This window comes from Vidua macroura, chromosome 1 (genome assembly GCF_024509145.1).
Source record: "Vidua macroura isolate BioBank_ID:100142 chromosome 1, ASM2450914v1, whole genome shotgun sequence".
NCBI classification, from domain to species: Eukaryota; Metazoa; Chordata; class Aves; order Passeriformes; family Viduidae; genus Vidua; species Vidua macroura.
In genome coordinates this window covers 107,613,353-107,727,274 of record NC_071571.1, presented here as the reverse complement: position 1 = coordinate 107,727,274, position 113,922 = coordinate 107,613,353, and the positions used below count along the sequence as shown (strand labels likewise).

Sequence of the window (113,922 nt, the reverse complement as noted above, 5' to 3'; positions counted from 1 at the left end):
AATAGTATCGTATTGGAATTAATACTTACCATCGATATATCTTACAGTTACTCAAGTCTTTATACATTTTTCATTTCTTTTTGTCAGCATTAAAACTACTTCTGATCAAATCAAATGGAAGGGAATTGAAATCCAGGACTGGCTCCAGGTTGTGATACAAAAATCTTTGCCATGGTTTTTGTCTTTGTTTTACTGAGGGCAGTAAGAGAAGAATGAAAAGGCTTTTTTTTGTGGTTTGAGAAAATCTGCCTCACAGTGCTCTCTGATGAGCATGAGATAAGGGAAGGTTACTAGAGAATTGCATCGTAAAATTTAATTGTTCTTCCTTTCTCCTTCTGGAAACTATTAGTGTCAATTCAGGCCAGTAAATGAATTGAGTATTTTCACAGTTTTTGTCAACTGTATTTGAGCAGTATTTGAGCTTTTATAAATAGAAAGGATTCAGTTGTTGCTATCACAGGAAATTATTTCTGAACCCATCACCTCCACCATGATGGCTGTTGCTGTCCCATGTGGCAGATTGCTGTACAGGAGATTGTGTATCATATAAGGAGACTGCTCTGCTGTTACATGTCAATCCTTTGCTCCCTTCTGAGCCCTGAACCCCGGCATGCATCCCATTCCCACCAAAACTGGCTTTACACTTCAGAAACCTCTGCATGGACACAGATTTGCCAGTGAAAGAAGTGCCATAAAAAAGAAGGCAACACAAGATTTGGTGTGAACAGCTTTCTGACACTTTTGCCACTCTGCAAAGCTGCAAAGGGAATAATGATCAAAGCCATAAGGGCTATTGATCTGGCATCTGCTTCTGTTAGTCCAGCTTGCACCTAATTTCAAACACACTGAGGACACACACTGTACATTGAGAAGAAGGCAGTGGAAAGTAGGAGCATTAGGAGTGAAGGAGAATTTATCTGCATGCCTCTCTACATCGAGGACCAGCCTTAGAAATTTTTTTCTTTTTTTTTTATTTTTTCATTTTGCAAATGAGAGTTGGCATCAGGCATTGGGGATAAAAAAAAAAAATAAAAATGCTGATTCTGAATGGCAGTGGAAAAAGAAGCCATGTCAAGTCTATACAGTCCAGCCCTCTTCTCAGAAGAATAAAGCAAAGTGGGTTCCCTGCCCTCCACTGTGGGTCACAATCAGGTACAAAACAAAGATTTGAATGTTGAAGAAAACAGTTTTGCTGGGTTAGTCCTGAAATTTGTGCTACATAATTGTAGTAGATGCAGCTACTATTCTTGATAAAACTTTTCTTCATTTCATTAGGAAAAAATATTGCCTATGGAAGAGACTCTCTGTCTCTAAAGATTGCAAAAAAAATGAACCTCTTTTTGAGATTTTTAGATAATCAAATTGTGATGAGCAGAGATGCAGAGATGATGGCTACCTGCTTATTCAGGCAAATCTTCATCTTAAACCTACAGAAATGTTTGCACAAAGCAAGCAGGATTTAGCAGCTTCTAAAATGTACATTAAAAACCCACCTGGTTTAAACAACCAAACAAGAAAATGAAAGGTTTTAGGAACATACTGCATTTATTTGGTCCCACAATTCCTAACTTTGTAACAAACCCCCAGAGTTTCACTCCTTAAAGTGCTTCAAACTCCATTTATATTATTATTATTACTTTTAACATCAATGTACATTTTTGTATAAGCAACAATCCAAAGAGATTTCTATTTTTATAAAATTCTTTATATTAATGGATCAAATTTGCTCTCAAGATGGCCAACATTAAGGAAAATTTTCAAAATTAAGACATTGGAGTTGCTTAAGTCTCTGCTGTTGTGGATGAGAGCAGAATTTGGCCCAGTAGGGTATATGCAATTACATTTTCTGCATATATCTCAAAAGGCACAACGGATTACCTTGGAAATCAATAACATTTAAAAGGGAGTTTGTCAAAGCAAATACATTTCGTTTGCTTTGGCACAGTCCACATCCAGAGGATGCATTTGCTCACCGGCTGTTCAGAAGAAGCAGCCTGATGCTGGTCAGCAAAGAGGAATCCACACAGCTCTTCAGCAGACACAGCCCGATGTGTGCACAACAACCGTAACAGCAGAGTTACTTCTCTGGGCACCCGTGCAAATTCACTGCACCATGAACCTCTGAAATTCTCCTGGTGGAGACATGTTTGTCATTGATGGTAATATTCCGAAGACAGCCAAAAAATGGGTCTTCAACTGGAAGCCACGGGGTGTCCAAATTTGCTACAAAAAACAAAGTGGAAAGACCAAGTTAATAACAATTATTTTAAAGAACATTAATTATGGCAAGGCTTTCAAAAGAGGGGAAATTATATAGGAGAGCATGAATGGATGGGACCTTTGTTTGGGAAAGGAAGAAACATGAAAAAATAAGAAGCAATAATATTACCTGGAATTTTGCCGAAGTAGAGTGGCTGATACACACGTCTAGGAGGAGAGGGTTGAAGTACAGTGGTATAGTTACTCTGTGTGCCCACGTCTAGCTGCACTGTGTTCTCCTTCTGAGAAACTGCAAAGAAGCAGGTAAATGAGAACTCTTTCTCAACCCTATTAAAGAATCAGGTAGATATGGCACTATTTTTAAATAGCATCTTTCTTGAAATTTAAGGCACAGAAAAAACAGATTTTCTTTTAATTCAGAGTCTGACTGACAAACCCAGGTCATCTGGGGCTTAACAGAGCCTAACAAAAAAAAAAAAAACTTATATAAAGCCTTTAATTAACACAAGATACATTGTTTTAAAGAGTATTCTCAGACTAAACAGAAGTGAAATGATTAATAAAAATTTGGAGCTGCAGTGCTCTGTGCCCACCATCCCTTCAAAGCTTCAAAAGAAATGGCATGTACAATGTACCTGCAATGGTATGCCACTGTCCATCAGACAGAGGTTTCTTAGGTGTGACTGATGCCTGGAATTCTCCAGCATCACTATTTCCAGCAGCAATCACCTGTAAAGAAGTTACTTGTTAAGCTACTGTGACAAAGAAGAGGAGCAACAGGGGAAGGTCAGAATTCCCCCTGCTGAATGAGGGCAATACAGCTGGCTGGAATGGACACAGTCTGTACCCACCTTCCCTCCCTTCATGTAAACAGTCAAGTAGCTGTCTTGCTTGCTTCCAGCATGGAGGAGTACACCAGTTGAACTCCTTGGTCGAACGGTAAATACAATCTTGAAATCCAAACCCATCAGCAAATTACCTGTGGAGAATTAAACAGTGGGGAGAGGGATGATAATAGGTGGAAATAATTAGAAAACCACATAAAAACAACTAACCCATATACCTACAAGCTTCAGACAATTCCATGTACCATAATCTCTACACAGCTTACCAATGGTGATATATCCTCCTTCATTAAAGAAGTAAATCCCTGTGTCCATGGGAACATCTAGACATGGAAGTATACCATTTTTTTGTTGAGGTGCATTCATGGTTTTTCCATTCATCTTAAAATTCCTCAGACAACCCTTGAAACTCTTCATTGCCATATTCTGAAAGCATATTTCAAAACATGAATACTGAAGCGTTATGGCTTTTTTTTTTTAGCAATAATACTAAACATTGGTTCTTTTGGACTCTTGGACTATAGAAAGCCAACAGGCACTAAAGGCACCTAGCACCCATATTTGATGCAGTGAAAAGGTATTCCAAAATTCTAAAGAAGTGCTTGAAACCCAGTAAGAGTTGATTTTGAATTAACATGACTCCTACTTGTAAAAGAGATACTTCCCAATGATGTGTCAAAAAGACAATGCAAGAGGAATAGTGAAATCCCTGAAGCAACCCTTCCCTTCCTAAGTCTGTTTATTTAAATCTGATTTTGTAAAATACCCTGGATCATTAACTGTCCCCTTTTTAAAATAGAAACTGCACATATTTCAGATTCAAATCCAGTTCTACATCCATAACTCCTTAATGAGAATGATTCTTTTGCTTTTCTACTGATTATTGCTTAGTCCACTGAGGTAAATATTCTGCAGAAAGATGGTATTTAAAATGTGAATTAAAAATGTGACTTTGGTCTTCTCTATTTTTAAGGAATAAAAATGAAAAGAGTACATGGTTGTCATCAGTGTCTCAGCAACGTATTGAAAATACGGGTACAGGTGCAGGCTGTGTGAACAGGTGAGGAAAAAGATCTGTAATGAACCACTGCAAACACCAGTCACGCGGCCCTTGGAAATCCTCCCCAAAGCTTTTCAGCATGGAAATCCTGCGTATTAAAGACTTTCCCATGTAATTAGTGCAGCATGGGGAGTGTGTGTGGGTGGATTTGTCAATTATTTACCTGTCTCTTCAGTGGTGGCAGCCCTCCTACATACACTGGTGGCCTAATGTTGATAGCAGAATTTGTTGCCAATTTTCTTTGCTGGGCCCTTAGACCATCAACAACAAGGCGGGCGTTCTTCCCATCTGTGCTGAAGACCACCTTTCCAGGAGGCAAACGTAACAGAATAAAAACCCCAAAGGCCAACAAAAGCCGTTGCAGATTTTCTTTGTCTTTAAATTAAACATCACGTTGTTAAAACATTTAAACTGAAAATAACATCCTGGAGCAATCAGTCTCAATAAGATCTCTCAGAGACCTGTCAACCACATGAACTTTCAGGCATAGGAATTAATTTCTGATGACCAAAACTGAGTTTCTATTCTCTTAAAAAGGCAACAAGCTGTGCCTGCTGAATGCTAGTTATCACTGTGGTTCCATACTACTTACAGTGTGCCATTGCCCATCATTGTATTTAATATTGGTTTTGACTTTGATTTGTTTTTCTCCAGAGCCAAGTGAAAAGACAAAACGTCCTTTTGAAATGTGGAGAGCCATGTAAGAGTCCTCAGAGCTTTCCTCCATGAAAACTATTAATCCTCTTGATGATCGAGTCCGTACATCTACAGAGAAATGTAACCTGTAGTGGAAAGTAAGCATATTGCAGTATAGGTGTTAGTTGCTGTATCTTTTCTCTTCTCTAGTGAAACTCCATTTGTGAAATGCAGAATAGCATTTGGGTGGAATCACGGCATTATACACTGTGTTTCTGAATGTGAATGAAACTTAACACATTCAGGCTTAGGAACTGGCATGACCATGCACTGTAATTGTCCACCACGTCCCATTCAATCTACTCAGTTTAGGTAAATGTTTGCACAGGAAAAAAAAGCCTGAACTTTTAGAACTACTTTTTGTTATAGCCCAAGACATAAACAAGAAGAAAATCCTTACACTCAGCACCCTAAGAGTCAAGCAGCTTTGACAATTCAAGTACTAGGAGAAGAACAGAGAACATTTTTATTACCTGTCTGTAGATAACAATGGAGAAAACATGTAGGATATGAAACTGCTGGGGTTGCTTCCGAGGAGATATGCTTCACTGCTGTCATGTAACGGAGCTGGTATAGTGTGGTTTTGCATGTTAGCAGCTTTCAAATAATCAAGGTATTTTTCATTCTGTGCACATAAGACAGAATTGAAACATTTATTATATGTGCACATAAATAGAAACATTTCAATGAATACATTTAAGACCTCCCAACCAAGGCAGTAAACAGCCTTCCCTAAAAGACAGAAAAGCTGTTGTCATTCAGCAGGTGTGGGTTTAGCATGAAACTCCAACACAGTGAGAACTTGCTTCAGATGCGAGATGGAAGGAGGGAAAGAACATCTGAATCTCAGTTCCAGAAATGATGGAAAGCCTGGGCATCAAAATGGAGCAAAGATAACAGTAACAATAAGCATACCTTGAGCATCTTAAGTCTGAGAGGATTTTTAAATTCCTGCAGCAGCATTGGTTCAAGGTTTTCATATTCCTGGCAAGCTCTGAGGGACACACCAGTCTTGCCAGTATTAGCAACAAGATTTTGAACCTCGGGGAGCTGACCTGCCCTGTTGCGATTTAAAGCAGTAAGTGCTGTGACTCAGCATTCCTTTTCTTTAGTGTAATCAACAACAAACACATTGCAAAAACGTGTTCTACACAAAATATATTTCCCAGTGAAGTACTAATTTTTTACCCAATAGTAAAGTACCAATTTTTATTTTTCAACAAAAAATGTACATTCAATGCTGTAAATCATATTTTCCCTGGTTCTGCTCATTTCTTTTTGGCTATAGGAAAACTCTGATTTTTGTTCTCATATTTTCTAAACAAAGTAACTTTTGCTAAAAGCTATTTAAAAAACACAAACAAATATGGCCCTTGAAAAAAGAGAAAAAAATGACAGCAGCCTTGATTAAGATTTCTGAATCAGACTGCAAAACTTTGATTGGTAATTATACATAACCAATTTCAAATCAAGAAAATGTAACATCATCAGGCTCTGCTTCACTCTCTCCTTAAATAAGATGTTCTAATGAGTTTTGTCAAGGGACAAAGCCCGTCACAACTTCACATGCGCCTCTAGTGTTATAACCAAATTATCAGAAAGACTGTCAAAGCAAATTTACCCTGTGTATAAAGAATAATATTAAGCAATACTACAATTTTCTATGTTGTACAAAGCATCTCTAATCAGTAAATTACAAAAAACTTTACAACTACAAAAAAGCTACAAAGCTCCTTGCTTGTGGTTTTCTATGAGAAGAGTGGTAGATTTGTGAGTAGAACCTGAACTTATTTAATGCTGGTCATTCTCCATTCACTCCATCAGACCAGCTACAGTATTTCTTCTTCATCTATTCTGGCACAAAAACTTTCCAAATTTGTTTTCTGATGGGAAGTTTAATATATAGGTTACTTTTGAGGCCTTTTCCTGGTCTTAAAAAAATTGAGAGCCAGACAAGGTTAAGGGACAAGGGGGTTTTAACTAGGTATTTTAATAAGGTTGCTTATGGTGCACCACTTCGCCAAGGTGGGACACACCGCAATGCACACACATGATAAAATCACATTTACAATTCATAGAGCTTACAAATTGGGATATCTAACAAGGATACCCCAATGGGAGGCTTGGATGAATGGCATGATATTCCCCCATCCAAGGAATTCCCTGCATGGGCAGAATCTTAGTTTGGAGAATATGTTCTAGAGGGGACCTTGGTTTCTCAAGACAGCATGGGGCTTTCCAGCCTCCTACTACAAGGCCTTTAAGATGTTTGGTCTCCTGGCTTAACAGACTACTAGGGCTATGCTGAGTTATCAGACTTAAGGAATTACAAGTATGCATGCTAGGAGTACTGAGGATACATAAAAGGTATATAAAAGAAAAGGGAAAAATCATCTTGGTGTCACTTGATTGCCTTGTAGTGCTTTAAATGAAGACATAGTTCGAGCAGCCTGGTCTAGTGGAAGGTGTCCCTGCCCATTGAAGGGAGCTAAAACTAGAGGATCTTTAAAGGTGCCTTCCAGTCCAACCCATTCTGTGGTGCTATGGCAATCAAATCAAAATACACTATTCTTTGAAAACTCTACACATGTATAAATACTCATCAAAACTTAGCTAACACAAAGTCCCACTGGGACATGATTTACAACTCATGGAATGCTTGTCTTGTGGAAACACATTTATGCATATTTTTTCTCCTAAATTTTGCCTGTAAGGTGTCTCTAATAATCAGACAAACACGTGAAAAAAAGAGACAGCCTAAATAAGGCAGATGATTTCTACACATATGGTCTCACTTGTTTGTGTAACTGTTTTGATTCTCTCAGTAGCTTTGCTCCTTTCACCACCTGGTTCCCTGGGGAGCTATAACAAGACAATTTAGCAAATCTTTTTGGATGCCTTGTTGGGACATATCCAATTCACTCTGCGGAGTTCATTCTTTGGCTAACAGACTGCTAAACAGGTATGATTTAGATTAAAATTCCTTTACATCTGAACAGCAGATTTAATTATAACTGAATCCCATGTATAATATACCTGAATGAAAGAGTATTTGAGGGCAGCAAAGTTATGCATTCATGAAGGCTTCACACAAGTAGAAGAAAAGCATTTTAGCAAAATGTAATTTTAATATGATTTAAGAAGGAGAACAGGCCAAAATGCACAAAACATAATTCTTTCTAGGCCAAATACCTTTCAATAAAGATGTTTGAGATGCAACCTTCAAAATTATCTCCACCAAATTTTATAGGTCTGTTTGATTCCTGTGAGTTGGATGACCTGGGAGAGTCAATTGCTTCTGACTCATCATCAACCATCATATGTACTCTGAAAAAAGTGAATGAAAATAAGCATGATATATAAAGAAATAATTAGGAAACTAAATTAAATATATATATATATAAAAGGACCATTTGATAGATGTGTTTCTTTGTAACACTGTGGTTATGCTAAAGCTTCATTAGCTTACTTCTGGGACTTTTTCAGTATGTGCTTATTAACTGCTGTGAAATTGCTCTGCTTTTCCATGTTAGATAATGAGCAAGAGTTGAAGTTCATACTTCAGTCCTACACTGAAATCCTAGAGCAACTGAAACTCATAAAAAAGCTCTCATTGTCAACTATGGGACAGGATTTAATTCTTTGTGTCAAAATGAAACGAGCAGTATTAAGTTATGATCGCCCAAAGTTATAGCCAACAATTCAAAACTTTCCCCTTCAGCTAGCACTTATGTAATTTCATGCATTACACAGCAATCAGTATGATTTAGGAGCTTTTCAGTAAATTGTCTCTTCTAACATCTAGTATCTGCATAACAGATCATTATTGAAAAAAACAGACACAGCATTTGCCTCTTCCCTGGTCCTTTACAGGGGACACACATGAAGGTTATGGGAAGGGGAAGAGCTCCAAAGACTCCAAAGCTCCAGCTAGACAAGCAGTGAAAACTCACACAACCTATAAAAGAAAAGCATAGTAGGGAACAGCTGAAACATCCCAGGTATGAGCATGCACATTCATAGAACAAAAATCTCCTTTCCCTTCATTATTTAGATATCTTCTGCTAGAGGAGACAATTTTAAGCTGTTTATCCAAAGAATTAACCCCATAAAATTTGAATTTCCTTTCTCCAACCACAACATATAAGAACTAGATGAAGAACTGGACTCACCTGTTGCCTGTTTTTATTACTGTCACATAATGCATTGACCCATCTTCATATTTTTTTTCCAGTTTAATTTCCTTATCTCGTATCTTTGCAGTTACAGAGCCAGGACTCAGAAAGATGGAAAGAACATCAGGCTACAAAAAAATCCCACAAAATGATCAGCTAAATAAATGCAAAAGCCTTTAGCTCTTGCAACTGACATTAATAGAGCTCTCAGTGCGTGCCAGTAGGCAACAAATTTTCTTACACTAGAACTGCGTTTCCCAGTCATCTAGCACCAGATGTGTACCAAGTTCTGCATGATGAGCACAGCTTCCATTTCAAAATACCTCTGCACTCTGAATAGGAAACATTCATTTAAAATACTTGCTTATTTTTACAAAAAGCAGAGGAGCCAGGTCTTCACTTCTCAAATACCTGGTGTGCACTCACTTCTTAGCTCCTCCAGCCAGCCAGACGGGGGTTCTACTTAAACTTCCCTGCTTTCTGAGGGATCATAGCCAGAACCAGTTCCTTTCCTCTGCCTATTTGGACATGGTAACATTTCTGTGTGGGCAGAGTGCCATTTTGACTTGAGAAAATTTCCAGCCAATTAAACAACAGTTTTCTTAGTGGGATGGTGGTGTCAGGTGTGTGAGCTGCTCTTCGGAAGGCTCTAGTTCAAAGCTCAGGTACTCATCAAACTACTTGTTGGCCATGTGAAGAAACTACCAGAATGCATTTCTCTGACCTATGACATGAATGATGCCACACTCAAAAAAGGCATTTCTTACCTTAAAATACAGGAATCTACATGAGACTTGTGATACAAACTGACTGATTCACAGATAAAACCCATAACATATGCTAAGTTCTAAGTGTTTCATACCCGTAGGTTGTAATTTAAGAGTGTTCCAGTGGAAGCTGTTGTCTGAAAGCCAAAGCCCACTTGGAAATCCTTTGGAAATGGGAAATCTGCTGCACTAAGGCTCAGAGTTCCGTCCTTGGAGAAAGCTGCAGATCTCACAAGCTGAAAGAGAAAAAAATAATGATTTCAGTGATTTTCCTCTTAATCAGAAGAAATGCCAATATGAGACAACAGCTGCCCCACTCAACATAATTATGATCAGCTCCAGTCAAAACCAAGCACAAGGCAAACCTCAAAAACCATTATTTCAGTACAGAACAGACTGTAAGAGTTGGCTTCACCAGCATTAACTATGGTCTGAGAAACTCTAAAAAGAGAGAGGAAGCTTGCTGAGAATAATGAGCTGCTCATCTCTAGCTACTGTGGTTTTGAAAGTTTTCATATTTGAGGACACAAAACTGAGTAGCTGGAAGAATATGAAGCTGTGCAGATGAGCTACATAATTGAAACTGTGTGAGTCATGGGACACTTTTTAATACATGAGAAGATACAGAGAATGAAGATGAGATCCTCTGGAAAGGTAGTCTGTGAAGAAATCGCTCTGTGAAAGGTTTAGATGCCACAAGTAAAAGAAAATAAGCACAAACTTTCAGTGCAATACTGTTGTAAAAAAGGCAAATGAGATAGATCATGCACCATGTAAGCAGCAGGTAGTAGAAGCAGAAGAATAGTTTTCATCTCTCCATGCAGCACTAGTTAAGCCAGCACTGAAATGTCATTTTGTCCAGTTTTAAAAAGAACATGGCAAAACTCAAGGATGCACATAAAATAATTACAAAACAACCAGATGAATGGAGCCTTAGAATGAGAGACTTTGATGGAAGTAGTCTGTTAAGATCTTTTAAGAAAAAAGGTTGAGAGGTCATTTAATGAGGAAGCGTAAACACTTTGGCAGGAGGAAAGATACAGAGCAGTATTAAGTATTCCAGCCTAATTAATAAGAGCAACTGGAAGCCAACAAGCTTACATGGTAAATACGAATAACTTATTGTAAACAGTATTAAATAAGAGGGTGGACTATGTTCTGTAACAAGCTATAACAATAGGGCTGGTGTCTCTTTTGTTTCTCCATCTTCACGCCCAATCCAGGTTCTTTTACTGCCATACAAGTTAACCAAATATAATTTTTGACCTGAGCAAAACATAATGGTCCAGGATTTATAGACAAACCAGTCTGTGAACTCCAGCAGAAGTTTTTGAGGTAATGTATTAGTTACCTTCCAGTCATCTGAACATTTCTTGCTGACACCAAAAGTCTTATCAAAGACAACAGATGCAGTGCTTGGGTTTTTCACATTCTTCATGCAGCCGCGGAATGGAGGTGTGGATATATTAAACCTGGTTTCAGGGAGGGGAATGAAAAAGAGTTCAGTAGCCTGGCATTTCAAAGCACACACCACTACAGTAACCTATAAATGCTGACAATATAAGAAATAGAAAAAGAGAACAAGAGTAATATTTCTTGTGTACACATATTCATGCTAATCAAACCCAATCTTTAGGATAAGCTACAACAAAGATCTCACCATTAGCCAAAAATCACGGATTATGATCACATATTATACACTTGTTTTTTTATGTCACATTAGGTAGTCAATAGAGAGTGTGAAAGAAATTGTGTAAGGAAAGAGTTTAGATGGAGTTTCCTGACAAAGCCAGTATATTACAGTCTTTTTACAGTTACTCACTGTTCCCGTAGAAAAGATGGAACTCCACCTAGGTAGTACTCAGTGAAATTGAAGACTTGTATGTTGGCTCTAATACCAGGACTGACATACACAATTTTGTTTTTTCGGTCAAGCACCAAATTAATCTGAAATACATGAATAATGAGAACCACTTCACTTGGCAGGAACAAAAATCATTTACCTGATTAAAAGTACCCCTACAGAGCAGGACACAGTGATGGTTTTTTCCCCCTCCTCTTGTTTACTAGTGACTTAAATCAAGGACAACTGCAGTAGTTCAAAGGTACTTTGCAAACTTTGGGCATTTAGTCAAAGCAAGGAAAATGTTCAATTATCCAAAAACAAGGTGAGGTTTTATTTTCGTCTGAAAGATTGCCCTAAAAACACATATCACCTAAGATTCAGATACTGTCTTGTCTTTGCAGCTGAAGATTTAGAAGCTGCTGCCTGATACAAAAACTAAGTCAGTCAGCTGGCTAAAGGTAACTTAACCCAATAGAGCATAAAGATTCCTAGCAGCAGACCCTGCAGTTTACATGATATAGTTGGAAATATATTAAGGGGAAAAGGGAGAACTAACCAACAAGGAAATCAAAGGTTTTTAACAATGTCTTTATGATTTCACTCTAGTAGTGCTACAAAAGAGCTGGACTGAAGCTAAGGAGACAAGCAACAACAAAGACTGCAAAAGAGTAATCTCTACAAAGATCAGCCCATCCTGAAGAAATAAACCCTTTGGTGGTGAAAACACTAATCTAAGTATGGAACTAATGCAAACAATTGCAACCTACACAGCTATCTTTATGTAAAGCATTGCTCTGACAAAATTTTTCCTTTGGTGGTTTCACTGTTAAAACTTAATCATTCACATTAAAGCAGGACGAGAGAAAGATTAATTTTCACATCTCCAAACTAGTCCCCAGTGACTTGATTTCCTCACACAGGAAAACTCCACAACTAAACTTTACAACAGGACAGTTTAGTTAATGTGTATTTTTACAAATAATGATCCCTTGATTCTTTAAAATTACATACTTGTTGATATGTTCCATCATTTACAGTTTTTTTGGCTTCTACTTCTTCTGGAGTTTCAGAGTCAAGTTTGTATCTAAAAACTGTATGACCATTTCTAATGAGCACACTGATGAACTGATCCTGCAATAAAAAAAAAAAAAAAAACAAAACACCAACACAATTAAACTGCCACAACTTCAGATATATATTTCACTGTCAGAAGAGTAATTTTAATGAAGCTATCTAGCTGCTTCTAGAAAGCTTTTCAGGGAAAGGATAACACAAAGTCTAAAACTTATACTAATTAATCATAATTACTTTAAACTATTATAAACAGATCTGGTATCAGCTCCAAATCTCTAAAGGACTTTGTGTCATTTCAAATGTCTACTGACTTTTTACAGCATTGAAAAATTATCCAGAATTGCAAAAATTATCCAGTGATTGCAAATACGCCTACAAGATTATTAGATAAGTAGCAGCACTGTGGTTTTGAGCATCTTTACAGGTATAAGTCAGCATGTCACTTCCTATATTCCTTCTTATTCTGTTTCCACACAGATCTAGATTTGGAAAGAGTGCACTTCCAGTTTTGGAGAATTTCAATATTCCAACGTTGGTTTGATCCCAATTACATTCCTCCTTTCCTGCCCCCAATTCTGAATTTTCTGCATGGCCTAAGGGAGGAGCTTCTTGGAATGATTTTTTACTCAACCTTGACAAAGTGAGCATTCGGCAACTATGGTAGAATCATTGAATATCTCAAGCTGGAAGGGACCCATATGTCCAACTCCCTGTTTCTTGCACAACTACCTAAGACTAAACCATATGACATTAAACACACAGCAATATCTACTAATTTTCCACACAGATGAAAATAGTATTTTTAAGACACCTTTATTAAGACTTAACATTTTATTTCCTTACAGTTATTACTATATCTAACATGTTCTTTAATAAGTAAGATTTTTAAGATGTTCTTGCACTACAGAACAGACAGAAGCATTCCACACATTACCCCATTTGCTGCAAAGAACACAATGCCTTCATCTGCAGTCGTCTCAATTGTCTGCTCGTACCGTACTCGTTCGCCACTTCTTTCTCCCACTGTGACACTGGCATAACCAGTGCCCTCAAAATAGCTTTGGTCAGTCTCCTCTTTATACCTGTAATGATTCAATGTCACAGGTGTGAATATATGTCAGCAAAAACTTCTACCACGTGGACTTACTGCCATTATAATTTTAAAAAAGCTTAAGTTAAAGCGTTTGGTATAGGGCCAAATTCTGATCTACACCAAGACAGAAAACCTTCCACTGGCTTCTGTCAAAATCACAAATGGTCTTTAGAGAGGAAACATTAATGACTGTATTTTTTTAACTTAATGTAATATTTATATTATAAAGTAGATGAACACATTAGTCTACAAATTGTGTCTGGATTTTATAACACTTAAATTTAAACAGATTGAGATTGCCACAGACATGAATCGTGTTATTACTGAGGATTTTCTCTAAGAAATGCAATAATGACCAAAAGTTAGAAAAAATCACCAATTTAGCTACAGTAGTAATTCTTCTGGATGTGAAAGACAAGAATTCATAGCGATAAAATCACAGAACTGTGAAACACTTCTGTGTTCATATCATACCTTCTGCAGGGTTGCACTTCAGTGGTGTTGAGATTAAAAGTCCTCTTGAAGTTGTAAAGGCTGACAATATGCTCATTTAGGCTGTTTAATTCAATGCAGCCTTCATAACGAGGATAGTTGAGATTATCTGGAGGCTGCAAAATAGTGCTATTAAAACCAATTCATCAACATCAGCTAACAAAATTTGACATTGCTATCTAACTGCTAAGACTTCCTGCAACTATTATTAAGACAGAGAATATGACATTCTAAATATGTAAAAAAAGATACTACATGCTTGTATATAATATCCAAATTATCTGATATGACCCTAGGTGTAGTGCAGCACAATTTGAAGTAGAGTCACATGGATTTGGAACAGTATTTAGCAGGGCTGGACAGGTTTCATGCTTTCCTTGGCAACGAAATATCATCATGTTCTCTTCTTTGAGCTCTAGCATGGTACAAGCCAGGCAGATTCTGTAGGAAGTAGCATCTCCTTGCATCTCATCTATTCCTACTGACATAGATAAACTTTTTCACATGCTTTTGAAAGACTGCTAAGTCCAATCTTTACTTGTAAGAACAATGGGATGATTAACACAAAATCTTTTTAAAACACTAAGAAACTCTGTACCCTAAAATCAGGTGGGTATCCTCCAACATAAAAGACAACACTGCTGGGATCAAGATTGAGGAGCATGTCACTGTCTCCACTGCTTGCACTCCTAGGGCTTTCATAACCTGGAGAAATTGATGTTGCTGCTTTGATGTACTTCAGCTTTGCATACTGGTAAATCCTAAAACCAAAACACACAGGCAGAATATCACATCATGCTAATAAAAAATGCTGCTAGCAGGTTTTAAAGAAGATTGTTGTACACTGTGGGTCTTATACCTTTCAAATGTAACTTGATCCATAACAGCTTCCTCAGGGTTGCTTTGAGTCACCAATGACTGCACTCTCACTTCCCCATCACCACCTCCCAGATTATAGACACAAGTAAGGTAACCATCTTTCACAGCCATACCAATGTAGTCCTTGGAAGCCTAAAAATAGCAAGTAAATAATAATTAATAAATGATTAATTATAATTAGGGCAAAATACAGCAGCACTTCCTCAGAGACATCATCATGCTGTGCATGAGTCATAAGAAATCCGCCCACCTAATGATGAGAATTAAGTTTATCAGTTCTGGGAAGAAAAAGTTGTAATCCTATACGTTGCACTGATTCAATGAATATAGTTATTAAAAAGTCGTGTGTGACTTTTTGTTTTTGTAACAAAATATCTAAAATATTTTTCTTACTTGTAACATCTCCCAGCTAAAGCTAGGAAAACATGACACCTTTACTAAGAATTAGACTCAACATCTGTGACATAAAAAGGATGTTCAGAACAATATGCAGTGAAGAACAATGTTTCCTACTGAGGTGACTGGGAGCAGTCATTTTCACCAAAAAATCACATTTTATTTCTTCAAGATACTGCATTTCAGAAGTAACCATTAAAATCCTTTCAATGGATGGCCTGGCTAGTTATTCGGAGGATAAAAAAGATGAAATCCAGTGTAGAACAAATACCTCTAAACAGCTTTCTGTGTAGGTACAAGGCTTACTACAGTTACAGCGGCTGTCAAAGAACGAGACTAGAAATCACATGCAGGAATTTTTTTAAATGTTTGATGGTGATTGAGCAAACCTGAATGCACAAGCAGGTCTGCATTATTCTGCATATTCAGAAGACAAAAATATTAAGAGCTGAGGGGCTGAATTTTAAAACTGGAATCATCACTTTTTTTTTTTTTAAACCAACAGAGAAACTCAGAGTGACTTATATTGTGAAAAGAGTCACAGCTCTGAAGCAGGAGTTGGGCTGAGTTTGTGTTGACTGCTGCAGAAACTGACAGGTCTGATAAGAATGTATGATGGCATCCAAGATGGAGAAGTAACTTCCAAAGGAGCAAAAGAGCAAAGCATCAAAGGACTCAGCCACTTGTTATTTACTTTGTCAGGGAAGGAATGAACACAACATTTCTACCACTATTTAAATGCAACTTTAAAGAAATAGGCCAATAGTAGCTACAAACTTCAGTCAGAATAGATCCCTTCCCATCCTTTTCTCAAAACATGATGTCTGGTCTTAAAATCAGATTAAATACCAAAATATACCTACATTTTTATTACCCAGGTACAGGACAAACCTATTTGCCCTCTGCTGGGTGTCTGATCTTCGCTGAGGACTTTGGATAAATAAGGAAAGTGAAGTATAGCCCTTTAGATCTTCAAGGCTGCTTGGAGGTCGAACTTCTACACCAGAGCTGCCATTGAACCTCATAGGAATAGCAACCTGTTAAGAAAACCAAAGTTGAGTATGTTACAATTAACTATTGCTACTACTCCTGTTTCACTAGTGTGCTTAATTGCAAAGTAACCCATTACACATCCTAGTCATGTTCCAGCCGTTAATTACCACAGATTTGGACTCTGATCCTACCAAACAAAATAATTAGGAAACAGAGTGGATAATGAAGTAGTCTGTATTATCAATACTTAGCACAGCACTTTTTTGTTCCAGACATCAATTAATCAACCCTTACTGTGTCTCTGTCAAGTAACTGTTACCTTCAATACACAGACAGGGAAGGATGTGCCCTGCAGCTCTGAAGAGCAAGTCTGTGAATTATTTAGATGTCTACATACACATCCTGGTGCTTCACTTAGCTGGACTTGACTGTTGGGAATTACAATGCACCTCTGATATTATAAAGACACATTCTATTACAGCTAAATACACCATGATCACAGATTCCTCTTATTCACTGTAAATCTCAGCTATTTGTGATGGTTTCAGGGACGGTTCTTAGTACCTGAGACCACACTACCACTTCAGCAACTACAGCAGTTCCTTAAATGAGAAAGGGCAGTCTAATAAGGTGCCAGTAGCCAGCTTCTAACATTCTGGAGCAGCTGGAGTAACAGGGCTGCACAACTTCTTATGCAGCATCAGCTTTCAATTGACCACGCATGGGTGGAGAGCCCTGTCTCTAAGCAGCAAAGCCAACTCTGTCCCTGCTGCCAAAGCCACCACAATGTACCTTGGAAGGCAAGAGGCTGCTGTACAAATAAGTATTACAGAGATGCCCTGGGGGAAAAAACTAATGGGAGAAAGATGTAGCAGGATGCTACTGCATCCTGTCATTTTTATGCATGAATTATTATGCTCCCCATCACCACAGTTACTTCAGTTGCTGGGTAGTGCTGTTGAATTAAATTTATATCTGGTCTTTCACACACATTGAAACAAAATTATTTAGAAAGAGGAACAAAAGTACTGTCGTGCATCCAAACCACTGAGGTCAAGCATGATTGCAATGCTCAGGACAGACCTTATTTGCAGCATCTCTTGCCTGCTGAATCAGCTCTCTTATGCGATCTATGTTCTCAGAGATGTTGCTTATTGGCATCAGCTGTTGGTTGATACTCTTGATCTTGCTGAACAGATCTGGAAGTTGGTTAGTCAAATTTTTTACTGCAATGAAAGAAAGCAAACCATTGATATCAAAAAGGAGGAGGAAAACAAGATGCAAAAATATGGTATCATTACACAAGTATCAGAAAAGCAGTGGACAGGGTAATGACAAAACAGTTTTGACTGGTCCTACAATATTAGGAAGCTCCCACTAAAAATAGCAGTTTATACAGAGGTTATTGTACTCCTGAAATTTTTGGCCAAAGGTATTTGCAGAAGCAGTCAGAACCAGCACTTTCAAAAATGTCTTAGGTAAAGGTCCAGAAAAAAAGTATTAAACAGAACAGTGATGTGGTCTCTGACATTATTACCCAGTGGCTGTGGATGCTAGGGGAGAATGAGGATAAAGGAGAGCAGATAGGACTCAGGCTCATAGCATCTCCTATAGCCACTGTCAGAGAGTGAATAATGGGGTAGGCACACTGCTGGCCTGAGTAGGGCATGAATTATATTCTTGTGTCAAGGTTGCTAATCAGCACAGTTTAGTAGTGAGTCTTAAGAGTATCTGGCCAGGTTTATTTCAGAGAAAAGAAAATATGATGAGAATTTCAACTTTTGTTATAACAGGAAACAATTTCTCATCTCCTGTGGCTGCAAAAAGCCAAAACCAAAACAAAAAAACCCACCCTGAAAGTATTTACAGACTTCAACCCAATGATGCAGAAGGCAAATAAAATGAAATCCAGACCTTTTGTTTTTCTAAATTTGACTTATAAACCAGTTTTGTAACTGCAGGGATGACTTACAACCCTGCAATACCATGCAGGACTAGCTCTTGTATTTATATTATTTAAAATGTTTTCTTCTTACTTGACTTTATCAGATAAAGCTGCTGAAAAGATGTAAAATGAAGTTGTTTGGGAATGTGATTGTCCCTTATTTTGTATTCAGCACTGGCTCTGTGCAATTCTTTTCACTTAATTTCAGTTAACAGACATGTAGCCTAAGGTAATTGTCTAGGGCACTTCTCTAGCCATTGCAGTAGAAAATCACGTAATCACAGAGCAACTGAGGTTGGAAGTAACCTCTGGAGGTCCTAGTCTCCAACCCCTGTGTTCAAGCAGGGCCAGCTAGGTGCAGTAGCCCAGAACTGTGTCTAGGCAGGCTTCTGAATATTCCTGAGGATGAGACTACACAACCTCTCTGGGCAACCTGTGCTAGTACTCAATCACCCTCACAGTAAAAGAACTGTTTTGTCATGTTCAGACGGAATCTCCTGTGTTTCAACCTTTTACTCCAGGGGCACAATGCAGGCTCATCTTCAACTTCGTGCCCACCAAGACCACCAGGTCCTTTTCTACAAAGTTTTTTTCCAGCTTGGCCACCTGCTCAGCCTATACTGGCACATGGGTTTATTTCTCCTCAGGTGCAGGACTTCTCTTTGTTGCACTTCATGAGGTTCCTGGCAGTTTATTTCCACAGCCTGTTGAGGTTTGTCTGGATGGCAGCATGACCCTCTGGTGTATCAGCCACTGTTCCAGTTCAGTGTCAGGAGCAGACGTGCTGAGGCACACTCTGCCTCATCATCCAGATCATTAATAAAGATATTGAACAGGATCAGATGCAGTATTGACCCCTGAGGTCCCCCATGAGTCACTGACCTCCAAATCTTTAGAGACCAGTCATGGCACTAGCTTTTAACACATACCACAGAGTGGCCTGAGTCACTTTCTGCTGTTCCTGTCCCTTTCTACTGGCCATAAAAGAAGTTCAGAATACTAGTTTAGGGTACGTGCCTAACTTTTGAGTGATTAAAGTTTCTGCTGCAAACTGGCCATGTTCACCATTACAGTGATATGGCAGGTCCCACACAGCAGCTGCAATACCTGAATTGTTTGCCTCCATCAGTGCTTTATTGAAGCTGGCACTCTGTGTGCTTCCATAGTTACTCTTAATTCTTTCCACTTCTGCTTCAATTGGGACCAGTTCACCCAACACACTATTGGTGACAGAGTTGGCATTTTCTGCCATGTTCCTTGCACTGGTGATGATGCTGTCAATGTCACCTGAAACACACAGAAATGAACATGCAAATTCTTACAGTAACAGATGAAAGGGGCAGGCCAGAAGTGATCCCTAAGTAACAAACCTCTGTTTATCCCGTTGAGATTGTTTTGAGCAGTGATAAGATCAATTTTCAGTGTATTTGCCTTTCCATCAGCGACATCAAGTCTTTGCTTTAGGTCTTCGAGGTTAGGACCAATAGCTGCAAAACAGTGAAAGCCCCATGAGAATTTCAAAGAAAAATATCAATTTTCTGTTGGACAGATGGTGTTGCAGCACTTGTCTACACTCTTACACAGCCCATGCTGCCACTGAGCATTGAGTCCACTGCAAAACAAGTACAAGGCAAAAAATTTGCTGGACAAGAGGACTGCAAAGCTGTATAGCATAGCAGATGCCAGAAATCTACTTTCTTGCCATGGGAAATAACCATGACAAAAAGTCCCACTGTAATGGAAGTCACACTTTTTCGTAGAATGAGTGCTGAAGGGCTTTGCTGAGATGTGAAAATTTATGGTTCAAGGAAAGTTTCTCATGCTGTGTCAATATTTCTAGTACCACTTTCTTTCTTAGTACCTTGCAATGTCCTTTTGGTCTCCTGTGCTTGGTCCATGAGTGCACTGCTCTCAGTTTTTAACCTTGCAGCTTTTCCTGATAGGTCTTCTCTTTTCACAGTCTGACAATACAAGCATGGTACTGTAAGATCACTTGATAATTACATTAAAACTTAAAAAGAGAGAGTCCAATCCAAATTAAAGAACCCCCAACTCTACTGAGATCTCATCTGAAGAATATAACCTTTAGCAACAATTACCCAGGTTAATTCAAGCATACTACAACCTTGGTCTTTAGCAATATTCACATGGATTTTAGGGCATTAGGAGGAAATTACTAGCATATAGCTGTTAGGAAGAAATTGTTAGAAAGCTGTTAGAAAGAAGCTGTTAGGAGGAAATTACTAGCATATAGCTGTTGGATGTTATATCTCTGCTGAAAAGCTTGTGGGTATTAGTAGTGCAGAGTAAAAGAGAATACCTGAAATCACCTGCAGTGATTACAAGGCTTGCCTTGTAAGATCTCTGTATTTTGCACTGAAAGTAATGGTCAGTACTCATACGGGCAGTCCCACCAGAAGGCAGTAATTAGCCTGGTTAGTGCTGAGCCAAGACTAATTAATCAACATGCAGAACAGCAACTCATATAAAAGGTCACAGAAAAAGAAAGCATTCCAAGACACATGGGCGATTGATTCTGGGGCCTCTGAGATAGTTAAAGAAAATAAAACTCCAGTTGTAACAAGTTTACCATGATTTGGCCACTTACGGATACTTACCGATAAAGCTGAGTCAGCTGCTTTCCCAGCTTGGTTGGCTGCCTGCTCTGCTGCCTTGATGGCACCAATAATATTGTCATAGGCAGTAGAAGCTTCCACAGCACAGCCTACCAACTCGTCCTTCCTGGCACTGCTCTTTATTCTGTGGGAAACAGGGTGAAAAATGCAGCCTTCTTCCAAGGCTGTGAGATGGATTCCAAACAGATCCGAACTCGGTATTTTCTAAGTTAACTCCAATACAGAAAATGTTTTTCAATTAGATCTGTAACTTCATTCTACAAAAATATCAAATTTGGAGATAGACCAACATGGAAAGACTCTTCAGAAGACAGGATGAGTTCAGGCATATGGAAAAGCACAGCTGTGAGACTCCAAATGATTAAGACAGAGAAAATTCACCAAAGCATATGGTCAATAGCAAGGCACCTCAATCACAGTCCTCCAAATACAATTCAGTTAAGAGGAATTCAGAGAACTGTAGATGTCAGATTGTCAAGCAACTACAAGACCTTTTGTGTTTTCCCCAAGAACCAGCAGAGCAACTCTGGAATCAGAAACAACAGACAAAATCTCTTCTACCCACTCCTTGTGAACTATACAGCTGTCCAGTACTAGCTGCCTTGTATTTCTGAGAACAGTGGCTTCTTAATTGAAAAAAATCACACTGGAAACTAACAAAAAAAAGTAATGAAAATGTGGGTTTTTTACCCAAGAATTTTCCAGCCATGTTAGGTATTTTGGAATTTAATTTCCTGAGACTTTCTAGTTGGTGCAACGACAAAATGCAAACAATTTGCACAGGGAAAAATAAATCAGGATTTCACTTTTTTTTTTTTTCCATTTTGTTCTGATATATCACAGAAGGCCTCCAAACCCCCTCTCATAATTCCAATGCAAAGTACAAATAATGGAGAGAGAAGCACTTGATTCCTATCAAGCTTATCGTACTTTTGCTTTTCTAGAAGATTTCTTGAAGGAGGAGAAAACTAATGGAGGTCTTTTCCTCCATAGTGCTGAGCAGGCATGTCTGAAGACTGCTGAGACTGCCAAGCCATTTATTCCAATGATTCGCCTCAATTCTTTGATACCATATAAGCATCCCTGAGTACGAGTACCTGAAATAACTCTATAAAAAATATGCTAAACATCTTCCCACTCTGTATATGAGGATTTTCTCTTGCTAGTAAGATGTTAATGAAGTGTTAGTACAGTAGTATAAAACGGTATTATGTGGGTTCACACTTCTAGGGGGAAAAATCATGAAAGATACAGGAAGATCTGCTTTTTGGTGAAAAACAAAACTTCTGTATATCATGAAGAAGCAGAAAGAGACCAACTTCATTTCTCTCTAGCTTTGCAAATGGTTATGAAAGCAAGTGAAATTACAGACCGTTACAACCACTTTTTTTGTTATGCACAAAAATTACACATCTACAGGAATGGCAACATACTCTTCCAGTTGTTTTGCCAAATCTTGCAAAGATTTGGCATGTTCCTCGGCCCTCACCACCAGTGGTTCTTTGCTTGCTGATGAGAGATTTGCCACTTTTTCATTCATATCCTTCCTTGCTCCATCCAGCTGAGCAGCCAGGCTTTCGTATTCCTGTGGTTTTAAAAAGATATAATTTTATTTGTATTTGTACATGTTTCATTTTGTCTATGTATACTTGTGTTACACATACCTTGCACCTGAGGAGACCAAAGGGAAAAACATTCCCTTCCAACTTACTCTGCAGGTAACTGGAAACAACTGGCAGTCATTACATCATGCTCCCAGACCCATTACATAAAAGCTGAGTCAGAGCAAAGACCCTTCTAGCCTGGTATCTTGCCCCTCTGACAGTGGCTAAAAGCAATTAACCAGAAAGAAATACAAGAGTAGCACAATTGCTTCTGGTACTTCTCACAGATGTTCTCCCAATTGCTTATGTGGTACTTCTCACAGATGTTCTCCCAATTGCTTATGTGGTACTTCTCACAGATGTTCTCCCATATTCTGATATCTGCAGCTCAGTGTCTTCCTCAGACACATCACAGCCCTCAACAAGCTTCTCTTACAGAAACCTGTGCAGGCAGGCAGACTCCTTTTGCATACAGGATGGGCTGTGAGATCCTTTCTTTCTTGACTGGCTCAGATCCTTTCTTTCTTGACTGGCTCAGATAAGCCTCATCTCCAAGAAGATATTGGGCTTTTTAACCTTTTCTTAAACTTTACCTCTTTGCTCTCTTGCAATAATCCAAGTACACTCTTAGCTTGTGTCAGGGAAGACCGGGCTGAGCTCAGAATATTCAAGACACCATTCTGTTGCACGTTTGTCTCCTCAATCCGTTTCTGAGGAAAAATGGGAAGTTGAACAACATGTGATTTAGTTAAGAAAAGGGGCAGGAAAAGCTGTATCTTGAAACCAAAATTTAAAAAAATCGAAACAAAACAACAAACCCAAACCTAACCTCTTTTTTTTTTCTTAAATGAGTGTGCTAAACCAGTGATACATTTCAACAAGACCACAATTAAGAGAATGTGTCCTGCAGCATACAATTATTCCTTTTACTATTTTACCAGCTCTAAAATTCAAATACTGCTCAGTAATAACAGCTGTTCCTTGTCCTGATGAGACCTCAGGAGCTTTTCTGTAGAACACTAACCCCAAATAATTTAACAGTATTGCACCCATTTTTGCTCCCATCTTTCATGGCTGTTAAAGCTAAATACTTTGAAGAACTTACTATGAAAAGTATATCAGCGTCAGGAATTTGGTCTAGAAAAGGAAACAAAAGCACTAGTGGCAGCTGGAAAGAAGTGCTGGGAAGAGACTCTATTTCCCTGCTCCCATCAGAGCTACGTCTTGGTCACACTGTTCTGGTCACACAAAGAGACTGTAAGCAGCAGTACACCACATTTACACCTGTCCACACATCCATCAGAAGATGGAAAGAGACCCTGAAGAAAGTCTAAAGAATTAGTGCTGCTTGGCTTTGTGAGGTCAAAAGCAGCAACCAAAACCATTTCTTATCTTCTGAGGTTTAATATTTTTCTCCTGATCCCCAATATTACCTTAATGTCTTCTAACAGAACTGTATTGTCTTTGTTCAAGCCTTCAGCCTGCTTGATTTGAGCTGTCGCATCGTTCAGAGCTTCACGAAGGTCAGTGATTTTGGATTCATATTCATTTAGTGCATCCCTCACAACTTTAATAAGCCCACGATTTTCTTGGTGGTACTTCTGTAGTTCATTCTTAACACGTGCCAGTACTGCAGTATCAGGACCAGAAAGAAAAGTTTTGTTCAGAGAAGAAGGGAGCCAGAACAAACTTCGCTAAAAAGGCCTTGGCATTTAGGATTATAAAGTTGTACTTGTGTGAACTGAGCATCTTCTGCAATGCTAATTTCAGTGCTACTATAGCAAAGATACTATTCAGCATCTCACTGGATCAAATCTGCTCACTAGTTTGCTGCTGCAGACACAGAAGACAGATAAATGTTCTCTTAATTAAGTATGGATGATGCTGATCTGAAAATACAAATTTTCTTTTTTATATGGAAATAGCATAATTTCATCAACAATTTCATCTACAATGTAGACATCTACAACTGTGCTAGTTATCAAAGCCTCTTTTGTAATCAATGGAGAGATACGAGCACATTTAATTTCAAAGAATATAGGAACACAAAAGATGTCAAATTAATCACACCCTTAAGCATGCCCATTTCACTGCTGACAAAATAGGATACAGAAGAATCACTCAGAGGTAGGCATCAATGTTCAAGGTTGATGGAAATTAACTGTCACTCATATGGGCTTTCACATTCCTCTGCTATGACCCTGGTTAGGGGACAAGCCTGCAACTTTTCTTGATGTCTCCACTGTCTGGAATCAAGTTTCTGAATGTCCCAGTCAAACACTTGCAGAGAACACGACAGGGAATACAACTAGTGTAATTAGAACTCCTGAATCTCCTCGTCCTTGTATTACCTGGCTCTTGGACTACTCTAGCAGCTTCTGAAAATCTGTTTTTAAATTAAACATGCAATTCTTCTAAAATAACTCTATGTACCACTGCCTATCTCTAACAATACACAGAAGTATTTAATAGATGTGTTAGGATTGGCTACATCTTTATTTTACTGAGATTGATCTAGTTACAAAAGAAGGATCTACTGGGTTTCTTCCCCAGCTCAACCCATTTTCTTCCATAACACGCTAAAAATGCCTTTAAATCCCCTCCAGAACCACCACTTTCCTGCTGACTAACAACAGCTACAAATCTCAGGGATACACTGCAAAAGGCCGCTCCCTCTACTCCAACCCAATCAATACTTTTTCAGATTTACGACTGATGTTTCTAGAAGGTCAGAAGCTTAGAGAACAAGCACTTACACCGCTGAGCTTCCATCCGCTCCTTCTCTGCCTCAGCTTGAAGCTGGCCAAAGTTGCGGCTCCGCATCTCCGCCATCATGCGCTGAGCTTCGGCCAGTTCTTCAGAGGCATCTCCCAGAGGCAGGTTGTTACCTTCTGCGTTTGTGCCAGCTACCTGTTCCAAGAGCACTGAAAAAAATGCACTGTCAAAGTTAAAAACAGCGTGTGCTTAAGCCTATTCAAAATGCTCAAATGACGGAGCCAACATCTTCTCTCAGATGAATCTGCTTCATTAATGAATTCAGGAATAGGCATGTCTTATTTTTTCCCTAATGAAACAGATCCATTTTCCATTAATTCTATTAAGATGAAAAGTATCCCATGATACACAATCAGAGAGAGCAAGATGGCATTGGCCTTGAAATTTGTCCCAGATGACCAAGTTCATTGCAAAAATTTTAAGCTTCTAACTTTAAAGAGCCCAAGATAACCACCCAGAACAAAGTTAGACTTGAGTCAGGATAGTAAAATTTTTTCCTTGAAACGTCTCTATAGTGAAGCTTCTCTGTCCCTTTTCACTTCATAGGAAAGGTAGGGTCCTAAACTAACATTATATATTAGATTTCTAATAGGAAGAGTGAATACTACAGCTGTGACTAAATTCTGATTTACAAAGTTGTTTTCTAAGAAAACCTCTTATGTGTACTTAAGAATATTGTAAATAAGCTGTAAAGATGATATAAAACAAAACATGAGTTAGGAATTACTTTTTACCTCGTATATTGTTGACCACTATTTGTATTTGTGAAACCAAATCCTTTCCTTTCTGATGAGTTTGGCCAAAATTGTTAAATAATCTCTCAGCTTCTTTGTAGTTAATTTCAGCCTAGAAAGGAAAAAAAACCTATTAGATTAAAAGTATCTGGACACAGCATGCTAATACATAGTCAGGAGATATGTACTTTTAAATTGATTTGGTAAGTCACCTTTTCCTGGAGAGCATTAACATCACGATTTAGTTTAATGAATTCTGTCTCCAACTCATCTACCTTTGAACCTTGATTATGGACAACAGAGCGGTAATTGTTCAATAAGACCTGAAAAGAAAGGAAAAAATGAATCCAATAAATCACCCATTGCACAGCAGACAACAAGCAAAATTTTCACTGGATTAAATCTTTACCCAAGCTAAATAAAAGCATAATTACTGATATGAAAACTGAACAATTCCTTCCCAAAACCTGGGGTTTTTATCTGTGAGTACAGCAGCTGCTATTCCAACCAAATAACATTTTTTTAGAATGAATTTTGATAATAGCAAGTGGAATGTTAGAGGTTTTCAGTAAGGCAGAGACATGAAATGCTTGAAAAGGACATAGCTAGAGGGACACCTCAGAGGTATAACTTCCAAGGTGAGCAAGCCTCAAAAAAAGCAGAGATAGTGATTCTGTTTCACAGCATGACATGGAAACCACAGCTACCTGGTGAAACCCAGTACCACCAGCATCTGGTATTTGGAATCTAGGGTTGATGCATGTCTTCTTGCAAGTGACAAAATTATGGCAAAGGTTCCTGGGTTCATTGCCTATCCACTTAATCTGAAATCCACTTTTCTGATCCTGTGTGCCTACCTTTAAGTCCTTGATGCGTGTTTCGAGGTCTCTCATCTGCTTCAGAGTGTGGGAACTTGCATGGACATTTTGCAGCTGAGACTTGATGAGCTGAAGCTCGTCACCTATTGTGCTCAAATCCTTCAGCAGTGTAATCACACAGCTGTCACAGGCTGGAGGGAGCAGTGGAAATCAATACATATCGTTGATATTTAACACAGAGAACATTTCACTGAACACATTTGGTGGAAAAGCTTTCAAACTTGTCACCTGGTGCTGCCAGAAGAACAAAGGCAACAACAAAGCCCGCAGCATCAAGGAAAGCGACTTAAGCCAGAAGTAAGGAGGAGGTTCCATTTACACCTGACTAGACAAGCACCTCTTTAATAATTTTTCCAAGTATCTGGTTGAATGTTTGCTTTTAAAACATTCATTACAGGATATCTCAGTCCTTTTTAAACTATGTCACCCTTAAAAGAGTTAGCAGTTTGTATTCAGAGCCAGCTGAAAGTAATCCAAGTGCAGTTCTATTTTATCACTTACAGTCACAATCTTCATTGGGATCCACATCTTTTGGTTCATTATTGAAACATTCTGAAATCACAAGAATGGCATTAGTAACCAAAGTCTCCTTATGGAAATACTACTGCATTTTTTTCCCTCACTTTTCATGTTTGGCAGCCATTAAAACATGATGCTGCCCTTTTATAAATCCATACCCACTGTGAATGAGCTGAAATGCTTAGATGGCTTGAGCATGCTCAGAACATTCAACTCCCACTAATGCCTTGATGAAAGCAACACCTTTTCCATCCCTCAAAGGAAACCTACTGTAATCCTACAACATATGCTACTTGGATAGGAGCAGGAGACCCTCTCACACCAAGTGTGCCAAATGTATTGCTAGAATTTGCCTAGAATAACACCACCAGGATTGGAGACAAGATTATATTGTTAAAGCACTTTACCCAGGACATAGGTTCAAACCCCTTTATCTACTTCAGTATCCAGGTTCAAACCACAGGTTCTGATTCCCCAAGGAATGTCTTACCCAAAAGGAACTGAGAAATATTTATGGCCTTCCTTCATGCCTGTCACAGCTTGCAAGATTAAGGTATTAATCAAGCTTGAGAGAAATCCACAGTGTGTGTGCATGGATGGAGGCAGTGTATATAAGACAAGGCAAGCACCTTGGACCAGAGATGCAGGTCATATGTGACAAACATTGCCCTCAGACTTTCCAACAAGCCTACACAGCTGACTTCCTGTCCAATGCACTCTTCTGTTAGGTTTTTACAAACCCTGTTATAAGAAGCTTAACAGTCTCCAGGTGCATGTGGAGTAACATCCTAGGATACTAACTTCTAGGATGCAGGAGAGGAACTGGCTCCTAAAAATGCCATCATATAGGACAGGAATCTCCCCATCTTGATGCCCAAGTTCCTTTTACAGGCTTGGTCCCACCGCCAAGCTCTCATCTCCTCTTGAAAATGAAAAGGGCCATGCATATTGGTCAAAGATTGAACCTGCTGACCTTGAAAGTATTTTCCAACCTTAATGATACTATGCCTTTTACTCTCTGGGAACAGGATGCACTCAGTATAGGCTGCCACTGTCAAGAGTACTCAACAGCTTGCAACTTGTGAGAGGATACAGTGATAAAATTGGACCTGAACTTTACCAGCAGCATGAAACAGCCTGGAACAAACTGCCTAGCTGTGCCATTTCCTTTGGCACTTGCACATTAAGTCATCGGGAAGTTAAATGGGATTGGTAGTGATCAGTGCTGCCAAAGGGAGACAAATCATAAATAATATGTTTTTAAGAGAATGAAAGAAATTCCTCCAAAATGCAAACATCTGCGCAGTTCCGTTGTTGTATAGTTCAGCTAACAGCAGGCACATTTCAGCTGTCACTGTGAAGTACCAATTAAATAAAACTATTATTACAGCTTGTGCACCAACAACATCAGCCAAGAAATGGTGACGTGCTGGCCAAGCGCCGAACATCACGCAAAAGGAACCTGCTAGAACATGATCACAAGAGGGACTTATTCCTAATGCAGAGAAAGAGACAGATGATCAGGAGGTGTAGTTGGAGGAAAACAAACTGGCTTGTTGAATTTTGCCCTATGGATTAGTTTGTCCTAGCAAACTGCTGCTTCAAAACAGAAAGGAATGATAAAACATCAAATACTGCTTGGATGTGTTCCATACAAGGTATAATAGAGATGTATTACTTCAATGATGAAATATGAAATGAGAACAAGCTATTGAAAAATTGCACCAGCTGCCAACAGCAGTTCACATCACCTGCTGTTTTTCTGATTTCTATGGCCAAGAAAAGACAATGGTCTCCTTGCAGTTACTAGACTAGACTGCGGGATGAACAGCACTGCAGAGAAATGAAGAGGATAGAAATATTTGGAGTTACTAGTTGGAAACTTCACTAACATATGAAGAAGAAAATCTGTCTACAGGGAAGGAAAAGTGAAATGTTATTGGTGAATGAAAATATGGGAGAATCAAGGACATTTCAGGAACAGTGGCCGCTGTGTTTCTGAATATAAAGGAGTATCCCAAGGGACTGAGGTGAATCAAGGTAAAGACACTCTGAGGAATGTAAGATCAGGCCCTTTACTTCAGAATTCTAATAGATAAAGCAAATATATGCTCATGGCATTATGTAAGAGCTTACCAGTAGTGAAGTACATGTGTGACTGATTCTGGGAAATTATGGATGTTTTAGCTAGAAGAGCAGTGTAGCAGGATTTATAAAAGAGCCTCCTGAGTCAGGTTCTAACTTCCACTGCAAATGCAGACAGCTTGGATACCCTAAGACGGCAGTGCCTAAGGCAGACTCTGAAGATTTCGCTAAACTGTGCCAAATACATTTTAAAAAGGCATTTTGAGGATGCTCAGTTTCCTAAATCCATAACACAGACTGGCAGGATATGATTTAAATCTGTCAGCAAAGGAACCATGGTATATTTAAACACAGCCATGAAACCAAACCAAAATAAAGTCAGCAGTATTTATGAAGGAAAATACGGGACAAAACTGTTTAGATGATTCAGGGACAGCCATTCTATTATCGCGGTGTTGTGTTTTTGGGAAATCTTACATTTTGTAAAAAATTATCTATATTTCTTGTAAGTCTAGATCTTTCTTTCAGTTCAGCTTATCCAAGTACCTTCCTTCTTTGCTTCCCAAAGAGAAAACAATGCTCCCTTCCATTCAGAACAATGCTCTATTCACAGGCCCTCACATACCTCCAGTCAGGTGGTCACAGCTAGCCAGCTGTCCATTATTATTACAGTTACATTTCTGACAGAAGCCTCCATATTTTTGTGGATTTCCAAAATATCCAGGAGCACAGCTAGATAAAGAGATACAAGTAATTTTTATTAAATTATTAAATAGTTGAAGTTAATTTTGTGAAATATATTTTCCCTTGAGATAAAAGCCCAGTTGTTCACCTGAAGAAACTTCCAAGAACTTTTGATTTCATGTCTTGACTTAGACAGAAAGAATATATTTTTGGTTTACAGTATCCTCTGCACTATGCTAAAAATATCTTTGTGAGTGCTAAAGAATTTTTTTCTAAAAATAAAAGAACTCCCACAGTGCTCTTGCAGGAATAATTCACTTAATCTGACAAGAATTTGACAAGGCTTAACCAAGCAAACCATACTATTCTGGCCTGTGATCCCACCAGAAAACACGTACTGAGGGGGATCACACTGCATGCACAGCTGAGATTTCAAACAGCAACAGCACTGAATGACATCATCACTCTTCTGCTTCATGACACCCTCTCTTGCCTCCTGCCAGCAAAGCAGTCTGTGTGACTGATTTCTATATATTTTAAAGGTAAAATATATTGTTCAGATGGGATACCTAACATTCCTAGAAGTCACTCTGTGGTAAGACCTATAGGGGTGATAATGCAGGATCAAAGGGCCATGATGAGCAGCTGAGGTACAGCTATACCTGAAGAGAAAATACCTATAACCCACAGATTAGACAAGGTTAAAGGCACCAGGCTTGGAGGACAAGAGCACGTCCTACTGCAGGTCCAGTCTTCAGATGTGACATCATGACTTATTAGCTTCAAATTTCTGAACCAGACAACACCACTCCATTACACTTCAGTTCTCTCTGGATTTGAAACTGAGTGAAATTGGTTCCCCTGCCTGTCTGAAACTGCCATGCTGTTCCTCTGTTGCTTTGCCAGACTGCTGCAATGTTCCAGCAAGAGATGGCTTCACACACTGGTGTGCGTAAGCTCCAACTGTGGAGCACACCAGGATGATTTGGGATGAAGGGTATGGTGCTAAATGTTACATGGTCGCTGTTTGATAAGACCATTGAGGCACCATCGTATACACTGGGGGAAAGGGGAAATTGTTTTTAACTTGAAAAGGGGCGAAACAAGAGGGAGTCATTATTACCAGAGTACAGGATGAGGCAAGGCATAGGGCACTTCAGCAAAGAGGCAGACACCTCTTTTCAGTAAAAATGGTGCAGTCAGTCCGTGGAGAATTGCTAACATTTCCCCAGGGAGCATTGGGTTTGTGACTGGAATTACACCATGGCACCACTCTTCAGCAGCTCTTCATGTAAATAGCTACTCCTTATGGACATGCATACTGTGCATAGGTGCATGTCCCTATGTCCACATGTGTCTGTCCCAATACAGGCATCCCTCCTTTTATCATGTCTCTCAAAACTCTTGGTTTTGAGAAACAGGCTACTCACCGTTCGCAACGAGCTCCAGTGTAGCCTTCTTTGCAGAGACACTGGACTTCTTCACCATTTGCCACACAGCCAGCTGCAAATCTTTGAGAAGAAGCAAAAATATTATTGTGAGCACATGATCAAATAGGTTTTACACTCTAGAGGTTCAGTTTAATGACTTTCAGATTGAAAAGTTTTTACATCACCAAATTACTTCTCAGCTAATTTAATTGCCTCTAGATAATTTACCGTGACTAATTCTTTGAAGTTTCATATTTTTTGTGCAAATCATTTCCTTAGACTCAAAAAATTGTAATTTCCTGGCTCTATAGACTGAGTATAATAGTTCACTACCCAAAGGAATTCCTAAAATAAACCTTAATAGTGATGTCATAAAACAAGTCTGGGTAGATATTTTATCTTAGTAGGCAAGAACCAATAGCCTGTGCTAGACAACATTTCCTCATGTTTGTACCTTTCCTTTCCTTTCCTTTCCTTTCCTTTCCTTTCCTTTCCTTTCCTTTCCTTTCCTTTCCTTTTCCTTTCCTTTCCTTTCCTTTCCTTTCCTTTCCTTTCCTTTCCTTTCCTTTCCTTTCCTTTCCTTTCCTTTCCTTTCCTTTCCTTTCCTTTCCTTTCCTTTCCTTTTCCTTTCCTTTCCTTTCCTTTCCTTTCCTTTCCTTTCCTTTCCTTTCCTTTTCCTTTCCTTTCCTTTCCTTTCTTTCCTTTCCTTTCCTTTCTTTCCTTTCCTTTCCTTTCCTTTCCTTTCCTTTCCTTTCCTTTCCTTTCCTTTCCTTTCCTTTCCTTTCCTTTCTTTCCTTTCCTTTCCTTTCCTTTTTCTTTGGATGAGAACATTAAAGGATATTTTTTATGTAGCTGATGTTGTTTAGGGGTTTTTTAACCAAGGCAAAGTAGAGTTGTGCACAGTTTTTGGGATCCCAAGAATCTGGTTAACAAAATGAACTTTTTTCTCTGCTCTTTCAAGGAGATTTGTCTAGATTCAAAGTTCAGTGTTTGTGAAGGAGAAGGCAGGAGGTGAAGCAGAGCGATGTTTGCTATTTTTATTTTTTCATCTATGAACAGTTGGATTAAGCAAGTCTGTGTATCAGACAGAGGTCTGCACTAAGAACTACTGGAATTTGACTAGATGGAAAATTGTCAACTCCAGTATTGCTAGGTGGGGAGCATTTCCTACGTCAAGAATGATATTCGCCACCCTAATCTGCAGTTATGAATCTGCAAAGGTTTATGGTCTCCCTAGATAATTCAGAACTCTGAAAGCAAATGATGACTAAAAACATGTTCAGTCAGCCTTAGGCAAGCACCTGCAGAAGAGGCTGTCAAAACAGATCTATCAGAGAGTTCTCTGATAAATTATAAGCCTGTCTATTGTCTGATGGTGTAAATCTCTTACTTAAGGTTACGGTGGTGTGTGCTAATGCACCTGGCAAATACCATGTAGCGCCTTTAGCAATTTATAGCTTAGGGTTTGTTTGGTTTTTTTTAAATTTGATTTTATTTACCATGGTTTAGAAGCGACCGATGATGACAATCTGGCTAAACATACCATGCATTTAAAATGCAATTAAGCTGCCCAGTTTTAAGAGCCTGGCAACCTTATTAGATACAAGTAAGGTTCATTTTTTCACTTTCATCTCAGTATGTTTGCACTTCAAACAGAACTTTGACAGGAAAAGCAATCATACTCTTTTAGAGTTCTAGATATGTACTTAATACTTTAAATGCTTTTATATTATTTTGGCATCCTAACAATTTTTCTGCATTCCTATAAAAGGCTTGTTTCACTGTTTTCTCTTATCTCCTAGCCAGATTAATGGTGCTAAACATCTTGCATTCCAGTAAAAAAGAAGGATTCTGGATATGCCCAGTAAGGGAAAAGACCTCATTGTATATTTCTCACTATGAAGGAAGTAATGGTGGTTTTGGAAAAAAGCCCACTTTTACTGTCTGGGCTCCCCAAGGCTATGAGCAGTGTGCCTCTGAAGTTCAGGGTCTGAATGAGAATTGGAAACTCAGCTTATTAAAAAAGGCAATGCTGTGAGACAGACCACCAAGCTCTCAATATGAGAACGGAGAAGAAGATAATTATATTCCTATGGTAGAAGAGTTTGGATTTTGGGATTTTTTTTCTCTCTCCCTCTTCTTCTTTTTTTTTTTTTTTTTTTCCTTTTTCTTCTTCCCTCGCTGCTTGATTCTTCTTACAAGCTTTTACTGTACCTGTTTGTATATGGGCAAGGGCATTCCCGGCAGGACCTTGAGTGGCATCTCCGAAATAACCATCTTTACAGTGCTCACATTTCTCCCCAGCAGTATTATACTGGCAGTCCTTGGAAAGGAAACAAGCAAGACATTTAGCAGTGCTTTATCACTCAATATGGCTTTACTATTATTTTTTAAAATACAGTCTATTTACTCAGAGAATATGTTCTTTTTCTTCCATATAATCAAGCATTTATTGCCAAACTGCCTTCACAACCAGGATAGAACAGTTTCAGTCCATTTTCTAACTGTAAAAAGCACAATTTCCTCCCTCTTGTGGAAAAGCAACGGATAAAAAAGTTGAATTTAAAAGTTGAAATTAAACATAAAATAAGTTGAAATGAAACGTATTTTAAAAGAAACTCAACCAGATTCATAGTTAGTAAAGGAGCATTCCATTAATGCTCTCTCTCTGTCTTCATATTACAATTGAAAGTCACTACATTTATATAAAACTTTAAATTTTTCATCTTAACACTACTTAGAAGACAAATACAATCTAAAAGCATGCAATTGACTCCAAGTACATTTCTTTAAAAATCTCATTTAAAATAAATGTATTTATCATAAATAAATACAAAAAATGTTTCTCTTAGTAGATTCAGACTAGAATTGAATTTCATGTAGTTTCTCCAGTGTATGTGTTGTATTTTTCTGTAGTAACCGGAATAAATAATAGAAAGCAAATGCTAAGTATATAATTGAAACTGATGCAGCTAAGCCCCTTTTCTCATGATAAAATTGTTGGGAATTGTATCTTAGTTTAGAAAAATTCTTAATTCTAGTGCTGTCTAATTGTCAGCACTAGAATAAGGAACAGAATAAGGAAGTTGTCTTTGCATTACCTAAAGTGTTGCTAATTTAAAATAGAAGTTGTTCAAATACATAAGCAGCATAAAAATACATAAGCAGCCATAAGAAAAATATCGAATGCCTAACAGTCGAGAGGCATTCACACTCTGAAGTTCTACAACTGTTTGTCTTCTGTGGAACAGACTGATTAAATGTCCCACAGAGCTGAAGGCTTACTAACAGAGCAAAAGATGGAAAAAAGAAAGCAGGAAAACGGCTGGAAGCAGTCACTGAGCAAACTCTGCTTCCATTTCAGGGACCTCGATGGCTCAGGGCTATGTTTGAAGACCCTACTACCATGACTGGCAGAAGAGGGGCGTTTTTCCCTGCAAATGAGAAATAGCTCTGTCTCTTCCATCTCCTCTAAAATTCCATTCTCCTTCACATTTCTTCACACCAGATTCCCTCAACCATGAGCTCTTCCCTCAGGTGGTAACCCCTAATTTGATTTCATTTTGGTTAAAGAACTATATCTGTGGCTCATTGATAAAAAGTTCTGGTTCTGGGAAAGAACAGGAGAAGCTCCAATTCCCATATGAGCCATTTGACATGAAGTTAAACACCAAGTATCACAAAGGCACTATATATGCAAAAGAAACCATTTTAAAATGTGGCTTCTATAAAAGCTGGTGCATATGTTCCTGCAAAAGCCTAATGGAAAATTCAGACTGTTTCTGAAAAATTACTGTCAATTTTCATAATACTGAATAATAAATTCAACTGCAAAAGAGTAAAAGAGATGTTTTCAAAATATGTGTGCTGGTTTCATCTTAGAGCAACCTCCTCCCACAAGTTTATCTCCTGGCTTTTTGTTTTGCTCACTCTGTCTATAGAAACTGAAGCAATTCTGTAATTGCAAAGAAAAGTATCAGCTATTTCACATATAAGCCACCCTGAACGCGCCATGCTGCTCCTCTAGCTACATGGCATATAAAAGTTGAAGCTCCCTAGGCACAGTGCAATGAAGCCAGAGCAGCAACTCCCTCATGGGTCTTCCTTCAAGTTTTACAGGGTCAGAGATACCCCTGGAGTCACAGCATCTCCAAACTATCAAGTATGGCAAACCCTAAAGGAAAACTTCCAGCTGACTCCATATGCACCCATATGGTACCAGACAGTCGGAGCAGTGTGTCAGGGCCACAGCAGAGCCACTGAGGTCACGCCAAACATGTGGGGCTCCGTGACATGAAGCAACACGCCATGGGATAAGCAAGTCTCGGCACCATGCTGCTGCTGAGGGAATGTGCCTTCCAGGAGAAAGGGCAGGGACCACGAGGACACAAAGCCTGATTAATGGCAAAGAAATGCTTTTTCCCTTCACATGAGAACCAAGGTCTTCATTCTTCTCCACCTCCCCCTGCCCTCCATTGTTCCCCTCTTCCAGCAGCACTCCTCTCCTTCCAGCAGCATGCAGCAGTGGGAGAGCGACTGCCTGAGCCAGGGAGGGCTGTGCTGCTGCACAGGGGAAGGAGCCAGCCTGTGCTTAGCCTCCCTCACAAATCCACCTCTGGAGGTGGTCACTGGAAGGACACTGACAAATGCAGGTACTCAGGTCTGGGGCTCCAAGTGAGGAGCAGGAAGCCAAGTGAACAAGCTTTGCACTTTGGATGTGGAACTTGATGGCTCCACAGTGGGAAGCCTCCTTATCTTCTCTGCATCACATCAAGTTTTTGTCCCATGGCTCCTCTACGGAGAGACAAACTTGCTCTTGGTTGGGCGGAAGTTCATGATGGATATAAAGGCCCTCAGGGCTTTCATTTTTCACCACATTATTCTGGATGACTTTGCCTGCCTGGGACCAAGGGCTCATTTAGCTCTATCTGTCTGAAAGTTAATCCAGCTGTGAGAAGAATGGGATAAAGAAAAACCTAGATCACATACTTCATGAGGTGAAAGTAAAATTTGCCTTCATAATTCTAATCTGAAGTGAAACTTCTTGATATTTCTTGCTGTGCAGCAGCACTTTCCTGTCACGGCCTGCCCTGCCCCTCCAAAGCAGCAGCCTGTAAGTCATCTCCCAGAATGTGCTGGTTTGGTTTATAGTTTCCATTAAAGCAACATGGTTGGTTGAAACAAAGCCGGGGAGAATGACATAACATGCAGGAATGCACCGCAGGCAGAATGGATGCACTGTGAAGAAGGAAAAAGTAACAGAAAAGACAGACCATGAAAGATGTTGGAAAGGTTCTCGTTTGCACAGTAAATGAAAAATTAGTAAAATATTTTGAAGGGGGAATTTTTCAGGACAAACTATTCACAGAAGCATCGTGGATATACACTGGAGAAGTACAGTCAGCCAAGTGTCACACTTCCATTGCTGAGGGCTGATCCAGTCCCATGGGGCTGCTTTGGGTTTAATATAGAGTAGCAGGGAGCAAAATCTACCCCATCACAGCTTCTGTAACAGCTGAAATCTTCTAGTTAATCTAACTTCTATTACTTTCATTTAATCTTATTTAATTCAATATTTTTAACCCATCTAGCTGTAGACTATGATTAGTGGAGATGCACTGAAGCTGATTAAACAAGATTCTGCAAAGCCCTATGCTATACATGAATGTGCTGTTTGTCATCGTTATACAAACACATCCTCTTACATTTTTATAAAGCTCAAGACTGCATATGCCAGGATAAGACCCAGGTTTGTTATAAATGACTACAAATGTTTCCTTATGTACAAGTTTGGTGACTTTTGTAACCAGGTTCTAACAAAAATTACAGGGGAAAGAAAGAAATTAAGACAAGGACACAAATTATTCCAATCAACCACAGTTACATTAAATGTACATTTAAGTGTACACATCTTATGCTCACTAACAATATAAAATTTAGAGAATGAGACATAAAAGGATTATTCTTAGTTGCTTGAAATTTAATAATACTGTATGGTCCATAATGCAGTAAGATAAATGTTTTTTCCTCCTTTTCTTCCCATTAATTTACTGAATGGTACTAATTACTTACAATACATGTTCCAGTACCATCTTGACATCTATTTGAATTTCCATTGCAGTTGCAGGGCACACAGCGTCCAGCAAATATTCCTTTGTTCTCGCGATAAAATCCAATGCCGCACTCCTGGACATCAAGAAGAAAGAAAAAAAATTGGTGAGCATCGGTAGAAAGTTTTACATGTTACAGGAAGTGTATTTTGAAAATGTTTTCCATTTCCTAGGAGTAGTGAAGGCGTGAATTTCCTTTCAAGCTCTCCTAAGCTCATAATGTTGTTTAAGTTTTTAATTGCAGTAACTAGCAATTAATGGAGATGAAGAAGTTTCATCTGAACCCTGTGCTTTAGACACTTTGACAGTGATGATTTAACAATTTTGACTCTTAGAGAAAAAAAAAAAACCTTAGAGAAAAACACATTTCCTGTGGCTACATACAAAGGTGTAGAATATGATTTCTAAACCACAGAAAAATGCTTGAGTATGAGAACACTGTAGTGTGAATCTAAAGAAGAGCACCTGGAAATCTCACCACTAATTAGTGGTTATATCTTGATAATAATTTCACTAGAGTGTATTCCTTGGAAACAATTCTGGATACCTTTTACATATATTCATCATGACTTCCACAATTTAGTCTACCAAGAGCTAAAGCCACACCTAGACATAGCTAGGTGATGTAACAAAACATACAGTGGTCTAGTTTCTAAGTACAGGCTTGCCCTGGAGACTGGAGAAGCATGAGAAGAATGTTCCAGCTATTGAGGGCACAGGAGCAGGAGCACAGCCTGTCAGACCACAGCTGGATTTAAACAAGGAGCTGAACCAGAGGGACATTCTGAATGAAGAAAGAGACATCAAGTTTGCTCGCCTACAGCAGGGAGGTAGTAACTAATATGTTAAAACCAGGCTCTTGCTTGGCATGAGCAGGGAAATGAAGCCCTTCTGCATACAGATCAAGAATTCACACCCATCTTCTCCTGGAATACTCTAGGCACACCAACCACACTAAAAATGACTGGACATCAGTCTGTCCTTCCTATTCTGTAGCTCTTTTCCCCTAGGAACTAATCTGGTGTCGTGCAAGGAGGATCAAAGGCTTACAGAAGCGGGGAGAAAGCCGTGCTCCCCACGAAGCCAGCACCTCCCAGGTTCCTGCCTCCAGCAATGTTCTTGTGAGCTGCACCTATGCCTTGCCTCTGCCTCACGGGCAGGGGCTGGTCCCAACAACACACAGAAAACAAGTGATAGTTGAACTCTAAAGCCATAAATCTTTCCTCATAGTAAGTACACCACCAAGACTGATGGAACCAATCTGAAGAGCAAAGGGTCTGTGGGACTGTGTCACAAATCACATTCCAGTGGCTGGAGGCATAAGCATTTATGCAGAGGCAGGATTAACCAGAGAATTTTTCAATGATAGAACTACCACAGGGGAAAAAAATAGTCATCTCTCACAAAGCAGATTCCAAAAGGAGTATCGAATTACTGCTGTTGAAACAACAATCACTACTGGCACCTTTGCCTTTTCTACATGTAGGATAATTGAGAAAAAAAAAAAAAAAAAAAAAAAGAAGCATGCAAAATACTAATACCATCAACAGCTTTGAATACTGACTTCAGTGTGAGCAAGGACTAAATTTAGAATAGAGAGTTGAAGTTTTTTAGACACTTTTTTTAAAGGGTGAGTATTTTCACTGAACAACAGGGAGTCAATATACACAGCTTCGGAAGAAACCAGGGCCTGAAATACATTAAACAGCATGACTAAGTAAAATATATGATCTAATACATATACATTTTATTTACTTAAAGTCTCTTTTTGGAGAGAAAAATAAATCAGGCATTTAAAAAATACATCTAATTGCATTTGGAAAAAAATCTGTACAGTCTTTTGTTTTTCTATTTATGCTGTCTTTAAAATGACACATTTGGAGTACGTGGGCACATTGTTTTTGAAGTAGCATTTGTGATTCCACACAAATGATAAATTGATTCCACATGAAGATAAAGCTCCAGGCACTTTCAAGTGCTTTTTAGGATTATTGCTTTCAAGTAAACAGCAATTTAAAACAAACCTCTTGTACACAATTTTGTTAGTAAAGTACTTTGAGACAAAAGATTAATCTTCTAATTACTTCTATATTAAGTAATATAGAAGTTGTTACCAAATCAGTTCATTTAAAAACAAAGTGAAAGAAGGAAGGAAGGGAGGAAGAAAAAATGAGCAGATTACCTCTTTTGGATAAAAATCCATTTGAACTTGTTGCCACTGACTCCTCTCCAGAAGGTGGGGATTATAGAGTTTCTGCTGTATATCTTGTGCTAGACAATGCCCAAGGGACACTAAAGTGACAACCAGCCATCCTACATTTCTTGGCCTCTGTGCTTGGGCCATCATTTTACTTTGGCTCCCCTGTGAACATTCGCTGCTCTCCCTTCGGTGCTCACTGCTCTTTCTTATTACGCCCCCTTCTTCTCCAGCTTCTGACTCAGATTAATGAGGTTCTGGGCCAGGATGGGCCCCACCTTTAAACTTTATCCGTGAGTCAAGTCGCTCAGCACACAGCACAGTTCCTGAGGTTAACAAGTAACTCTGCAGTTCCTGTAGCTCAATATATACCTAAGTCGGGGTGTGGCAGGCATCACCTCCTCCCCACCTAAGGCAGCCAGACAGAGCTTGGTGATTAGAGCAGTAAATCACTGCCTGAGTAATGCTGCATAAACATACAGGGCTTACAAACTTCCCCGTGAGTGTCTTGATCACTTCCTTTGGCTTTTTATTTTCACCAGGTTACATAAAAAGCCCCCCAAAAGCTTAGTTAAACCAAGGCAGCATGTTGAAAGCAATGGGATGGCAGTAGAATTTTCAGTCAATGCTCATAAATTTGTGTGTGGCACCCAGCAACAGAAGTGTGAAAAAATCAAAAATATTTCCAAAATGATTACTCTGTAGATGATGAATTAGCTGTCCTGAGCAGTGGATGCATGCACAAAATGTAAGCCAGCCATACATGGTTTTGTTCAGTCTCTCTGCAGATGCTCCAGCCTGGATATTATTCATTCATTCTCAATTCAAAAAGCTTTTGCAAGGTTAGTACAGCAATTGCTACTTTATGGCAATGCTCAACCATTTTCTGAGAGTAATTCCTCATATTTTGTGCACTTTGTACACTGCTTATCTCTCTGGTGCTTTATTCTGCTGCATTGGGTGCTTACACATGGCAACAGCAAAGCTCTAAAGTGACAAGCAAAAGAATTACAGCTACAGGAACTGCATCAGGGACAGGATATATAGCTGTAGTGCCAATCTTCGGCTAACAGTATTATTTTGCCAAGTCTATGCTATCTTTCATAAACATATCTCCAAATATTTTTTGCAAATATGTTAATTTCAGATTTCACATGTTTTTCTACACAAATAGGATCCTGAATTATCTGGATTCAGGCTACTTCCCTTGGACCCTGCTAAAATAAGAAACACCAGGAATCTTCTCTACTGTGTATGGTCTCACAGACTTCAATTAAGTAAATTCTGACCTTCTCTCCAGTAAAGTAAGAGATTATTCAGCCTCTCAGAGGGCATCATAGAAGAATCCCTCTTTATAGTGCCGTACATATGCAAAATTGCGTTTGCAGCTCCATAAAAGCAGTCACAAGTAGAATAACCCCACAGTGCTTCTCAGACGGTGAAAACACTTGAGCCATTGAAAGTGCACAGGCTTACAGGAAGCACACTTAATTACTTTAACTACCATCCTGCTCTTCTAACTAAGCCAGTATGTATAGCTGTAGGCAAAAGACAGAAGGTAACGGCACAGTACGGAGGCGAACGTTTCCTACCTGGCATGAGTCACCGGCGTACTCCGGCGGGCAGGCGCACACCTCCACGCTGTGCGCGATGCTGCCGCTGCCCTCGCCGGTGGCTTCTTCCAGCCCGACCTCCCCAAGCGTCAGGCGCTGAGTCTCCGTGAAGTACAGGGCCCGGATGTGCAAGCCATCCAGCCTGGACAGGATTGTCATCAGCTCTTCTCGGGATACCAGCTCACCGCTGCTGGCGTGCCTGAAGCTGCCCTGCACATTGAGGGGTACAAAATGAGCACAGCGCTGCAGCTGCTTGAAAGAGTAGCTTCAAAGAAGACCAGAGGACAGAAAACACGAGAAAACACCCATGGAGCAGACTTGTTTAGTGCCAACTGGTGTGGGGTAATAAGAGTCCAGGAGAGTAGACACATAGTGTGTGTGAAAAAGAATAATGAGCATAAAGAAAGGGATGTAGCTTTGACTGTGCAAGGTAAGTATGGCTTTGAGGTATTAAAAAGTGAAGAAGCCTGTCGCTTCTTCGTCAGTCATCCAAATTTCTTTGAGATATCACCCACCAAACCATAAAAATGTCAAGGAAAATGCTGTTGTTTTTAAAGAGTAAGTGAAAGTCCTAGAAATCAAATCTTTCAGGGCTTTCTTGCTGCTAATAAACACATCATTGTTGAAAATGGAATTTGTCTTGAAGAAACACCTTGTTTGCCTGCATATGAAATAAATTACCCAGTTCAACCTTCTGAGCACAGGTTTAGGTAGGAATAATCCCTGCTGAATTCACCTACTTGAATGTTTAGAATGCACCCCATTCTAAACTAGAACCTAGACACCAAGGAAAACAGATAACAATTCATTCCATCCCTATTAAGTACAGTCTGTGGCTGCAATGAATCACTTTCTATTGAGGACTGATTCAGCATTACTCCATTGGCCCTGGAGGGAATGCTAAGGGCTACATTGGACAAGATGCCCAACCCAGAGGTGCTAAAAATTGGGTGTCATGAACCAGAACCCAGGTTCAATATGGCAGTAAAGAGAGATAAAAAATGTTCTTTAAATTTAAAGTCTAGAGTGTTTAAGTTTATATTCCTCACCGTTACCAAGTATTTGGTACTTCTGCACATATTCTGAATGTGTGTGTTTTTATGTGACTCTGGAAGGAAAAGAGAAGGCTATTCCTTTTTCAGTTCTTACCTCAACCAGCTGCACTCGGCCATAATATTGACGATCAGGCAGTGGGTTGTTGGGATCCATATAAACAACTTCCATTTGTTGGCCCTATGTGAGAATGAGGATATAAAATTGCTGTTCCACTACTTGTTATGGGAAAGTGTTCAGATGTAATAAAATTTGGTGAAGCATGTTAATCCTGTTGTTTGGGGGATTAAAACTGAGTAATACTAGGAACACTGTACGTCTTTTTCTCAGGAAAGTGGTATAGTGAGCACTGTGTTCTGGTGCCAGCAGGGTTTTCACTGCTTTTGCATATTAACAATCTTGCTTTCGAGTAAAACATCAAGAGAATTAAATTAATGCTGATCAACTTTCAGAGGAACTAGTTATTGCCTTAGAATAAAAATGGTTTTGCATTTTGAAACACTCTTCTTTGCATCCTGGTGCACCAGCAACTATGGGTATTATGGTAGCAGTTTATGAGGTACATTTCCCAATAAGAATCTTAAGAGTATTTAATTGGTATTTCTGATGGTATGAGGAAACAAAACATCCCCTTGAGAATCTCAACAGTTAAAGATTTAAATTTTGGCTCTAAAGTGGTTAAATTAAAAACCTGTCAACCTAAATTGCATTTTTATTTCAGTCCCTTGAAGTCTTATAATTATGCTTAGTTTTATGCTGAAAAAAAATCTCACAGAAAATGAGATTAATTACTCATAAAATCCAGGGCATCTTTTGCAGAAATGAGGCCATACTTGTTGACAAGCGTGAAAGGCATTGATTATTTTTTTTTCCCACAAGCATATTCTACAGAGAAAATCCTGGTTTATCTTTTTACTTGCTTTGCAAATCAGTTATGCTTAATAATATGTTACTTTGGCAACAGAGACAGGTGTGTTGATGCCTTTGAGTAAAATGAAGTAAAATCACTTTTATAGAAATAGTTAATGGCTTTAATAGTACACTATATGAGCAAAATTTCCCGTAGTTGTTAAGTAAGATAAAAATCATGGTATTTGTATTGCTTATAAGAAAAAAATAGTATTTTAAAGCTTACTGTCAGTCGTATATCAGGTTTCTTATCCAGAAGAACCATGCCCTCGCTAGGTAGGCCAAAAGATTTCACTTGGTAACTTAGGAAGCCACCATATGAAGAAAGCTGTAACAAGATGCACAACACCAGAGATACTTTACTGCACTATTGCTTGATATTAAGTAAATTTTTATTCCAGTTTGTCTCATCTTCCAGCACTATAAATAACATATTTACTCTTTCTTATTTAGAAAAAATATGAAAATGTTGCTTTTTTTGGAAGAAGTTACTTTCTATTTTGCTTACTGAGCGTATCTGACAGATGAGCAGGTAATGTTTTCTGAAAGGTTACCTGCATCATGGGTTTTTTTTTCATACTTGGGTTCACACCACCCATGTTGTGGAGAAATCACGTGGTTACATGAATATTGTTCTTTCCCTGACTGTACAGAGCAGATTTGGTGTATCAAGAACAGACATCAAACTGACAGTGAAAGTGGTGGTGACCTCATAAATAGCCATGGATGAAAAGAAGGCAGACTAAGCATGTTTGAAGCCAGCATTTTCTAAACTTACTGCAAACATGAATCCAATCAGGATTCTTTTCCTCTACCTTCAGGACAAGACTTCTAATGCTCAGGTATCAGCTCTGTTGTAAGCAGACTGTGCCAGTAGGCTGAGCTGAAATCAGCTACAGGTGACCACAGGTGGCCTCAAACCCAACAGAACACGGGGCTGCTTTCCAGAACAGACAGAGACAAGTGTGGTTGAATCACCTGACGAACGCAGCACATCCCTGGGTGCTGTGTGAGGGACTCACTACAAAACAGTCTGGGAGCAAAGGAAGCTCCAGGCACAGCCTAGATAGGTTTTGTTCCAAGAAGAGCCTCAAAGGAAGGTTTGTGGGTACCAGGTGAAATCAGGCATTTTGCCATGGATGTCCTATTTTGGTTTGCACCTTTCTCATTTGCCTTTACACCTTATCCTTGGTTTTGCCATGGAAGAACTGCTTTGTCAGGTTCTGTTCTTCGACAGGTAAGCACCAGCGTTCGCTCTACCCCTCTGCATATCTTTGATGAATTACAAACAAAATACTGACATCTCAACACTATATTTGTTCCATGGATCACAGGCCCATAATTAATGCTATTCTCCTTACCCAACTGCATTTTCAAAAGCATAATTTGGAACACTGGCTATAGTTTGTCAACACAATCAAATCACTCTGTATAAATGAATTCTTTAAAAAAAAATAAGGAAATTCAAATTAGAGTTGATTTCCTATTTAACATGTTTCAGAACTGCATCATTTGAGAGGCTGTTAAATTACTTTTTCAATTGTTTTTTTTAATAGGACAATATCGATGTTACAAACTAACCTCTCTATTCTGTAGCACAGTATTTATTTTCTAATGTCAAAAATGGTCTGTTAAATAGAATGTTAAAACATGAAAGAAAATGGGGACAATGTTATCTGAATTTCTCAATTACTCTTAGTTTCTGTACTGCTACAGATTATATATTTGATTTCTTTAACTTTGTAAACAAAAGACAGAGAGAGCAAAGAAAATATACTCTGCTAAATATAAATGTTCCAGTGGAACCAGTTTAAAGGTTTCAGATAATGGAAAATAGTATTTATACCCTCATCATAAAGAAAAATAGCTGAAGTGATCTTGTTCATATTTTCCAAAAGAGATGCTATCACTGGAAGCAGACCAAACCCTGACATTTTCAAAACACAATAACATGAATAATTGGTAAATTTTTGAACTTGTAAACTCACAGCTAGATATCATTTTGGTGTGACTTTCATTACTGCAGTATTGCCTGTGCTAAAATATACACTCATACAGAGTGTGCAGCAAAAGCAGAACCCAAATTATAACTATTTTATTTGCAGTGCTGTCATTGTAAATAACGGCAAGTAATAGCAGGCCTAGGACCTAGGTAGATACTGGGACATGCAACATAAGTCAGCACTGATCTTAACAGCTGTGTTTAAAAAGGGTCATTGCCTGCTTTATATCTTGTTATGGAACAACAAAAGTACTTTTGGTTTAACACTGAAGGTGATAACGTGTGCTTTAACATGAAATTTCTTACAAAAATAATTTGTGGGCACTGAAACAAGAACCTTTATAACATCGACAAAAAGCACCCTAACTAAATGTGCTGTTCGCCTGAGATATATATACACCTCTGAGAATAGGAGAGAAGGAGGAAGAATACTTCTCTAGTCTTTAAAATGAGGACTAGGAGAAACCAAAAACTGTACCACCTTTCATGTCTTGGTGTCTACACCATTTGTTTTCTCTTGTGTGTCAGCAGGATTGCATCTGAAAAGCCTGTGTGCCCCGCAACTGGATGGTAAGTATTGGCACTGTCAGAGCTCCAAAGAGAGGGGCTCTGGGCCTGCAAGTCACCATTAGCAAGGTCCCCTGGTCGGTGTGATCCTCAGGCTGAGATGCTTATGGCACTAACCATGAGCAGAAGGCTGCTCCCATGCACGGGTCGACAGAGCAGCAAGCAGCCCGAAGAACACAAAGGGTAGAAAACCAGTTGATGCTCTTCCCAAGCAGCATATCCAAAGCAAAAGCCTGGAGGCTTTTGTGTGCCATTATGTGCAAAAGCACATAATCAGCTTTTATTCTTTTGGAAATCTGCCCAGGACATACTCTAGAGAATCTAAAGAATCGACAAGCCCTATGTGTTCTGGGTTTCAGAGCAGCCACACTGGCAAGTTCTACATGTTCTGGGCTTCAGAAAAGCAGCTAAAGGTACCAGCTGCTTGAGACATTGAAGCCATTGAGCACTTGATCATGCTGTTCACATTAAGACATGTCAGGCACCAAGCACTATGATTAATTCTGTGTTTTCAGTTAATTTCAAAACTGTACTCTGAAGTAAAATGTTGTGATTCCTGGCATGACAGGTATGAGAGGCAAGTGAAGAGAGAGAAACTTATCTAAGAAAAACAATGAGACTCTATCAATGACGCTGGTGAAAAAATGATTACCCGTTAATAAACCAGAAGAGTTAGGTGGCATTTACCTTCTCTCCCAGGTAAGATGGTGGTGCTTTCCAGTACAAATTATGCACAGAAGCTGGCAATTCTTGAACATCAGCCACCACACTGTTACTGACTGGATTGAAAGTGACTGGAATGTCCATACGTTCATCTACTGCCTCCAAGCGCCAGTTCCTCATATCCACAAACTAATGAAAAACATAAAGGAAACAAATGTTTGCCTCATCCTTTATTAAAACGTTACCAGCACCAAGTAATGAGAAGAAATTGTTTAGCCTCTGTAATTCCCTTAGATAAGATCCAACCCTTTCAGAGTCAGCCTAAAGTCTTTAAACAATGGATATTCCATGGACCTCAAAAGAGAGTGAAAATGTGAAAATGTGCCAAAACTACTTGGGATGCAGCATTTTGTTTGTCACCTGGAAGCTAAATTCTGTCTTCAGCCACAGGAAGACATAGCCTTCTGGGGGTGACTAGGAATTGTGCACACAAACCCGAGGATATAATTTGGAGATGCTTTTTAAAGTCCATTCCAAAATCAAACCCAGGCCACTAACATCAAAGACAGAGTTTGGAACAGGTTAACTGCAAGGTAGGGGACATGGCACGACATTTTAGAGAGGCAGGCAATGTAGCCTAATATTCTGCCTCTTTCATGCACATTTTATGCTTATGGCTGCTGTTTCATGAAAGACCATGCCTCTTTTTTTTATCATTATGCTGGAGGAAAGAGAATTTAATGTGTATGATGCACCAGAACAGTTCTGGGTTCTGGTGGACTGCCCTTGACTGCCCAGGGCAAAAAAACAAAAAAAAAAAATAGACATGTTTCCATAAACAGTTTTTGGTGAGGACAAGTAATGACTAGAAGAAAATCTCTACTGATTTCTTACGCCACATTTTCACCTTTTGCTTGTAAACAGTAAAGGGCACAATCTGGATTGCATCTAGTCTATGTCTAAACCTTAACTAAATTCCTCATCCACCATTCTTGCTCTTCTTTCTTTTCCTTTCTCTTGCCTTTTTTTAGCAGCTGTTGCTTTTCTCTTTGTAGTCTTCAGCATTTTACTCTTCATTTATACTACTAAAAATCTTTGTTTCTCACACTTAATGTCATTTCTCTTTTACAGGGAGGGAATAAAGACAATTTTCACAATCTCTGTAGAATCTGTCACACAGTTCTTAAGAATGCATCTATAATATAGACATGTAAAATGATATGTGCTTATCAAAGCATCTTGAATCACTGACTTTAATGATGACATAGAGTTTGAAGATAAAGCAAGCAAGATAAAGGCCAGCTCAACTTCAGTCCAACTACTGACTTGTAAACAAACAGATGAGAAGGGACATTTCTGCTGAACAGCATTTTCAGACTACTCCTAATCTTAAGAAGGCTGCACTAAATCTTCACTTGGAGAATTGCTTGGAGAATATTTCTCATCCTTAGAAACTAATAAAATATATTTTTGACTTTGGAAGAAATCTGGAATTTCCTTAATGGAACAAGTGTAAGTTCATGATAGAAAAGAAAAAAGATCTTTGGTACACCTTGGTTCTACGATGATCCGTACTGTGACAGCTGCTGGTTGCCCCAAAACAAAAGCAAGGTGTGCATCCCCTGGGGTTAGAAGGGTTCAGATAAAAGGATCCTGGTCTGCAAGTGTCACATGCTGCACCTTCAACATTCTCCTGTTAAAGCATAGTTCAAAGAAATTTCAGTGCTTTTCTTCTTGCTTTGCTGACGTCCCCAAAACTTCCTGCACATGAAATAAATCTTCTGAAAGAATATATAGTTAAATGTATAAAAACAAATGAATGAAAATACGTGGGTGTCTGGATAGACTATATTCCAAATGCAAGTAAAACTGTCTTGGAGGTTATCTTATAGGCTTTCTTTCCAGTTTATAATGTGAAATGTGAACCACTGAGTAATAAATATTAGTCAGAGACAGCTGGTAACTTCCTTGCCAAAACCCGCCTGCTGGCTTTTGCAAACCCACAGTATAAAAGGTCACTTGTGAAAGTTCACATTTATCACATTTAATTATGCAGATCAGAACAAAAGAAGATTTCCTAGCTATAATGATGTGGCAAAATGTCAACTGACATAATATGGCTAAAAAAAGCATGGGACTTGGTTAACATCCAAAAGGCAAGATGCAGATGGATAAAGTGGATCTGTGCAGAATACATACTGCTTCAGTGATTCAATGGGCATCTACTCTGCAGCTCTCTAACATCCTGCAAAAACTAAGACCACCTGTACAACTGACAGATATTGAAGCCATGAAAAAAAATGGTATTTAATGTTACCATGATCATCTGTGCACATACTGCAAAGTGTGATGGCTTCGTACAGCTGCATTTATTTTTTACTGAAAATTTAATGCTAAACTCACTTTATTCACCATTATATATTAAATAGTCACTGGCATGCAAATGATGCTTGTGAATGCAGAAGTAATTTGATTTCTCTGACCTTGCAAAGACAAATTCCTGTGTGGGGATCACAAACATCTGGCTCTGTTCCATCTCTGTTACAGCTACATGGCACACAGTTAGGGAAACCATAAGTTCCAGGAGCACACTGATCACACCGACGTCCTTTTATTCCTGGTTTGCATCTTCATCAATAAACACAGAGGAGAGGGTCAATAAGGGAGGTGGGAATGGAGCAGGGAAGGGAAAATAAAACAACAGGCAGGTGGATGTTCAAAGGGATTGCATGGCTATGACACAACTTTATGACTTCCACAGAGAAAAAGCAACAGGTTAGTACTGTTCTCAGATTTTGGATAGTGTGACATTTTAAATGGCCACAGAACTGAGTAGGAATGGATTTCTTTTTTTTATCTGAAGGATGAAAATGCTCACAATAGAATTAGACTTGTGCAGCTATGCAGTGCTTGCAGTGCAGAACTACTCTCTCTGTACACCAAGGCGTAAAACATGGATATTGAATATAGGTAAGCAGAGCTGGAGGAAGATTTATAGCTGGAAAATGTACTTGGGTATTACTCAAGGCATGCACCTGGTAACAGAAAAATGGGGAATTGCAAGCATATAAATAATTACAGGGACTTCAATGACCCACAAAGCTTGTGTTGGTTTACAACTGTTCTCAGTGGATAAAATCCATTTTACTCACACTGAAGAGTGAATAACTTAAATTTCCCATACTCTCTCCAAACACCTGAAAAGAGTATTGAAGCAAAACATTCATGCATTGTTTATAACACACATAACCCAAACTTACTTGCATTGCCCACTGGTTTTATCACATTCTGGGCTTGCCACATCAACAATTCCTTTTTCTGAGCAGTTGCAGCTCTTGCAGCCAGCAAGGGGATGATAGCTGAAGTAATACTTCTCACACACTTCACATTTTGGCTTCACAGTTCGTGGAGGGCAGATGCATTTACCAGTCACATCATCACAAAGATGCTGCCCACAGTTGCATACTAGATCAAAGAAATTGTTCTACAAATCAACCACATCTCATCTTACAACAATCAACTCTTATTGAATATGCAACAAATACACACAACCTTTATGTATAGAAAACATGACTCTTCTCTCACTAGTTTGAAGTTCAGGGTCATAGAAACCAACTATGTGACTGCAACAATAGCTTCAAAGAGCAGGTTTAGTGCTTGGCTCTTTTCCACAGATTGGTTGCTTAACTTCACCACAGACATTGTTTATCACTTGCCAAAACTGCCAAGGATTAGTTTTGGTGTCAAGGGCGCCACTTTTATAAAGCAATGTTTAAAAACATCAAGTATAGTATCTATGAAAGCAGCTGAGGACTGTTGGTGTAATCTAGAGATCTGTTGTTATTAACATCAGAGGAATTAGGAATGCTGTGTCTCTGATTATCTATGGAACAGCTAGAAGGTGTAAAATGGGATGAAACATTAACAACTTGTAAATGATTCAGCAGTCAGCACAGAAAAAATCCATTTCACTGGCAATATGGATTTTAACCAGTTAAGCTGTAAGCCTACTATACCTGATCAGACAACACATGCAAAGGCTCACTTCACCACAAGCTAGGTGTGCTTTAGAGGAATGGGATTTTCTCTGCCTTAAACTGGAAGCTACGCTATGGTGAAGCTAAAACAGCCTGACCAGCCTCTCACAGGATCAGGCTCTACAAAGAAAAGTCAGGCTGCAGTACATCTGCAGCAAATTCAGAGGATTAAGCAGGTGGCCAAGTCAGGAGCTGAAGGAGTGCAAGCACATACTCACACTTGCAAAATGGGAATCCATAGTAGCCGGTTTGGCATCGGCTGCACTGGCGACCGATGACGTTGGGTCTGCAAACGCACTGCCCTCCCAGGGGGCTGCACGTAGGGCTAGTGGCACCTGCGCTGTGGCAATCACACGGCAGGGCTCCGTTGTTGTAGAAAGCCACCAGTGACCTTACAGAGTCCTTGCAGAAGGCTGATGATCGTTCTGGGCTATTTAAATTGAAATATAAATCATGTAAGTGCCGGAACTCAGGATTGTTATGAGAGTGCTTTGCAGTGGTTCAGTAAATTAGGGTTCTGTCTTTCAAACAGTTTGACACAAGGATGGCATCAGCACACATGCAAGGATATACTTTAATTAAATTGGGGTGAATAGCTTTGAACATGCAGGTAAGAGGTTTTTTCATAGCAAGTGTGTATTAGTTGTATCAGTTCAGACATGCCAAGCAAAATACCAAATACCAGAGATGGAAATACCAAAGACAGGAAGATGACATGAATTTTCCTCTTTTGTATTGTGAGCAATAAAGCTCTACCTTTACATTGCATTTGCAATAGAAAGTCATGGAAAAATGACTCATGGAAATTCAGTGGGCTAGCATAAGCCATGAAAAGCATTTTAATGTAGCACAATTATAGGGATTTAAGACAGCTCTTTAATGCAGAGTAAAAGTAATATTATTCCCAGTTTGTTGTCAATGCTCAGTTTTTTAGAAAGTGATGCTTACTCAATATAAAAACTGTTTCCTCCACATTGGCTGATAAAATCAAATGACTTGTCCACTGTCTTTTTGTCAAGAATTTTGTAACTGTAGGTGTCTGCTGGAACAACTAAGATATTTTCCTTAAAACAATAAGAAAGCTAAATTGTACATTTCAGAGAAAAACAAAAAGATACAAGCTAAGGCATTTACACATTTAAATGTTGCTTCATTATACATTCTGAATTTTTTCAAATCAATTTTTCAATTTTTAAGATTTTAACCAAAAATAAGAAAATAACTGCCCTCACAGTTGTGATGCTACAGTGTCCAACAAAAACTCTGCAGATTATCTTAAAAATAAAACCAAGAGCAGTGTGAATATCCTAAAAATCTGAAACACAACATTAATTTTTTATTGGCTTTTATCTTTGCATCTGTCTCTAAATGAATGGTGAAACTGAGAATAACATTTTCAAGTACATTTACGTAATATACGTACCAGAACCAGCATTCTTCCATCCGGTATCATCACTGTAACAGAGACCATGGGTTCAGAAATGTCAAGCTCAATTTGATTTGCCGCAACCACCTGAACCCGACAGCCAGAAGTATGAGGGCAGAATGAAGCATTGAAAGTTCCTAGAAGAAAAAATATATTGGGTTTATGTAGAGAAGGTTTTGGTTGCAGGGGGCTACTGGGGCGGGTTCTATGAAAATCTGTAAGAAGCTCCTCCCATGTCCCACAGAGCCAATACCAGCCAGCTCCAAGACAGACCCAACACTGGCCAAGGCTGTGTCTGACCATGGTCGCACCTCTGGAATAATATATTTAAGAAAGGGGGAAAAACACATCTCAACAGCAGGTACAGCCAGAAAGAGGAGTGAGAACTTGCAAGAGAAACAACTCTGCAGTCACCAAGGCCAGTGAAGCAGGAGAGCTCCAGGTGCTGGAGCAGAGATCCACCTGCAGCCCCTGGAGGAGATCCACTCAAGAGCAGGTGGATACTCAAATAGGGTCCCTGAACCTCTGGGAATTCCACATTGGAGCAGGCTCCTAGCAAGCCTTGTGACCCCATGGTCACACGGGAGCAGTTAGTGAAGAAGTGCAGCCCAGGAGAATGACTCATGTTGGAGAAGTTGGTGGAGGGTTGGCTCCCATGTGAGGGACCCTACACTAAAGCATGGGAAGAGTGTGAGCAGTCCCTTACTGAGGAGGGAGAAACAGAGGCAACCTGTGATGAACTGAGTACAGCCCACATTCTCTGTATCCATGTGCCACTCAGTGGGAGGAGTTGGAGAAATTTGGGAGTAAAGCTGAGCCCAGGAAAAAGGGAAAAGTGGAAGGAAAGTGTTTGAAGCTTTGGGCACCTGGTGTCCATCCGAGGTCAACTCAACACAGCTCCATATCCCGAAATGCTAAGAAAGGAAAGGGGTTAGGTCAAATTCAGATGCCTACCTGACCACACATCTCCGGCATTCACATGGACTTGCACAGAGAATGCTGGGTGTGCCGGCTGATAAAAATGTACCACAAATACATATCTGCCCAAGTGGGGCACTCTGCCACTCAAGGTGATCTGGTTCTGGAGAAACAAGAACAGCTCTGGTATTAAATCACAGAATAGATTTATTTTGTGAAACATTCTTCGGCTTATCAGCTGTGCTCAGTGCCCCCTACCTGCAGTGAAAGAGAGGGGGCTTAGCATCTCTCAGCAGGTTCAACTTCTTTGAGGAAAATGGCATTACAACTGCATGCTCTGTTTGCCTGCCAAGCACATTTAACACTCTTCTGCAGTCTATGAGACTGTTGTGTAGTTCAGAAAGAAGCTGGTGTTTGGGTTTTTTTTCCCCTCCATTCTTTCTATTGTCTCTGTGGCTTACTCAGTTTGCAACATTTTCATCATATAACATCATCCAATTTTGATTCTCTTACAGCTTTTCATCTATTTAATTTTATTAAGAACATACCTTGTGACTTGCAAAACAAAGTTTTCAAAATCTGGTACCTGTAATGGTGCCAAGGTGATGCCACGAACTGAACCAGCAGGGAAAGTGGCACTCAATGGATCATGGAGTATATTCTCCTCTACTTCGGAAATCTTCCCATCTTTGAATGCATCCAAAACCAAAGCTCCTGGTGGAGTTTCAAAAACTGAGGGAATGCATGCTGCACTAAACACAGAACCACAGTAATCATCCTTGGGGCCAGGAGAAAGTTTTAATCATAACAGGAAAAGCTACTAACTCACAAAAGTCAGTGTATTAGACTGTATTGTAATTGATAATGCAATAATAACCCCTGTACCTATGTGGATTCTTTGTGAATGATCAGAAAGTAAAGGAAAACAAGAGGTATGGATTTAACTTCCATAAGAAGGGGAAAGTGTGTACACTTTTAATGTGTTAACTGATTTTATTCACAAAAAACTTCCATAACTTTAAGTTTCAGTGGAAAGAATTTGCTAAAGAGGAGGAAACTTAAGGGAACCAGAAGCACTAAAAATTAAATACATTTTAGTTAATCCAGTTAGTTATATTCACCAAAATCTGTACTAATATTGCATTCTCAGTTGTACAAATATTTACATAGGTGTATCCTTTAAACATGCAAGTTTTCCCACTGAAGTCAATGGGACTACTTAAGTAGTTAGAAGTTAAGTATATGCTCAAATATTTGTAGAACTGGAGCCAAAATAAATAACAGTACTCCTTGAAAGCATACTTATTCATTCACTGCTGTGTTTAACTATTTCTTCCTTGGCATATTTAGTTCTGGAATTGAGAGAAGAATTTTCAAAGACTGCAGGATAAAATATTTTTGGGGGTTTCCTGGTTGTATTTGTTCACTTCTAGTAAGTACTCAACAGACAATGATTAATCTTTGATCAAGATAGGGCCAGAACTGGAATGGCAAGTATGTTTCAGGGCCAGAACTGAGATGTATTTGCCAGGCCTGTGTGGGAAATCATGTGCAGCATCCATTTACAGTACTGTTAAACTGAGCCAAGACTCTGCATCTTTCAATTTGATGAACTTAAACACTTTCAGGAAAGCAAAAATGCTGGCAGATAGCAATAAAAACAAAACAAAAACCTACAGTAAACAATGCAAATTTAACAAGAGTTTTAAAAAATACCCAACACAAAACCAAAGTCAAATGTGTAAGTTTCTACATTAGTTTTATCTTGAATCATGTTTTTCACCCATGATTCTTTCCCTGTTTTACTCAAAATATAAATGCCTCTATTTGCAAAATAACTTTGGGTGAATGACAAGTATTTTCAGTCTTAGAAAGCTGCTCTCAGTGGTAACACTGAGCAGAAGAATTAAAGTTGTGATTCAATGCTATGCATGCTTGGAAACCAAGCACAGTCACATGTTTTTATCCAATTTACTATCCAGATTTTTCTGCTTTCTGTTTCAATTCAACCATTATATTACAAGCTACCATTTGGAAAACTATTAGACCAAATCACCAACTCTTTTTGCCTTTAATGTCCCGCAAATGACATATACTTTTATTTTTTACTGCTAAATCAGTAGGAAGAAAGGACTAGGCATCACGAGGCACATCATGGGGAGTGCAACAGGCACTGAAATGTGGAGGTCCCTAATTTGGAAGCTGCAGTGACAGTTCCTCTCTGTCCCCAAAGAACAAAAGATGGGGAGGGGAAGAGCTTCAACAGGACAGAGGAGATGCTCTGCGGAACCTAAACCTGACCACTGGGAAGGCAAGGTTCAGGTTCAGATCTTCACAGCACGAGAAGAGCAGTCAGCCTGGATCAACCAAGCAGTGCATGAGTCCCCTAATTACTGGTCCTATAAAGTATGATGGAGAAGAGGGATAGCTGGCATTACTGTGTGAGGTGAATGATGAGGGCACACGTACCCTAAGGGCCCCTCAATGACAGGAAAAAGGGAATGGTTTGTTTGGGAAGCAGAGGTTTACATGTGGAGTAATTTGATGCTGCCAAATTGTGTATGGAAGGGCAGTCACATCCCACACCTAGTGACAAATTACATTTTGGGACAGCTGAAGCAGTAACATCCTAAAACTCCAGATGGAACAGTAAGCATTTCAGGCCACTAAGGCAGGGGTGATTTTCCAGCTTGGACACCTTGGCGTACTGGATGGTGTGTGAAAGATGCATATTTTCTTACACATCAGCACTGGGTAGTTCAGATGGGCCAGGAAAAGGCTGTTATCAACAAAATTCTGTGCAAAGACTGTCTAGATTAACACTAACATTTCAGCTTCTTTACAAAGACTACTTTACAGAAGTGGCCTACAAATCACCTGTGAGTCACTGAGAAAAGCTTCACTCAGAAGAATCAAAACACCATTTATTCTACCTTTCAAGGTTGTCCTCAGATAATAGGAAGGATAAAACCAAGCAAGTTACCTTCCATCACTGTTACTCCTGTAAGCAGCTATGCACTGTACTTTAGGATCCACGTATTCTGGAGAAAATTCTTCAGCTGATATAATGCAAACCTTGTGCTGAAAAACAAGCACAAGGCACGATTAATATCATAAATAACAGGGCCAGGCCTGAACAGGAAGGATGAAGCCTAATTTTAGCACAGGGAGATATGAGCCCAAAGCCATGTTCTGTCATGGACCTCCCACAAGATTTCAGATCCCTTTGCCTCCCTGCACCTCAATGCCTCAGGGTTAAATAGTATTTTTCTGTCCTTGTCAAGGGAATATTGGCTGTTCAGGAGGGAAATAACTAAAAGGTAAGTATATATGTGTGGTAAGGGGAAAGACAGAAGACCAGCTCAAAGGCTGAGAAGCAAGGCAAGGAATGTAGAGAGGTAGGAGGGAAAAGCCCTTAGAGACTTTTGGACCCTGGGGGAACTCCCAGACTTTCTCAAATAAAGGCACAAACACTTGCTCGTGCAAAGTCCACGGGAGTGAGTTTCAGTGGCACCAGGATTTCTCTCCCAGGATTCAGAACTCATTTCAAAAGAAGCAAGACCTCATAAGGGATTTTTTTATTTTAACTAAAAGTAGGCATAAAGAAATGAATCTGTGGTAGTCCTGCTGTACCCATGGTGGTAAGGACATAAGGGAAAGCATTGGAGGTGGCTCCCATTTGCCTCTCTGCTCTGCATGAATGACAGGAATGTCTTTAACCCCAAGACTGCTGCCATTGACCACATGATCAGTGTCTATGTATCAGAAACACTTCTTTTCCCCTCTCCCATCTTTTGCTAAGTGCAGCCTTTACAATTAAAGATTGTGAAGGCTGGATCTTGTTAACACAGCAGCTGCTGCAGGAAGCTAAAATGTAAAAGGTTAGTTTATACTGACTCATGAAGTGAAGAAAACATGTATCAGCTGTTAGGTCTGCTAGTTCTTACTAGCTGGGTTGGAACTCAAGATTTTAACAAACCTCGTGTTTCTAAAATAGAAAGCAGAAACAACACGTAAGAAAATTAACTCTCCAGAAAAGTATATTCCTGGTGCGGCCAAAAGAGGTCAGTGAAGGCTTTTTATTTAAAATACCTAAAAGCTATATGATCAATGAATGCATTTATTACCCGAAATAAATGCATTTATTACCTGAATTTTGTAAGAGACATGGGTTTTGAGGATTTATAAAAAATGAAAGATAAAAAAGACAATAAAAAATTATTGTATAAAAGCTACCAGAATATGTTTCCTCTGAAGTTTACTTGTAGAAGAGAAAGGGGAACTGAAATAAAGCACAAGAAAGCTGGAAAAAACCTTGCCAATAAAGGCAAAGTTCTGTTTGTCTTTGACAAAGTTTGCCTCAGCATTCTGGGGTGTATATAAAGCATGTCTAGTCAAGCATCTAATATACATAATTTCACATGTTATCTTACAGAATGTGAACGTAGGGAGACAAGTATCTTTGTTTACCCCATCAAGTATTACCAAAGGGAAAAGGAAATGTCAGCTTACCAGAAGAAAATTACTTGATGACGCCTTCAGACGTATCTTTGTGTCTGCTAGAAGGTCATAGGCTGCAACGCGATTCCTGTCATCAACTACAACGCTGCGACAAAGGAAACTGAGACAGAAAGCAGGATTGAGGATGAGCCTGCTGGCGTTGCCACGTTGTTCAGGCTGCCACCTAGCTTCACTGCCTGGCTGTTGGCTAGCCACAGCACCTGGCCCTCCTGCTGGACCATAACTAACCTGCCCATGGCCACTGTGGAACATGCACTGTCCTTGCCAGTGAGACACAGGATCTACCACGTACTAAACACTGCTTATCCTGGGTGGGTTAGAGCTGAAGCCTTCAGATCTCAGCTCAGACACCCATCTGAGCTACTGGCTTAGTAGGATGTGGACAGACAACTACTCATAGATGCTACCTGCAGACATTTTCACCCTGTGTAACGTGGTGTTACACACTGTGGTGTGTAACTAATATTCTCCTGCCTGGGCCATGATCCTTGAGGTGCCAGCACACACCATTTGCTCCTTTCCACTACTGCCACGGGCCTCTGAGGATGTGAATCAGCAGCTCTTGCACACACAGTGGCAGCTGGGCAAGGCCTGATCTTAGGAAGCTATTCTGTACGCTGATATACTCCTCAATGCAAGTGAAAAAACAGGTTTGCCTCCTCTACAAACCAGAGAATGTGTAAGTTTTGCTCTTGTTTAAAGCACAGGTCAGAAAAAAGGTCAGCTCAGGGCTAGGGACATGTAAAACTAGAGAAATATAGCTCCCTTACTCATGATTTGCTCAAAGCCTGTGATGTTTTATTCTCTTATTTGGAATAGTCAAGCTCACTGAGCTGTACGAAAGTTTGGCACAATATATTACAAATTCTACAAGTTACTGTTATCTACACGTACCTCACTATGTCATTGCTTGATTTATTTTTTATCAGAAGAGATTTGCACCTTCCTGTTTGGGAAAGATGACACAGCACCTCACTGACAATGTGACCACTCAGTTCATGCAGAATGTCTGCAGAAGGGAATTGCTGCATTGCTACATTAAAGTAGCAAGGGCTTTCTTTGTATTTCCATTAACATGTTTCTAATGTATCATATAAACAAACAAGTATGTCCAAAATCAGCCTATAAAATATGGGGAAAAAATGTGGGTGTTTTGGGGGAAAAAAAGCCACCAAAACCCCAATAAAATGGAAGATTTATAGCAAGAAGTTTGGGGCTTAAAGTGTTATGTAATGGGCTAAAATAAGAGCTTTCCCCAGCAATAACCTGACAAGGTCACTGCTCCACATGGCTGTGCTCTGTATCACAAACATGCTGATGAAAATGATTTTTCTTACTGGGTAATTTCATCCTGAATATCCCTAACCCTCCACTCTGCCAAGCAGTTGGCTCATGGGAGTAAAGGCTGCATGTCTGGCAGTCCCCTGGCACTGGGTAGGCTCTCCCAAGGGCTCAAAATAAGCTGAGGTGCTCAAGTGTTAAAGACAGTCTCACTCAGGACAGGCAAAATCTCTTGTGCAGAAACATCTGCAGTAACCTCATCAGTCAACAAGGATAAAGAAGCATTTGGCTGAAGCCTACAGCCTAAGAGCCAGAGGATGACTACAGGCAGAATTTCAGAGACCTTTATACTTCTGCTTCAGCAAATCCTGTTAGAAACGGTGGGAATACTCTTGGAAAACTGGCTGCTACATTTTTTATAGCCAAAGCCCTTAGACACAATTTTAACTGAAGAAAATGAGTGCAGGCATCTGCAGCCAACAGCGATGCTCTTCCAGTGGACTTGGAGATTAGTAGTTTATAAGGATTTAAAAATGTATATAAAAAAGTAACCCTTTGAATAGGAAAACAATTCATTGAAGCAGTGGCAATATTTAATGAGCTGACTGCACAAAGAGAATTAAAAACCTCTACAAAATCCACAGAATCCTGCACCTGCTTTTAAATCACCCTAGAATTTGAACAATCTACATGGTAAAATGGATTCCAATATATAAAAAGTATAATTACATTCAAAATGCTTATTTAATCATTTAGCGATTATTTCAGAAACTCTCACCTGTATTTACAACTGTATATTCTCACTCTGCCTTCAGTGACAGGTCCAGGGCTATGTACTGTTACCTCTGCAGTGTTTACCTGATCGTCTTCGTTGGCATATTCAAAAACCAGAACATAGCGACCCACTTGAGGAACATTTATGGTCATCTCTAAATTGACCTGGGTCAAAATAATTGAAAAACAAAAAAGGAGTTAAATCCTTCACTCCCTTTTCTTGCAGGAAGCTCCCATTTCCTGCTCTTTTGACTGGTCAGCATTAGTCCAGAGCCAGTCTTGCAGTGTCTCAACAGAAGACACCCAGCAGAATGCAAGCAATGCTTATAAATATCACTTTGTCCTCTAACAAGAGTCAAACAAGTTCAAGAAACAGCTGTCATTATAACAGTTCTAGGAAAGCTGTAAAATAACACTGGGAAATTGCTATATTATTATTTCTCTTCTCCCCAGCAGAAAGGGAAGAAATGTTAAGATGCTAAAAAATTGTCACCATCATCTCGAAGCTATCCTTAACAACACACAGAAACTGAGTTTACTTCTCCACCAAAAAATATTTCCAGGAACACAAAATTCCTACTGTAGCAATGCTGTATTTTGATTCCCTACTCCCTGAAGAGTGAAAGCATCTTCTCCAGCAAACAATAATACTTTAAAGCATTTAAATACTTTAAAGATTTTCTTTTAGGCTACTTGCACAAAGTGGTTAACACAATATTTGATGCAAAATACTTCTAAGTAGTTAAGTGCTGTGGTTACAAAGGTTTTGCTTCAGTTGACTACATAATTATTTTCAAATTTTTCTCAGTATTTCCTTAGGCTACAAACACTTAAACATGTAAATAATTCTGTCAACAGCCCTCTTGACTTCACTGCAATTATTCATACCAGTAAATTTTGCACATGCATCAGTGGTGAAGCACCAGAGCCTGTGGCATGTGAGTATTCTTGCTGTACTTGGTATTTTTTAAATTAATAACCAAACACAGTAATAGAGGCCATAATCATTTTACATCACTATCACATAGTTGATAAAATACCTTACTTTTTGCCAAACACACTTCTAGTAGATCTTCTCATTTCATAAAACATGCTTTGCTTTCAAAGGACCTACAGCAGTGGTATAATTGCTTCGGCTTGTTTTTCAGTAAAGCAAACATTTTACCTAAGTGTAGCTATTTAAGAAAAAAAAGGATTAATTTAGAGTGATGTATGTACACCATTTCTGCTGACAAATCATTATATCATTTCTTCTGAACAAGCCAGTATGCCTAAAGGAGAAGGTTTTTTATCTAATGAAATGCTTTTGCCAGAGTGGAATGTCCACTCCAGTCACAGTTATAAATCTGCCTACACTGATACTTTTACATAGTTTTGTGTAAAATTCAGAGCTTGGTGCCGAGTCAGTTTTAGGGATATGTTAAGATTTGAAAATCCTGAGCTATAAATCTGCAATCATTTTAGTCTGGTAGGTTTATAGTCAACAACACAGATGGGACTGCAATTAGCAGGCAGGAATCTGACCTCTCTTCCACTGATATGGGCCATCACTGGCTGACTGGGAGCTGGCTGTCGCACAGGTATTCTTCTGGATTCTCCCCCGTGTCTGAAATGCACTGCCTCTGAACCAAGGACACAGGAAAATCCGCCCAGGGGCAAATGCTGATAGAGCAAGCAGCTTACACCAAAAAAAAAAAAAAAAAAAACCAAAACCAAAAAACATAACCACAGAGTTATTATAGTTTTCAAGTGCAGCAGGATGATAACAAAATAAACCAAGGCACTGGTTCAGGCTGTAACACATCTACTGACTGTTCTGCTGAAGCAGGCCCAGGATGTGTGCAAGGCTCCGTAACGCGGATCTGCAACAGGGATGCCTCGTAGTAATCACTAGGTAACAGCACCAGATAATCCTAAGAACAAAGAATACAACAAATGCTAAAACACTCTAACAATGATAAAAATAACATTTCCAGGCTTTCACAATATAACAATGAATGAAACCAATCACATAAACAATTTGCACAGAGGGTATCTGCAAGATGTGGGTGGGCCTTTTTCTGTTACTACTTGGGCCAATAACATCAGAATGTGTTTCCCTAAGCCTGTAATTTCAGAAGGATGGCATGAAGGAAACTGCCCTGTGAGCAGGGAAACTCTGAAGCCAGTCTCCCATCATGTACAAGACAGTGCACTGAAGGGAGCTTCCCTGCAGCTCAGTAACACACAGCCAGATGCCTGTAATTTTCATCCATGAGTGCCATCCACAAGCACACAACTCAGCTCTGGGCGACTCCACACAGGAGATTCACGTATCCCAGATGACTTGATTAAAATACTCCATGTAACCTATTAAGATGTCCTTCAAAAGCTGGTATATTTTTGCTCTGCCTTGCTTACTTAAATTAATATATTAGAGCTGAAGTATAACTGTTATTGTGAGAACATGATGGGCTAAGATTATTAATATATACTTTTTCAAATGTATTTGTGAAAAAACCCTGCACAATAATACTGTCACTTTCAGCAAGAAATATGTTTGCAAGCTCTTTACTAACACTTCATGTGGTATTCCACAAATTTAATACAACCCCAGGCTTAATGACTAGAGACACTGCTTTTTATCCCTGTACAAAATATGTAAGAATTTCAGTATGCTGTCTTTGTGATCATATATATTTAAGGTTTTTCATAAATTATCATCTCAAACAATTTCTCTTTCTCCAGCAATTTCTTAGAACTGCTGCTAGAAAATTTTTCAATTTTTCAATGAATGAGAGAAAAGATAGGAGAATAAAAGCAGTCAGACATTGACCTGCACATAATGCAGCCCATTTTACATTACTCTTATGAAGACTTTTTGTCAAGAAACTAAGTCCTTGGCTGAGCTAAGCTCTAGACACAAGATCTGATATGTAAAAATTACTAATTTTTGTGAGCATTTATGCTTTGGGCTGTATGTTAATAATACCTTATCATTTGAAGGTGCAGAGTCCAGATATACTGTAAGGAGAAGAAAAATTAGAGCAGGAGAAACTCAGAAAAGAAATAAGAGGCAGAAGTGTAAATTTTCACAATTTTATTCTGTTCCTTTCACTAGTGCTGAATTTCCCTTGCTTGCAGGGTTCTTCCCAGCAAACAACTCCAGAGCAGTAACTTCATGACAACCTTCAAGCAGTTGTTTTCCTCAATTGTTTTCTTACCAAGAGGACTTCCTCTGCCATTATACTGACAGTCCATATGCCTGGAGCCAGTGAGAAAGGCTCTGTGGAGCTTTTTCCTGGGATTGTGATAAAAGCTGGCTCCTTGCTGGGCGGGAAGACAAACTCTTTGCTCTGAGCAGCCCCTGCCAAAAAACCAAAAATCAAGTAAAAAACATAAGTGACTGTGTAAAATCTCTCTACTTGCTTAGTGGGCTGGATTAATAATTTGGTCCATTACACCTTATTTGACAGGAGTTGATCAATGATTTTCAGTCAATATGCATTAGCAATGCACTCGACCAGACACAGAGCTATGAATGTTGTTTTCATTCTTATTGCTCTTGAGCAAATTGGTACAGAAAAGCAGAGTTCTGCCCCATGCAATGGCCAATTTTGCAATACCTGAAATGGCCACTTTTTCAGTTTCCCCTTCCATAATTTTTCATTCAACTTCTCTCTGCACTGACTCTCAATATGTTCAACTGACACATTTCATATTCTAATATGACTTTTAAGTCAAATGCTTCAGGTGTTGGAGGTTCTCAGTAGCATCTAAAATGTTTACTTACAGACAGATAACTTCTAGGCAGAGATGATGGGCCAGTTGTGGATGCCCCATCCACGGCAGTGTTCAAGGATAAGTTGGATGGGGATCTAAGTAACCTGGTCTAGTGGAAGGTGTCCCTGCCCATGGTAGGAGGCTGGAACTGGATGATCTTTAAACCCCCTTCTACCCAGATAATTCTGTGACTCTATGTACTACAGAAATAAAGCTGTGGTATGCTTTGTCAAATAGAAGTCGTGAGGATCAACTGTTATGAATATTAAAGGTTTCCTCTTTGAAGACCCTGGACACAGACAAAATCTGGTTCCCTGTCTCCCAGCCATTAGAAGCCAATGATGACCATAATTTCTGCCACTCTGCTGAATGGTGCCTGTGAAGTCCTCAGTTTCGTCTTACTTGAATTTTTAAAAGGATCTATAACTTTACTCCTCTCAGTAAGGCAGGAATAGTAAGACATAATTCTGCACACAGGCCTGGTATGCCCCTACCATTCAAAGGATATGGAGTAATTACCTTTTACCAGGGCCTGAAAGGCATCACATGTTTTTGAGTTCTGTAATCAGAACTAACTTGGTAGACTGGGTTCATCATTTTAAACAAATCCTACTCATTGAATGAAGGCAAAAGCCACATTTAAAACTTGAATATTAAAGGCAAGTAAACCAAACAAAGTGTTGTTACCCCTTCTTTAAAAGCTTCATAAAACCCACAGTTCAGAGCTTCCAAGTACAGGACTGAAGTACTAAGTGTGGCAAACATTTGAAGAAACAAATGCTGATTACTACTGCAAGCAGGAGTTTCATGCAAACACAGCCACATCAATTACACAGCAAAAATGTACGAGGAGAAGTCCAAAAGCACTGACACTGTTAAAAGTGATGCCTTTTAAGCAACATTAAAGACTTGACTTAGGTGCACCTTGGAGAGCCTTCTCTGATTTAACATTCACCTGAGCTGTTGCACTGCTGAGTTACACCTACCTGCTCCAGGCTGAGATTGACAAGCAGATATGCGAGCAGATAATGTTTCGCCTCCAGGGTTAATATACCTCAGGATAATGCGAAATAAGTAGAGGTTTGACTTTTCCACATTCAAAGTTATCCTTACTTCATTCTGAAAAATGGAAGTTAATAAACAAAAACAGCCATAAAGTGCTGAATTGAGGAACAGTCAGAAGCCATGCAAGCACCAGACTAAAGTCCTACAAGAAAGAGGCACATGCAGAAAAGTATATACTGGAGTGGCAATGCTGGTGTATGATAGAGGAAGACAGGGAAGCCTAGTGAGAAAATTAATTCACTTACAAGTATAATTAGTGCCAATATGCTTTCCCTCAGCAACTGAGATCTTCCCTTTAGAGCTTTTTGAGCCCAGGCTGACATAGTGGAGGACTAGGTGGAAGAGCTTAGGGGAAGCCACAGTGATAGGCATAACCACCTCTGGCTGGGAAAAATAAAAAGAGAAGGAAAAAGGAGGAATGGAAAGTACATTATTTGTTACTATCACCCGGAGAAAGAAAAACCACTTGGCACAGACAAAAAGGCACGAGCAGCTTACAAAAGAGCATAGAACAAAATCTCCTGTGAAATAAAACTCTTGTTGAATACCAGTTGATCCAGAAGGACACAGAATGGCTCAACTAACGTGTGTTAGTGTGATACAGCAACAATATTTTACTGTTATTCTCCCCACTTGTGCCATAAAGGAGGTATATGGTATCAAGGGCTGTTGATATTCCTGCCTTTCCAAGGAACAGGCCACAATCATTGATCCTGGTCTGAGGTCCCACAGCAAGCAGACACCTCAGACTGTCACTGAAACTGAGAGGATCTGCTGATCCTCTACCAGATCCTACAGCTGCTTAGAGCTGTAAGAGCAGGAATGCTGTCCTTGTCCTGGGGCCAAACTGACACCTCCAGACCCACAAAATTCTTTGCATTCACAGAGCCCCATTATTTAGTTTTCAGAAAAACTAAGATACATGTTAAGGGTCAGTGGTGGATTAGGAAAAAAACAGTATTGGTGCAATCTCATGGGTTTGGTATCTTTCTTTCCATCCTAAATCCTAAAGCTCCCTCACTATCCAGTTCCCACCAGTTCACCCATCACAATCCACCTGCTGTCCCTTTCCAAGCTACTTGCGGCACAGTGACCTCCCCACCACTGTGGTCCACTCTGCTTCCCCAAATGCAAACATTTTCTCTGTTTCCCACATCTGAGAAGAGAACAAAAAGCCTGTACAAAATGCCCCCAGAAAAGAAATGCAAAAAGCAGCTGAATTAGAAAGCAGGCATTAAGAAATCACAGACACCAAAGACTTGCCTTCATTTACCAATGTGGAATAATACTGAAAATCCAAAAATTATCTGGGATAAAAAAAGCCAAGACCGAAACAACAAAAGAAGAAAGACTGAAAAATGAAGAACATAAAGGATATGATTGTGCAATGGTTATGTTCTTTTGTCCCATGCTATAATGATTCATTAGTCCCTGGACAAATGGAGGCTGGACACGACTATACCAAAGCCCTGCTTTCAAGGTGAGTGAACAAATCCCATTTCTTACTCAAATCTACTGTTTTAAAATTCTGCTTCATTTGATCAGTAGTTCAATCCAAAGTCAGAAGGGCCCTTCTCAGAGAAATTATGGTGACTTTCTACCTGTGATTTACTTATTCCCTCAGCTGTTGTTTAGTTTATTCATAGTCTGTCATGAAACTAAAATAAATGTTGCCAATATGCCCCTGCTCACAGCTTCTTTTACTGAACCACACATTTTCCTGTTTCCTGTAATGTGAAGCTATCATTCATAATAAAAGCTGGCACCTCTCTCTTCTCTACCCAATGTAAATTCAAGTGTAAGATGATTTCAGAGACAGCACTTGGATTTACCTGAAAATCTTATGGATACAGACTGTCTTGGACCCGTGCAATTCAAATTATTTGGCCAAGCATTAATCTTCTGCTGTTCTCACTGTTCTTGGCACAATTTTTGAACTTATTATGATAGACTTTAAAGTTTTAAGTTCCCTCTTTACAACTGTCTCACAAAAAAACCAACCTCAAAGAACATTTCTGAAGAAGGCATATTTGCACAAGCAAGTGCACATGACCTGACAAAAACACCAACACTCACTAATGCAAACAGCAACATAGTGCCAAAGAGTTTGGATTAGTCAGATCCTGTCCTTTTTTCTGTCTTTTTTCCATGACCTTCCACACACATAGCAGTATTATAAAGACATATGTGCCATGCACTTTTGTTTTCATTTTCACCCCGAAGTCTTGAGTGAAATACCAGCTTACTTGTATAGAGGACATCCGTGCATATCCTCTCCAACTGAAGCTAGGAAATTCCTGAGGATCATAGCCAAACCAAATTTTCCCTCCTTGGACAGTAGTACCATCTTCAATCTCAAACTTCATGTGGTGCAGATCAGGAAAAAAATAGTTTTTTTCAGGCCTTTCAAGAAGGAAAAAAACCCGCAACAAATCAGCAAAGAATCACCAGTCTTTTATGATCTACATCTAAGGGCAAAAAGCAGTGGAAGGGAGGTGATCTGCTGATGGCTGACAAATTCTGACAGCAGCTCATAGATTCAAGACAGCTGGTAAGAGGGATGCAATGTGAATTTTCTTTTCGGAAGCTTTTACAGCTTTCCTTTTACCTTCTCCTATACAACTCTTGATAGATATATAGATACATATGCAGTATTATTGCAAAACTGGTATTGGTAATTTAAGGAAACTTCCCAGGAAAATTAGTATCAATAACCAGTACAATTTACCAAGTTAATTATCAACAAACCCAGAATGTCACATGAAAGTACAACGAGTGCTGAAGCTGTGCCAGGAGCCCAGCTGGACTCACTCCTGACAGGTGGTGCCCACGACGTGCGCCCTGCACCGGCAGCTGCCCCAGGGCTGGGAGCAGGCTGGGCTCAGGGACCCTCCAACAGCGCACCGGCAGCCTGGCATGCCAAGAGAAGAAGCCAATCAGAAAAAGAGAGATGAAAGTTATCAGCAAAAACACCACGGCTTCACCTGATTAAACATCATTTCCTCCTCCCAGAGCCCTTTAGACTCTTTCAAACACTACTTAATACATGTGCATGAGTTGCAATTATTTTGAGCTTCCCGTGTTTGTGCCCATTTCCTTTTTAATTTCTCCTTAGAATGTGACAAAAGTCCCTTTAAAAAAAAAAAACCTCAAATAATACACCCTGCCACATTGCTAAATTCAGGGCTGCAATTTTGCAGAATTGCTATTCAAATGTTTTCCTAGCAAGTCAGAATCTCTGCAGCAATATCACAAAGAACAAATATGTTAAAAAACTCCACTGACAACCACATCTAAAATCTAACTTACAAAAATTGCAAGAAGTGAATTTTTCAAAATCAGGTACCCCAATATTTAATCTGACAAAATTGCAATGTATGTGTTGATATAATATACATATTTTCAACTGACACTGCAGAACAATAGTGAATTACTTTCTACAGGAGACAGGACTTGTGGCACAAACTAAAGGACACCTCTAGTAATGAGGTATAATATGCTGTACTAAGGAACAAGTATGAGAAGGCTAAAAATTTCAAGCTGGATTGAAAGGCTGAGTGCTCCTAAACAAGATTTATGCCATAGTCTAAAAGCACCCTGTTTTCTAAGACATGCACAAAGTGACTGGGAAGCACAGCAGTAATATCTGCCTTGTTCCTTCTCCTGCTGAAAGGCACAAGAGGAGTCACAAGCAAGGTTACAGCACCAGCACCAGTGCAAAATGTTGTGCACATGAGTAATTCAAACATCCCCATTCTAAAAGTACTGCCTAGGGAATTCTAAAGACTTCTGTGCTAAGTACAAATGTTCCACTAGAGATGGCCTTTATTCATTTTACCTTGGCAGCCAAAATAATTCTTTTTTTCAAGAGCATAATAACCAGCTTCACAAGTGTCACAGGAATCTCCACAAACATTAGATTTGCAGTAGCAATGCCCATTTTCCTGTGAAAAAAAAAAAAAATCATCAAAAATGTTTCAGTACCTTTCCAGAACTTTAATCTCTCAATACTTTGAATTCCCTCTAATTCTAAAGAGGAAGAAATTTCTAATCTCAAAAAACAAAACAAAACAAAAAAAAAACCCACCAACCAAACACAAAACAAAACAAAAAAAAACCCGAACACATGAAAAACCACTACCTGGACATTATCTCTGTCATTTATCATCTTCAGAAATAGACTACAAAATACATAAACTCAAGAAGAAAAAAAAATTTTAAAACTTTGTACATCCTTAGGATGTGTAAAATCGATCCTTTGATGTATAAAACTAGCTATTTTATGTTCAAAAGCAATAAACAGTGCTAAGATTTCTACCTTAGAAAATCTATATCAATAATCAATTTTATTAATATCTTTCTTTTAATTTCTCTTTACCTGTTGACATTCTGCAACTCCACTTAGTGTTCCACTCACATCACACTGACATGCTGCACAGATGAAAAAAAGAAGACACCTGCATTTCATCTTTTCATGACACTTTACAGGGAAAAACCTCACCACCCTGAATCTACAATTTTGAGTCAATGTGCCACAAGGTGGATTTTATTCTGGAAAGTTCAGAACAGCAGACAAGATACTGGTATGAAATGAGAAGAAAAAGAGAAGGAGAAAGAATGAGGACTTCTAAGTATATGTGATTTACTGTTGTGTTTTAAAGTGATTTAACTCGTATTTGACAAAAAAACAATATTGAGTTTGAATTTACAATTGTTTTTTTTCTTAGAAACATTCAGACAATTGATACAAAACAATGTCTTCCAGTCCGACTGGCACCTTCTATTCTGCAGTGCAACTCTGGGACTCTCCATATGAAATCAAATCAAATCAACTCTCCATATGAAATAGAAATGGAGAAAACAGTGCAGGGAGGAACTATGCTAAGCCAGAAGTTTGGACAAACCCAGTATTGACTCTGTGACTGAAAGCAGAGAATAACATGGAAAGTGCAGTACTTAATATTTGAGGAGTTGTTTAGTATTTAGAGATCTAAAGGAAAAAATGTAATGATACTATTATCAAGTCTAAAGCTAGCCATCCTAAGTGGCTGTTGTGGTGGAATCTGTTCCAAAGGAAACAGTTGGAGAGAATCTTTAAAGATTTTTTTTGTCTTTACCTTTTTTAATCTTCATTAATTATTATTATCTGCCTGAAAAACACACACTCCCTTTTGGAAAACATTGACAATCATAGGTTATTATACAGATATAAACCATAACAGATCTGTCACACCCTGAGGCCACAAGAAGGTTTTGCACTCTAAGCTAGGAAATAACATAAAGTGAAAAAGCACTTTTTTTTCTCAAAACAATGAGCCAAATTCTGATTTCAGGGTTACAGGTAAAAATCCTGTCTTGCACCAGTGCACTGGATCTGCCATAGGGCCATCATTGGAACTTCAGAGCACACCCTGGTCCAGCACTCAGCAAACACCCATGAAATTATGGCCTGGTTTCTGAAAGTAACTGCTGGTATCATGGGTAATTTGCTGTTAACAAGAATTGTGAAAGTCACGAAGAGCACCACAGGCAGTGTCAGAGAATAAAGACGACCACATTTCATAAGGCAAATAAATATGCCATGAAGCCATACCTGTACATCCCTCAGGGTTTTCTTTGGCCAGGTTCCAGTACAAGGGTTTGCATTTACTGCAGGTAGGACCTTCGACGTGCTGGAGACATTGACAATATCCCTAACAAGAGAAAGGAGCTAATATGGGTCCACCTGCTTCATAAATCACTTACTGATCTTTACTACTAAGAAAAACCTAATATTGTTAAGAGCTCATGCACTTTACTGACTTTTATAGATACATGGATCTCAGGCTGATTCAGACATCTTAGATTTTTCTTTCTCATACTATCAGCACAGGATTGTTCCACTCTGCATATTTTGTATGTATCTAATTTATTCTAAGGGTCCCAGAGGATGTACTTTCCAATTCTTTTATAGCCTTATTAGAACTGCTCTAAAGTATTAACTGGTTTCCACAAGGAGTAAACCCCATATTTCCTTAAAAATACTAATTCATTTTCATATTTAATCTTTTCTTTATTGGTGGAAGACACACAGAGCTCTATACAGAAGCCCATCCAGGTACTCCTACCACCCAACAGACTCACCGTCTAGATGGTCTTTGCCACACATTTAACAATGCCTGTAATTTCTGGTAATAAGCAATTACTAATAACCATCATCATGTCAATAGCAATAATAGTGGAACGGCAACAAAGATGCAATGATTTTTCAAGAATAATTGGATCCTGAAAGGCCTGTTGCAAGCTGGACCCAGAAGGTCTTTGAGACATACACAGGCTTATATGTTCATGTATATGTTAGTATTAAGAGTATACCAAAAAGACATAAACAAATTGCATATTCTATATATAAAAGATAAACCCCCCTCCCATCCTTGACAAGGTTTTGCACTGGTATGATCAAAGAACAAAACATGAAGTTTATTTCTACTCCTGCTCTTCAAACAAACTCCTGCAATTCTTTTAGAGCCTAAGAGCAGGCTTCAGGGCTTGAGCAATGAGCTGGATGTGCTCAGCAAAGACACACGAATGATTAACATGCACTGTTAGCTGCAGTGGCAGAATACTTACAGAGTGAGAACCAATGCTACCTGCAGGGTCACACTCGCTGTTGACACCTTCATAAAACAAACACATTGAAAGATCTTTTGAAAACAGAGGCTGTGGAATGTAGTAGAGCAGAAGAAGCACAATGTAGCCAGTGTGAGCTTGAAAGGGCTTTTTAATATGGTTACCTTGGAAAGACTCAAATACTTTAAACTCCAAGACAGCAGCAGCCTTTAATAATGATTTTAAAATGTGTATTTAGCCTGATTTATAGTATTTGAGTTTGTATGCAAAGCAGTCACTTGGAAACTAATCTATGGAACTGACAGGTATTTTCTTAAAGTTCTTGTGCCATCAAAATGGAAATCTTTTAAATGGAAATATATTTGAGAAGATTTATTTTCTTCCATGTTGTAGAAATAGGAAGGAAAACCCCAGTAAAAGTAGGGAAGGCTTTTACTCACGGAAGCAGTTGGGATAGCTGTAATATCCTGGAGCACACTGGTCACATCTCAGCCCAGCATAGTTACCACGGCACAGACACTGCCCTCCAGGACCACAGGTATTCCCCAGTGAGCCAACACCATCACAACTGCACGCTGCACAGAGAAAAAAAAATAACAGATACATGTCTAAATCTAGAATTTGCCAAAAAACATACCTTTGCATGTAAATCAATCGTTTATATTCAGAAAACCAGACAACCCACAATTTTACCAGCAAAAATAAATATCCCAAAACAGACAGTTATTCTGCAATTGCAACCTCAACCACTGATAATCTTGGTTCTTGCAGTTCTGTAACTCACAGCTGAGAGGTTCAGTTGGATGCCTTGCAAAACACATGTCAGGGACATAAATCCATCTTACATTTGGGAAGAATGTCACATGAGAGAAATATTTTTTAAAATCTTTAAAAAATATATTCAAAGCATGTTGTCAACTGTAATAGTGAACTTCTTATGGAGTTACCACTATTTTGGGCTAACAGTTAAAGACAAGACCTGCTATTTTCTTGAGATGTTGCTGGAATATTCCACAGGGTCACAATTCACAGGTACAGGAATGGGACCCTACCTGGGCATCCCAGCTGTCCCAGGTGCAAGATGAAGTGCTGCAGTTAACCACATGTATGTTATGACAGCCACAAACAGCTGACTGACAGAAATATAAAGCAAACATTGTCTTCCTGTTACATGTTCACGTTTCTGGTTTCCCCCTTTGGTTCCTCTTTCTGCTGCAGGCAAAGACATCTGACTTTGCTGTGTTTACTTTAAAGATGCTTGGAAAGACACAGGGCTTGCTAGGAAGTTAGTTTAAAGGAATACAAACACTGAAGCTTCCAAGAACAATACCTACACTAGAGTCCCCCATAATTTGATTATCATGTATCATTCTCTCCTAATTTCAAGTATTAGTGTTTTGTTTAAAGGCTTTGTTTTGATATCACGTTATTTGAATAAAGCTTCTGTTGAGTTCAACAAGTCATGATCAGAGAGATTAGTTCTAGTCACAGCAGCCCAAAAAACATAGATCTGTCTCTCTTTTGAAGATGACAATTCCTTACAGGAATAGCAGGCTGGGCTGCTCACTTTCCCCCACAGCTTGCAGCATGCTGTGTTAATTTATGTTTAAACCCAAGGCAGCTCATTTTAACTGAACAAACTGTGAACTGCAGCAGTTCTGAGTAATCACACTGACTGTGTTTTCAACTATTTTTATCTGTCTTTTACAATTTGTTTTTGCATGCGCTTTTAAGCTTTTATGTCTCTTTTCAGCTTTTGGTGTTCAAAGATCAAACATATTCAATATGGGTTTGATTTGCTTTAAGATCGCTACTTGATTTTGCTCTAGGAAAATAAAAAAGGTTATTTTAAAACCACTGAACAGTGTGTACCAATGCAGAATTCTGATTTTATGTTTTTCATTAAAAATGTTCATCTACTCCAGACCATAAAACCCACAATCATGTGGTGTTTCTTTAGTCCACCCATTGTGTTTGGTAGCACAACACAGACCATCTTTGCAAGATGCCACAGTTTAACTCCAGCTGACAAATAGATACAGACAGCCACTCACACCCCAACTATGGGATGGGGAGAAGAATTGGGGAAAAAAGGGAAAACATAGCACTACACATAGTTCTAGGAATAAAATTAACTCTACCCTAGCTGAAACCAGGGCATGAGGGTAAAAAGAATTCTGCTCTCTCTGTATAGGAGATAAACAACTGTAAAAGCCCAAAGGAAGAAGACTGACGTAGCAAACAGCCAAAAATAACATGAGAGAAGAAAGCAAATCATAATTTTATACATAAATCTCGTTAATCAGCACAGGAAAGCACATACCAGAACTCTGCAATATTCTTTCTCAAAGGAAAAATCACTAAGGATTAAGGGCCCCCTCTCTCATTCGCTTTAAAGGCAGACAAAACCTGGGGCCAAGTAGGACTTGATGGGAGTCCTCATACACACACAAGTCCATTATGATACTCAAAAGTTATACTCCATTAATTTCCTTGTCTTGTAAAAAAGCAGGCTAGTCCTTGGTGGGAAACTCCAAAGAGATCTTTCATGTTTCATTCCTACATGGACACAGGTTGGGTTAGCTCCTGTCAGATAATCTTAAAATGAGTGAGAAACCACCATGAAGGGCAAAATGAGAGCTTCAGATTTTCAGATTTGCAGAAGACACTTTTTACATGGTACCAAACTGTGGTACTGAACAAGGTACCAAAGACTCTCTGCAAAAGCAGGCCAGTGCTTCACAGTTCTGCTATACTGATTCCTCAGCAGCCAAGTGTGCCCTGTTGCTGTGGGCCTCCATGTAAGAACAGCTCTCAAATGCTTTGGTTATTAGTAAGACAGTTGTGCTGACTGAGGGTACATCAAACAGTTTGACCACAAAGGAAAAAAAAGGCCTGAAATTGGAGAATAAAAATATATGAGGATTTCACTGTAGAGTACAAGAGGGAGTTGCCCATTTGCTGCTGTGAACGTTGCTCTGGCTGCTGTCCTGGAAAGCATTGCTGTCAGTCTTTTCAGGGCCCTGTTTGATGCTGTATGTGCAATCAGCAGCCTTACCTTGACAGGCAGGGAATGAGTGGTGGCCAGGCTGGCAGCTGTCACACTGAAGTCCAGTGACCCCTGAGCGACAAAGGCACCTCCCAAGAAAATCGCAGACTTCGGGCTGGGTACCCATCAAGTTACATTCACACACTGCCAATGAGAAAAGATATTTCAGAGGCAGCCTCTGTACTGGCTCTCTTCTTTTATCTTTCTTGAAATAAAAATACATTTGAAAAAAAGAGGAGTAAAAGCAACTCCCTGCTCCCTGATGCTCAACAGGATGACAATTTTCCCATCAGATTTATATGGATTCATAACTGCTTTTATTGATTGCTCACATCTGTAACAATTCAGGAACAAAGAAAACATTAATGAAAGAGCAAGAAAGCTGGCTCAAAGTTCAGTTATCAGTGACAAAGCACTACATTTGGCCTGGTCCCACTGAGAGTCTGATTTATCAATCCCAAGTGGTTTGTCAACTATTGAGAGTAGTTCCATCACTTACGGGATTGAAGCAAAACAATTCATGGTTTAGATTTACAATCTCAGGTGGGAGTGTTCAATAAATAGCCTAAAAAGACTGTACAGAAACAGCTATTAAAGTTCAAAACCAGTCAGTTTTCTAGTATTTATTAGATAGGGTAGCTTGGTGCATCAAAGTGAGGTTGCAAACCCATATTAAACACAACTTTAAAAAAAAATCTCAAGGATAAGTAACAGAAATATTTCCAAATTTATTCTAAGTTTAATCAACGTTACTAAATCCAAACACAAACTAGAGTCTGGCAGCTGCACCAAACAGCAGAAAGCAACCAAGGAAACGGGAATTTTTAGATCAAAATCTCCCCACATCACATTTTTCTTCTTTGACTTTTGTGAGTTTTGGGAGAGCCTGTTATGAATATATCTCCATGGCAAAATAACTTCATCCTTCAGTATAAAACTTGGTGTTTTGGATATGCTTGCCAAAAGAGAATGTTTGGCTTACCCTGGCAGAAGGGGTACTGAAAATAGCCAGCTGCACAGGTATCACAGGAAAAACCCGCAAATCCAGTTCGACATCTGCACTGCCCAGTACTTCCATCGCAGTCACTGCCCAGCACTCCTGCACCGTGGCACTGGCATGCTGAAGAGCACATTTGTAAAGAAAACATTTGCAGTATTATGATCTTAAAGTTCTAACTTCCTTTGGAAGCCAAAGGTTGGCATTTATCCTGAAGCACAGGCTCCAAGTGTCAAAGAAACTACGGCACTTACACAGACACTGGGGGCCAAAATACCCTGGTTTGCAGCCTCTTTCTAGTTAAAACAGGAAAGGAAAAGGGAAAAAAGTGAGTTCAGATAATCCCCAAATTCCTTGTAATTTTGCAGAGAAAACTAGATCAGTACTTAGTAAATATTACTCTTGAATAAAAATACCCTATTTGTATGAGTCTTACATGCAAAATCTCACTCAAAAAACCACAATCTGTAATTGTGCTTAGTCTGACAGCAAAAATTTACAACTTCTACTAAAACTTCCACTTAGAGGCAGCTGCCTTTCTTATGCCTTCAAATTCAGGTGCTGCTCGTTGAAATGGTAAAGAGCTCAGGATCTGTTTTCTCCTGTTATATTTATTCACTTTCCTTTGGATTTTTTTCTTCTTCCTTTTAAAAATTTGTGAGAAAAGGGGATATGCAACAGAGAATGCCCAGAGGCCTACCAGGGAAATTATTTTGGATGCTGTAGCAGGGTGAAGTGAATTACATGTATGCAAGTGATTAAGTGCTAGCTGTGATGATGTCTCCGTTGTGCAGAATGATAACATAGGCTAAAAAATATAAGCCTGCCAAGGGAATCATTGTATGGATTTCAGGCACCTTTGCAGTGGGCTAAACAAGAAACATGAAGCTGTCTTAGAAATCAAAGTCCTTCACTGCCAAGGGCAACATACAATTTGCCAGGTGAGAGAGGACAGTCCAAAGGCAGAGACCAGTTAGCCTCAAGGAAGAGATTTACACCACGAAGCAGTGGTTGTCATGTCAGAAAGTTGTACATGTCAAAAAGTCTTGATGGATGTGTTCTTAAGTGCACCAAACAAGATGGTCAGCTCCTTCTGCAGATATTTGCCAGAGGCTTGCCAAAGTTATTTTGATCCATAACTCTTTCTGGAGCTAGCCCACCTAACTGTCTGGTATAAATGTGACAGTATGATGAACTTTTGGCAAGAACAAAAGTTCTCTTGAAAGATAAATACCATCAGAGGCAAAATTGCTACCTAAAAATCAACTTAATGATTCTAGTATTCTACAAAAGAGCAGGCACCACCGAAACAGTAAAAAATAGCAAGTTGAGGAAAAACAGTGAAATGGGGAAAAACCACCAAGAACTTGCCTATTATGTCACCAGCCACAGCATCACTTGGAATTGAAGAAGTAGAAGGATATACAGGAATATCTTTAAAACAAAAGAACCAAGAAGGAGCATTTGAAACAAACACATTAATTTCATTAAAAATCATGACAAACAATGAATTCATCTACCATCAATACCAAGAGCATGATATTCATATGACTCTAGTAACCAACTTCAGATTAGTAACCAACTTCAGCTTTTCTTCAGAAAGAGGTAAGAGACATTGCACTTTTGATTCCCAATTCAGATACAAGGTTCCCATCTCAAAAAAGCAGTATGAAAGGCCAGACACCATTTGGAAATGCCACCAGGTTGCTTTCCTGCTCCTTATCCTTTTATACAGAAAGTTTTCTTATACTAGACAGCATTGTGAGAATTATCTAAGGATCTATGTATTTATTTCACATTTCCTGCTTCCAGCTGAAGGTCCATCTCCTTCTGTGTGGCATTACCACCTGCTACACAAACTGCCATAATTTATGACATGTACATCTTAAGAGCTTTAATTTGAGAGTCCTCCAGATTGTCTTTCCCATTCTTAAATTTTCTTGCATTGACATGGGATCCAACGTCAGTGAGCTACACACATCATTGGGACTCAGATCAATGTGTACATGAGCTGAACTAATTTTAAAATGTCAGATTTCAATCAAGAAGATATATGAGATGTGATAATCTAGAATGCAGTGTACAGACAGCATTCTATCACAGCCATTGTATTCAAACAACATTCAGTTTTCACAGGGCTTTTTTTTTTTTTTTCTTTGTTTTGTATTTTTTTCCTCTTCTTGTGTTTCTGTTGTGGTACCTCTCTTCTAGTCAGACCTCAGATCTCGTCCCAGATCAACACTTGTTTTTTGCCAGCTGTCAGAAACACATGTCTTTTTTCCTGAAGGCACAAAACATCCCATTGATGTATTTCTGCAATCTTTTCATGGAGTTGGAAGCTTTTATGCATCAATCCTAATGCTACATTTTCTGCTCAGTTATTTTATATGTAAATTCTTATGGAGAAAGCACTGTTTATCAGAGATGCTAGTTCGAAATCCTAGGAGGTGTCAAGGAGAACACACACCCTTTTTCTCCCCTCTCTGTCATTACAGTTATGTTCTATTTCTCTATGCAGGTGGTCTTTATCCCTAAAAATCCTGACACATGTTTAAACAATTTTTTCAGGACTTTAGGACTGGAGTTCACAACTCAGTGAGTTCACAACTCATTCATCAGGCTATAAACCTGATGTCTCAAATGATTTCAGAATTGTGAAAATGCAGTGCAATCACTGTTTTTCAAGTCACTATCATTTGTTAAATAAACCCAACTCTCTTCAGTATTGTAAGAACTGATTTATCAGAACATATAAACATGTGAAGCTGAAATACCAGATGTTTTTTTAACCAAGTCAAGAGCAATGAAAACCATTAATTCTTCAATGCACATTTAAAATACAGAAAAAGAGGCGATTTTACTTGTATACTTACAGACACAAAATGGATAACCATAGAATCCATCAGCACAGCGTTCACAGTGGTCTCCCTGGAAATTCTGCTTACAGAAGCAGCGGCCAGACCCTTCCTCGCAGCCGTCTGCATGCTCCAAGTTACAACTGCAGGCTAAGTAAAAGTACCAGCAATTAGGCACTCTTTGGAAAATAATCCATTTGCCTTTTACAGCAGTGCACAATGGCATTGTAACAACAAACCTGCAGATGTGAATGACTCATTATTTAAAGAGTTAACATTTCCCAAGTACTTACATGTCACCAATACCTCCCTTAAAAGCAAAACACATGTGCATTTAGGAGTTTTTAATTCCAAAAGATGCATGTTGTTCCTCCACAGCAATTTTTCTGTGGCAACCACTCATCTCTCTCCATAGCCTAGGCTAAGCACCACACTATTCACTTTCATTTACACACTACATGCAACACTATGACCACAGCCCTGCTGACTTCCCACTCCTTTTAATCCCCAAGCACAACATAACTGTAGTTTCCTCCTACCCCCTCTCACATGGCTCCTTCAGCCTCTTTGTAATCCAACACTTTCCTCTTACCTATACTCCGTTCTTTTTGAAATGTTCTATTAGTAATTACCCAATTGTATCACTTATTAGTCGATGGGCTGAGCACTGCATGAGATCACAGCAGTGACCCCAGTGATCTTTTGAGCTATAAAATAAAATTTTCAAGTGACCAAGGGTCAAAGCATAGCTCACATGTACATCAGAGAGCTAAGAGAAACAAGGTCACGAGAACAGGAGATGAGAATGGCTTCCCAGGGCTCCCGAGATCCTCCTCACTGTGGGGTGTGTAGCAACATCCCAGGTTTCCACGATCCTATCTCCTCTGAACCCTTTTATGGCCTATTTTCTATCTTTCTGCTGTTCTGAATATGCTCATATGACACATGAGTTGAGAAGAATATAATTTAAAAGGTTTAAGGCAACACAGAAATTCATTTGTAGCTCTTCTCCAACATCTTTTGCCCACTCTTTCATTTTTCCTCCCCAAAAGACACATCCTATGCCTTGATTATAGCCCAAACCCCTCAAGCCACCAGGAGAAGATACTCCATAGAGAAAGACTCACGTATGCAACCATCAGGAGCTCTCACTGGAACACCGTAAGGACGATAGTAACCTTTTGCACACTTCTCACAGTTAATCCCAGCCGTGTTATGCTGTGCAAAATAAAACAAAACGATAATACAAGATAAAGAGAGGAACTTGGAAGAATTAAGAAACAATAACATCCTTTACACTGTTTCTATATACAACTAAGAGGGGGAAAAATATTGAATATGACTGTAATAAAGAATCAATCATCATGCAGTGTTCTTTAACCACCTGTTCTCGACAGGGTTCTGAATCATGGTATTCTCACATAAAGCAGCTGAATTTTTTCTTTAAAGCACTATAAACCCCTCCTCCCATTAAAAAAAACCCTTTGGAAAAACATCTCTTTATACCATAAAGTATCTCTTTTTAGGTTACTTTCTTACATATATATTGTAAGAATATCTTTCTTATATATATATTGTTCAAGAAACTGCAACATTAATTTTTTCTTATCCTACATATTAATTTTCTGAATATCTTGTGTCTAAGCTCAGCAATACCAGAAGAAACCAAAAACTGAACAGTCCAGCCAGCACAAAATAGATTTTCCACTAGAAAAGTATATGTCTCTATAAATATGTGGTTTAGGCACACCAGAAAAAAAAAAATCCTAATTTGAATGAGAGCAGTGATGGCAAGTACAAGTTGAGTAAATCATGGTCATAAGGCACCCTGATGAGCTCAGAGACACAAGTGCCAGGGAACCAGAGCAGGAAGCTCTGCCCTGGAGCAACCAAAACATTTCCTCCAGCTCCCACTCCCTGTTTAGTTCCTCCTTAGGGGGTGCTGCAATTCAGGGCTGAGCAGGGACACAGCATTTCCTGGATGGACTGGTGAGCAGTTCATGAGCACTCAGGACTCTGCAAGTTCTTCAGCACTGCTCACTCCTGTGCCACATCAGTGACCTTAGTCCAGACAGAGCTCTGGGAAGATGCCAGAAGGACAATGCAGCAGGGTGCAAGTAATCCAGAAGTTATTTTGAATGTATGAAAGAAAGACAAGCAAGCAAGACAAACAGCAGAATTACAGTTCTGGGCTTCTGAAAAGGAGATTTGTCCTTGCTCAAAGAGCTGCTTGAGAAGATCCCGTGTGAAAGTGTCCTGGGTGGGAAAGGGGACCAAGAGAGTTGATTCTCATGGACTAGAACTAGAACAGTTTTTTCCAACATGCAAGCATGGCAGAAGGCCAGCACAGATAAGAGTTCCTGATTGATCTCAAACTCAAAAAGAAAGTGCATGGAAGGTGAAAGCAGGGGCAGGCTACTTGGTGGCAATACAAAGACATTACCCAAATATGCAAAAGTGGAGTTAAGAAGGGCAAAGCTTAGCAGAGTTAAAACTAGCAAGGAAGGTGATGTGCAAAAATAAAGATTCCAAGCATAGAGGAGCAGCAAAAGATAAGCTAATGGGGGTAGGGGCGCATTCCTCAGTGGGGAAGGAGAGGCAGTGAACAAATTTAGAACAGTCAAAGGACAGGAAGGTGATGGGACATATCCAGCATAGTTTACCCAGGGCAAAATACTCCCAAATCAACCTCATGGACCTCTGTGATACGACAATAAGAGCTGTGGGCAGATCCACACACATGGTGAGGGACTGAAGCACATGACATCCCAGAAGATGGTTGGGCTTCTTCAGCATTAAGAAGAGAAGGGTGAATTTATTGCTACCTACAACTACAGGATCAGAGAATACAGAGGGGATGGACCCAGACTCCTATCAGAGGTGCAAAGGAAAAGGATGAGAGGCAACAGACACAGACTGGAACATGGAAAATTTCAATTAGATGTTAGGGACAAAATATGTCATGCAGGCAGTCAAACACTGGAACAGGTTGCTATGAGTAGCTGTGGCATTCCAATCTTTGGAGGTGTTCAAAGCTTGGAGGAACGAGTTCCTGAGCAATCTGACCTAATTAGACCTACTCTGAGCAGGATTGTGTGATTTCCAGAGCTCCTTTGTCACCTTACTCTAAATAAACTGATTCTATCTTTGTATGCAACACTTCATTTTTACCACTTCTTCATTCGGGCATCCATTCCTAAAACTTTTCTTTCCCCTGACACAAACAGAAAAAGTAAACTATAATTCATGCCCTTTGTCAATAAAAACAAAACAAAACAAACAAACAAACAAACAAACAAACAAACCCAAACACAAAAAAAAAAAAAAAGAGAGAGAGAGAAAGCTATAATTGGATTTATGGTAAACGCATCATTTAATCCAACCTAACTTCCACAAAATTAATTAAAACAACTGGTATCAGTCTCATAACTAGGATTTGTAGATTTAGACTAATTTTGCTATTTTCTATCTTTGAAGCAGTATTAAAAGAAATGTTCTTTCATGAACAAAGAGCTGATAGAAAGGACCAACATGGTAAATCTTACTGGACTGCATGAACAAAGTTCTGCACAGAAATGTCAATGGGAAGACAAAGAACATTTCTTCTACTCATGTTAGTAATAACACTACTCTCTTCTGACTGGATATTTGGATATCAGATATTTTGGACAATATCTGATTATATTGTGGGAAGAATATAGAAAATATAATCTATACTGGATATTTGCCTTTTTTTTTTCTTAAATACAGATATATTTTAAAATGCACACCATGGTAATACATAAATCATGATGCATAGATTTCACAGGAACATAGAAATGATGATAATTTTCCTGCAATGCAAAATTCTGGTCAGCTGCTTGTCATACATCAGATGACTTGACAACAAAAGGAAGACAGATGATGATTTATTTAACCACGAGATCACTGAACCAGTGAATGACTCAGATTGTAAGGGACCTCAGGAAGTCAAGTAGTTCAGACCAAGACTAGATCTTTATCAGAGTCTTATTTGATCTTTCCTCATAGTCATTGCCAGAGTAGAACAAAATCAGAACGAAAGAAGTTTTTGCTCTTTCCAAGAATATGCTATACATTTATGACAGACACAGTGTAAAGTCTCTGATTCCAAATTTGCAACTTTTGATTCAATCCAATGGAGCCTCTAGGACAGTTAGGGAGCTCATCCCCTTAGTTTTCAGGGAAAACTGAGGGAATTACTTTGGGTGGTGTGGAGGAAGAAGGTGTCTAATGGCTGTTTTCCTCTACCTAAGGCATCTTTCCTCTACACAAAAGACAGAACCAACTCTTCTCAGGTAAGCACAGCTGAAGCCCAAAAGCCAGCTATCACAAGCTGCAACTGGGGAAATTCCTACTGAACAGGAGTATGATTAAGTGTTGTTAGAGATTGCCCAGAGTGCATGTAAAGTGCATCGTCAGAAATGTGCAGAATTCAACTGGATGTTTCTCAGTGCAAGTGGCTATAATTTTGCATCCAGCCTTGGTTTGAGTGGACCACTAGCCCAAAAGAATTCCAGAGGGCTCTTCTATGATTCTGTGCTTTCCCAATATCTATAACTTTCTGTCTTGGTATAGTCTAGATCCTCCTTTATTTCTGCTGATGAGAGAAAGTCCTCTGTGTTTTGCCGCAGCAAGGAACCAGCTGGCCTGAGCTGACATTTTATTTGGTTAATTTTACTTCCTTCTGTTAAGCAGGGAAATGGCAGAGTTTGTAACAACAGGAAAGGGAATTTTTATAGCTGATCAAATAGTTTACTTTCATTGTGTGGTTTTATTTTGATCACACAGGACTGAGCATAAATACAATTTTTATTTGTGTTATACACATTACCAAGCAATGTTGAACAAGGTAAATTATTTTCATGCATCTTTTTCCACACTTTGAGTACAAGTAGTAGCACCATCAGACAAATGGGCCTATCTGAACTTGTCAGACCCAAAACTACTGGTGTGAACATATTTTTAAACTGATCAAAATGACCTTTTTACCTGGCAGTTAATGCAGACTCCTCCACCTTCATAATGCCCATAGATGTTTAAGCTTGCTCGATGCTGATCAACTTCAGCATCATAGAAGCAATCTGTGGCATGTCCATGGCAATTGCAGGCTGAAAAAGTAATGTTCCAAGTCAGCTTTTTTTATAATGCTGGAATTTAGCAATCTCCAGCATTTACCTCCAGCAGAGGTATAAAAGCAGATTAGATTTTTTTTATGTGTACATACACTCAGGCATGCTGGAGTATACTCAAATGCACATACTTACCTATAAACAACTGGATTTTCATACCAGAAACATGGTACAGTAATGTGGACATGAAGAAAACACGCAGCTAGTCTTACCAGAGAAGACAACAGTTGTACCACCTCAAAACTATATAATTATGCATAAATGCAGAACTAGGAAGCTCCAGAAGAATAGCCACAGTAATTTTTTTTAAATTATCAAAAACATATTCAGATGTTTATTTTGCCATGTCTCAAAAATACATCTGGACTGATGCTATGTGCACTAAACCTTTATTTAAAATTAATTATTATAGATAAGATACATTTAAATAAAAAGACCTACACCAAAGAACTTTCATATTCAGCTGTAGCTACAGATAAAGCAGCAAACTTGGCTATAATATAATTCTGAGAAGAAACCAACCATAACAACAAACAAACAGAATAAACCAAAGGGCCATAAATTCATTCAATGTCCTCTTTTTTTTTTTTTTTTTTTTTTTTTTTTTTTTTTTTTTTTCTGATTTGATCTTCCTTCTTTGCTGGAGAGTCAAATGGGAATATTTTTGAAAGAACACAGGTAGCAAAAACATGCTTCCCCAAGCATCTGGGTGCTAGATAATCTTTTAATTACAAGAAACTACTTTCCCAGGAAATTCCTAAAGTTATTCCTAAGTTTATTCCTAAAGTATGACTTGATGAAGCTATTACTTCATGTTTAAGGAAACCCTCCCTTCATCTGGACCAGGGGGCACAATACTCTGGAAGACAGTGGGTTATAGAAGCTAAGGGCTCTGTCCCTTCTTCAGGATGAGGGAAGCATATGGGAGGTAATCCTTCCAAACTCCATTCCAAGTTCCTGGCACTACTGGGAGCACAACTCGGGGCCAACTGATTTTCCATGTCTTGTTACATAATCATACAGACAAGAGAAGAGAAACTGGATCATTCTCTGCATTCTCTCTATGTCTTTTTATCTGAAGAGTTGTGGATAAGGAAGCCTTTTCCTAGAAATTACCAACCACACAGCTGAGGGGGTGCCCTGCCATCAGGCTCCCTTATGGTCTGCTGACAAGAACTGGACAGAGTTCAAGACTCAGTTCCCTGGCCAGGATGTAATAGCCTACAGTGACCTTTGGGTTTTCTTACTCATAAAATTCTTCAAGAAAATAAAACATCTCACAAATGAGATGTTGGCTCAAGATATTAAGTCAGAAAAGGAAAAAAAGAGAATATTATATATATATGTATAATTACAATGCAAATAAAACCTCTCTTGCCTCTAGGGCCAAACCAGCTGTGAGCTACAGCTCAGCTATGTCTTCTAACAGCAATGGGAAATTATTTGCTCTGGTTACAGTAGCAGCACTTTCACTTATAAGGGAATAGAAATCCCTTCTACCTCATCAAGCACCTTTTCACACCACTTTGGGCCATCTGCTGATCCATATGTACTGGGAAGCTCACAGCAAAATGTTGGGCTGATCCCTACAAGCTGCCACCAACCTCCTTCAATCAGTTTCTCTCAAGGAACCTCAGGCTTCTGGAAAGTTGAATAAGGTTGTTTTAATTCCTTCACTACTGGCTGCCAGATGAAGAAGCCTGCACCTGGCAAATGCTCTCAACAAATCACCTCAAACCGCTAGGAGCAATCCATACTAAAAAGGGTATTTTTTCAGAAGTAGTTAGAAATGAAGTAGTTTTGGCTCAGAATCTTGTAGGTGATCTTCTATACACTCATTCTTCAAAAACCATGACATTATTTATGCTCTTTGTCTGTCTCTTTTCTGGCAAAAAATGGTTTTCTTTTAAAGAGGGAGACTTGAATGAGACTTCAAATATTGTTCAAAAACTGTGTCCCGACATGCCTACCTCCTATCAAACATTTTAATCACATACAACCTCCTTCCCCCCTCCCAAGTCTTAGTACTGCAGTTTTAATTAAACAATTCTTTATTCCTCAGAGTAATTATATAGGTACATCTCTTTGGCTTTCAAAGAAGGTTCTCCTGTTAAAGAGCTTGTTCTGGCTATGCTACTCTCAGGAAAGGCAGACAAGAAAAATAAATTGGGCCAGACACAAAGGAAATGGTTGTGCACAGAGATTGCAATGCTCTGTACCACCCCACCTGGTTTCTACCCAGGGGGATGCAAAACACCCACGTGTGACAGTACAAACCCATCACCAAAAGAGTGTCCGTGTTATCGCTTTCTTTAAGAATAAAACACAAGGAAAATGGGAGAAAGGCAAATGAATGGGCTTCTCCAGCTTGACTACCCTGTCTGTAGGGCTAACGCCCTCCAAATGCCCAAATACAACGATGGGAAGAGGTACGAGTGTGGAATCGCCAGGATTCCCCACCACAAACACCTTTGTGCCACTGGCACACGGTCAGTGAGGGGCAGCTCTCAGCCTGAGAAGGGAGAGCAGCTCAAGCACCTGTGAGCTGTGGTAGCCTCGAGCAACCTGTCTGCCATCAGAACACCAAGAGGCCAGGTGATGGAAAGGAACATTTTGGAGATGTACAAGATGCCAATGGTCTCTGTTCCGCTTGGAAACCCAGAGTCTGTCAGCAGACAGTTATGACTGGGGGGAAAAGTTGACTCAATGTTCTACAAAAAGTCTTCTACTTTTCTCATGTCATATTCTCACACAAATTATTACTTTCACTGTTTAATAAGAAAGAAGAACATTAATAATATTTACTGCATTTTTGATTATTTATTCCTGTATGGAAAGCATTTTCTCTGTACAGAAAAAAAAGGTGTTAAAGCATGCTGGTGATGTTCCATGAACATGTGTGCTACAGCTAATTCCTACCCTCTTGTCTGTATCTCTTTTAACCCACCATCTTTTTGGCTACTCACGTTCACATATGTTTGTGCTCCCGGCTGTTGCAGGTTGCCACTGTTTCTGATTATATCCAGGGCAGCAGTGATCACAGGTTTCCCCACAAGTGTTATGCTGACATTCACACTGAAAACTACAGAAATAAAAGCCTCTTAATGAAGCTGGGCTTATAATTTATCTCTAAAGTTTTTAAATTTAAAAATATTGGTTTTATCTTCATTTTATTGCAGTCCAAGACTTACATATGGTATGGAAAGGATGGGATATAAACCACACATGTAGAGAAGTCAGTCAGTAAGACTAGAACATTTTGGAACATTCCTAAAATTCTTCAAGATTGATTACTTTAATCATGTGATTATGAGTTTATTAGAACACAGTACTTATAGAAAATGTTTATAATTGGATTCCATAGACTAGATTATGAAACTATTGTAGATTATTAAATCAAGTTGATGTACAATAGTTTAGAATGTATCTTGTTTTAACTTTATTCCAAGACTCAAGCTTGTTGGCCTACAGTAATCAAAATATTTATCACCGTTAAATGCATGCCTTCATAATTTTTTTCATTATGCTTTGTTTATAATAATATTATCAGTGTTTTTAATAAACCAAGATCATAACTTGATCTTGTTATTTTTAAGATAGTGCACACTATTCACCAACAAAATGTAAGAAGGTTTTTGATTTATTTAGCTGAATAGCCTACTTAACGGGCAGGGTCTAATCTTGAGCTAGGTCTTACCATCCTGCATAGTAACTGAATCCCAGGAGGAACAAAGGCCTTGGGACTCAGGAAGCCTTTTACAACATTCTTCTCTTATGTATGTAGTCTAATAACACAAGGGCAATAAAACTTTCCAGTATAATCATCTATTTGCATAGATTTCTCACCTTCTTTACTTATTTTTCTGTAGAACAGACACTTGGAATGAAGGCACCCATCTCCCCTGCTTACTCTTCATTAAAACATAACTGAAAATATTGGATTGTCCTGATAAAAGTTTATTTTAATGCCGTCATGGATAAGAGCAACAGCTGGTTTAAAGCAGGTTTCTAAAATATGTTTGAGACAGGCTGATCATTCATAGTTACTTCCCTGTAGCAGGCAAGCCAAGAAGCCTGATCTAACTCCCTGTGAAATCAACGTGGAGGTCACAAACTTGACAGGGAAAGGGAATACTCCATTCAGTTTGTTTTTATGTTTTTACAGTAATGATCTAAAGCGATTTGATCTTGCGTGAGCTCAGTTATAGTGCTCAATATCTCCATGAAGTTGACTGATTTTGTTCCTGAGTTGGACTTCTAATTCCTGATGTAAGAAGGTGATATCAACTCAGGTCTGATGATATCATCCTCAGAAGGTGATGTTCAACTCAAAGAACTATGGGTTTCTAAGAAATTATTCAATCTGCCAAATTTGTATTTCAACTAAAATGAAAAACCTTACTAAAGATTTTCTATTATTATATATCACATACAATCACTCTTGACATGGTTTCTTGCCAACCTATGTCCCAATGTTTTCTTGCAGGTTCTATTTTTTTTTTTAATATAAAGAAAAAAATATCCCTGTAAAACTACATAATTCTATAATAAGAAAAGGTCACTTGAAAGCACTCATGTATTGTTTTTCTCAGATAAATGTCAGGCTCCATTTACTTACTGGTATGGGTTTTCAGCACTCTTTGGACTACATACTTCAGCATGGCCATGGCAAACACATCGACCACCAATACTGATGTCCTTTATACTGTAGTAATACTGTGGAACAAGCACAAGAAGTATGTACAGATCGTTCCTTGCTTGTATTGTGTCAGAAATATCAGCATCAGGTTTGCTAGATTTGGAAGGTCTCTACAATAAAAATTTGCAGTCTCCTTTAGGAATTTACTAAAACACTTGAGATTTCATTCATCTATCCTACAACCCATGGCCAGGATAACATCAGAAGTTCCTCACACTAAAGCTGTGCTGCTTGCCAAGTAAACTGCCTACTGCATTTATCTCTGCCTGTGAGCAAAGTCTTAAAATTTACTTAAGGCAGCAAGGGTGCTTGATGGGAGTGCTGTCAAATAACTGGAATAGCTTTATGTTTTTCAGTGCAGACATTTGTGTGGTGCCTCACCCCAGGGCTTCCTCCAATTGTTACCAAATCTTCATTTTAAATGAAAAGGTTAAAAATAGCAATACAATATGAAGTCTGAAATCTCTGTGAGAATATGAATTTCTGTGTGATGTTCCCTGTATTTCCTTATATTTACCCACTGAATGAGAGTGGAACTCTGGCCTTCAAGCTCTTGGATAGCCCAAAATGCACTGAAAACACCTAATCATCTCAAATGATTTGTGGAATGAGAGCAACTTTCAAGTACAGCCTTTGATTTCTGCTTCTTTGTAAACTCAGGGACTATTTTCTGAAAATCTTTTGTGAGTAAACATCAGAAAATAGTGCTAAATAAGGTTGAAAAGCTTTAGTTGCTCAATTCTGCATGAGATAGTTTAGAATAATTTTGCTTTGGCTCTTTATAGCTTCCATGATGCACTCAGCTTCCTTCCATATTAGAAGGCAGGGAATGAAAATGGTCTGTTACAAAATCATTAATCATTACTGCCCCTCCATAAATCCATGCTAGCCCAGTTACCTTCTTGTCTCAAACAAACCTGGAGAAAAATATGGAGATTTACAGGTGGATCAATGCAAACCTCATTGTCAGGATGTTGCAAACTTAAAACATTCAGACCATTTTTTGGTCCCTAACATGCTGGGTATGATTGTTGGGTATTTACACCTCAGTGACAACAGCACTTACTCGACGAGTTACAGTGGGGTCCCGCTGAGCTTTGGATATCAAGTGTCCAAGAAGAGTATTAGTTCTGAGAAAACGGAGGCGGATGTTTGTTGCCTTTGTGAACTCTTGAAGACCAGGGGAATAAGTGAAGTTCTTTGCTCCTGGGCGGCCATTTACCAAAGATACTACAATCTAACAAAGAAGTAAGTACACTCTTGTTAAAATATATCAACTGAAAGTGCCATTAGCAGCATAGAGCTGAATTAATACAAGAATCCAAAAACTTACTATTGTTTCTGAACATATTTGCAGTAATAACTAGGCATTTCATACTAAAGTCAGGATATTGGGAAAAATTGTGTTGTTAGCATTGGAGCCTCCTGCATACTTATTCTCCATATAACAAATAGGAAAAAAATAAGTGCCTCTATCTGTTTTGAAAACACTAGGTATAGCATGCAAAAAGTACATTTCAATAGGAAAAAACAATAGGAATAGTTGCAAGTAATTGTTTGAACAGTTGATAGTGTCAATGGAAGTTTAGCCTGATTAAAAACATCAGATTTTGGCTCTTTCCCAAAGCACATTTATTTTTGGGTCAAGGCATAAACATTCCTGGAAAATATTATTGTTAGCAGGTCCAGTGCCTGCGAGCATATTAATGGTCTTCTGGAAGAAAGTACACAGTGTTGCTTTAGAAAATCCCCTCACATGAAAGCAGGTTTCTCTGACTTCCAAAACATGGGATCCAATACTTTTTTATTTTTTAAGGAAACAGCTGCCAGCAGCTCAGCAGTCATGAATCTCTATTGAATGAAAAACCTAGTTTGTATGTACAGGCCTCAGTAAAAACTTAAATTTATTTACAACCACCCAGATAACAGATTTCTATTTTCAAATGGCTTGTATACTCTCAAACACATAACAAGGATATGATGATTGTGCCAATTGCAGCACAATTCCTTCAGGAAAAGTCACAGAGCATGTAATAGGGAATGGCACCAGCAGTGTTCTTCTGTGGAAGTTATTCTTTACAATATCTGATAAGGAAAATTTTACAGATACTTTAACAAATAAGTTCTATTTTAATATGAAAAATATTTTAATCTGCTCAAAACTCTGAATAAGCCTTGAGGAGTTCAGATCTGGATTCTAACAACATCAGGCATAAGAGCAGAATGCCAGGAGGAGCCATCAGCACATCCAGGAGTTTAACATTCATTCAAGTAATACAAGCCACAGTTCTGCCTAACAAGGAACAATGGCTAAAATCAAAGCAATGTTTCCCAAATACTTTTATTATATTATAAAAATATAGCTTTCTTTTATATATATTTTTTTTAACAGCTATTAAATCTTGAATGGCAAATATCTGTTTCTACAGCCTTTACTCACATGAGCAATTCTGGTGCACCAAGTTTTGCCATGCACATTGGAAGTATTCAGAAAATGCAGTCAACACCTTCAAATGCACATGGCTATAGTGAGGTGCATAAATTATGATAAATATCAACACAGGTTTCCCTGAGCAGCCCCTAGCCCCATAGGGAATGGTGAAAAGTAGGAGGAGTCAGGTCATGCTCCCAAAATATCACTGAGGTTTAGGTTATGGACTTACTGATGGAGATTCAGACAGTCATAGCTAAAAAATTACTCCCAACAAACTTCTGAAACCATTGATGTTTGCTTCCAGCATCACACAGGACTTCCTGAAAGCACCCACCTCTCCATTTTCAAGAGGCAGAATGCGAGAGTACTCGGTGGTGCACAGGACATCGCCATCCCTCCTCACGGGAAGATTTGCTTCCTTTCCAAAGCGCTCCAAGCAATCTGCTCTCGAGTCTAGTCAAGCAAGAACAAAATTAATTTTATATAAAAAAAGGCCCTATTGTTCTAATTTAAATTGGCAGAGAGGCATCCTCTGTGCTTTCAGGTAAACTCTCCCAATAATAGAGTAATAACAGGGATTGTGCCACTCAGCACAGAGTAACAGACATTCCTCAAAAGAATAACCTCTGTTCCTAAGCAATTCAGTAGTACCTGACAAGACATGGCACAGTATTTCCCATATCATCACCAGAAAAAAAGCTATATAGCTACTCCAAGATTTTGCATTTGTATTTCACTTTGATATTTGCAAGAAACTCCAGGGTCCCAAGGGATGAAGGACACTGAAGTTCTGACATACGCAAAAAAACAAGAGAAACAAAACTAATCAGAAATTTCTAAGAAAGTGAAACATACTCATGTGCTGAGATACATTTCCAAAATACCATACTCATACACTCCTACCACTAATTTATTGTGGCTAAATAAGACAAGGTGAACATATTTAACATTCACTGTCCTCTCTGCAGGTGAAATCTTCAGCAAGGCCCATGGTTTGCTTTTGCTGCTACTGAGGAAATTATTGAAGAAACCTGTCCCCAAAAGACCAGTCACAGAAGGATTGATACTTACAAGCAAAATATTGCCAGGGAGTGTAAGTTTTTCCAAAGTCCACTGATCTTTCCAAGACCCAGAGATCTGGACGAGGAGAATTGGCAAACTTGATAAGGATATAGGCAACATGGAAGAGCTGTTAACAGAATATACATAGATCTTGTCAGGAGCTTTTTTTGAACTCTATAAAAGCACAGAAATAATAAAACTAATGCAAATAAACACTTTTTCTTTACTGCACAGGGAGAAGGTTATTCTCTGCAGTTTCATTCCCGCTAAAATCAGAGGACAGATTCTCAGCTGGCTACTTGACCTGGCAATGTGCTCAAGAACATTGACATCTGCAAGAGGACTGTGTTAAATGCCATCTCCTACATTTCAGAACAGGTCTGTTGTGCAGCTGACTGATTGCTTGGGTGTGTTAAGGGTACAGTACTGAACCTGGAAAAGTTGTATCACTCAGCTATGCTGCTTTTGCAGCACCCTGGTATATTTGTGATGCATTCCAAGCACATAGTTGTGCTTGTAGCTAAGGAATATCAAAATCATGTAAGAGAAAATGCAAATACCCTTTACACTGGGACTCCTTTGGTTGACAATAATCCCAGCCACCCGCTCCCCCATGTTAAGATTATTTCCTGATGAATTTGCTACTTGACAGACTTTCCAAGTAATGGAAGCAAGCCACCCCAGAGTCTGTGGGGATCAAACAGCACAGGAGAGATTTTTGTAACTGGTAACTCATTCAGTGTCTGAAACAGCTCAAAGAGTTCCATCAGCTCAAGGTTCCCAAAGCCAAGATTTTCATCTGGCTTCTTTAGGTGCTCATTGTGTATCACACAGAGGGCTCCCAAACACTAGAGAAGAAATGGGTCTTACAAGGCAGGAAGTCTTACTGTAAGCATCTTGGGATAGTCCACAGTCTATCTAAAAAGCAGAACATCAATAAAAATTACCTTTACACAAAAAGCTAAACACAAATTGATTCTAAAGGCCATTTAAAAATTAAACCATGATATGGATGGAGCTGTCAATAAAAGTGAACCAATACTGAGGTACACTCAATATTCAAGTGAAACTGCACTGGAATTTCCCCCTCAACAAACTCAACTGAGAATCATCTGCTGGCAGGAGATTTTCACTTTGATGGGGGAGACTGCAGTCAGCAGTTTGTCAAGTAACTCCTGCCAGAGCCCCCACATCAAATACACCCAAGCAGTTTATCTTTGCTCATACCTCATAAATGTCATAACCCTGAAGCTAATACTTTGCACAGCTTATTAGACTCCAAACCACAAGTGCATACAAGCTCTCAACCATGAACTGGGAACAGCATCTTTTGGCATGCCTGGCCCATTCAGCTGTCAGCCAGGAACAATTCAATAGCTGTCACACCAACTGGGACCACCAAGAGGCAGATGCAGACTCAATTTGCAGATGCAAATGAGTGAATAATGCAGTGAAACAGATACCTGGAAATACTTGTCCCTAATCAGCTCTGCATATGGCAATCCCATGGCTAAATGCAGCCTCCATCCCCAGGCATCTATTTCAGACATCAGCTTCTGAATATCTGTATACTGTATTCACAGTAGAAAGTAAAACTTCAAGGAGAAATGGGAGGAATTCAGGCACTTCATGGAGCATATCCTAATGATAATAACTCACATCTCAGAAGAAAAAAAAAAAGAAAATTTTTTGTTGTGCATTCATTTATGTAGTATGTACAACTACTCTCCAGGTCAAGCCCCTGTTCTACACACACACCAAGGCATCACTGCAGCCGGTATTGCACCTTGCAACCTATTTCAGAAACTTTTGCTTTGCTGAATGTTGCTGACTTAGATCAGTGCAGAGAGAACCAGGAGGAAAATAACCCAACTTTTCTGTTAGTGCTGAAATTTAACCTGCTATTTAACAGAGCCTGAAAAACACCATCTTTACCTCCAGAGATATTAAAGTAGATACCTCAGCAAACAGACATTATCTCCATAGGAAGAATTACTTATTTACAGACAACAATACTGAGCACAGTAAGTGTCAGCCATTCTCTCGCCAGAGCCATGGCAAAACCCAGACCTATGCTCTATGACTGCACAGGTGGAGTAATGCCCTCAAAATGCTGATCAAAGTCTGATTTTGGCCACTGTCAGAAACAGGTGAATACTCTGGGGACAGTGGCAAGATTTCCTCTTACTGAGTTTCTGATACTCTTTGTCAGAGTAACTTCTGCTACTTCACTGTCAAGTTTCAGATACAGACCTTACATGTCATCTGGTATGGCCACTCAGTGCAAAGATTAGTATTCTTCTAGGAAAGCATAATAGTTCTGAAACTCCTAAAAAGAAAAGTGCTTCATGTTCTCGCTTTTGGTCAGCTGAATCTCTCAAGGGGCATTCACCTGCTCAAACCAGGCTTGCACTGGCAGGCAACATTAATATATTGTCTTTCTTCCCCTATGTCTTAAGATCCCTGGGAGTCCCATTTGACATGCATGTTAGCAAGTGCTGATAACACTCCGCCTGTTGACTGATACAGATTTAACTGAGACAAGTGGTTTAGAAAGCTCAAGAGGAAGTAAAGGAAGCATATATACAATGTCCTGCCTTTTCCAGGGCTCCACTGCTTGTACTCACATTGTGGAGTGATTACAACAATGACCTTATACCTACTCTTAAAAAGGTGTATTATACAAGGAACTCTGCAAGTCAGCCAATGCTAAAAGAACTGCCACCCAGCACCATTCCTTGCATATTTCCATATAGATAACAAATGGAAGGAAAAAAAGAAGTATGGCAACTTCAGAGTACTGTTGTATATGAAAACCTTGTATTTGCATGATGCTCTCCTTACATCTCTCAGTTTGAAATACTGCTCAGGTCTGTACAAGCACATTCAGAAAGGGAAAAAGGACAGGTCTGATAAAAATTAAATTACTGTCAGTTAATGACAACATATCACCAAAACATAGTCACCACGCCTACTATCTGTCCTGCTTCTGAGTTCACATGAGTGACTATGATTTGGTTTTTGCCTGGATCAAGAATGTAGAATGGCACTTGAACATCTAAACTTCCACTGAGATTAAATACTGACCAAGTTGATGAATGGTCTCTCTCCAGATCTGATGAGACAACAACAGAAGAAAAATAATCCCTGGCTTAGCAAATAAATCCCATCTGAAGATAAAAGAACAACCTTGCTGACATAAGACCTAGAAAAGCAACCATTAAAGCCAATTTTAATCACATATTCTAAGCTGAATCTTGATCCTGACCTAAGACCTACCCTGAAAAAAAGGCAGACCAAACTCAAAGCAATGTTTTCCTTCAGCCATTTAGTTCTGAGAAAAAAAAAAAAAGAAAGTGCCTTAATTTTTTAAAAAATGTTTATTTGGTTGTTTTAAGGCAAATTTGTTTCATAAAAAAACAGTCATCTCTCAAAAGGAATGTTAAAAACTGTAAGTCAGCATTTTGGTATAATTATATAATAGTAAAAAATTTTCACAAAAATCCCAGAAATATGACTTAATCAAAATTTTGACAATTTTCTTGCATGAATAAAGAACTGAATTTAGAAGTGGAGACAGTGTTTTATTTCCAGTAATGGAAACAATTCACTCTGGAAATGCATGCTTAAAAGAGGATGTATTACTGTAAGAGTTGAACATCATATCCTGCTGTAATCCAGCACCATGGGTCAAACCTGATGGATTATCAACAGCTGGATTTTAAACAATTCCACATTGATGTGACCTTTTTCCTGCTTACTCAGGTTTGTTCAGATTTAAAATGTTCTAGCAGCCAATGGCCTTAAAGAATCACAAAAACCCAGAAAAAGTTTTTAAAAATCATCCACTAGAATGAACAAAATATCCTCCTCATTTGAGAATGGAAGTTAAAATTCAGTGTTATGCATTAACAATATTACATTATAAAGAGAGAGATTTCTATAAAAGCTCTTTCAGATGAACTTAAGATGATATTAAAAGAGGTCATTTAAATGGACTGAGAGCTACACTGTACCATTATTGTTAATGATACAATATTCATAATCTCTAACAGCATGCATACTACTTACTTTAAAACAACAGAAAGACCAATTGCATTCTCATGAGAATGCTGAAATTCTCAATAATATTAGTTTAAAATGTTTTCTCTTTTTTCTCCTTAGAAGTTTAAACAACTCTTTACATAGAGAAATTGCCAAGATTTTTTTGAATACTAGAAAGCATTAAAAATGGATAAAAGTTAGATATGCAAATATAGAGCACATTTTCCTCCATTCCTGACACCATAAATTCAAACCAGAATACTAAAACACTGACATGACTTGTTAGATGAGTGCTGGACATAAACTAACACAAAAGAAGAAAACACACTCTGTTCCAAACAATCATCATGTTGTGTGTGTTGCTTCTGTAGGAAGCAACTAGGACTAGCAACTAGGACTTTTTATTCTTCCTTTTTGGTTCATGAAGAATAAAAAGTCCTAGTATGTGACAGCAGCAAGAATCCAACTAAATCCAGGTAGACGATCTACCTGAGGCATTCTGTAGATCTACAGATGCATTCAAAAAGATACCACAGCAATCCTTCTTCATGTAATTTGAATCTGTTTCCAGCAGGGAGAAATTTCCTCAGACTGTTATTGGCAGATACAGCTGCACCACCAAAACTTCCCTCAACTCAGTCTGGTTGTTGTTGCACGTTTCTTTCATTATCTTAAATAATGTGGTTGGTGTTGCAGATTGCTCAGAAGAGACAGGAATCCAATATGATTCAGTACACAAATTAAACTTTTCAAAGGGAGACTGATGCAGGAGAGTGATTCAAGGAGCATGAACTGTGCTTAGCACCTGCTCCAGAACACACCTTAGTGCCACTGACTGCATAGGGTTGGCATGTGCATGCCCATTGGTTTCCTGGTGTAAAGAAGCCTTAAGGTCTTGAGCATTGTTTCCTCTCCAGAGACCAAGCCACAAAAGCATCAATCTGTTCAAATGAAATAAAAATCCTGCATACTCTGGCTAAAATTAAAAGCTTTGATTTCTTGATGCTGGAAAGAGGGAAGCAGTCCTTTTATTCAAACATCTCAGTAGGACTTGAGGCACCCTGGCAGATTCAGGTACTGTATAAAGCACTTCTGACAGTCAGTATTCATCAATTCCCAACCATGTATTTTGTAATGTAGATGGTAATACAAAAAAAATGCCAACTAGAGAGAGGTGAGCCAGCATTTCTGGACTTGCTAGCTACTCTTCTGGGTACGTGGAAAAATAGCTGTAGCAGAGGTGCCGAGAAAATCGTGTGTGGGTGGTACCTGAGAGGCATCAGACCTCCTGAGTGTGTTCCGTCCAGCTTAACTAAGTGCACATAGACACAGCAATGACTACACTGCACAAACAGTGACAGTGCCTGCAGAGGTTCCCACTGCACAGCGTGCTGAAGTCATTCCTGGTGTTCCAGCTTCCTAGTCTGGGGTGCAGAAGCCAGGAATAAGCATAGGATTTTCAATGCTGTTCCGTTATCCCTGGCCATGCTGTATTCCCATCATGCTTTCCTTTAACCAGCCACTGACGCCAAAAAATGTCTTTAGTTAGGTTTAGTTAGCCTGTGAATAGGCTTCATAGACACAGTTCAATGGCACGACCAGAAGGGAGAAGCTCTCCCTGTACAGCATGGGCAGTACTCTAGAAGGAAGAACTGCATCCAGAGACAAAATGATAGTTCTTTCTCCACATTCAACCAGTCTTTGGTCCTTTTGCCAAGGCTGCAGGCAGCTACATCAATGAGTCTCAGTTGTTTTCCTGAAATTTTTCATGCAGCCACTTTTCCATTAGGATTTGGACAAAGACCAACTCAATGCTCATAATTATTTCTTACATATGGCCTATTTCTTCACAGAACACTGAAGCTATTGATATGGGAAAGAATTTATATGATTGAGCCCTCAGTTGTCCAGAACAAAAATGTCTCCTTATGTGTCCAAAGTAGAAGGAATACAGTAGGACTGTCAACACTGGGAGGAAACCCAGGGAAGTGCAAAGGATTAGAGGCAACCAGCAGAGGTTCTGCTTTTACTACACTGGGTTAAAAACTGAGGTATTTAGAACAGCATATCACAAAATTAAAGTAGCATGTAGGAATGAGCATGGAAAGGAAGATGGGGGAAGCAGAAGTACAGACATGAAGGGAAGTAAGATCAGTGAGTGGGAACCAAGACCTTCCTAAAGGGATGCTGAGGAAGAGCCAGAGGAAGACAGAGTCAGAAAAGTAAAGAAGAACAAGACTTATGAGGTTTTCTCCTGTATATTTCCAGAAAAATATCAAATTTGTTTCAGAAATGCATTTTAAAACCAATGATATGCAACTAACACAAACACAAGAAAAAATTGCTGAGCCATTGAAAAGGTCTTTAATTAAAGCTTTAAAAAAGCACAACACCTTGACTACAACTTAAAGGAAAACACATAGGCAAGAAAGAATGTATTTTAAAGTATTTCCCTTATTAAGACTGGTAGCTCAACTCTGAATGAGTTGCTTGTAGTGTGACCTAGGAATAAATGAAACGTATTATATGATCCAACTTTTAGAAGATTCTATCAGACAGCTGTTACTTCACCAGATGAAGTTGCGTTACTCTAGAGTTCACAACTAGATGCACCTTCCCGTGGTATGAGCCAAAAATCACAACTAACTTCAAAGCATACTGTTCTGCAGCACAATCCTAAATCAGCTTCCTGCGCAAACTGAAATACTCAGAACCAGAGCTCTCCAATACAAAGAAACAATCAGCAAACAAACAGCACAGAACTTCTGTGCTGTTAGCATCCCATTTTTGTGTACTGTAGGAGCAGTATTGCACCTTCCCCAGGCTTAAGAGCCCCTTTTCTCCCCAGTGTGAACCTGAATAGCAGAGGAGGGCTCGGTGCTGCTGTGGATTTAGAGCTGTGAAGGGGTTCCAGAGGAAGGACTTTGTGTCACTGCAGGCACAGTTCTGTAGCACTGCAGAAGCCTTGTGCAGTGGTTCTCATGCCCTGATCTGTAGGACTTCCCAGTGTTATTAAAGAGGTTATGCAACTTCAGGCTAGATTTGGGTCTGATTTCAGGGTCAGTGATAATACAAAGTATTCAAAAGCCAAGCACAGTAAGTGCAATGACTATTTTTGGGAGCCCAGTTCAATGCAGTTTGCAATAAATCTCCCACCACCTTGAGAGTTTTTCCCTATAGAAGAAGTGAGCACAGTATGACACTTAAATTAACTGTAACTTCAGATACATTTTAAACTACCATGTCAGTCTTTTGTAAGTTAAGAGCAATTGGTTTTAGTTCTCAACAATTTAGCCAAAGCTGAATAATATTCCAAGCAAAAAATATTGTTTGTAAATCAAAGGATTGCTACCAAATTTAAAAGTTAGACCTCTACCATAAAAAAGCAACTCAGAAGATTTGCCAGACTGTGAGGCTATTTACAAAATGTTTATATGCTTTAACGGTAGGAGACATGAAAGGATAAAGTCCTCCACAGGCCACATCACTTAGCTTAAATTTATGGTTGAGTTGCCCTCCCTCCCTAATAAAAGTACTAATTTGGACATTGCATTCCACTGTGTACTTTTAATTTACAACAGTGACTAATAGTATCGCTACATAAAAACTGTTCAACATATTAGTGCTCAAGACTTCAATGAGTTTGAGTCTTTCAGTACTATATTACTGCCAAAATGCACAGCAAAAATAAAAAACAATATACATAACTAAAAGCAACAATAAAATATATGGGCTATACCTCTTTGAACTACTTTTTGTAGTTGGACATTTCTTTTTCATCGTATGCTATCATGCTATCCTGAACTTTTATTTCTTCTGAAGAGAGAGTTCAGAAAAATACCTGGGGGAGTGTTACTGTAATATCTGCTGAGCATTAAGCAAGCCAAAGATGAGGACACACCTGTTGAAATTAGGCAATCCAAAGAGTCAGGGGAAGGGCAATGAAATTCAGTCAGACATATTGGATTCAGAAGTTTAAAAGCTGTTGAAAACTACATTGGGAAAAACATAACCAATTAGAGGAATAACTGAGATTTCATTTGATCCAAATATTTCAAACAAGTCAGGAATAGCCACAGTGTAAGCAGGTATGTTAACAGAATGGAGAGACTGCCTTAGGGATCAACATTATAATTGTTATTTGGAAGGACTGTGATTGATTAGAAATGTAACTATAGTACAGAAAGTCAGAAAGGGAAGCAAAGCAAGAGTTTTGCTTTCAGGTTTTTGCTTTTTCTCATATTACGAAGTACAGCAAAATGAGCATTCTTCTTGCAAACAGATTTAACAGCCTGAAGGCATTTTGACTTTCATAATCACCCAAGCCCTTGTGAAACAAGAAGCAGCACCAGGTGGGTGTTCTGTTCCAACTTCACTGTAGCGAGCACTAAATCTTCCATCATGGTGCAACTATTCAATTAAATATTCTTGTGATACCATGGTAGGAGACTCCACTGGGACCCTGCTCTCAATCATAAAGATATAATGGCAGGAATGAAGAAAATAAAAGCTTTTGACTTTGCACTATGTCCTGCTTCCTCTAATTGTGGCTACTTGATGACCAGCTTACACTCAGTCATTGCTTCACTGCGTGCATTTGTACCTTACTCTTTGCCATGTTCTGCGCACCAAAAAAGTTTTCCATTTTTTGTTTGCAGAAAAAAAGTGCCTTGGATTCAAAAGAAACAAAACAACAAAGCAAAACAAAAAACAACCAAACAAACAAAAAAGACAAATAATTAGTGAGGAAAACTACATCCCTGTTATCTTTTCAATATTACAGTATGTGGTTCTGTATTTAGATACACATCTAACTTTAAGAAGATTTATTTTTCCTTAAAACCCAAAGCCTTCATCTCAGCTCAGTTGAGGGGGAATTACACTCTGAAAAATTATCTCTGTCAATTATTAAGAAAGTCTGCATCATTAAGACACACCAAGCTCTTAATATTTAGGACCAGAACATAAGGTAAGGTGAATTGGGGTCTCAGTGCTTACCTGTTCACTTGAGTAGACTTACTCTGTCACAGTACTTAATGTTCTTCATTATTACTATTACTGTATAAATTTGGGAGTGAAAATACTAAGCAAAATGTCAAAAGTGAATTTCAAGTTTAAACAAATCCTGAGGTTAACATTTAACTGGATGAAAGCAGATATGAGATCATGTCTGTGAAGTGGGGGAAAAAAATATCACATGAATCTTACCAAACCCTCATCCATCCACCAGCTAAAATGATTCATTCCTGATCACAGGATGTGGAGCAATTTTCACCTTTGTCTTGGATTACCTTCATTTCCAAGAAACAGGATTCAGAGTCATCTTTCCAAGTAGTACCAGAGTAATGAGAAACACGCAACCTCACTCTAGGAAATCTTTTAACAACTAGAGAAATCTTAGCACATAGCTGCTGGTGTCCAAGAAGTCCTATGAGAAGAGGACACTTAGCTCATATCCCTCCTCTCAAGGAAAGAGGTTTCTCAGAACTTTAATCAGCACATAAAAAGTCAGGTGTCTGTCAGTAGGTCCTCCAAAGAAAGTAAAAAGTGCACAGCAGGAAAATAAGCTTAGTATGGCCTTTAGCACTGCAGCTCTACTGGATATAGAAACACTGACTGAGGAAATCCTCAAAATGAGAACCATTCCACCCATGGGAGGAACAAGAGTATTAGAACACCATGTAAGACAAGATGTAAAATAAGTTGCACCTGAATCCCCAGCAAAATGGCAGCTAAGTCTCACAGAGAAATGCTTTCTTAGTTATCCCCCACCTTGCTGTCAACTAAATTGAAGGTCTACTCAAAAAATCCTGTCCTATATAATCAGTCAATAAACAATTACTGCAGTTCAAAATACATATGCATGTGGATACAAGTATTTTGCAGGCCCACAAATACATTTGTAAGCATGTGTTTTCACATTGTGTGAGCTTGCACAGTGTAACTAACTTCACTGGATCAGCACCCAATCATGGCAGCTGAGAATCAATCCCTGTGGCTTAAAAAACAGATAGAGAGGCTGTACTCTTAGCTACTTGCCTATTGCTTGCAGGAGAAATATGGGTGTTCTTGTTACTGTCTCATTACTAATTCATATTACACTGGTTTTGCTGTCCCTTCCCTTTTAGACCACCTTATCAGTTTTTTTCTGTCTATCTTGAAGATCTTGCTGGATGACAGAGAAACCAGAAGGACCCCTGAGGCAAAAGCAGACTCCAAACTTTATTCTCAAAATGTGTGCATGCACAGAGATCATGAAGCGTCGCTCTCTCTGAGCTCATGGAAAAGGGGAATATTAAACAGAAGGAAGAGTTTGAGTTTCAACTGAGAGGTCCCTCCATTCCACTTCAAATTAATGAGTTACAGTGTCTGTGCAAGAAAGTACATCATCACTGTATCTGTATCATCCCAGCGGCAAGAAACCCCATCATCAAAATTCCTAAAGGAAAACAATCACTTTATACAGTATACAGTCAACTTGGTAAAATAACACAGAACAAAAACCAGACAAAAAAGCTGGAAGTCATGTCAGCAAGTAAAAATCATCAGCTCAAACGTCTCTCCCAACTGCAAAGCATATGCACAAATGCAAGAGATGATCACACCTCACCCCATAGCTCAGGCACTCACCTGCCCCAGATCTAAGGTGACATTGACTTCGTTGTACTTCAAGCCCATGGAAAGAGGGGGACTTTGCCACCAGCTCTCAGTGCCATCAATGGCATTGGTTATTGGGTGAGCTTTGCTGGGATCAGCAGCATTGCAGTAATCACAAAACTGGCCCTGAAACACAATCAATCAAAAACATGGTCTCAGACAACATCTTACACATTGATAACATGTGTTTGTTAATGGAGATTCTGAACTAGGGTGTTGACTAAAAATGTGGGTAAATTTTGTTCCATTATATTCCACAATTTTTAATGTATAAATTATTCTCCTAGTAATTAAATTACACACTGAAACACACTAACTTTTATGTTACAAACTAAAACTTCAGAAACCTCAATAACGGAATTACAGTAAATCTTTATTAACTTATTGACACTTTGGTGAAATTACCTATATTACTTCTACAGTGGTGTCTGCAGGAAATCTGCAGAAAATTAGTGAAATAAAGATTCTCAGAACTGGATTAGGAACAACAAACAAATTATTCTCAGTTCTTCTAAAACACCATGAAATATCCACATATTCATATTGCCTGGTATAAATAAAACCATAACAAAAAAGCTCTGTTACTTGGCAATAACTTTGGTATTAGAATTTTATAACACTGTTTTCATTTTTTTTGTGCCATTAAAATACATTCTGAATCAGAGTTTTCTAAACAATATGTACTTGTGGAAAATGCAACAGACTGTTCCCTTTAAGCTTCCCTTTAAAGAATGGCATTGTATCTTCATTTCAAGAAGTTACTACCCAATTTCCAGTATACAACTAAAGCCACAATCCAGATATGCCCTTTGAGAGTCTATTAAGCTCTTTGTACAATAATGATGAATCAACTTCAGGAAAATTAATTGTCTTTTTGTTTCATATCTTGGCTTGCCCCACAAGCTATTTTTATCTCTGAGAAAACGCATTTTATAGTCTACTAAGATTAGTGCTGAACTGCTGAAATTAGTTATTAAGGGATCTTCTGAGCGTCCCATTCCCTTCTTATTACAACACTAGGTGGAAATAATCAGTGAAAATGCTAAACAGTGAAAATGTCAGCTACAGATCTTTGTAGAAAAAGAACATTTTCATTGAATGGCAGTACACCTGCCATGGCTACTTCAGTAGGACAGTTGATTAATCCATCAGTCTCTGAGTTGCTGACACTGAGCTGGACTCTTGTTTAAAATACAGGGAATGGGGCAAATGTTACCTTAACAACTAAGCATATGTTACCATCAAAGGCATGTGATAAATCTTTTGTTGTTTCCACAATCCAAACTGCCGTGCATGAAGCACATTCCTACCTTTTAAGAATTAACTGACTCCTATATAAGTGCCATTGTTTTGTTTGTCGCTGCTGTCAAACTAACCAGTGTAAAGTAAGTGGAGCAATCATACTTGTCCACTTTTTACAGAGAAGTAACAGAAGAGCTCTCACACTCTTGCTGGGTGCAGTCTTGCAAGCTTGGTGAGTTTAAGATGTTCAGCAGAATTTATTTAACATCTACCATAGCTACTAACAGATTGGAAAATACTTCATCAATCTCATGTGATACGAATAGACCATCCTGTGCCTTTCAAATATGTTCACTGAATAGAAAATTGATGTTTGAAACTGAAATAGATGTTCACTGAATTGAAAATTTCTGCATCAATAGCAGCAACTTCAGCATCTGCATCTAGCAGTAGTTCCATTCTCATCTTGCTCTTCCAGAAAGCCCAGAATATGATGCAGTTTCCAGAAGACATGGCTCTCATTAGCTGTTCTGATTTAGCACAGCCGATGCCAGTCTGGCTGGGGGTTAACTCTTGACAATTCAAAGAGACTAAATACTCACATACACGAGTTGGTTAACTACAGATGGGGTCATGTTATAACATGATTTTCCTCCAGCTCTGTTAGAGAAGATGGTTTGGCTGACTTTAATACAAACTACAATATGCCAGGACTCTGTCTGATTCAGGTGGTTTGCTGCAGCAGATACACATCAGCGCGTGCTAGCTACAGGCAACACTGCCAGTTTCTGCAGCGATGACAAAGAACATCATGTCACTATCTGCAAAAATCCATACCCTGAGAAATCAATCTATGCACTGGCAACTGCAGTTACTACCACATCAAAACATCTTCCCTGACAAATGCATACCTGAGTTCTGACATATATGTTACAACAGGACAAGCTTCCTTAAATAGCTTTATAATGGGCTTGAAACATATTCTTTAGATCTAAATTACATTCACAATGATCAGGCTGGAAGTACACAGGAAACAGTTGCTGTTGCAGTAGTTTCAGCTCTGATCTGGAAACAACCTCAAAGAAAGGTTGAATGAGAAGAAAACAATGGGGAGTATTAAACACAAGAGTTTAATTTACATGTACTTATCTGATTTCAGTATACCAGATCACTTGATCTGAACTCAAGATACCATCTTTCTCTTTTGGGGCACATAACTCAAAGAATTTCATTGCAACAGCTGGAGTTTCAGTTATTTAAATTACATTCCAACAACCCTGCCAACTAGGCAGCAAAACAAAAATGAAAGAAAAAAAATTATTGGACAGAGCAGCCTTCCTTCCTTCTCACTGGCAATATCTCAGGCACATCGTGCTCAGCCTGGCTGTTACAGGACACGTCTCCATTCTAGTAGACTGGGCCTTGAAGTTTGGTTTGATTTTGGCTGCAGTTCATCAGACAGGCAGATGTGCATTTGCTGGTGACCTTGTTACCCTCCTTCTCCCTGCTTCTCCTGAGCAAAGGAGAGACCTGGAACTGCATGAAAGAGTTTTGCTGAAATATGCTAGTGTGGACCAGGGACACACAGGGATGAAAATGTCTTGCCTGTAAGTTATAGAAAGTGACAACAATGAAGGATTTGTTCACTTTTTCATACCCAGCAGCTCTGTGCCCACTGGCAGGGCAGGACAGGTATGCAGTTAGACTTTAACTCACGCCCGCACACCATTGTGGACAGACTGGCAGGCAAAACCAGGCATGCCACTTATCTATCAGCTGCTGAAATATTTTATACTGTTGTGCATTTCTTCACTCAACACTGTTCTCATTAAATCATTTCCTACATGCCAGTGTGCTACATATGGAAACCCACCTCTTTCCACAGTGTATGTCCAGCACTGCCTTAAGAGACTTGGTTGAGCTGCCTACAAAGGGACCAGCCACCCCATTGACCACCTTTAAACGACATCCAAATGCTCTTTCTGGATTTGCTGGATATCACAGGCTTCAGTAAAAGACACATCAGTAAATTACAAGCTGAATGAGAACAACCAATGTCAGACCAATGGAAATGATGCTGGGGCTGCTCTTCTTCTTTGCCTTCTTTTCAGATAGCACTGGCAACAGAGCTGTCTGCTCCCTTTGCCAGAATGAGGATCACATTCTGCACCTCCTTTCCAATTTCCCTATTCATAGAGCAACTCCTGCAATCCAGCAGTGTAGAGAGTCCAAAAGAGTGACTCAAGTGTGTGGTATCACTTGAACTTGAACCAGCACAACGCAGTGGCTATTACACCTATCACTTTTTAAAAGCCACATGACCTTCCCTCAAGAAACACCACTTGATTTTAAATTGCTGATATTAAATCCTTCTATGTAAAAGTATGTAATGCAATTGTTTAATGCAATTCTCTCCAATTTTCCATGAAAGAAGAAATTCTCTTATTTACAGTGTCTTTGAACTTGAGAGGTGAAGTGGCTTGAGAATACACACATTGAGTGTTTTCCATGTCTGGATTTGTCTGGATTTCCCTGGCCTTTTGAAAGACTTTCCAGCACTTCTTGAACCACAACAACTACTGGTAAACCACAGAAGCATTCATGTTATGTATCTCAATGGGGTTTTGTTATAAGTGGAAAGAGATGCTGCAGTATCTGTCCTTACACAAACGCTCTGAGAGGCCCAACACGCTTCCTCGTGCCAGGGCTGAGCTATCAGTACTCCTTCTGGGAACTTTAATTGGGCACGAACCATAACAGCCCTCTAACCTAGGACCTGCAAGTCAAACATTTAAGAAGAACAACTCACCCCTTTCTAGCCTCCCTCTTCCTGTACACAGCAAACCCTCATTTCCAGTTGAGTGTTAGTATATAAAGGGAACAACTACAAAAACCATCAGAGGCAACACGCAGGCTTCGTTACGCTTGCTTGACAAGTTTATCTGATGTTTGCTTTGGCTGATTTTTATTACCCTGTGATTTCTGATATTTCAAGGCATGTCAGTTTGAGATTTCATTGCAGCAGTGGGCTGTAGCGAGTTGCTGAGAGATTTCTGGGTTTACAATTTACATGGTGGCACGGTTGTTTCAGGCAACTTTAAAGATGGATGTTGCATTCAGTATGAAAGGATGGGTGCCCTAAACTTCAGAGATGTGTTAAAAGCAGCAAACCAAGCACCTTCCTGATCATCACAACCTTTTTTTATAATCTCAGTTTAAGCATGTAATACCTGTGTCCCAGTTTCCCTTTTACTAGAACCAGTTTCCCTTTTACTAGATGTGTGTAAGCATCTCCAAAGTACTTTGAGCTTTTTTTATGACTGAAAGCACTGCACAGATATAAGGTAATATAAAAAGAGAGAGATATATAAGAATTTCATTGTGAGGCAGGGAGTTATGGCAGAGGGAAGTCCAGAGCAAAGCACACTGCTGGCTGTGGCTGCCCAATGAACTGTGAGGACAGGCTGCATGATGGTGCAGGGTCCCTTCTGGCACATGGCAATACACATGCTGCACCTTCTTCATCCTCTCCCCCTCTCTTGAGTGCCTATTCTCATTAAAAAATGAGAAGAACAACTGTTATCCATGGCAACCCCTTCTGAAACCATATCTTAAGAGTTATTTCATTATAAAACATACATAAGACTTTGAAACACTAGCTCTTCTTTCAAGATGCTAAAAATTTACTTGTATGCTTTCTGTATTGCCTAAAGTCAGACAGTGGACCTTTAAGCTTTCAAAATCTCTTCCAAATTGCAGTTTCTTTCTGGTTCTCCTCCCACCAAGAGAGAATACAATTAAAATAACTTTGGAAGGTCTGAGGTTTCAGGAAAGTCCCTTCTTTTAACAAAGCTCTGATCAAACAGATATCAATTGTAGTACAACAGTTTGGTGCATTTGTTACTCCTTCCTTATCCTCTAACAAATGTGGACATACTTCTTTCTTCCAAAGGAAAGATATATTTCCATTAGTCCTTTTTCAAAAGTTTTGCAGGTGATTTGTTATCTTTCTTGTGACTGGCACAAAACGTGTGTAGTAATCTTGTGCTATGCTAGGAAAGAACAGCATGATCCTTGCTGCCCTCTGCGTTTATACTCCCTGTCAGAGTCCCAGGAAGTCTCTGGTTTCCTCCCACAAGCAATGCAAGACACAAACGATAAGCCTCACATTTTGTGCTTCTAAAACACCACAAAATACTTGACTAAAGCCAGGACTCTTTTCCCACCGCCTATAGAGAGATGCCCGCTGTCCAGTCAGCAGCTGCTAGTGAAGCCCCGTCCCATCCATTCCCCCAGTTTCGCTGGTTTACCCCCAGCAATATCTCGCTGCTTACCGCAGACCACGGGCCACGCGCTGAGGCCACAAAACAGCAGCCCGAGGCACTCCAGGTGCCCGAGCAGCTCACACACACGCCCGGCAGCAGCCGCAGCCCCGTGGCACCGCGGCCAGGGGCGGCTGCCGCTCCCCGGGGCGGGGAGGGTGTGCGGCTCCAGGAGGCGCCGGGACACCTGAGGGCAGGTGCGCGGGCGGAGGCGCCGCTGCCCGCTTCCATCCATTCTGCCCGGCGCTCCCCTGCCTGGGCTCCCGCCGGGGCACGCTCCCCCACCTATGCCCGTGGCACACGCTCAGCCAGGAGGAAACGAGACCGCGCACAGCGGGGTCACATCAGACCCCCCCCCCCCCCCCAAAAAAGCCACCCACACCCACACACAGCCCGGGCATGGGGAAGTGCTGCTCGGGGAAGGTCCCGCCGCCCGGTTACCTGGATGGCGCGTCCCAGCGGGGCGGCGGCCGGGCCCCCCACCAGCTTGCAGAAGAGCTGCGGCCGCCCGCCGCCGCCCGCCGCCTCCCCGCAGGTGGCCGTGGCCCAGATGCGGGCTGCCGCCGCCAGGTTGAAGTAGGGCGGGTGGAGGCTGAGCCCCGTCCCGCGGGCGGCGCCGGGGCCCGGCTGCGCGGCGCAGAGGGCGAGGAGCGGCGGCAGCAGCGCCCAGAGCGCCGGGGAGCCCGGCGGCGCGGCCATCCTGCGCCGGGCTCTGCCCTCGCCGCCCCGGGGCGGCACTGCCGCGGCGGTGGGCGTGCGGGAGCGGGGCAGGAGAAGGAACGGCCACTGAGAAGGAGAAGGAGCAGGCTGGGGGCTGCCCGCACCTCTCTCGCGTCCTGCCTGCGCTGCGCGGTGCGGGCTGGGGCGGGACGAGGCGCAGCCCCGTCCCCCGGGGCGTGCGGGTGCGCTGGACGGGGCGGGACGGGACGGGACGGGGGAAGGGTCTCGGGGCTCGCGGCGTTACCCCAGGTGTGTGCCCGGGCGCCCAGCTCCGCGGGCATGCCCAGAGGTGCCGCCCCCCGGCTCAGCTGGAGCTCTCTGAGCCTCCTCTTCTCCGGTAAGTGCGCGAGTCAGTATTTGTGACCGTGAAGAAGTCTCAGAGCATGCCACCTTCATAATCTGCCCACAACACGTTACGTTGTGGATGCCCCATTCCTGGCAGTGTTCAAGGCCAGGCTGGATGGGGCTCTGAGCGTCCTGGTCTAGTGGGCGGTGACCCTGCCCAGGGTAGGGGGCTTGGAAAACTAGATCATCATTAAAGGTTCCTTCCAACCCAAACCATTCTGATTCGCTGATAATCCCTGACCTGCTATAACACATACAGGGAGCAAAGTTAAGGTGTCCAAGCTTCCTCCCCGAGCAAGGACATTCCCACACAAGGTTGGGGATCCCCACATCCCTGCTGCTCTCTGCAGGTCCTCAGGAAGATCCTGTGTGAGTGTTGCAGAAATCGCAGCTCCTCTTGCCATTTTTCAGTGCTCTGCGGCTGCTGGAAACTGCGTAGTCTGGGCTACCCTCTTGCAATGCACAGTCAGTGCTCGCAGCTCCTTGTGAAATGGATGCTCCTGCTCATCCACGGCAGACAATGAGTCTCCTGTCTTTTTGAAGCTATTTGGCACAGAGTTCGGATAACACAGGAGCTAGGGCGGTGAGGGTGAAGGCTGGGAAGGGAGAAGGAGGCCTAAAAACCATGTCATCTGTGTCAGGATTTGCACTGATTAATGGCATTGCTATCCAAAGTTTCATACCTATTCACATTTCAAATCCTACATATGCTCACAGATCCCGTGTTCATTCCTCTTAAAATAATTTGAGGGATTCAGACAAAAGATATGGGTAGATACAAATGCTTACAATAGTTTAAGAGTGATTCATGTGAGTTGCAAAGCATTTCATAACTTTCTGAAAGCTTTGCTACATGCCACTCAGCAGTGGCAAGAGACATCCCTGGTGTACTGTTTCAGGAAGCACCAGCCACATGCTATTGATTTTGCCTGCAAGAAAATCTCACCACCCTCGTTTGTTTGGCCATGGCTTTAGCACACCACAGAGACATATCTGTGGGAGACAATTTTTGTGTCCTCCATAATAAAAGTTGACTTTCATAAATGTAGCATTCTGTCAATTCATGTATATCAAATGTCATAAATGCTCTTCTCTTCTAGAGCACCTTAAAAATATTCCCTTTTCCAACTGTGACATCTTATTGCATATGTACATCATTTCACTCCATCAAATAGATTACACTTCATAAGAAATATGAGAGGTTTGAATACAAAAAATGTTCCATTAACCGAAATGCCATGCTATCAGATAGGACAGCCACTGGTCATTTCAAACTATTTATTGAAAAATGGTTAAATTCCAAGTATATCCTGGAGTAAATCAGTTTTTACAAATGGAGACCTGGAAGTATCTGATGGAAGTCCAGAGCAAGCAAGCTCTTAGAAAGGCCTGCCCACTTTTTTGGGTGGTTCAGGTAAAGAACCTAGCTTCAGGAGATCCTTTGCAATCTCACTTTGAAGAGAAGATTCTTGTGAGCTGTTTAGTGGGTTGCTCACAAGAGATGTCCATTCTCAAAAAGAGAGTATTAATTTATTGGTAAGCATCACATGAGAAAACACAACTTACACAAGCAAGAACCTAATAGTTTAGTACAATAATTACGTGTTCTTGGATCTAGTTTCCTAAAAGTTAAAACCAGGAAACTTTGTAAACATTCACAAAATTAGTCAATCAGATAGAATAATAGAGGGAGAAATTTTCCTGTTCTTTCCCTGATAAAATTGTGTGCATTTCCCATAATGTATACCTAGATTTAAAAACATTTTGTTGGCTTTGTAGGTGATATTTCTGTCCTTTTGTAAATTGCTTACACCAAACATGGGTTTGGGTTTCTTTTTAATTCAGTGTGTTTTCTAGAAATAGAGATCAATAGAGGTATTGATCTCTATGTCTAGAGATTTTAGATTTTCTTGAAAAATCTCTCGAGATCTCTCTAAATATGTGGGCAGGTATTATGAAAAATGCAATGACAATTTTTGCCTTTGACTCAAAGTGGGTTGGAAAAAATGTTTATGGGGGGCGTTCCCAGCACAGGTACTCAATAACTTGATTCCTATAAAAAGTTCATGCAGAACTATCCAAAAATTTTATGCAGAGACCCTGGAGCTATGCAAAGCCAGAGATAATAATGGGCATGAGGAAGCAGACAGAGCAGTAGTGTGGGTGTGTATATGGAGGTGATGATAACAGCATGGCCTGTCACTAGCAGTTGGAAAACTGAAATTTTTCTATGACTTCACTGAGTTTTGGCTTATCTTACTAATGGAGAACATCCTCTAAAAAGGTCACTATCAATAATTAATGAAATAATACTTCATCTTCCCCTCATGTCATATTTTTTTGTAATTACAGGTTCCAGAAACACAAGTAAGACTTTATTAGCTGGCAGCTCTCTGCAATCAGCATTTATGAGACAGTGCCCCTCTGCAGAAAACATTCTTCTCCAGCTATCTGCCATTTTTTCCTCCCAGTAAAGCCTTTCCTCCTTTTTCCTTCAACCTTTTTAAGGGTTGTTTTCCTTATTTCTTCCTGTCTGCAAGGAGTAAACTTTGTTAGTTGACTGATGTTGAGCATTTTATTGAATAAATGTAGGCAACTGAAAATATTACTGTGTCTGTATCATTATAACATAAGCAGATTACATTACATTATTAGGCATTTACGCTACTATGAATATAAATAATTCTTTCTATTTTAAATAATGTTCATTTAATATTTCAAGTCAAGAATATTTGTTGAAAATTAGCTTTGCTGATGTAACTTCTGTTTCACTCTCTTATTGATATGTGCAGTACAGCATATCTCTTCTCATACTGCTGTTTCATATGTGTTACATTATAAACCTCCAGCGAAAATGAAACCATCAATAGAGAGGCCCAGGGAGTAATATTTTTTATTGCTGACTGAGTAATTAATGGTAATATTTAGTTCCTACTTTACCATCCCACATTGCCACGTGGTGTTATGGGAATTTGGTCTTTGTTTTTGTAATAATAATGAATCAATATCCTACCAGGTAGCCAGAAAGTCTCTCAGATTAGATAGTCCTAAGAGTCCTGAGTCTGTGCTCAGTAATCATTATTGATTAAATTTTGCATCTTGCTACCCCATTAATGTTTCATATCCAACATTTATGTTTAAGCCTGTCTTAATAATTTTGAGGACAGACTTAATACTTTGGAGGAAGACTCTTCCACAGACTAAATCTTCATCAAGTAAGCAAGTCTCTAGCCTAGAGTGTAAATACCCAACCAGAAGCTTTCAAGTTCAGATAATGATCCCTACTTTTATCACGGAAATAAGGCATTTATCACATCCTGTCATAAATGCTTATGGTATTCACATGTCCTCTGAACAGAGAGAGACTTGGCTTTCTCAGGATTTCTCCTGAGAGAAGCTGTGAGAGAAGCAAAGAGAATCAAAATAATTCTTATCTCATTTGCTGCTCCTGTGTTTGTGCACATGTGGAATGTGTTATGGAGATTGTTTACCCAAGGTGATTTGTTAATTGGACTCTGCTGATGGTTGTTTGGATTCATTGACCAATTGGATCCACGCGTGTGTCGGGACTCACGGCAGAGTCACGGGTTTTTCTAGTTAGTTACTTAGTGGTACAGTTCTTGTTAGTGTAATATAGTATAATATAGTTTTAGTATAATAAAGTAATTAATTAGCCTTCTGACATCATGGAGTTCTGTGCATCATTCTTCCTGCCGGTCAGGCATTGCAGCACCGATAACTAATATTCAGTTTGTGTCTATATGTAAACTTTCATTAGCTTTAATAACAGCTTTTCACAGTAAACCTAGAGTAAAATAAGGTTACTTGCAGGCACTCTGGTTTAATAGGAAAATGGTGCAGTGTGCTGGCAAGACCAGTGTCCTCACTGAATATCATTAAATAAGATGCATTCTGTTAAAGATCATTTTGGTCTCTGATTTTGTGACGAAAATAGCTTTTTCATCTCTCAGAAATTCCTTTAGTATTTAAGGACCCTGCCATGTCACTTTGAAAAAGATAAATTATCCTCTTTGTAACTGGAATAGAGGCAGGCAAGAGACTAGAATTGAGGTCTAAAATGCAGCTCTATCGGCAGAAACGGTTTAGATGACTACATTACTTAGTGTAATCCCAAACTCAGTTATTCAGAACTGCACTTTTGTTCTGTCCTTTGGTTTGAGTTAATTTTTTCTTGTTTCTTTCTGAATTTACACACTAGGATTACACCATCCTCCTTAGTAGACCATCTTTTTCTGAATGTCCTTGTACTATGCCTGCTAGATCTTGTTATCCATCCAGTTGGAACCTCTCTTATTGTCTGTCCTTACATGATTCAGGTATTTCAGCTGATGCTTTCTGAACTTTTTCATAATTAGATGGCTGCGTAATGTTGCTGTACCATGAAACTGTTCTTGTTCTATGGTCGTATAGTAGCTCCCATTTACTTAGCATTATTCTACAGCCTAATAGAAGGTCTGTCTTTCCTTCTGTCAGACAGCAATCTCATGTACTAAGGTTTTACTGTACATTCTGCTTCCTAAGTTTACTTGACATAGTCTTATAATAGAAAACCGCTGTGAATACTCTTAGTTTCTAAGGGCCGTCAAGTTAAAGTGATGCATCTGAAGAGCATTCTTATCATAGCTCTTAAATTTTTTCTTATCTTTTGTCTTTCTTTCCTATCTCTTGTCTTTCTTGAAATGTCCTGGCTGCAAACAATTTACTAGTAAGCACTCATGGCTTAATGGGATTGTGGACCAAGAAACTTTAAAATGGCTTTGTGGCAGATTGGTATTTCATGCTCTTTCACTGCAGAGAAGTGCTAAGTCAAAAGAAGAGGCTTAGAAGAGGGAAGGTGAAGAAGAAGAGGGAAAGTGAATGTTTGCTACTTTACAACACTTTCCCCATCCAAGGGAAGGCAAATTGCATTTTCCTGAGAAGGGAAATTACACTTTCAAAGCAAAAATATGACTTCTTATCCCTAGCCAGTGTGTAGAACTCATGACAGCCCAT

The 113,922-nt window shown here is 39.4% G+C and overlaps 1 protein-coding gene across 1 annotated transcript; it reads right to left on the bottom strand.

Annotated features, from left to right (window-relative positions):
* Positions 1-1,521: 1,521 nt before the first annotated feature.
* On the bottom strand, positions 1,522-108,543 carry LAMA3 (laminin subunit alpha 3). The gene is given in 78 exon segments (XM_053985477.1): positions 1,522-2,223; positions 2,390-2,509; positions 2,856-2,949; positions 3,072-3,199; positions 3,332-3,491; positions 4,289-4,429; positions 4,718-4,907; positions 5,295-5,446; positions 5,737-5,881; positions 8,014-8,148; positions 8,994-9,124; positions 9,859-9,999; positions 11,115-11,235; positions 11,586-11,710; positions 12,621-12,740; positions 13,618-13,765; positions 14,251-14,384; positions 14,867-15,029; positions 15,128-15,279; positions 16,407-16,580; positions 17,620-17,762; positions 19,589-19,768; positions 19,852-19,968; positions 20,343-20,442; positions 21,100-21,241; positions 22,551-22,702; positions 23,315-23,431; positions 24,155-24,351; positions 25,478-25,645; positions 26,231-26,342; positions 26,443-26,553; positions 27,088-27,239; positions 27,610-27,660; positions 30,338-30,444; positions 31,827-31,907; positions 34,041-34,074; positions 34,077-34,149; positions 37,899-38,012; positions 41,726-41,956; positions 42,896-42,979; positions 43,935-44,036; positions 46,965-47,129; positions 48,493-48,633; positions 49,424-49,568; positions 50,201-50,405; positions 51,196-51,407; positions 51,926-52,041; positions 52,401-52,540; positions 53,358-53,484; positions 53,908-54,073; positions 56,305-56,402; positions 57,834-57,942; positions 59,902-60,062; positions 61,422-61,575; positions 61,710-61,810; positions 63,101-63,243; positions 64,970-65,108; positions 66,971-67,127; positions 67,536-67,635; positions 68,563-68,668; positions 69,103-69,155; positions 70,318-70,417; positions 71,334-71,380; positions 71,774-71,908; positions 74,392-74,526; positions 75,365-75,502; positions 75,634-75,671; positions 76,747-76,813; positions 78,253-78,384; positions 79,362-79,452; positions 83,245-83,363; positions 86,351-86,466; positions 88,003-88,100; positions 89,150-89,320; positions 90,852-90,970; positions 91,589-91,706; positions 102,254-102,406; positions 108,286-108,543. Coding segments are annotated over 78 exon segments (10,161 nt in total). The 3' UTR covers positions 1,522-2,077.
* Positions 108,544-113,922: the final 5,379 nt, after the last annotated feature.